The sequence below is a fragment of the Schistocerca gregaria genome, chromosome 1, assembly GCF_023897955.1.
Source record: "Schistocerca gregaria isolate iqSchGreg1 chromosome 1, iqSchGreg1.2, whole genome shotgun sequence".
In the NCBI taxonomy this organism is placed as follows: Eukaryota; Metazoa; Arthropoda; class Insecta; order Orthoptera; family Acrididae; genus Schistocerca; species Schistocerca gregaria.
In genome coordinates, this window is record NC_064920.1 from 998,239,983 (window position 1) to 998,384,161 (window position 144,179).

At 43.2% G+C, this 144,179-nt stretch overlaps 1 protein-coding gene across 2 annotated transcripts; it reads left to right on the forward strand.

Annotated features, from left to right (window-relative positions):
- The first annotated feature begins 11,597 nt into the window (after positions 1 to 11,597).
- On the forward strand, positions 11,598 to 90,049 carry LOC126278510 (uncharacterized). 2 transcript variants are annotated; one of them, XM_049978686.1, is made up of 5 exons: positions 11,598 to 11,854; positions 31,367 to 31,570; positions 52,439 to 52,636; positions 80,546 to 80,759; positions 89,600 to 90,049. In XM_049978686.1, the coding sequence occupies exons 2-5, from the start codon at positions 31,392 to 31,394 to the stop codon at positions 89,741 to 89,743; spliced, it is 735 nt and encodes a 244-aa protein (XP_049834643.1). In that variant the 5' UTR covers positions 11,598 to 11,854; positions 31,367 to 31,391; the 3' UTR covers positions 89,744 to 90,049. The 2 variants fall into 2 exon arrangements, with proteins under 2 accessions (XP_049834643.1, XP_049834636.1); XM_049978679.1 differs by having other exon boundaries at positions 11,611 to 11,854; positions 31,208 to 31,570.
- The last annotated feature ends 54,130 nt before the right edge of the window (positions 90,050 to 144,179 follow it).

Sequence of the window (144,179 nt, forward strand, 5' to 3'; positions counted from 1 at the left end):
TGAGCCGGAGTAGTGTTTTTCCTGTTTTGCATCGTCGTAAATATCATCCTTACGTTATCAGTTTCCACCAAGAATTAACTGATACGCTGCATTGAATTCTGCCGATGGGCTCAACTTCAGATTCAGAGGGATGACACATTTATTAATTTGATTTTATTCAGAAACCATGGAAATGTTAATTTGCTTAACGTGCATTATTGTGCAACTGAAAATCCATGTTGGCTGCGTGGTCGGTGAATGTATGGTGTGGGATTTTGGAGGACATAATTATAGGCCCCTATTTCATCTAAGAAAATCTTAATGGTAGGAAGTACAGAACATTCCTGTAAGAAACATTAGGTCCATCATTGGAAGAAATACCTTTAGGAACAAGGAACAGAATGTGGTATCAACACGGTGGGTGTCCGGCACATTTTTCGCTGATGGCTAGAAATGAGTTGCAGAGACAATTCCCAAACCGTTGCATTGGACGTGGATGAGATGTGCCGTGGCCGGCTCGTTCGCCAGACTTAACGCCTCTGGATTTTCTCTTGCGAGGATTCGTAAAAGATATTATTTATAAAGACATTCCAACTGCACCTAATGATATGCGAGACAGAATTGTCAGAGCATGTGATTCGACAAGTGGAGATGCGCTAAGGAAAATCACTTTATTCATGATAAGAAGATTGCAGCACTGCATTGATACCAATGGTCATCATTTCGAACACCTTCTGTAAATGAACGTTCATGCCACCTTTGGACCTTCGTTGAGCTTCAAAGACCTTAGTGTTACACATCGTAGGATTTGTTTCGATAGCTGCTATCGGAAAATAAGTACCAAACTACAGCATGTCATTAAAAAAAAGTTTCAAGACATAGCTCTACTGTAGAGAGGTACTACATTCAAACCATGTATTTTAACTGGTGTTAAGTTGGCGATATAAACCTTCTGAAGAACACAGTTTTAAAACCGTCGAAACCATGGTAAATGTTTAATAAACTTGCATTTTACAACTGTTTGGCTTTCGGTTCAACTCCGTGGAAACACTGTCGATTTCAGCGCCACCTGCCACGAGTGGAAAATCACGGTTTGAATAAAACGTACATCTTTTCTGACGTAGGAACCGAACTTAAAATAAATATGTTTGGTGGATTCCCATTTCAAAATACAAAGTTGACCCTGCTAACGTTGGAGGGGCGTTTAGGTGGTAGGTAGTTGTAGCACACAATGATGTCCCTTTTACTAACATGTACTTCTCACTTTGAACTTTTTCTCGTACAATGGGGAGTTTTTGAGATATTTAGTTCTCTCTGGTTCAAACAAACACCCTATCCTGTTAGTCTCTGCTGCGGCTGGCCGGCAAACAGGTTTTATGTCTAATACTGTAAGCAAAATGTTGATCTTTTTCTCATTATATTTGTTAACTTTTCTGCTTTCAGATATAGTTCAGTATTAGATCTTAACCTGTACACTGATTCACTGCTGCTTTTGGGTCCTGGTATTTTTTTTAGGATTCTTCTTTCAGTTTTTTCTAATTTTTCAAGCTCTCGCTTTCGCAGCGTTTCAGTTTTGTTCCAGGATAAAGATTTTCTAGCATATAGTTTCTTGTTAGTTGAAAGGCCATTCTCCATTTTATGTATTGGAGTTTCTCTCGCTGTCGTTTGCTTCATGGCTATTTTCATACATATTCCTAAACATTTAGGATTATTTATGCATATTTTTGCAGGAATTTCAAAATGAACAGCTACACAGCCAGAAAATATGAATGCGGACCACACGAACTTCAGCCAAACCATTGGCGCGGACGCAGCGGCAGTTATGGAATACTTGTCATCCGATTTCAAGAAAACTATTCAGTAGAAAAATTTGGTTCTTGTGCATGTTACAGGTAGATATCTTCTCTCGATAAAGGACCGAATTTCTTTTCGTTATTCGTCGTGGTTACCTGCTGTCTCGCATTTACGTAAACCATTACACGAAATTTTAATGAGTGTGGAGAGGTAAAAGCGCATTGCGTGGATCTTGCGTACAGTTCATTTTAGGGAATACATTATCGCGTATGAAATTTAGTCAACATATCGAAATTGGTTTTGAAGCTGAGAGCAGAACGATAGCTATCACCATTCTCGAGATATTGAATGATATGTCGGTGAACGGGCTGTGCAGTGACAGCGCGCTCGTCGCTGTCTATGCGACCGACACTTCGTCCTGCTTGTCGTAAACCGTGTGGTTGTATCAACCTCAAATTTCGTAAACGGTTCAAAATATTGAAGCGTGTTTTTCTTTTCTTTTTTTTTTTGCAAATGTTAACTTGTAAAAAGTCTTGTATTTCGTCGGATGATAAGTATCCAAAATCTGAAACTTCCTGGCAGATTAAATCTGTGTGCCGGATCGAGACTCGAACTCGGGACATTTGCCTTGTTCTGCCATTTAAAAAAAAATCTCATTTTGTTCGTGTTTGTTCGTTGCTTTTGCTGGTGGCAGACGTTGCAAGACACCCGTTTCAATTCGTCGTTGATCAATTAACTCAGTTTTTTTTTTTTTTTATTACAGAGGGCAGCTAACCCTCTGACCGAACAGGCTGAGTTAACCGTGCGGCAAACCACGTGGTTGTATCAACCGCAAATTTCGTAAACGGTTCAAGATATTGAAGCGGTTTTTTTTCTTCAAATGATAACTTGCAAAAGTCATGTATTTCGTCGCATGATAAATATCCAAAATCTAAAACTTCCTGGCAGACTAAAACTGTGTTACGGACCGAGACTCGAACTCGAGACCTTTACCCTTCACTTGCAATTGCTCTGCCATCTGAGCTACCCAAGCACGAGTCAGGCCCCATCCTCACAGCTGTACTTCTGCCATTACCTCGTCTCCTACCTTCCAAACTTTACAGAAGCTCTCATTCTGTATCCAAAATCTATTTATCTACCGAGATATAAAAGTAACTACAGTTTTCCAGAATGGATAGATGAATTTTTTAAATGACATTTAGTAGCATGTGGAATGAGAATTACAGTGACATGGAACACGTTAATATTTACAGTATTCTATATAGAGTTACAGAAGTTAAACCGATACTAATTGCTGGTATGTCATAAGATGTAACTTGCTAAGTATCTACAGATATTGATAATTTCTTTGGTAAGTAAGAAACTTTTTTTCTTGCTCCAGTGTACTTTATTCGTTAAAGACGCGTTTCGCCTTTTACTTGGAGGCATCTTCGGTGGAATTTAGAATGATTCAGTTTTGATTGATATTTGATCCTTGCAGATTATGAAACAGTTCACATCTTTTTTACGTGAGTAACTGATTACTTACAGTTAATCGAGTTTTTGACGGAAATCTGCATTTCCCCTCACCTGGTCACCTGCTGGAGGTTGAATTAAAACTTAGGTTATGAAACATAAGCACATTTTCATGTTCGCTCTGTTTTCTTCTGTCACTAGCTGTAGACATTTTACCGAAAACTCTGATTTAAAGTCGTAACTACAGTGTTCTCACCTCATATCCCTTCCTGTTTGCTTTGTTTATGTGCATGTTGCCAACCTAAAGAATTATATGCTGAAAAGTAATGTTTATTTATTTCTGTCCTCTTCATATCTCTGCGCGTGTGTGGCTAGCCAGTGATGGTTATACAAAGTTGAAAGTGAGTGCAGAAGTTGTCATACATTGGTTGAAAGATTTGGTATTCAGATAATTTCAGCTTTGGTTCAAATGTTTTGTCGACGAGTTCATGTCAGAGTAAATTCACTGGTTACTTTAATAGATAAAATAATATAATAACGTTTCAACAGATCATTATTATCAGAATACTAGCGCCCAACTCTTTTGTTCTCACTCTTACATGAACTATTCCACAAGATATTTAAATCAAAATTCGAATCAGCTGAACACGAAAACTTTAAACTACGCTCTGGCACATGTATATTACATTCGCATTCAATTTCTTCAGCTCAGCATGGCTAACTACAAGCACGCATAAACAGATATAAAGAAAACAGAATGAATAGAGTTTAGTTTTCAGCATATGATTCTTTAGGTTGGCAACGTGTACACAAACAAACCAAATAAGAAGAGACATAAATTGAACACACAGTAGTTATGACTCTAAATCAGTTTTTGGTAAAATATTGGCATCTAGTGACAGAAGAATAATTGTGCTCCACACCAATCAGCGCAAAGAAAATAAAAATTTTGAAGGAAAAAGTCTCCAACGTGAAATTAATGTGTTTAGGTCGCGTAAGTGATTTTATAGTGCGATCTACAGCCTGCGATCAAATAAGTGGAAACGCTGACTCCAGCCAAAAATTCGATTAACTGTCAGTAATGACTTATTCACGTAAAAAATAAGACTTGAACTGTTTCATAATCTACAAATATCACAAAGGTTCCACTGGAAGTGCATTAAAGTAAAAAGCGAAAAGCGTATAGAACAAACAAAATACGTCACAGGAAGAAATTGGGTTTTGTTATTTACAAAACGAATATTTCTGTGCTTGCTGCAGGTGATAGCACGTAGACAAATTTCTTATTTATTATTTCGTTCTGCCTTAAGATACATTGTTTATTTGCAACGTTTAGAATACTTTATAATCGCATGTAATAACATTTGATTGCCAATTACTTTTTCCAGCATCGCTAAAACAGTTTTTATAGTCAGATGTATAGTCTTTGAAAAGTCGATTTCTTTTACCGAAGATTTTACTTCCCTGATCGAATCCCTGTTCAAACATTTTGGTTTAAAGCACGAAATATAATATTATGTCTATTATTTTCAATGTCCATAAAGTCTCGCTGATCACAAATGTTCAAATTTGTGTGACATCTTGTGGGACTTCACTGCTAAGATCATCAGTCCCTAAGCTTACACACTACTTAACCTAAATTATCCTAAGGACAAGCACGCACACTCATGCCCAAGGGAGGACTCGAACCTCCGCCGGGACCAGCAGCACAGTACATGACTGCAGCGCTTCAGACGGCTTGGCTAATCCCGCGCATCCCACTGATCTCAGACTAGCAAGTAGTTGTGAAGGACCAGTCATAATAATTGCTTTCACAGTTACCATTTTAGGCGTTATAATCCAATTGCCGAGTCCATATTTGGTTCCCAAAATACGGTATTTATTTGTTGTTTAACCTGCTTTCCGCGACAAAAGGCAATTAAAAATAGTTTCATACGACGTTCGTGCATCCTTTAATATGCCTGTGAATGATCACATGATATCTGAAGTCAGCGGAAAAGCCTCCGCTGCACAAAAAACCTATGCCAGCATATGTAAAAGTATATTACGATACAGTTTTCACTTATGATTTCTACACAGTTAGAGAACTGCCGCCGGGCGGGGTGGCCGAGTGGTTCTAGGCGCTACAGTCTGAAACCGCGCGACCGCTACCATAGCAGGTTCGAATCCTGCCTCGGGCATGGATGTGTGTCATGTCCTTGAGTTAGTTAGGTTTAAGTAGTTCTAAGTTCTAGGGGACCTCAGAATTTAAGTCCCATAGTGCTCAGAGACATTTGTTCAGAACTGCCAGTGCATTCGAAAGTTATGGGTAATGCGTAACCAGTTATTGGTTGTTGTTTCATGAAGGAATACATGCCATTATTTGAGAACTGCCAGTGCATCGAAAGTTATGGGTAATACGTAACCAGTTATTGGTTGTTGTTTCATGAAGGAATACATGTCTTATGGAAAATACTAGAAATGGCAGTGGCCATAAAGTAATTAAACTTCATCATTTGCTGACAGTCGCCATAAGGAAACTGCATTCAAGTTGTAGCTTTTCCTTAACATAAAGCTGTTTGCAGATACTAATAGAGACGTATACACAAATACATCACAAATACACTCCTGGAAATGGAAAAAAGAACACATTGACACCGGTGTGTCAGACCCACCATACTTGCTCCGGACACTGCGAGAGGGCTGTACAAGCAATGATCACACGCACGGCACAGCGGACACACCAGGAACCGCGGTGTTGGCCGTCGAACGGCGCTAGCTGCGCAGCATTTGTGCACCGCCGCCGTCAGTGTCAGCCAGTTTGCCGTGGCATACGGAGCTCCATCGCAGTCTTTAACACTGGTAGCATGCCGCGACAGCGTGTACGTGAACCGTATGTGCAGTTGACGGACTTTGAGCGAGGGCGTATAGTGGGCATGCGGGAGGCCGGGTGGACGTACCGCCGAATTGCTCAACACGTGAGGCGTGAGGTCTCCACAGTACATCGATGTTGCCGCCAGTGGTCGGCGGAAGGAGCACGTGCCCGTCGACCTGGGACCGGACCGCACCGACGCACGGATGCACGCCAAGACCGTAGGATCCTACGCAGTGCCGTAGGGGACCGCACCGCCACTTCCCAGCAAATTAGGGACACTGTTGCTCCTGGGGTATCGGCGAGGACCGTTCGCAACCGTCTCCATGAAGCTGGGCTACGGTCCCGCACACCGTTAGGCCGTCTTCCGCTCACGCCCTAACATCGTGCAGCCTGCCTCCAGTGGTGTCGCGACAGGAGTGAATAGAGGGACGAATGGAGACGTGTCGTCTTCAGCGATAAGAGTCGCTTCTGCCTTGGTGCCAATGATGGTCGTATGCATGTTTGGCGCCGTGCAGGTGAGCGCTACAATCAGGAATGCATACGACCGAGGCACACAGGGCCAACACCCGGCATCATGGTGTGGGGAGCGATCTCCTACACTGGCCGTACACCTCTGGTGATCGTCGAGGGGACACTGAATAGTGCACGGTACATCCAAACCGTCATCGAACCCATCGTTCTACCATTCCTAGACCGGCAAGGGAACTTGCTGTTCCAACAGGACAATGCACGTCCGCATGTATCCCGTGCCACCCAACGTGCTCTAGAAGGTGTAAGTCAACTACCCTGGCCAGCAAGATCTCCGGATCTGTCCCCCATTGAGCATGTTTGGGACTGGATGAAGCGTCGTCTCACGCGGTCTGCACGTCCAGCACGAACGCTGGTCCAACTGAAGCGCCAGGTGGAAATGGCATGGCAAGGACTACATCCAGCATCTCTACGATCGTCTCCATGGGAGAATAGCAGCCTGCATTGCTGCGAAAGGTGGATATACACTGTACTAGTGCCGACATTGTGCATGCTCTGTTGCCTGTGTCTATGTGCCTGTGGTTCTGTCAGTGTGATCATGTGATGTATCTGACCCCAGGAATGTGTCAATAAAGTTTCCCCTTCCTGGGACAATGAATTCACGGTGTTCTTATTTCAATTTCCAGGAGTGTATATTTGCTAGGAGCTACATTAAACAAATATTCTGGCAATAATTACGCAACTGACGTACCTAATGAAAATGATGTTATTTGCTGTTGGGCTGCAAAAACAAGAAATACAATTCGTCTGTGTGTTGATACACCGTTCCACAGTAGTCTATCCTCTACAAGCCTCTTCATCTCTACATAACTATTGCAACCGACATCCATTCCAATCTGCTTGTCGTTGGCAAACCTTGGTCTAACTCTACCATTTAGCCTCCATTACCAAACTGACGATTCTTCGACGCCTCATAATGTGTCCAGTCAGCTAACCCCTCTTGTAGTCAAGTTGTGCCATAATTTCCTCTTCCTCCTCTATTTAATTCCGTACCACTTCTTTAGTTACAAGATCCTCAGATATAATCTTCAGCATTCTTATTTACTACCACGTTTTGGAAGCGCCCATGGTCTTCTTGACTAAACTGTTCATCGCCCACGTTTCACTTACATACAAGGCTACACTCCACACAAATACTTTGCAAAATAGTAGCCAACGATTAGAATTTATATTCGATGTCAACAAATTTTCTTTTTCAGAACGCTTTTCTTGTTATTGACAGTCTTCATTTCATATCCTCTCTACTTTTGCTTTCTCAATTACTGCTTGCCTTTCAAGTCATTTAAGTCGTAGAAATGCAGTTTGGTTCCTGTGCTAATTGTAGATAATCTTGTGTCAATTAAGATTGTCAAAACCGTTCTCCAAACACGCAAATTCTATAAACAGAGTTTTGCAGTTCTTCAGCCTGTCTAAGTAGCTAAGTTGTAGGATCAATATTGCCTTGCGTCTTCAGACATTTCACAGGAATCTAACATTCTGCTTATGTTAGATTTATAATCCCTCCCTCTCTCCTCACTACATATTCCTTCCACTTTCCAGCCTTCTCTTATTTGCTTAGTTCTGGCTTGCCAGATGAGTTCTTGACAGTTGCTTCTCGTTTGAGCAAAGTTGTCTTTCTTCTTTCCCATTTTCATTCTCCTATGTTTTCCAAGTGCAAAATCACGTTGGAATTTTGGACTCTCGGTCAACTTCATGTTTAGACATTTCTATTTCCCACGGCCTGCTTTATTTGCTGCATTTTTATATTTTCCCTCTTGTCAGTTAAATTTAATATATCACGTTTTATCCAACGATTTCTACTGTACCTTTTGCTCATTCACATGCTCTGCTGCATTCACCACTTCTTCTCTCGAAGATAACCATTCGTATTGGAGCGGATTCCTTCCTCTGTTTCAGTCGGTCGTTGCGTTACGGTAACTTTAAGATTATCGAAAAAGTGTGGGTCTTGACCTACTCAAGTTCCATCCTCTTAATTTGCTACTATTTACTGTCTCTTTACTTGTAAAATGGCTCTGAGCACTATGGGACTCAACATCTGTGGTCATCAGTCCCCTAGATCCCTTAGAACTTAGAACTGCTTAAACCTAACTAACCTAAGGACATCACACACATTCATGCCCGAAGCAGGATTCGAACCTGCGACCGTAGAAGTTGCGCGGTTCCGGACTGAGCGCCTTGAACCGCTTGGCCACCGCTGCCGGCTTTAGTTGTAAACTGCAGCTCGTAACCAATAAATTATTGTCGGTTGCGTCTGAACCGGGAAATGTCTTACAATTCAAAATCTTTTTTTCGAAAACTCTGTTCCAAATATGTATTATTCTTTCATGATTCTTAAGCAAGGTGCTGGCGATGATTACATAATGGTCTGTGCGAAATTCTATCAGATGGCTTCCACTTTCATCCCTTCCCCCAAGCCGTTGTGTTCTTACTGTTATCCTCTACTTGCTACCGTATCACATTTTAAATTTTGTCACTCTTAACTATGTGAATAATCCCTTTTATCGTACATTGTTTCAATGTGTTGGGAGTTAGTGAACAATCATATCTGTTTATGGTGAAATGAGAAAACGTGAATAATCTACATCTACATCTACATGGATACTCTGCGAATCACATTTAAGTGCATGGCAGAGGGTTCATCGAACCACCTTCACAATTCTCTATTATTGCAATCTCGTATAGCGCGCGGAAAGAATGAACATCCACATCTTTCGGTACGAGCTCTTATTTTCCTTATTTTATCGTGGTGATCGTTCTGCCCTATGTAGGTCGGTTTCAACAAAATATTTTCGCATTCGAAGGAGAAAGTTGGTGATTGGAATTTCGTGAGAAGACTCCGTCGCAACGAAAAACGCCTTTCTTTTAACCATTTCCAGCCCAAATCATGTATCATTTCTGTGACACTCTGTCTCATATTTCGCGATAATACGAAACGTGCTGCCTTTCTTTGAACTTTTTCGACGTACTCCACCAGTCCTACCTGGTAAGGATCCCACACTGCACAGCAGTATTCTAAAAGAGGACGAACAAGCGTAGTGTAGGCAGTCTCCTTATTAGGTCTGTTACATTCTCCAAGTGTCCTGCCAATAAAACGCAGTCTTTCGTCAGCGTTCCCCATAACATTTTCTACGTGTTCCTTCCAATTTAAGTTGTTCGTAATTGTAAGTGAAATATGTGAAGGAGTACATTGTACAGAAAATGAAAAATTGGTATGTCCTGAACCAACTTCGTCTTTCCTTCATGTAGGTGTAAGATATAGTTAATCAGACGCACCGGGCGTTTCAGTGGGTCCCGCCCTGTACATCAGTGGCTGTCCGTCATTGGCTACCGCTAGCGTCTGCCGCTTCCAGACAACGCCGACTCAAAGGGAGGCCTCGGCGCTTGTTGGTGACGTCACGCCAGCTAGGCACGGCAAACTCCAGATCTGTTGCAGGCAGAAACGCCTGGGCGTGCTTATCACTATAAATCTCTTATTTTTGGACAAAATGTTTGATAATGTTTGGGATTCTGCAGCTTTATTTAGATGAAAGATTTTCTTACTATCGTAAAGCTACAAGTGAAGATCATAGTTCTGTGTTACTGAATCCTGTCGAAACAAACATAGATCAATATGAGAAGCCGCTTTGCCCCATTGCAGGCTTCGGAAATTTTACATTCAAGTAACTATATTTACTTGATCCATTTTGCTATCGAATTTACCCCAGCCCCCCCCCCCCCCCCCCCCCCTACAATGAACTCGTTTCTTTCATTTATTTATTTTCGTTTGACATCGTCACTGGAAATGTGAACTAATTTACATGTGTAAATGTCCAACTGTTGCCAGTCATTAGATTACAGTCGTTTTCAACGAAAGGAATTCTAAACAGGAAACAAAATAGCTTCATTCATCGAAGATACTGCTGAGCTTAAACTTTTTTTAAACATGAACATTAGAAACGATAAATATTCCCCTCTTGCAACTGAAAGGAGAAGCTTTACAAGATTTAAAAAAATTTATTTGATAAAACAAGTATCACTCTTTTTTCCTCTTCTTCTGTCCCCACCCTCTCCCCCAACGTGTACAATCGCAATATATTTCATTAAATTCAGTGCTCCTCACCCCATAGTCAACCAGGATAGCAAAAGAGGAGCACCAATATGTTCACAGTTTCTTGTAAAAGCAACCCAGTACAAACGTAGCTTCCTCAGATTTACGAATAAGGTAAAGAAGCACGAATTCTGTCGCTGCTGAACCATGAAGTTGTTTTTCTATGTCAATCCTTAAAACAGGTGGAAATTTTAAGTTGAGGAGTACACTATTTGTTAAGAAGTGTAATGAGGTGCACAATTAATTGATTGCAGAAATCTCTCAGAACAATGTGTGTTGGTCAACTACCGCCAGTAGCTTCACATTTTCCTGTGTCAGAGAGGGAGACACAACCATTATGAGTATGCCTGCAACAGACCTGGCGTTCGAAGTGCCTACCTGACGTGACGTCACGAACAAGCGCCGAGGCCTTCCTTTGAGTCGGTGTTGTTGCAGATGGGAACGCCGAAACCGCGAGCCGCCGCGTCAAAGCGGAAAACGCTTGCCGCTCCCGTTGCCGCACGCCGTGCTGTAGTGGGGACCGGCCGTAAGGTGGCGTAAGAACGTTGCAATGAACGGAGAAATATAGGGTTTTGCAGTCAGAATAGGGGTGAATAATATGATGTTTTGAAATCCGAAATAAAATCTACCTGCTTTCAGAAAGAAAGGTGTTGCAACAGTTACTGAACGGCCCTCGCATCTTCTCCATCCTCGTGGCAGTGGACAAGTACTATTACGATCGTTAATAGAGAGGTGAGACACGATTGTGACAAGTGTATAGACGCTACGTCAGGGACACTCGTACGTTTGCGAGCACAGCAGCGAGCGGAAAACTCCCGCCGGCAGCGGGTATCGCCGTTTCGGCGCCCGACTGACGCATCACGAGTCCCGCTGCCAGGCTATTTATACAGCGCGGCGCAGTGGCACACCGCCCCACGCCACCGCCGCTGCCGCTCTCGCGACCTCAGTACCTGGCATCCCGGCCGTGGCATTGTTCTCGCGGGGGACCCTGAGGAACGGAACCACAGAGGCGGCATCCTCAGGGCGCGCTCTCAGCAGCCGCCAGCGACGTCGACTGAACAGACCCTAGTCAGCGGATAAACTGCGCAGCTGGATCACTTCCACTAAACAAACTCTGAGTGAGCAGTGACAGCAGCAAAGACGCTCATCGCTTCGAGGTAACCTACCACACGTTCTTAAACATAATAACAGGTGCTCAGGAAGCAAATTGGAGTAAGTTGACAGTTCCTTACTCTATTTCATTCCGCTCATCTTTCCCTATTCTTCTGGGGGTACCGTCATAGCTGTGCTCCTACAGTAATGACCGACGCAGCATCACAGTTTGAAAATACAGTGGGTCATAAAAGTTTGTAACTAGGCTGTTTAGGTTTTTATGTTGGTAACGGCACGTAGCGCTCTGTATGAAAATCACTGACTGCGCTGTGTGCCGTCTGTGGCTAGTTCGAGTCATTGTTGTAATATTCGCTTGTGTAGTGTTGGGCAGTTGGATATGAACAACGCGTAGTGTTGCGCAGTTGCGGTTATGCCGCCAGCACTGGTGGAAATGGAGAGAGAGATGCCAGATCTTTGAGAGGCTGTTATAAGCGGACGACCTGGACGTGTGTCCACCAGAAAAAGGAAATTTGTAAACATGGATGTCATGAATTTATATATATATATATATATATATATATATATATATATATATATATATATATATATATATATATATATATATATGATGACTTTTGAACATTATTAAGATAAATACATTGTTTGTTCTCTATCAAAACCTTTTATTTGCTAACTGTGCATATCAGTAGTTAGTGCCTTCAGTAGTTAGAATATTTAATTTAGCTAGCAGTATTGTCGCTCGTTGTATTGCAGTAGTTCGAATAACGAAGATTTTTGTGAGGTAAGTAATTCATAAAAGGTATATGTTATTGTTATTCAGCGCAATCTTTTTGTAGGGATTATTGAATATGTAACGTCCCCTTAGAAAAATTATGATTGACTGTGCTGGAAAACCTCTTACGTTATTTGATTTTCAAACAGATGAGCAAAACTGAACGTACTCTGACATTTCTCTCTTTACTTATTCTGGTCAGCACTAAACTGACACAATATTATTAGCGCAACGCAATCTGACTTTCAACAATCCCCACAAAATACTGGCCCTGACTTACAGTAACCTATACCTTTCATGAATCACTTACCTCACAAAAATTCTCGTTACTCGAACAACTGAAGTACAGCGAGTGCAAAAGTGGCAGCTAAATAATGTATTCTATCTTCTGAAGGCACTAACTACTGATAGGCATAGTTAGGAAATGAAAGATATTGATAGAGAACAAACTATATATTTACCTTAATAGTGTCCAAAAGTCATCATAAATACAGGGTGGTCCATTGACCGTGACCGGGGCAAACATTTCACGAAATAAGCGTCAAACGAAAAAACTACAAAGAACGAAACTTGTCTGTCTTGAAGGGGGAAACCAGATGGCGCAATGGTTGCCCCGCTAGATAGCGCTGCCATAGGTCAAACGAATATCAACTACGTCTTTTTTTAATAGGAATCCCCATTTTTATGTAGTACGTAAAAAATATGAATGTTTTAGTTGCACCACTTTTTTCGCTTTGTGATGGATGATGCTGTAATAGTCACAAACATATGGCTCACAATTTTAGACGAACAATTGCTTAACAGGTAGGTTTTTAAATTCAAATACAAAACGTAGGTACGTTTGAACATTTTATTTCGGTTGTTCCAAAGTGATACATGTACCTTTGTGATCTTATTAGTTCTGAGAACGCATGCTGTTACAGCGTGATTACCTGTAAACACCACATTAATGCAATAAATGCTCAAAATGATGTCCGCAAACCTCAGTGCATTGGACAATACGTGTAACGACATTCCTCTCAACAGCGAGTAGTTCGCCTTCCGTAATGTTCGCACTTGCATTGAAAAGGCGCAGACGCCTGTTGTCAGGCGTTGTCGGTGGATCACGATAGCAAATATCCTTCAACTTTCCCCACAGAAAGAAATCCGGGGACGTCAGATCCGGTGAACGTGAGGGCCATGGTACGGTGCTTCGACGACCAATCCACCTGTCATGAAATATGCTATTCAATACGGCTTTAACCGCACGCGAGCTATGTGCCGGACATCCATCTTGTTGGAAGTACATCGCCATTCTGTCATGCAGTGAAACATCTTGTAGTAACCTCGGTATAACATTACGTAGGAAATCAGCAAAGACTGCACCACTTAGATTTTCATCCATAAAATTGGGCCAATTATCCTTCCTCCCATAATGCCGCACCGTACATTAACCCGCCAAGGTCGCTGATGTTCCACTTGTCGTAGCCATCTTGGATTTTCCGTTGCCCAATAGTGCATATTATGCCGGTTTAGGTTACCGCTGTTGGTGAATGACGCTTCGTCGCTAAATAGAACGCGTGCAAAAAATCTGTCATGGTCCCGTAATGTCTCTTGTGCCCAGTGGCAGAACTGTACACGACGTTCAACGTCGTCGCCATGCAATTCCTGGTGCATAGAAATATGGTACGGGTGCAATCGATGTTGATGTAGCGTTCTCAACACCGACGTTTTTGAGATTCCCGATTCTCGCGCCATTTGTCTGCTACTGATGAGCGCATTAGCCGCGACAACAGCTGAAATACCTACTTGGGCATCATCATTTGTTGCAGGTCGTGGTTGACGTTTCACATGTGTCTGAACACTTCCTGTTACTTTAAATAGTGTAACTATCCGGCGAACGGTGAGGACACTTGTATGGTGTGGTCCAGGATACAGAGCAGCATACATAGCACACACCCGTTGGGCATTTTATCACAATAGCCATACATCAACACGATATCGACCTTTTCCGCAGTTGGTAAACGGTTCATTTTAACACGGGTAATGTATCACGAAGCAAATAGCGTCCGCACTGGCGGAATGTTACGTGATACCAAGTACTTATACGTTTGTGACTATTACAGCGCCATCTATCACAAAGCGAAAAAAAGTGGTCCAACTAAAACATCCATATTTCTTTAAGTACTACACGAATATGTAATAAAAATGGGGGTTCCTTTAAAAAAAACCGCAGTTGACATCCGTTCGACCTATTGTAGCGCCATCTATCGGGCTAATCAATTCGCCATCTGGTTTCCCCCTTCAAGCTAGACGAGTTTCGTTCTTTGTAGTTTTTTCTTTTAATGGTTATTTCGTGATATATTTGGCCCGGTCACTATCAATGGGCCACCCTGTATTCGCATCAATTCATGACATCCATCTTTACAAATTTCCTTTTTCTGGCGGACACACATTCAGATCGTCTGCTTATAGTAACCTCTCAAAACTCTGGCATCTCTCTCTCCACATCCACCACTGCTGGCGGCTCACCTCCAATTGCCCAACGCCACAAGCTGTACACATCCGACTGGCCAACACTACACAAGCGAATAATCCAACAATGAGTCCAACCAGCCACATAGTGCACACAGCTCAGTCAGTGATTTTCACCTTTTCGTGCTCAAGTGAGTTTACTTCAAGGCCTTGTTTCAAGATAATCTTGGAAATTCCGCGTTAAAAAGTACGATCTACAGGTCCGTGACAAAGGGTGAGTCACGTAAGACGTAACACCCCTTTTATTTCGTGAACGGTTCCAGAGGTCTAACCGAGGTTTCTGGCAAATAGTAGTACGCTAAGGGCATTTAATACAGAATCTTAATACTTGTGTCGATGAAGATACTGAAGCAAGTATCATTTTTAAATAGAACGACATATTTATAACGGCATGCGAAAGCACTTCAAAAAAAGAGTATGGTGATATAGTGCTTGTTAATTCAGAGTTAGAAACACTTCGCAAAAGAATCCCAGAAATATTCTGAAATTCAAAAGGAAGTAGGGCGAATTCAGCTTTTGTATTGTTAACACGCTCATGCGAAGCTATGTTACTGTATCACGTCTTTCGACTGTGTTATGTCTGTCCGTACTCCAGAACTAACACAAACTACGTTGACTGTCCACAGGTCATATCTGATTTAACATTTCTTGCATGTAGACATATAAACCACTTCAGTGAAGCTCTACGTGTTGCTTCAGTATGGCGAATGTCAAACAAATGCTGTCGAAATGGTAGCTGATGAAACTGCACTCGTTTCCTAAAAAACCTAGAAACGTACGCACATTTGAAATACCTTTCTCAGGCCGCATCTGATGCACCAGAACCTAGAATATTAAGTTCATAGCTTTTTTCTTTTGCATGTTGGTATTCTGGTCGCTATGGGTTTGAGTTCAATAGCGGGGAGAATGCAGCGGAGACAGGCAGGAGTATTTGCGCCGTGTATGAAGATAGTGTCAATGGACAGAGCACGGCAAGAAAATTTTTCGTTTTAAGAAGGATCGTTTTGGCATTAGTGACTCTCAGCGTTCAGGAAGACCGCCCGCGTATGATGAACATCGTTTAGAAACACTAATGCGGTCTCAAGAACAGACAAATGTGATGAAATGTGATCATTCCACTATCGTGAGGCATTTGCGTGCAATGGGGAAGGTTCAAAAATCAGATTTATGGGTCCAACATGCTAAATCACAAAAATCAGCGGATTCCGAACAACACCGAGCATTCCTATCCTGTAATTATACTGGTCACGATAAACGCTGTCTTTATGCTAACATAGGGAAAAGAAAGGCAAGGTTGAAGCCAACAAAGCAGCAAATACAATGGTCTGCACACATCCACATACGACAATGTTATCCATCTGGTGGAACAGTGGCGGTATGGCGTGCTACCAACTGCATCCCTGAGCTGTAACTCTGACTACTGATATTCACTGCCAACAACTGAGACGTCTTGCAGACGCAAGCGAAGAACAGTAACCAGGAAGACTGCATGAACTGTTGCGATGATTCCCGCCCGCATTCTGTTAGACTGACAAAAACCACTATACAGGAGTTGGTCTGGGAAGTCATTCCACAGCCACTTTATTCACCTGATTTTGCGTCCTCAGATTTTCACCTACGCCGCTCTCTGTCAAACAACCTTCAAGGAACTTCCTTCCCGGATGAAAATGCGCTCCGAACAAGACTCGCTAACTACTTCGCCTCAAAACCACGTGATTTCTACACTCGCATTGGCACACGGTTGTAAATAGTGAAGGGGAATTTATTATCGGTGAATAAAGTTTCTCTTATGCGTATCTGTTGTGTTTATTAAACTTACGGAAAAACACTAACGACTTACGCACCAACCTAAATAATGAAAAGTCTGAGGTCATCCAAATGAGTGCAAAAAAGGAATGCGCCAAACCTCGGTTACACAATAAACCACTCAAACTAAAGGCCATAAATTCAATTGAATAACTGTTGTTGTTTTGGTCATCAGTCTACTGACTGGTTTGATGCGGCCCGCCACGAATTCCTTTCCTGTGCTAACCTCTTCATCTCAGAGTAGCACTTGCAACCTACGTCCTCAATTATTTGCTTGACGTATTCCAATCTCTGTCTTCCTCTACAGTTTTTGCCCTCTACGGCTCCCTCTAGTACCATGGAAGTCATTCCCTCATGTCTAAGCAGATGTCCTATCATCCTGTCCCTTCTCCTTATCAGTGTTTTTCACATATTCCTTTCCTCTCCGATTTTGCGTAGAACCTCCTCATTCCTTACCTTATCAGTCAACATAATTTTCAACATTCGTCTATAGCACCATATCTCAAATGCTTCGATTCTCTTCTGTTCCGGTTTTCCCACAGTCCATGTTTCACTACCATACAATGCTGTACTCCAGACGTACATCCTCAGAAATTTCTTCCTCAAATTAAGGCCGGTATTTGATATAGGTAGACTTCTCTTGGCCAGAAATGCCTTTTTTGCCATAGCGAGTCTGCTTTTGATGTCCTCCTTTCTCCGTCCGTCATTGGTTATTTTACTGCCTAGGTAGCAGAATTCCTTAACTTCATTGACTTTGTGACCATCAATCCTGATGTTAAGTTTCTCGCTGTTCTCATTTCTACTACTTCTCATTACCTTCGTCTTTCTCCGATTTACTCTCAAACCATACTGTGTACTCATTAGACTGTTCATTCCGTTCAGCAGATCATTTAATTCTTCTTCACTTTCACTCAGGATAGCAATGTCATCAGCGAATCGTATCATTGATATCTTTTCACCTTGTATTTTAATTCCACTCCTGAACCTTTCTTTTATTTCCATCACTGCTTCCTCGATGTACAGATTGAAGAGTAGGGGCGAAAGGCTACAGCCTTGTCTTACTCCCTTCTTAATACGAGCACTTCACTCTTGATCGTCCACTCTTATTATTCCCTCTTGGTTGTTGTACATATTGTATATGACCCGTCTCTCCCTTTAGCTTACCCCTACTTTTTTCAGAACCTTAAACAGCTTGCACCATTTTATATTGTCGAACGCTTTTTCCAGGTCGACAAATCCTATGAACGTGTCTTGATTTTTCTTTAGCCTTGCTTCCATTATTAGCCGTAACTAGGAATTACAATTACGAACACCTTACACTGGAAAGAACACAGAGAGAATTTTGTGGGGAAGGCGAACCAAAGACTTCGATTTTTGGCTGAAAGCTTAGAAGATGCAGTAGATCTGCTAAAGAGATTGCCTACACTACTCTTGTTCGTCGTCTTTTAGAGCACTGCTGCGCAGTGTGGGACCCTTACCAGACAGGATTAACTAACTATACCGAGAAAGTTAAAAGAAGAGCAGAAATAGGGAGAGAGTGTTACGGACATGACACAGGATTTTGGGTGGGCATCATTAAAACAAAGGCGTTTCTCGTTGCTGCGGGATCTTGGCACGAAATTTCAATCACCAACATTCTCCTTCGAATGCGAAAATATTTTGCTGACGCCGATCTGCGTAGAAAGAAAGGATCATCAAAATAAAATGAGGGAAATTAGAGGCCACGCGGAGAGATATATAGGTGTTCGTTTCTTCCGCGCACCGTTCGGAAGTGAAATACAGAATGACGATGAAGGAGGTTCGATGAACCATCTGCCAGGCACTTGAGTGTGATTTGCAGAGTATCGATGCAGATGTAGACGTACAGGGTGTTTCAAAAATGACCGGTATATTTGAAACGGCAATAAAAACTAAACGAGCAGCGATAGAAATACACCGTTTGTTGCAATATGCTTGGCACAACAGTACATTTTCAGGCGGACAAACTTTCGAAATTACAGTAGTTACAATTTTCAACAACAGATGGCGCTGCAAGTGATGTGAAAGATATAGGAGACAACGCAGCCTGTGGGTGCGCCATTCTGTACGTCGTCTTTCTGCTGTAAGCGTGTGCTGTTCACAACGTACAAGTGTGCTGTGGACAACATGGTTTATTCCTTAGAACAGAGGATTTTTCTGGTGTTGGAATTCCACCGCCTAGAACACAGTGTTGTTGCAACAAGACGAAGTTTTCAACGGAGGTTTAATGTAACCAAAGGACCGAAAAGCGATACAATAAAGGATCTGTTTGAAAAATTTCAACGGACTGGGAACGTGACGGATGAACGTGCTGGAAAGGTAGGGCGACCGCGTACGGCAACCACAGAGGGCAGCGCGCAGCTAGTGCAGCAGGTGATCCAACATCGGCCACGGGTTTCCATTTTCCAAATGACGCCAACGTCCACGTATCGTCTCATGCGCCAGAGTTTACACCTCTATCCATACAAAATTCAAACGCAGCAACCCCTCAGCGCCGCTAGCATTGCTGCACGAGAGACATTCGCTAACGATATAGTGCACAGGATTGATGATGGCGATATGCATGTGGGCAGCATTTGGTTTACTGACGAAGCTTATTTTTACCTGGACGGCTTCGTCAATAAACAGAACTCACGCATATGGGGAACCGAAAAGCCCCATGTTGCAGTCCCATCGTCCCTGCATCCTCAAAAAGTACTGGTCTGGGCCGCCATTTCTTCCAAAGGAATCATTGGCCCATTTTTCAGATCCGAAACGATTACTGCATCATGCTATCTGGACATTCTTCGTGAATTTCTGGCGGTACAAACTGCCTTAGACGACACTGCGAACACCTCGTGGTTTATGCAAGATGGTGCCCGGCCACATCGCACGGCCGACGTCTTTAATTTCCTGAATGAATATTTCGATGATCGTGTGATTGCTTTGGGCTATCCGAAACATACAGGAGGCGGCGTGGATTGGCCTCCCTATTCGCCAGACATGAACTCCTGTGACTTCTTTCTGTGGGGACACTTGAAAGACCAGGTGTACCGCCAGAATCCAGAAACAATTGAACAGCTGAAGCAGTACATCTCATCTGCATGTGAAGCCATTCCGCTAGACACGTTGTCAAAGGTTTCGGGTAATTTCATTCAGAGACTACGCCATATTATTGCTACGCATGGTGGATATGTGGAAAATATCGTACTATAGAGTTTCCCAGACCGCAGCGCCATCTGTTGTTGACAATTGTAACTACTGTAATTTCGTAAGTTTGTCTGCCTGAAAATGTACTGTTGTCCCAAGCATATTGCAACAAACGGTGTATTTCTATCGCTGCTCGTTTAGTTTGTATTGCCGTTTCAAATATACCGGTCATTTTTGAAACACCCTGTATATGTAGGCCTGTCTTGCTGCATATAATGACGGGGCCTGGCATGAGAGCTATGCTTGGTGGTGTTCATACCGCAACAACCGACTCTGGCCGTACTCCTTTCCAATCTTCTTGACAAAGATTTCAACGTCAATACTAACGAATGCTATATCACTGTAACTGACTTTCCTAGACCTACTGAATAAAGCTGTGAAAAGTATACGAATCCATTATAAAATTAGTTGTTTCAGTATCTCGGTTGATAGGCCTCTGAGAGTTCAGAACACTACGCGTACAAAACATTACGTACCCTTCGGCGTACTATAAATTGCGGAAAACCATGTACAGTGACTAAGAGCGTAACACACATGTTGAATTCGTAGTGTGTGCACGTAGATGCGCTGTACAGCGAAACAGATGCAGTATGTTAGACGACTACAGTTCTGCTCCTTTTAAAAATGCTTGTAAAAATGCAAAAGCAAACTGCAAGAGACTTCAGTGTGCCACCCTGCTTAGAGGGATTCACATTTAGTAATAAAAACCTCTCTACATTGTGAAAATCAAGTGTTATATGTGTTTGGATGCCTGACAGTGACCATTATTTCTCAGGTATATGTGAAACGATGCACGTCTAAATAACACGAAGTAGTGTCCCCCCCCCCCTCCTCTCCCCCCCCCCCCCTCCCGTGATTTACGAGCATTAATCGCTTTAGAACACTGTTCGATGTTGACAGTAACTGTTGTAGCATTCGAAGAATGAACTTTTCTTGAAGTGAAATAGTCATTAATTGAACTTCCGTTCCCTGAGCCAATGTAGACGAAAAACTACTCACCGTACGGGTGCCCATCTTTATAGGAATGATGAGCAGATTGTGCGCTGCAGGATTTGCTTTTATTCGTAGTGTTAGTGCCATGACTTACCATTAGGCGACTGTAGTGGTACGGCGACGTAGGGCTGAAACACAGTAATCGGTGTGCATTACAATTGCAGGCAGTCAACATGCGTCTCGGACAATGTGGGCAGGGCTTTGTCCGTAAAACTGTTTCATCAAAACAGCAATAGTATTGCTCCTCTAAGCGAGTGTCGACGTATTAAGGTTCAAAATGGCTCTGAGCACTATGGGACTTAACTGCTGTGGTCATCAGTCCCCTAGAACTTAGAACTACTTAAACCTAACTAACCTAAGGACATCACACACATCCATGACCGAGGCAGGATTCGAATCTGCGACCGCAGCAGTCGCGCGGTTCCGGACTGAGCGCCTAGAACCGCTAGAGACGTATTAAGGGACACGGAGAAGTCTTCTTTCCGCACCGGAGTTGAAGAACATGATTCTGAAGTTCGAATTAACTGACAATTTGGTAATTTTTCCTTAGAGTGACTGACAGCCAATGGAGACACAAATTGTTGAAGAAGTTTCTGTTGCCATGGATGAGAACGCTGGATGTAATGTGTGATCTTCAAGCAGTGTACCAGCTGTGTCACGACAGCTGAGCATTCCATGGCCCACTGTCCGAAAAGTACTGCAAACAACTCTGAAATGACATCTCTAGTGGGGCACCTGGCTGTCGTGGATGCAGATGGCCATCATATTGAAAGTGTTTGTAATTCAGAACATTGTAAGCAATTAACTGTTACCACCTCTCGCGTGGAATTTAAAATGTGTTTCTTTGAATGATTTAGTCATTATTTCTCACCTACATATCCTTACAAATGTTCCTACTAAGTTTCATAATCCTACGATCAGCCGTTTTTCATGGACGCCCGCTCAAGTAGCGAAGGTTCGATTATAACCACCCCGTGTGTGAGGAACTTATCGATCATTGTGGTGAAGAAACTTTGTACTGTAGAGGTAAAAGAACCCTTCGTCACACACTGTATCGTGTCTTGTACAATGTATATGTTGCTCCAAACGCACGACAGAAGATGATACGTGGGCTCATGCTATACCGACAGGTCTCTTGAAGTAGCGCTATTTTTTGCGTTGATACAAAATAATTTTGACACAATGAGATTTTCACTCTGCAGCGGAGTGTGCGCTTATATGAAACTTCCTGGCAGATTAAAACTGTGTGCCCGGCCGAGACTCGAACTCGGTAACTTTGCCTTTCGCGGGCAAGTGCTCTATCATCTGAGCTACCCAAGCATGACTCATGCTCCCTCTTCACAGCTCTGCTTCTCCCAATACCTTATCTCCTACCTTCCAAACTTTACAGAAGCTCTCCTGGAACCTTGCAGAACTAGCAATCCGGAAAAAGGATATTGCGGATACATGACTTAACTACATGTTTCCAGAATGAGATTTTCTCTGCCTCGTGATGACTGGGTGTTGTGTGATGTCCTTAGTTTAGTTAGGTTTAAGTAGTTCTAAGTTCTAGGGGAATGATAACCATAGATGTTAAGTCCCACAGTGCTCAGAGCCATTTGAACTGGCAGAAGTAAAGCTATGAGGACAGGGCGTGAGTCGTGCTCGGGTAGCTCAGATGATAGAGCACTTGCCCGCTGCAGAGAGAAAATCTCATTCTGGAAACATCCCCCAGGCTGTGGCTAGGCCACGTCTCCGCAATATTCTTTCTTTCAAGAGTGCTAGTTCTACAAGGTTCGCAGGAGAGCTTCTGTAAAGTTTGGAAGGTAGGAGACGAGGTACTAGCAGAAGTAAAGCTGTGACTATGGGGTGTGAGTCGTGCTTGGGTTACTTAGATGGTAGAGCACTTGCCCGCGAAAGGCAAAGGTCACGAGTTCGAGTCTCGGCCTCGCACACAGTTTTAACCTGCCAGGAAATTTCAATTTTGACATTGTTGCTTTATCTGTCATGAGGCTCAAATAAAAAACAGGGTACAAATATTGCTGGCATTTTTGCTGACACCTGGCAATTTGGTATATGTGTGGCAGACTCTCCTCGTGTATTGCTGGAGACATTACCAGAGGCCTAAACTAATCAGGAATCTGTTACATATGCAAACCAGCTCAGTGATGTAGACTTCATAAACAACCTTTCAGTAATTTACAGGAATGTAACATGAACACGTATTCATCAGGTCCTGTCAGTCATGGATATAATCCTTAGTGACTTGTCAGGGCCGGCCGCGGTGGTCTCGCGGTTCTAGGCGCGCAGTCCGGAACCGTGGGACTGCTACGGTCGCAGGTTCGAATCCTGCCTCGGGCATGGATGTGTGTGATGTCCTTAGGTTAGTTAGGTTTAAGTAGTTCTAAGTTCTAGGGGACTAATGACCACAGCAGTTGAGTCCCATAGTGCTCAGAGCCATTTTTTTGACTTGTCAGGAACGCCTTAACGTCAACTTGTACTCTCCGGAAATACTGGTGCCACCGTAGCAATTTCTTTATTGTCGTCCTGTGTCTATCCACAGATTGCAAACTCTTTGTGTCATTGTCGCTACTGTTGTCGTTTGCAGTCCGAGGACTCGTTTGAACCATCTCTCCACGATACTCTATCGAGCCCAAGCCTGTTCATCTCGACATAACTCCTGAGGCCTGTATTAGAGCTCGAACTGTCTCGACAATTTTTACCTCTCGAGCGTCCTTCCATTACTAAACTGAGATTCCGTCATACCTTATGCTGTGTCCTATCAACGGACTTTTTCTTTTAGTCAGTATGTGCCATAAATTCGTACCCCCAATAAGCAAATTCTGAAAGTAAAAGCGACAAAATACAAGGAGAGAAAGATTATGCATTACGTGTACAGGAACTAGACTGAAGTTTCAAGAGTCGCAGCACCTGAAAGGGGAGCTGTGGTTGAGATAGTGTTAGAGCATTATCCTCGATGTTAATGAATCTTACATTGAGTAACAATAAAGGAAATCAGGAGGAAACTTAGAAGAGGCATTTAAGTTCAGAGAAAAGAAATGAACATTTCAGAGTTTGCCGATGATCTCGTAATTCTGTCAAGGGCGGCAAAGTACTTGGAAGATGAGCTGAATCGAGATCTATCTATCTAATATTCACCTTCATTTTGCAACACCACATAGCAGAACCTTCTATTCTCTTCTTCTTCGTTTCCATCTTGTCTGTACTGTATGTTGTCCACTTTTCACTTTTGTTTCCTTTCTGTTGCCAGTTTGCTTTTTTGTCGTCTGTCGTTGGTCCATAATCAGTTGTTCTGCAGCGCAAAAAAAAAAAAATCATCTTCTAATTTTAGTGTCTCATTTCCTAATTTAATACCTTCAATATCCCCTGATTTAATTCAACTACGTTCAAATACCCTTCTTTGACTGGTGTTCATCTTCTAAGATGTTTTCAAGATACTACCCGTTCCCTCCAACTGCTTTTTCAAGCGCTTTACCGCCTCTGCCAGTATTACACGGACATCGGCGTACATTGAAGCGTTATTTCATTTTGAACTTTAATGTTTTTTCCGAATGTCTTCTAGGTGTCCTTTATTGTTACTTGGTGTGCAGATTGATTAAGATCGGGGATGAGCAACAACTCTGTCTGTACCGCTGTTCCCCTTTTATGTCCTTCGACTCCTACAACTTGTCTAGTTCCAGTACAAGTTGCACACAGTGTTTCACTCCCTATATTAATACCACTTTTACTCTCAGAATTTCAGACGGTACTGCAGTCACATTGTCAGAAGCTTTCTAGAAATCTAGAAATACTACAAGCGTAGGTTTACCTTCTTCGGTCTGTTGTCTGGTATACATCGTAAGACCAGTATCACCTCGCGTATGCACACATTTCTAGGGAAACAAATCGAATCCCTCCGAGATCGGTCTCTACCAGTTTTTCCATTTCTGTGTAAACAGTTTGTGTCAGTGTTTGGGTCCAAAAGGCTCTAAGCACTATGGGACTCAACATGTGAGGTCATCAGTCGCTACTTAAACCTAACTAACCTAAGGACACCACATCCTGCCCGAGGCAGGATTTGAACCTGCGACCGTAGCAGTAGCGCGATTCCGGACTGAAGCGCCTGGAACAGCTCGGCCACAGCGGCCGTCTCACTAGTGGACCCTCCATACAGTAAACCACGGTTTTTGATATGCTTCAAATATGTCGTAGAGGTGCTTACTGTGAGTACCTGGCTAGCCGGTTTTTGATATGCTTCAAATATGTCGTAGAGGTGCTTACTCTGAGTACCTGGCTAGCCGGTTTTTTGGCGACGGGCCTTGGTTTTTAAGAAAATTATTTTGAAGTTCATTGCGTGCTTTGTATACCCGTAACATTACATATATTCCGAGCAAGCCAGCGTAACGCAGCGGTAAAGGTTCACGGCTACTGCTCTGGAGGTACTGTGTTCTGATCGTGTAGGTTTTTTTTTTTTTTCAAAATCGGCCGAATTTTTCAATTTTTGTCAAAGAAAATCGACAAACAGCGTAAGGTGTGCGAAATTATAAAGATATATTCAGTCATTAATTTTCTCAAACATTCATTCCGTTTGTGGTTCTCAGTTGGAGTTCCAAGTATTCCTACAACAGTCGCTTCTTGTATTACCTGAAATCGATCTCCGCCCATTATCGCCCCCTCTTCCGCGAATACTGTTAGCCATAATGGGAAGCCCAGCTCCTAGCTGCGGCCAATTAGGATGTGAGGTGCATTCCTTTATGTTCGCATCTAACTACAGCGCCAGTTGCTCGCAAAGCTTCTCTAGTGCCGCGTGTTAGAAAAATTCTGTGAAATGAGAGAACCTAGTGTTTGTGCAGTAGTGCAGCAAGAAGAAAATCCACAAGTAGGAGAGCTTAACGAAGAATCAAAAGGCGATATCACAAATGCCATTAAATATGCCGAAAATCTCCTCCGCGATTTGAATCTCGTAACGGATACACCGCCTAGTGTGATCTCTGCCAATTCCGTTGCAGTTGGCGATGAAATATGTATCGCAATAACGCATCTCTTGGCCGAAAGACAGATAATTATTGATTATGAATTAATAGATTTCAGCCGGCCAGTGTGGCCGAGCGGTTCTAGGCGCTTCAGTCCGGAACCGCGCGATCGCTACGGTCGCAGGTTCGAATCCTTCCTCGGGCATGGATGTGTGTGATGTCCTTAGGTTAGTTAGGTTTAAGTAGTTCTAAGTTCTAGGGGACTGATGACCTCAGATGTTAAGTCACGTAGCCATCGAAATGGCGTCTGTAACGGAGGCGCGTTCCAAGCAGAGAGCTGTCAAAGAGTTTCTTTTGGCGGAAGACAAGAGCATCGCAGATACTCACAGGTGCTTGCAGAATATCTACGGAGACTTGGCAGAGAACAAAAGCACCGTGGGCCGTTGCGCGAAGTGTCTGTCATCATTGCAACAAGGTAGCGCAATCCTGTCCGATGTCACGTGTACTTGCCAGCCGCACACGGCTGTGGCGCCTGCAAAGTTGGAACGTTTCGACGCTCTCATTGGAACGTTTCGACACTCTGGTTCGATGTAATCAAAGTATCAGAAACGCCTCGCTGCACAACTGGACGTCTCCATTGGTGATGCTAACATAATCGTCTACCAGTCACGGTGCTCAAATGTGTGTGCCCGCTGAGTTCTTCATCGCCAGCAGAAGACCGTGAAGAGCAACGAACGACCATTTGCGCGGAATTGCTTGAGCGTTATGAGGCTAATAGCAATAATTTTTTGACGAACATCGTCACAGGTTCCGACGTCCACCAGTAGAGTAGAATCATGAAGACATACAGCCCTCCCTGTAAGGTGACGTAAGGCCGTCACATTGAACGGAGATTATGTTGAAAAATTGAATTTTGCAGGCAAGAGAGTAAGGAATAATATGAATTGGAATCCTGAATAAAACCGACCCGATTCCAAAAAAAAGAAAATGTGTTGTATTACTTAGTGAACGTCCCGCATATCTTGCACCCCTGGTGGAATAGTTTTGGCTTGCTCGAACAAGGATACTAATATTTCCGAGGGAATATAGCGCTTGCAGAAAATACTAGCGTGACTAGTGGTTAACCCTCAGGGATTATGAAACAGTATACTAACAGCCCCTGCGGGCAAGCGCTAGGGTAGCGGATAGAATGGCGGACCTGGTGCAATGACTTTCGCCGACGCCGGCAGCGTGCAGTTGTCTCAGCCTGGCACCGCGCCGCCCGCGTGGGCGTCTGTTGGTGGTCGGAGCGCCGCCCCCGCGCGTGGCTGCCTGCCAGTGCCAACAGCTGGGCCCGTCTCTGTGACAGAGTCGCCTCTGCTGCTGCTGCCGCTGCCGCTGCTACTTTAACTGCCCTTTGTCAGGCGGAGGCCCGTTTCTACTTTCTATTACTCAGCCGCCAGTTTTCAAGGAGTAATTTCTCTGACACTAAGGAGAGTAAATGACTAGTTGATTTCTCACTAACAGTATTTAGTTTACGTTTGCATATGTGAAGTTGAATAAAAGCCATTTTCGTTTTCCACCCCAAGTCACGCCTCAATTTACTGAGGCATGTATAGCTGCCTGAAATACTGACACCCCCTCAGAGCACTGAGACTGAATGACAAGGAACCTCTTGAGGTCGGCCGCGGTCGCCGAGCGGCTCTAGGCTCTTCAGTCCGGAACCGCGCTGCTGCTACGGTTGCAGGTTCGAATCCTGCCTCGGGCATAGATGTGTGTGATGTTCTTAGGTTAGTTAGCTTTAAGTAGTTCTATGTCTAAGGGACTGATGACCTCAGATGTTAAGTCCCATAGAGCTTAGAGCCATTTGACAGAGAAGCAACAGGGACTCGTGTTTGTCTGTTAAAGACGTATTCAATCTACAACGCTGTGTGTGCCGGTTGCTGTAGCAGAGCGGTTCTAGGCGCTTCAGTCAGGAACCGCGCTGCTGCTACGGTCGCAGGTTCGAATCCTACCTCGGGCATGGATGTGTGTGATACCCTTAGGTTAGTTAGGTTTAAGTAGTTCTAAGTCTAGGGGACTGATGACCTCAGATATTAAGTCCCATAGTGCTTAGAGCCATTTGAACCATTTTTTGGAACCCTTGAGTGAGAGGTCACAAGTTCAATCCCGAGTAAGGCTCGTTTGAAATTGTTGTGTCAACAGTTATAATAGGGGAGATATTAGCTGCTAATCTCACCATGTGCATCAGTAGGGCAATAGAAATTGAGTGAGCTGCAGAGCTGCAGAGATCAGCCTCCAGTGAGATGTGTATATTACACTTCGACATTCATGAGGTGTTCGAAAAAAGCCATTAACTTGCGCCATGAACACCGAATGAAAAATGGCGCGCCACAGTGTTCAGAAAGGTTCGCACAAACATCCATTCCCGAGGCAGGATTCGAACCTGCGACCGTAGCGGTCGCGCGGTTCCAGACCGTAGCGCCTAGAACCACTCGGCCACCGTTGGCCGGCGCGCCGCTCGAACTGTAATCACAACTAGCACTGCTAAGAGTATCCTACGGCTTCCACATCGCTGGTAACGGGTTATACACAATGCTGGTGACTACTCTTGAGGCCAGTAAAACTTTGAAACACGTATTTATTTTGTACAAGCTGTAAATAATTAGTTGCCACTATTAATGTTCCAACCCTCGTATATGGTTCCAAAGACTTTTGCACCTCTCATAAATCTATGTTGTGTATATGAAGACTGAAACGACTAATGAAAATTTGTGCCAAGGACAGAAATCGAACCCTTGTCTCCTACTGTTTATGTAGGTACCTTAATCACTATGTCCATTTTGGCACAGTGGCTTTGCACAACTGCTCAGTCAAATCTAGAACGCCTCCCTCCTCAATCCACATTCCCATTCACGTCTCAATCCACTTAGTATTTCCCCTAACCTGTAACACACCGAGCGAGGTGGCGCAGTGGTTAGCACACTGGACTCGCATTCGGGAGGACGACGTGAACCGTCTCCGGCCATCCAGATTTAGGTTTTCCGTGATTTCCCTAAATCGTTTCAGGCAAATGCCGCGAAGGTTCCTTTGAAAGGGCACGGCCGATTTCCTTCCCAATCCTTCCCTAACCCGAGCTTGCGCTCCGTCTCTAATGACCTCTTTGTCGACGGGACGTTAAACACTAACAACCACCACCACCACTAACCTGTATCAGCATTCCTGAGGTGCAATTCCAACAAAACTGGAGAGCCTCTACAATGTTTAGGGGGAAAGCCAAGTGGGGTGAGGACTAAATGCGTGTTTGAAGTGAGGGGGAGGCTTGCTAGCGTAGTCCATACAATTGTGTAACTGTATAATTGTGCAAAGCTATGATGGTTAATGTGTCTGCCTCGTGAGGTAGGGACACTAGTTTGCATAAATTTTCATTCGGGTCTCAAGTCTGTACATATACATCACAGGACAGCGTAATTGCATGAGCAGGACTAAAAAAATGGGTACATTAATGTACACACTAGTCGTGTATACATATTATGTAAACTGAATCGTTCCCTATCATTTCGGTAAGAATCGTTCAGATAGTCTGTGGAACACGTAAATAATTAAAGTCACCGCGGAGTGGACCTGTGGCCATCCTGGAAAGATTGGAACTAGAAAAGGTCCCCACCGTTATCTGGGACTAAACACAAAAGATCTAGGGCCGAAGTCTAGAGCTTTACCTGCTACCTGCTAGACCACCACGGGCACATCTGCGTACTACGGTTTGCAAGTTATTGAAGTCTTAAGTTATGAAAGTAATTAATGGATATCCTATACGTCAATGTTGACCATTGGTATGGTGCCATAGCCCTATATCAAGCAGAAAAAAATTATATAAAGTTGTGTGATATACAGGGTGATCAAAAAGTCAGTATAAATTTGAAAACTGAATAAATCACGGAATAATGTAGATAGAGAGGTACTAATTGACACACATGCTTGGAATGATATAGGCCTTTATTAGAATCGAAAAAATACAAAAGTTCTAAAAATGTCTGGCAGATGGCGCTTGATCTGATCAGAATAGCAACAATTAGCTTAACAAAGTAAGACAAAGCAAAGATGAAGTTCTTCACAGGAAATGCTCATATGTCCTCCATCAATCCTCAACAATAGCTGTAGTCGAAGGGTAATGCTGTAAACAGCACTGTAAAGCATGTCCGGAGTTATGGTGAGGCACTGGCGTCGGATGTCATCTTCGACCATCCCTGGAGATGTCGGTCGATCACGATACACTGACGACTTCAGGTAACCCCAAAGCCAATAATCGCACGGACGGAGGTCTGGGGACCTGGGAGGCCAAGCATGACGAAAGTGGCGGCCGAGCACACGATCATCACCAAACAACGCGCTCAAGAGATCTTTCACGCGTCTAGCAATATGGGCTGGAGCGCCATCCTGCACAAACATCGTACGTTCCAGCAGGTGTCTATCAGCCAGGCTGGGGATGATGCGATTCTGTAACATATCAGCGTACCTCTCAACCCGTCACGGTAGCAGTTTTGCTGTCCAGCGCGATCTGTCGAACATTTTGTGAACTTTGTTTCTTTTTTTTTTGTTCTAATAAAACCCCCATGTCATTCCAAGAATGTGTGTCAATTTTTACATCTCTATCTACATTATTGCGTGGTTTATTAAGTTTTCAAATTTATACTGACTTTTTGGTGACCCGGTATATATAAAATATACAGACTTTTTTTTGCGTCATCAGTCTTCTGACTGGTTTGTTGCGGCCCGCCACGAATTCCTCTTCTGTGAAACCTCTTCATCTCGGAGTAACACTTGCAACCTACGTCCTCGATTATTTGCTGGATGAATTCCCCCTACAGCTTCTTTTAGTACAAAAGAAGTTATTATGTGATGCCTTAACAGATTTCCTATTATACTGTCCCTCCTCGTGTAACTATTTTCCGTATATTCTTTTACTCGCCGATTCTTCGGAGAATCTGCGCATTCCTTACCTTACTTTGTTTTATGACGTATTAAACCAAACTGGCAGTGGCGTGTACCTTCCTCGTGTACTGGTTTCCTACTCACGGTTAATATCCAGCTGGCTTTGGAAATACCCAACTAATGCCATCCCATCATGAAATCTGTCACTGCAGCAAATCCCAAAATCTCTCTCTGAATTTCAGATATAGATAAGTGCATAAATTTATCGGCATCGGACTGATAGGAGATATTTGGAATCTTCGCCGGTCTCCTGCCAGTATATAAGAGCGCAAGCGTCATGCGACGCGGCCAGGTGATTCGTTGCAGAGCCTGAGAGAGAGCAGCAGTATGGTGTTGCGCAGGCAGCTGCAGCTGCGCGCGGTCCCCATGGAGCTGCGGCAGTGGATCCGCGGCGTGCTCGACGGCGCCAAGGACGGCCGGGCGGCCTGGGACGCCGTGTGGGCGGCCGTGCTGGACGGCGTGCTGTGCAGGCGCGAGCTGCCCGACGCCACCGCGTTCGACATCCAGCGCGAACTGCACACCTTCCTCAAGGACAACAACACCGTGTGAGTACAACAGCGAGAAAGAGGTGTGTCTTTATTTACAGGGTGACAATTATTGAAGTACACTACTGGCCATTAAAATTGCTACACCAAGAAGAAATGCAGATGATGGACAAATATATCATACTAGAACTGACATGTGATTACATTTTCACGCAATTTGGGTGCATAGATCCTGAGAAATCAGTATCCAGAACAACCACCTCTGGCCGTAATAACGGCCTTGATACGTCTGGGCATTGAGTCAAACAGAGCTTGGATGCCGTGTACAGGTACAGCTGCCCATGCAGATTCTACACGATACCACAGTTCATCAAGAGTAGTGACTGCGTTATTGTGACGGGCCAGTTGCTCGGCCTCCATTGACGCGACGTTTACAATTGGTGAGAGATCTGGAGAATATGCTGGCCAGGGCAGCAGTGGGACATTTTCTGTATCCAGAAAGGCCCGTACAGGACCTCCGACATGCGGTGGTGCATTATCCTGTTGAAATGTAGGGTTTCACAGGGATCGAATGAAATGTAGAAAAAAATGGTTCACATGCCTCTGAGCAGTATGGGAGTTAACATCTGTGGTCATCAGTCCCCTAGAACTTAGAACTACTTTAACCTAACTAACCTAACGACATCACTCACATCCATGCCCGAGGCAGAATTCGAAACTGCGACCGTAGCGGTCACGCGCCTAGAAACGCACGGTCACATCGTCAGGCCTGAAGGGTGGAGCCACGGGTCGTAACTCATCTGAAATGTAACGTCCGCCGCTCAGAGTGCCGTCAGTGAGAACAAGAAGTGATCGAGACGTGTAACCAATGGCACCCCGTACCATCACGCCGGGTGATACACCAGTATGTCGATGACGAATACACGCTTCCAATGTGCGTTCACCGCGATGTCGCCAACACGGGTGCGACCATCATGATGCTGTAAACAGAACCTGGATTCATACGAAAAAATGACGTTTTGCCATTCGTGCACCCAGGTTCGTCGTTGAGTACACCATCGCAGGCGCTCCTGTCTGTGATACAGCGTCAAGGGTAACCGCAGCCATGGTCTCCGAGCTGATATTCCATGCTACTGCAAACGTCGTCGAACTCTTCGTGCAGATGGTTGTTGTATTGCAAACGCTCCCGTCTGTTGACTCAGGGATCGAGAAGTGGCTGAACGATCCGTTACACGCTTGTTGATAAAATGCCTGTCATCTCGACTGCTAGTGATACGAGGTCGTTGGGATCGAGCACTGCGTTCGTTCCGTATTTCCCTCCTGAACCCACCGATTCCAAATTCTGCTAACATTCATTGGATCTCGACCAACGCGAGCAGCAATGTCGCGATACGATAAACCGCAATCGCGGTAGGCTACAATCCAACCTTTATCAAAGTCGGAAACGTGATGGTACGCATTTCTCCTCCTTACACAGGCATCACAACAACGTTTGACCAGGCAACGCCGGTCAACTGCTGTTTGTGTATGAGAAATCTGTTGGAAAGTTTCCTCATGTCAGCACGTTGTAGGTGTTGCCACCGGCGCCTACCTCGTGTGAATGCTCTGAAAAGCTAATCATTTGCATATCACAGCATCTTCTTCCTGTCGCTTAAATTTCGGGTCTGTAGCACGTCCTCTTCGTGGTGTAGCAATTTTAATGGCCAGTAGCGTAAAAGAAAAAAAAACGTAAATTAGTTACAATTAAGGCGTGCACACACTTTATTAAAAATGTAACGTCACTACAGATATTCGCATTTAGGTTATGTAATTTTCGATATGCCTGCCATCATTGGCGATGATGCTGCGCAGACGAATAGCGAAATTCTGCATGACCCGCTGAATAGTCGGAACATCAATGCTGTCGATGACCTTCTGAATGGCTGTTTTCAGCTCAGCAATGGTTTTGTGGTTATTCCTGTACATTGATGATAGTTAAAATTTTGTTACTGCCACTGTGTGGCCGTGGGGGTCTAGCAAGTAGAGGACTAGATTCCGGCTGTGAGGATCCTGGTTGAACCGTGGACGGGGTTAGAGATCCTTCCTCGTCACAGTTCTTGTGTTTAATATAGCCCCACGAAGAAGGAGTCGCCTGTGTTCAGATCTAGACAATATGGCGGCCAATCGAGGCCAGAACCAATGGCCTCTGGGTACCTCAGAGCCAGAATGCGGTCCCCAAAGTGCTCCTCCAGGACATCAGACACTCTCCTGCTTCGAAAGGGTCAAGCTCCTTCTTCTATGAACCACAACTTGTCGAACTCGGTGACGCTTTGGATAATGGGGATGAAATCATCTTCCAAAACTTTACCTCCCGTACCATCAAGGAATATGCCACTCATTATTCCGTTACTGGACATTGCACACCACACAGTCGACAGTTAAGGGTGAAGAGACTTCTCTATCGCAAAATTGTCAATCCCTCAAATCCTTAAATTTTGCTTATTGTCGAACCCATCGAATTGAAAGTTGACTTTGTCTGTAAACCAAACCATGCATGCACATACTAATTCACATACTGCCCCGAGGCCAACCGTGCAGTTAGAACGACCTAACGCAAACCGTTCAAAAGTTATGACGATTTTATTTCATTTAGTTCAACAATGGTCACCCTATATTTACTTACTGGCATTTGGCGTAAACCATGAAGCCAGAGAAGTCAGTAATGACAGAGTTGGTGTGTTATGTCGTTTAATTGTTTACTTTATTTTGAGTGGTAAGGGGCGATCTTTTATTATTACCCAAGAGGAGATAAGCTTCTTGGCCAAGATCACTTGTAAACAACTTCTGCTGTGGACTACAGGTTTCGGTAAGCTTTGTTATCATCTTCAGATCTCGATAAGAGGGTATAACTCGTCTCCTACACCAGCTGTACAAGTGCTGTTTCTAAAACATTGCCAGGTACGTGAGGGACGAGCTGAACGGGCATCAGCACGCCAGTGTTTCTATTGGTGTTTTAACCTTAACGTGCCGGTCCATCGTTCAGCTCGTACCTCACTTGCAATGTTTCATAGAGAGTACTTGTACAGCTGGTGTAGGAGACGTGCTATAATTTTTTATCGAGATCTGAAGATGGTAACCACACTTACCGAAAGCTGTAATAGACAGTCAACGTTGTTTACAAGTGATCTTGGCTTCGAAGTTCTCCTTCTTTCAGGTAATATAACTTATATACATTAGAATATTACCAGTTAACGTAATGGTACACTTTGTACATCCAACACGGACCGCGAGTGACATCTTCTGACGCTTGATTCCTTGTGTCAGATTTTTTACGGTACTAGCTGTTACCCGCGGCTGTGCTCGCATACCAGACTTACTTCTGTGAGGAATGTCATAAAATAAACAATATCTATACTAATCATGATCGTGATGACTGGGTGTTGTGTGATGTCCTTAGGTTAGTTACATTTAAGTAGTTCTAAGTTCTAGGGGACTGATGACCATAGATGTTAAGTCCCATAGTGCTCAGAGCCATTTTTGAACTAATAACCATCGTGTCTGACTGTTTGTCTGCTTGAGAGCGTTAATCTCCGAAATTAGTAGACGAATTTCAGGGAGTTTTCACAGAAAATTTTAACCTAAGTTAGGATAACGTACAAATTTAGTATCATGAAAATCGGATCACGGGGAAAAGATATCGTACTTTCAAGTTTTATCTAAAATCGTTTGATCAGCTTAGTAGTTCGGATTTTTAATCATCATGCCGCAGTACACAAAGGGATCAATAGATACCCCTGTAAGCTTCTTTAATTCAGTCACACATGTACACTGATGGAAAAAAGCCCAACACCAAAAAAAATTAATACAGAGTAATGACATTTCAGAAAACATTTCTCGAGGTAATACATGTGATCGACATTGTACGGTCACAGTTTAACGTAAGCGTGAGATCAGCCATTGCAGATGTGAAATGCTGGTACATTAATAACCGGTGTAAGCGCCAGAATGTTGAATACAAGCATGCAGACGTGCCTGCACTGTGTTGTACAGGTGCCGGATGTCAGTTCCTCGCCTGCTGCATCTACTTGTTCAATAGAGGGACGGTTAATGCTGGTTGTGGATGATACCGGAGTTGTCGTTAGATCTTCTTCTTTTCTTTTTCGTGTCCGTTTATGTAGTAGTGTCCGGTGATCTACTCTATCATAGGCGGAACTTAGGTCGACTAGTGCCAGCTCGGTGATTAGTTTATTCTCAAACCCATCCTCGATATGTTCCGTTAATGCCAAAATATGACTTGTACCGGACTTTCCAGGTCTAAAACCTGCTTGGTGTGTAATTAGCATCGAGTCAACGATCTTCTCTATTCTGTTGAGGATCAATCTTTCATAGAGCTTAAACAGGTGGCAGAGAAGGGTTATGGGTCGATAGCTCTTCGGAGACAATGGGTCTTTCCCAGGTTTAAGGAGAGCCAGCACTTTTGACTTCCTCCATGGTTTCGGGATTTGAAAGGTTTCACGGCACACGTTAAAAGGTCCAAGTATCCAGTCCCTGGCACCAAGGCCGAAGTTTTTAATCTGTTCCACGCAAATATCATCAACCCCAGCGGCTTTCCCTTTCTTCATGGTATTTATGCCATTGTTCAACTCTCTCATGGTAAATGGTTTCTGGAAGTTGATGTTTTCCGTTGGCAGTAGGCGTGTGATTTTAGTTTTCTTACGTTTGGAGTTGAACTTGCCGTTTAGAAGGAGTTGGTTGGACACCTTGTTTAGAGTTACGTTGGCCGGGGCCTTGCTTAGCCTTGGGTCACCATCCAGTTTCGTAATCAGTTTCCTGGCTATTTTGCTACTGTGGGATATATCCATTCTTTCTAGGGTTGTTATCCACTTCTGCACTCTGCGGATGACGAAGAAATTGAAGAAATGTATGATGAAATAAAAGAAATTATTCAGATTGTGAAGGGAGACGAAAATTTAATAGTCATGGGTGACTGGAATTCAGAAGCAGGAAAAGGGAGAGAAGGAAACGTAGTAGGTGAATATGGATTGGGGGTAAGAAATGAAAGAGGAAGCCACCTGGTAGAATTTTGCACAGAGCATAACTTATTCATAGCTAACACTTGGTTCAAGAATCATAAAAGAAGGCTGTATACATGGAAGAAACCTGGAGATACTGACAGGTTTTAGGTAGATTGTATAATGGTAAGACAGAGATTTAGGAACCAGGTTTTAAATTCTAAGACATTTCCAGGGGCAGATGGGGATTCTGACCACAATCTATTGGTTATGACCTGTAGATTAAAACTGAAGAAACTGCAAAAAGGTGAGGATTTTAGCAGATGGGACCTGGATAAACTGACTAAACCAGAGGTTGTACAGAGTTTCAGGGATAGCATAAGGGAACAATTGACAGGAATGGGGGAAAGAAATACAGTAGAAGAAGAATGGGTAGCTTTGAGGGATGAAGTAGTGAAGGCAGCAGAGGATGAAGTAGGTAAAAAGACGAGCCTAGTAGAAACCCTTGGGTGACAGAAGAAGTACTGAATTTAATTGATGAAAGGAGAAAATATAAAAATGCAGTAAATGTAGCAGGCAAAAAGGAATACAAACGTCTCAAAAATGAGTTCGACAGGAAGTGCAAAATGGCTAAGCAGGGATGGCTAGAGGACAAATGTCAGGATGTAGAGGCTTATTTCACTAGGGGTAAGATAGATACAGCCTACAGGAAAATTAAAAAGACCTTCAGAGAAAAGAGAACCACTTGTATAAATATCAAAAGCTCAGATGGAAACCCAGTTCTATGCAAAGAAGGGAAAGCAGAAAGGTGGAAGGAGTATGTAGAGGGTCTATACAAGGGCGATGTACTTGAGGACAATATTATGGAAATGGAAGAGGATGTAGATGAAGATGAAATGGGAGATATAATACTGCGTGAAGATCTCAGTCGAAACAAGGCCCCAGGAGTAGACAACATTCCATTAGAACTACTGACAGCCTTGGGGGAGCCAGTCCTGACGAAACTCTACCATCTGGTGAGCAAAATGTATGAAACAGGCGAAATACCCTCAGACTTCAAGAAGAATATAATAATTCCAATCCCAAAGAGAGCAGGTGTTGACAAATGTGAAAATTACCGAACTATCAGTTTAATAAGTCACGGCTGCAAAATACTAACGCGGATGGAAAAACGAATGGAAAAACTAGTAGAAGCCGACCTCGTGGAAGATCAGTTTTGATTCCGTAGAAAAGTTGGAACTAGAAATACTGAACCTACGATTTATCTTAGAAGCTAGATTAAGGAAAGGCAAACCTACGTTCTAGCATTTGTAGACTTAGAGAAAGCTTTTGACAATGTTGACTGGAATACCGCTCTTCCAAATTCTGAAGGTGGTAGGGGTAAAATACAGGGAGCGAAAGGCTATTTACAATTTGTACAGAAACCAGATGGCAGTTATAAGAGTTGAGGGACACGAAAGGGAAGCAGTGGTTGGGAAGGGAGTGAGACAGGGTTGTAGTCTCTCCCAGATGTTATTCAATCTGTATCTTGAGCAAGCAGTGAAGGAAACAAAAGAAATATTTGGATTTGGTTTTAAAACCCCGGAGAAGAAAGAAAAACTTTGATGTTCGCCGATGACATTGTAATTCTGTCAGAGATAGCAAAGGACTTGGAAGAGCAGTTGAATGGAAGGGATAGTGTCTTGAAAGGAGGGTACAAGACAAACATCAAGAAAAGCAAAACGAGGATAATGGAATGTAGTCGAATTAAGTCATGTGATGCTGAGGGAATTAGATTAGGAAATGAGACACTTCAAGTAGTAACGGAGTTTTGCTATTTGGGAAGCAAAATAACTGACGATGGTCGAAGTGGAGAGGATATAAAATGTAGACTGGCAATGGCAAGGAAATCGTTTCTGAAGAAGAGAAATTTGTTAACATCGGGTATAGATTTAAGTGTCAGGAAGTCATTTCTGAAAGTATTTGTATTGAGTGTAGCCATGTATGGAAGTGAAACATGAACGATAAATAGTTTGGACAAGAAGAGAATAGAAGCTTTCGAAATGTGGTGCTACAGAAGAATGCTGAAGATTAGATAGGTAGATCACATAACTAATGAGGAATTACTGAATAGGATTGGGCAGAAGAGAAATTTGTGGCACCACTTGACTAGAAGAAGGGATCGGTTGGTAGGACATGTGTTGAGGCATCAAGGGATCCCCAATTTAGTAATCGAGGGCAGCGTGGAGGGTAAAAATCGTAGAGGGAGACCAAGAAATGAATACACTATGCAGATTCAGAAGGATATAGGTTGCAGTAGGTACTGGGAGATAAAGAAGCTTGCACCGGATAGAGTAGCATGGAGAGCTGCATCAAACCAGTCTCAGGATTGAAGACCACAACAGCAACAACATCCACTTCTTCTCGCGTGCCTCGCTGATGGCTGACGTTAAAGCTGTGCCGCAGATGATGGTTTCGTCGCTCAGTGGGTCTTCCGCGAACAATACTTGATACTTCTCCAGGATGTCCTTTGAGGCATTTGAGAGCCCTGGGATATAGTGTTGTCTGCAGCCCCTAGGAATATAGCGTCTAGATACCTTTCGCAAAGTCTCAACAAAGATAAAATCATTATTTGGTGTTGGGGTCAGACTGGCTAATTCCTCATCCAGCGCTTGGGAATATTCTGACCACCTGGCCTTTTTAATGTTGAATCTCCTACGGAAAAGTATTTTGGTTGTTTTGATTGTTGAGTAGACCTGGATTCCAATAGGTCAATTTTGTGTCTTTGGGCTTGCATATTATACTCTATTGTAGCAGGTGTGGTAGATGCTCCGGCTGACGAAGCAAATATCCGGATTGTAGCCTCGATTCCAAATTTTGCTGTTGAAGGAGCAGGAGAGCTTGGTGTCGTGGAGAAGTGAGAGGTTATTTGCCTCAGCCCATTGTTTTAGCAGCTGACCATTGGCGTCTGTCTCGTCATAGCCCGAGGTGGTGCTGTGGCTGTTAAAGTCGCCCACAACGAAGTGTGTCCTTTGGTTGTTGAAGCTTTCTGGCGTTGAAATGTGTAAGTTCTGACCGGTGGATTTATATACAGAGCCTATTGTAAATGATCGACTCTCTATGGCTAACACTTCAATGTTGTTTGTGGTTGTCTTACTTGTGGAAGAGAGCAGCATCTCTGGTCTGGTAAATATTGCGCTCCCATAACTTTTGTGAGGTGCTTCTACTGCCAAGCGCTTTCCTTTGATATTGGGTCTATTTGTTGTTTCATCTCTATGCGTCCCAGGGCATTTCACTTTTCTGATTGGCATAGTTGCGGTATTACATCCTCTTTATTCTTGGTGATTCCTTCGACGTTGAGGCTGACGATCGACAGGGTTGGCCCTGAAGATGACCTGTTTTTGTTTTTGAGTTTTTCCGGTAGTGGAAGCTTTGGCCGTTGTCCGTTTAGGCAATGTTTCCGGAGAGCGCCGGCATTTTACTTTCTCCTATGTAGCACGTAAGTAAAATGCACACGTGGAGGCACCTTCCTTGCTCCCCTGTCGTCCGATAATGTCCCACATGTGCGCGATTGGAGACAGATCTGGTGATCGAGGAGACCTAGGCAAAATATGTCGACACTCTGTACAGCATGTTAGATTACAAGAGCGGTATGTTTCTGTTGGAAAACACCACCTGAAATGCTGTTCGTGATTGGCAGAACAACAGATCGAATCACCAGACTGTACAAATTTGCAGTCCTGTGTCATACGAAATCGTACCCCACACCATAACTCTAGATATATGCTCAGAGTGACTAGCACGCAAACAGCTTCGATGCCAGCCCTCAACTGGTCTCCTTCTCACCAACATATTTCCATCGCTGGCACCCAGAAAGAACCAGAGTTCATCAGAAAACGCAATAGATCTCCTGTTGCCCTTCAACGAACTCTCAATTGATACCTCTGAAGTCGCAAATGGCTATGATTTGTCATCAATGTAATGCACGCTACAGGGCTTCCAGCTCAGAGGTGTCCTCGAGGTAAACGATTTTTAACAGTTCTCTGTATCACTATTGTGCTATCTGCTGCTCGAGTTGTTGCTCCACATGCAGTACAATGCACCAGAGCCATACGCCGAAATGATGGTCTTCCCTCTCGGTAGTACCCCGTCCGGGGCAGGTCCTATGGGACCGTACGTCCTCATGACTACCGCTGACAGCAGTCATGTACAGCGACTACATTCCTGCCAAATCGCAGAATGAACATCCAGCTGCTGGCCGGAGTGGCTGAGCGGTTCAAGGTACTACAGTCTCGAACCGCGCGACCGCTGCGGTCGCAGGTTCGAATCCTGCATCTGGCATGGATATGTGTGATGTCCTTGGGTTAGTTAGGTTTAAGTAGTTCTAAGTTCCATAGTGCTCAGAGCCATTTTGAACATCCAGCTTCTCGTAGCCTTAATACACGATCCCGTTAACTAAGTGAGGTGTTGATAATGGCGTCTTCGTTGTCTTGAAGACATTCTTAACTAACATCAGCTGAATACGTCCAATCTCAAAGGCAGGTAACGCTCACGACCGTTTGCATTCTCATAGCGGCGCTAGCAGCGCCACTCTTACGCGACTGACGCGAAATTTTAAAAAGACCATGTTTCAGATGTAAAAACACGCCTAGAACTTTCGTTTACGTTGCACAACTCCTTCTTGGTGTTGCGATTTCAGTGTTTTCGGCAGTTTATGTCACTGATAGAATTAAGCGCTCCAGTGTTATTTTTACAATTACAAACTAACATTGAAATTACTTGCCTGGAATATATGGATTTACTGATATCTCTTTGCGTATTAAACCTAACAACTTTGCTTTGCTTCTTCCGACAGGGTTTTATTTATGTTGTTTGCTAGGAAAAACCAACTGCGTGATTTCGGTACCTGCTCGTTGCATTTTGATTTTGTTTACGAACAAAAATTTCTAGAAAACGGTAGCCTCATTCTGAAAACACCAGAATGGGTAAAACACGGAGGCCTTTGAGATTTCGAGAATCTAATTAAGATCATCACCTCGGTTGTTTTACGAACTAGACTGCCCTTTTCCATTGTCCCTGAAAGTTAGTAACATCATCTCGGAATTATCATTTATACCTCCACATTAGAATAAAATTAATCTTACATTTATCCTCCTACATATACAAAAAGGTAAAGTTTCATAATTTCGTCCCCTTCCTGGTGTTGGAACTTCAAACTCTGCAGCGTATTTCGCTGGAACTGCGCGCAGTGTAGGCTGGCAGTGACAATAATTACTAGAACATGTGTGCATTACCACTATTTAAGAATTGTGCGGCACAAACAAAGGATAATATGTGACAGAGTCTGAAGTGTGCCGTTAGAACTAGATCACGGAACTATAATTTCCTCTTCTTACAAAACAGCTGGAACACTGTTTCAGTCCATCTCCCGGACTCAGCTTGTTGTTCCTTTCACAGAGAACAATAAACTGAGCAGCGTCGCCGCTGCGGTGAACAGTTTCGACGAACACATAGGCAGTAAAGGTCAGCAGTTACGGATGGCTTCCGCAGCATCTTTGCAACGAAATAATGCCTTTAAAAGAGCACACTGCTCGCTTTGTAGCGCGTTAAATAATGCAGAACTAGCACCATGTGTGGTCATGTGACCTTCCAGTGCCGACGGAAGTCATTGCAGTCGCGTGGTGTTTGTATAGACTCAACGCAATAAAATGGAGTGACAGAGAGGAGCTTTCTGTTTGGACATACCCGTGACCACACCGTTAATGAACTTGCCACATTTGGCGTACGATAGCGGACTCCCCAACCTGTCTACATGGAACAATGTACCACTGGCAGCCGTGTAATACGCCATAGGGACAATGACCATAAAAAGCATAAAAAATGGTTCAAATGGCTCTGAGCACTATGGGACTGAGGTCATCAGTCCCCTAGAACTTAGAACTACTTAAACCTAACTAACCTAAGAATAGCACACACACATCCATGCTCGAGGCGGGATTCGAACCTGCGACCGTTGCGGTCGCGCGGTTCTAACCGACAGGGACCGGAGACCGGTGTCATGCTCGTTGACGATAATTGGTTCCAAAGCCGACAGGAACAGCTGATCACAGTGAATGCCGTTCCTCTCAACCAATTTCTGAGTGAACAGTATGAAGTGTATTCCCAGCATGCAATGTATATTTGGAGTCGAATACAAAGCAAAAGACTGTTACTCACACCGGTATATCCAGTGGCACGTATTCAACGAAACTAATAAAACAACGACTGGAGATTAGTTAAGTGGACACAGTTAGTGTAGTCCGTCATGTCGTGAGTCCTTGTTCTCAAACTAAGCAAGATGGTGATGGTGCCATCAGCGCTATCAAGCTTTAATCCACTACGTGTGGAGTGTGTATGTTTCAGCATTTTCGGTGACGAAATGTTACCCTTTCTTTTATATCTCACAGCGCTGCACAAATGAAGACTGGAAAGCGAAAAGCTTCTAACAAGGGAAACTCGCCATCGCACTCCTCTCAGGTTTAGTGGTAAAATGGCCCGGTGGACAGCCTGACCAAAACTGAACACAGAACAAGCAGAAAACAGGACGATGGTGTACTGAACTGTGAGAAAAGAAGCAAAATAGAACAGAGAACGGTCCTTGCTCAAAATGTGAAAAATCAAATGAAAGTCGATACCCTCGGCGTTATTGTTATGTGTTCACGGTGTCGGGGAGGTGTGGCGGGGGGGGGGGGGGGGGGGGGGAGGTCTGAGCTCAGTTCTCCCTCGTGCCTCACTTCTTTTCACAGAATTAGGAACAGTCCGTCGGGTCACTGACGTGTGTGTTCACTGTACTCAGATTTGTGTCTTTGTCGTGGAGTAACGTCCGTTTACAACAGCAAGGTATTTTGACTACTGCGATCTGTTCTGAAAGTTTTGACTCCTTTGTTGTAACATAGTTCACACCGGTTTATTTGTTGTTCTCATTTCTGCGAGAGGTCTATACGGTATCTCGCCTGCTCTCACATTCATCACTTTTACATGCGACGGGAATGAATTATTACACGACTCACGTTCTATAACCAATGTGTAGTATGACAATTGCTAAGATAACCGAGGAAGAACAGACAGTTCAGTGACCCGAGTGAAAGTTCATAATTTTGAGAAAAAATGGGGTTAAAGGGAGACTTGATCACGGATCTGCCAGGCGACCGGAGTGGCCGATCGGTTCTAGGCTCTTCAGTCTGGAACCACGCAGCCGTTACGTTCGCAGGTTCGAATCCTGCCTTGGGCATGGATGTGTGTGATGTCCTTAGGTTAGTTAGGTTTAAGTAGTTCTAAGTTTAGGGGACTGATGACTTCAGAAGTTCTGTCCCATAGTGCTCAGAGCCATTTGAATCATTTGAACGGATCTGCCGCTTTACAGTACGAGACCGTGACCACAGAACCACGAGGCAGTGATTCCTGTAGTTCGATCTATTTACACATCTTTAGCTTGGACCGTCCAGTGTTTTTATTTTGCTTCCTTCTGCACAGTTCAATGCATATTCTTGCTGTTTTCATGCTTGATCTGGGTTCAGTTTCACGCACTATCCACAGAGCCGTTTTACCAGTAATCATGAGGGGGGTGCAATTGTGACTTTCCCACGTAAGTGTCGAATTTCACATTTGTCGGAAGAATGGCAAAATAATATATCTCTCCTTGTACATAACACATTCGTATCCAAAAAACTGAGAACGTATTCTTCAAATGGCTCAAATGACGTTGAGCACTATATGACTTAACATTTGAGGTCATCAGTCCCCTAGAACTTAGAACTATTTAAACCTAACTAACCTAAGGACACCACACACATCCACGCCCGAGGCAGGATTCGAACCTGCGACTGTAGGAGTCGCGCGATTCCAGACTGAAGCGCCTAGAACCCCTCGGCCACAACGGGCGGCGAGAAGGTATTCTGACACAAATCAGGAAAAAAGTATTTTGTGAAGGACGGTCTATGTGCATAACCAGGAAGCTGACTAGATCTTGTTACCAATACGAAACCCTTACACATTCCTTCTTGCAATTTGTTAGTTGGGTTGTTTTCGGCCGGCGAGTAACGCAAACAACAACAAATGAAACATAAATGTGAAAAGCAGTCTGAAGATGAACATGTCGGTTCGACACCCGTAAGGACGCTATTTTGGTGTTAAAAATGCTATTATTAACAGTGGTTGGATGGTTTTTGCTCTTCTGCAAGAGTCAACTTGTATTTTGTACTCAACCACAATCTCAAATATTTCAGTTTTGCGACAGAATAGCAGGAAGAAAGTTCTTGTTTCCGGTGCCATTAATACTGAGGCACTACATTTTATCGTTATAATACAAGGACAGAAATACAACATTAGGTTTTTAGGTAGTTGAACTATTTCCAGCAAAAGTCACTTTTCATATTAATTTGTAAATCTGGAACTGCAGATGGAAGTACAGCTGGCGCAATGACTGTATGAAATCTACTAACTCATGTTTGAATGAGTTTTTCGATGTTTTTCGCCCGGATCAAGTCTAGAGAAATGCAACGGTGTACCGAGAAAAAATATCACTGAAACATGATTTTTGAAAAAAATGACAGAACGTTTTCCATTTTCACAACACTTCAACTGCGTTCCTACTCAGGCACTGCATCTCACCTGTACTGGGCCGCTAAATCATAATGCCACCAGTGGAAAAATGCACCTGTCGGGACATGAGTGCAGTTTGAGTTATATGGGACCCCTGATACCTCTAGATACTACTCTGACAGGTGACATGCACGTAAGCATACTGTATGATCATCTGCATCCGCCTACGTCCAGAATTGCTACAGAGTGGCTCCAGGAACAGTCTTCTGAGTTTAAACACTTCCGCTGGCCACCAAACATCCGAGACATGAATATTATTGAGTATATCTGGGATGCCTTGCAACGTGCTGTTTAGAAGAGATCTCTATCGCTTCGTACTCTTACGGATTTATGGACAGCCCTGCAGAATCCATGGTGTCAGTTTCCTCCAGCACTACTTCAGACATTGGTCGAGTCGATGACACGTCGTCCTGCGGCACGTCTGTGTGCTCGCGGGAGAGGGGGGGGGGGGGGGGTCCAACACGATATTATTCAGGTGTACCAGTGTATTATGTCGACGTGGGATACTGCCAAAAGTGGAATATTTTAACGACGCCACAAACAAAATCGAAAAATTTTTTAGTTGCAATCTACTGTTGAAACTCTCTTAAAACTGATCATCAGTTTTGCTTATATACATTACGTTTCCTTCATTACTGATAATGATTAAACGGATTCCATCACCCAGTATAAAATCATCACTGAGAATTTGCGTCATATGTGCTCGTAGATAATACGGGAACAAACATAATGGTTTATTTGTGCATGTGCAAGCAGAATCTACAATTAAAACTACAAGATTCAAATAAGTTGGTCTGCATCTTTCACGCGTTATAAAATACATCCGAAAGCAGGTTATGTTAGAAAACGCGCCGGCCGCTGCGGCCGAGTGGTTCTAGGCGCTTCAGTCCGAAACTGCGCCGCTGCTACGGTCGCTGGTTCGAATCCGGCCTCGGGCGTGGATTTGTGTGATGTCCTTAGGTTAATTAGGTAAGTTGTATGTCTAGGGGACTGATGACCTCAGATGTTAAGTCCCATAGTGCTTAGAGCAATGTGACCATTATTTTTAGAAAACGCTGCAGAAGATGTCCCTGAACCTTTCCCAGAAGAACGGAACTGATACTGACTAATTAGTTTGGTAATGGAAACGTAAAGCGCAAGATAAAAGCAGCAGGGATATTAAGAACCACAACACGCAGCTTCTGTTACGGATGAGATGAATGCTGCATACGTACACTGATGGAAATAAATATTCAACACTCTCAAGGACAAGGTCATCTTACTGAGAAGTGAGGTGACAGGTAGTTAATCATTGTACGAGTTCATGACAAATTCAAACCAAATGAAACATACGTTACAGAAAAGGGTGCTCAGTAACATCAGCACACAGTGTACCTCCCTCTACGGCAACACAGTCGATTATTCTTGCATGCAAACTGTCATAAAGGTCGCGAATATCGTCATGTGATACACAGTCCCACGCGTCATGGGCCTTTTGTTTGCAATTTGGTAACGGTTTTTGCAGACTCTGAGAACGAGTAAGTTCCCGCTTCATTATGTCCCATACGTGTTGAATTTGCAAGAGGTCTTCTTTGCCAAGGCAGTTGCTGTACACCACGAAGAGCATATTGCAACCAAGTACCCATATGTGGACGTGCATTTCTCTCCTGTAAAAGCATGGGACCTTGTCTTCAAAGAAATGTCCAGGAATTCCTGTTCAATGTAGCGGGCAGTGGTTATTTTACCCTGCATAAACATCAAATGTAACGGCGAATTACAATTGATGGACCCCTGCACCATTAACCTGGGATGGAAGCCTTGTGTCGTGGGCGAATGCACTCTAGAATAGGTCGCTCACCAGGTCTTTGGTATACGAAAGTACATCTGTTACTCGCATACATCACTGAAGACAACAGAGCTCCTTTACACTTCCCATTCAACACTTTCATCGGACCAAAAGTACCCGTGCTTGGCGATGCCGTCATGTCAGTGGTGGCACGGAGAGAAGCACACTTGATCTTAATCCTGCAGCAAGTAGACGGTTCCCATGGGGCCTTGGCACACAGGAGGACTTACAAAGAAGCACTGTGGCGTTGAATACCTTCTGTTTTAACTACTTTGACGTAGCCTACTACATCGCAGTGAACTTAGCAGGTTCATCGTGTGGCCGGATTTCGTCATTTGATGATTTCGGTCGGCCCTGCTACTCGCATAATGCGTCGAACTTGGACGTCCAGAATCTGGTCTAATTGCAATGCGTCCAAACAGGACAAACGTGCTGTTATTCTTTGCTTGGCTGCCGAAGGGCAAAAACCGATAGATGTACATCGGAGAACGAAAAATGTGTCGAAAAGCACGGTTGTGAAATTCTGCTCCAAGGGGTGTTGCTGCTCCTCGATAACGGACAACCACATATCGCAAACAAAATATGACGCAGGTGTTACGCCTATCAAAGTGGGAGACCTCGAGCACACGTCCTAGAGACCTGAACTCTCCCCCATGCGATTATCACGCTTTCGGATAGTAAAAAGTGGCCTTGAGGATTGGACGAATCCGATCGGACGATGACCGGCAGATTGCAGTTACGGACTTCTTCACGCAGCAGAACACATTGTTTTACGAAACGAGTGCTTCGGGGGAATGATTGCCTCAAAGCTTACGGCAGTTTTGTCTTATTGACATTTCGATTCTGGACTGTGCGGCCTTCCAACGGAAACTTTTTATCGCCCCTTGTAATTCTCTCGTGAAGAACAGTAAATTGCACCAGATTTATCTCATTCCAGTCTTACACAAAAGAGACATGTTTTGCAAGATAAGGCCCCAAAATCCTGATGTGACTAAAACAACTATTTCTGGAATCTGTCAATAAAGAATTTTGAAATGAGTAGAAAGACAAGATAAACCAAATCTCTTAATTCAGCAGCAGACAACGGGATAAAAATGTCAGAGTCAAGCACAAATAGGCCTGCTGCTAATCTTGACTCACGTGTTGGAAGAGAAACGTGATGTCCAACACAGAGAGCTTAATGTTTCTGATGATAATGTTTACTCGCATAGCTTTGCGTGATTCAGACTGTCACCGAAGAAGATTTAGCAATCCGCAGTGTGCTTTCACATCTCATTTTGAGATAAATTTAATCCAGAGTGCTTTTGCTCCAAGGATAACGTTTCTCAGATCATGACTAAATAATGGCGTCATTTACACAACGAAAAGTGGTATGAATAGCCCGTTTACAACGAGATCATGGAGTAGTGACGGCAGAGCAAAGCGTTGCTTTCGCTAACTGGATGCCTATCTGTGAAAGTGAAATGTTAGAAGTGAAGTAAAACTTACAAAGAAGCACTGTGGCCTTGAATACCTTCTGTTTTAACTACTTTGACGTAGCCTACTACATCGCAGTGAACTTAGCGGGTTCATCGTTCTCATAATAATAAACATGCACGTTGCCAAGGAATTTATCACAAATACAACGAATTTATATTCTTACTGAAGCTACATTTTCACATTCAGTTTTCGTGAGAAATCTGGACGCATGCAAATATTCAATAAAGAAGTGTTTTACGAATAAAGTGCAGTATTGAATCTTGCAAGGTATATTAGTTTAGAATCTCACGAAATTTTTTTTCTCAGATCTTCGTTAAATTCCAAGTATAGCTATGAGTTCAGTGCTTAAATTTGCTAGGTATTTTATAAAAAGAAAGGTTTTCATCACCAGTCAACACTCATTCGCTAGTTCGAATGTTGTGCTTTTAATTTTTCATGGTTTAAAGAACATTTGGGCAACTTGAAGTTAATACATTGAATTCATGTAGTTTCCGTTTAAAGGATTATTTGACAATAGTTTAACACCAATACTGCGCAGTAGTACAACAAGCAAAACTAAAATAGATAAATGAACAAAAAAGGGTCATATGTCTTTTGAAATGATTTGTCTAAAAGTAAGAAATAAAATATGTTAGAGAAATATTAGACTCGCCTTCGAATGAAACTCGAAATCTTGCACAGCAAAAGAAACGTGGTCAGCGTTTACCTAATCTGTTTCATTTCTTACTTTTAGGCAAATCATTTCAGAAAACATTTGACCGATTTCTTTTTATTCTAAATTTTTGTTCAGAAAGCACGAAATATAATTTATTTAAATACGTTTCAGTATTCTTTTATTATTAAGAGTGATAGAGTTCAAGAGAAAGCAGAGACGTTTCAATTTATGCTGTAATTTGATTTTATTTTTTCAACATGAAAGAACGAATTCACAATTTCTACACCAGTGTAATTTTTTTGTGCCCAAAATAGCTACACCTTGACGACATGAATTTTTTTGATAGCTGATTTGAGTAATTGGCAGCCAGTGTTGGTGAAATATTTCATGTTCTCCTCATATCACTGACTGCGTTTTCCTTAATTACCCTAAAAACTTTGAAGGAATTAAATCATTTTTGGAGAAATAGACCTCACGCTGGCTAATTTGATATGCCATTTATCGACTTTCCACTCTTATTTCGGTGAAGAAGATTCTGACAGTTCCTTTCGTCTAAATCCTAACTAATTTTTCTTAATTATCTTTATTACTCTTAAGGAATTAAACCTTATATTTCAGAACTAGACTTCAAGCTGATCTATTTGACACCTCATTTGCCCATGTCCGTCTCTTACTTATAAATACTGGGACAAAAAAAGAAAGTGTGATCTTGTAGACTGCCTGATTTTTGCTCTGCTAAAAAATTGGACCAAATATGACAGCTGCGGGGATATCAAATCATTCAAATAATTAATCGCAACTACGGATCCAGTTCAATGAACAGCACTACAACAATGTTTTCATAAGAAGAAAAAGGCTTTGCTGTATCACCAGGAGGCACTTCCGATTTTTAGGTCAGATGGATTGTACGGGGAAAAACCAACAACGTCGAAATACCTACAGTTCTACGCATCTTCGTTGTGTTCTTTAGCCGAGACCTCTACATTTTAGCTTTACATCATTTGCAATTTTATATGTAGTTTGTACGCAAGCATTTATGTTCACGAACTACTACACTGCTGCCCGCTGGAGGGACGACCGAGCCACGGTTACTAGACAATGTGCCAAAGAAGTTACGCTAGCGATCGATAAAGACTCTCGCACGGCTCAAAAGCTCCGAAACGCCTTATAAATAAAAATCTGAAATGTTAGTTATTGATTACGTCGTGTTTTTATTTATAAGCGTATGATAAACATACAGTCATGGAAACAGCCTACCAATTATACTTACGCATAAACCGTTCTCTAATTTCAAATTCTTCAATTATAACATTGGCAGTTTCTTCAGGAACCCTGTATAGGTATAAATTCTTGTTACGTAATTTATATAATATTCGGCCTTTACCTGATATCGTATCTTACAGACGAAATGTGTAAGAAAAGTAATCAGACTGACAACACTGTGAGCAATCTGGCAACGCTTTCTCGTTGTATTTATTTTGACAGGTGTCTTCAACCCTTACAGATACTCAGTCTGAATTTCAGCTCCGTATTTTTGAGAGTTCCATCAGTGAAACTGTGTTTTTGTTGTGTGTTACGAAAAGGGGACAGCAGGACTCAAAATGACTTTATGCCACAAAGTTTCATGTTGAACTTGAGGAAATCGTGAATGTGACCTTTGAAAAGTTGAAACAGGCCTATGGGGAACATTCCGTATCAAGACCACAAGTTTTCTGCTGTCGAAAATAATTTTTAAAGGCCGAGAAAACGTTGATGATGAACCTCTCTCACGGAGACCTTCAACATCAAAAACAGATTTAAACGTTGAACGTGTGCTTGCTCTTCTGAGGTCAAACTGACTTTTAACAACAAGGGTGATGGGTGACCGGCTAACCTTAAGCACTTTCTTTGGACATAAAATTTTGACCGAAGTTTTGCACATACGGAAGGTCTGTGCCAAAATGGTGCCAAAAAATCTCAAAACTGGGCAGGAAAATCGAAGAAACGTGTTCGTTGATCTCTTTGATAAGATTACCAATGATCACGAATGGTTCCGTCGTATGATCATAGGTGACAAGGAATCCTGGATTTCTGTGTACTGTCCTGAGACAAAGCGGTGTGGTGAGGATGGCACACTCGGACCTCTTCTCTACCGGAAAAAGCTCGAATGAGCGAATCAAAGATCAGAACAATACATATTCGGTTTTTTATTAGCATAAAGAATTTGTTCCTCCAGGACCAACTGTCAACCAACGATATTTTCAACTTCTGGTATAATGCTCAGTTGCCGATGGCCCTCCGACAGCATTCTTTGAATCAACCAAGTGCTCTACAAAGATGTCCCTGAAAGGCTCAGGATGCGTGTGAATCGAGTGGATGTTGCATCATGACAACACCCCCAAGCCACACGGCCACTTCCATCAAGGAATTTCTGGCCTCGAAAGGCACTCCTTCATTTCCAGAGCCCCACCCCCACCCTCCCATCCCCATTCTTCTGATTTGAGTCCTTGTAAAACTTTTCCATTCCTGAAACTGAAAAATGTATTAAAAGGACGTCATTTTGCTACTCTATAGAAGATTCAAAAGAATGTGACCGATATGTTAAATGCCCAGCCAGCAGAAGCGTTTCAGCGCTGATACCAACACTGGGAACGACTCCGCCTATATATAGCTGCCGAGGGGAACTACTTTGACGGGTACAGAATTGATGCCCGAAGAAAATAAATGTTTTGGTAGATAAAAAAGTCAATCTCATTAGTTTTGTTACACAATTTGTATATCAAGAACACACCAGATTCCTGATCTCTCATGTCGATTTTCTAACAGTCTCTCTCTCCCTCTCTCCTCTCCGTCCCTCCGACCGGACAGGTCTCGGGAGGCCCAACGGTACCGACCGACCGCCGTATCATCCACACAGAAGGTGTCACTGGATGGAGGTTGGAGGAGCATGTCATCAGCAGATACCTCTCCCAGCCGTTTTCAGTTTTCGTGATTGGAGTCGCTACTTCTCAGTCAAGCAGCTCGTCAATTGTCCCCTCAAGTGCTGAGTGCGCACCACTTGCCAACAGTGCTCGGCAGTCACGGACGGTCACCCATCCAAGTTCTAGGCCAGCCCAACAACACTTCGGTAATACGATGGGAACCGGTGTTACCATTGCACCAATGCCGTTAGCTTCCAACAGACTGCACGTGCGGAATTTATTTATTACCGGCGCTTTAGTCATTATGCTAATGTGTAGTACCGGTTGAGATAACGGACAGCACTGTGTGTGCTACGACGTAAGAAATCTGTTATGGTTTATAGTGCTTTACCCTTAGGGCTAGGAGAGTTTCAGTGGTAACTGCGAGGCACAGCACTTACTAGTACGCTTTGTACACAGAGAGGAGGGCCAGCAGGAGGCAGCCGGTGATGCGTGGTGCACGAACCGCGGCGGGCCGGCGGAGGCGTGGAGCGAGCTGTGGGCGCGCCTGGCGGCGAGAGACGGAACCTCGGAGTGGCTGCACCTGTCCAGCCGCGGCTGCGGCCGGCACGCCGAGCTGCAGCTCGTGGACGCCGTCAACGCGAGGCCGCAGCTCAGGTGGGAGCTCTGCAGCCGCAGCCAACGGCCTCCGTGTCTGCTACGCTGACGACCAGCTGCCAAACACACTGCCCACCATTAATCACACCATATCAGTGCGAGCTAACATCCCAAAGATGTTCGGGCTCACATGCGGTTCCTCTTCGTCGAAATGTCTTGGCTCAAACTGGTCTACGGTTTGGACCGCACGAGTCGCATTACAAGCCCTAAATTAGACAATTGTGACCCTTTGGTTAAATTGTCTGGCTGATGGCAAGTTTGCGAAATACCAAGTTAAGCTAACATACAATATCGGGAACTAAATTAACGACCCATAAATGATGTAGACCACACAGTTGCGATTTTGTTAGAATAATGTTGATTCATAAAGCAAACTAATAGCGAAAGTGGTCGTATTCAGAGTTACTGTTACACTCGAGCTCATATCTACACTCCTGGAAATGGAAAAAAGAACACATTGACACCGGTGTGTCAGACCCACCATACTTGCTCCGGACACTGCGAGAGGGCTGTACAAGCAATGATCACACGCACGGCACAGCGGACACACCAGGAACCGCGGTGTTGGCCGTCGAATGGCGCCAGCTGCGCAGCATTTGTGCACCGCCGCCGTCAGTGTCAGCCAGTTTGCCGTGGCATACGGAGCTCCATCGCAGTCTTTAACACTGGTAGCATGCCGCGACAGCGTGGGCGTGAACCGTATGTGCAGTTGACGGACTTTGAGCGAGGGCGTATAGTGGGCATGCGGGAGGCCAGGTGGACGTACCGCCGAATTGCTCAACACGTGCGGCGTGAGGTGTCCACAGTAACAGTACATCGATGTTGTCGCCAGTGGTCGGCGGAAGGTGCACGTGCCCGTCGACCTGGGGCCGGACCACAGCGACGCACGGATGCACGCCAAGACCGTAGGGTCCTACGCAGTAGCGTAGGGGACCGCACCGCCACTTCCCAACAAATTAGGGACACTGTTGCTCCTGGGGTATCGGCGAGGATCATTCGCAACCGTCTCCATGAAGCTGGGCTACGGTCCCGCACACCGTTAGGCCGTCTTCCGCTCACGCTCCAACATCGTGCAGCCCGCCTCCAGTGGTGTCGCTATAGGCGTGAATGGAGGGACGAATGGAGACGTGACGTCTTCAGCGATGAGAGTCGCTTCTGCCTTGGTGCCAATGATGGTCGTATTCGTGTTTGGCGCCGTGCAGGTGGGCGCCACAGTCAGGACTGCATACGACCGAGGCACACATGGCCAACACCTGGCATCATGGTGTGGGGGCGATCTCCTACACTGGCCGTACACCTCTGGTGATCGTCGAGGGGACACTGAATAGTGCACGGTACATCCAAACCGTCATCGAACCCATCGTTCTACCATTCCTAGACCGGCAAGGGAACTTGCTGTTCCAACAGGACAATGCACGTCCGCATGTATCCCGTGCCACCCAACGTGCTCTAGAAGGTGTAAGTCAACTACCCTGGCCAGCAAGATCTCCGGATCTGTCCCCCATTGAGCATGTTTGGGACTGGATGAAGCGTCATCTCACGCGGTCTGCACGTCCAGCACGAACGCTGGTCCAACTGAGGCGCCAGGTGGAAATGGCATGGCAACCCGTTCCACAGGACTACATCCAGCCTCTCTACGATCGTCTCCATGGGAGAATAGCAGCCTGCATTGCTGCGAAAGGTGGATATACACTGTACTAGTGCCGACATTGTGCATGCTCTGTTGCCTGTGTCTATGTGCCTGTGGTTCTGTCAGTGTGATCATGTGATGTATCTGACCCCAGGAATGTGTCAATAAAGTTTTCCCTTCCTGGGACAATGAATTCACGGTGTTCTTATTTCAATTTCCAGGAGTTTATTTAATACAGTTCGGTCATTCACAATCTCATCGCGAAACACAAGTCCAGTACTCCATCTCCCTAATTACACGAAAAGTTTGAGTTCACATCAGGCCCACGGCTGCTCACCGCTCAGAAACTACAGGGTGTTTCAAAAATGACCGGTATATTTGAAACGGCAATACAAACTAAACGAGCAGCGATAGAAATACACCGTTTGTTGCAATATGCTTGGGACAACAGTACATTTTCAGGCAGACAAACTTTCGAAATTGCAGTAGTTACAGTTGTCAACAACAGATGGCGCTGCGGTCTGGGAAACTCTATAGTACGATATTTTCTACATATCCACCATGCGTAGCAATAATATGGCGTAGTCTCTGAATGAAATTACCTGAAACCTTTGACAACGTCAAACCGGTCATTTTTGAAACACCCTGTAAGTCCCGCGATGCCACACAACGCGAAATTTTCTAAGTCGTTTCACTTTTCTAGCTGCTTAAAGACTTAACTTCCGCTTTCGCATCTCCATCCGAACTGCGTCCTTTGATGTCTAGAATAGCACTGTGCTCTTTGGTGCCTCCATCCGAACTGTACTCTTTGGCGTCTAGACCAGAACTGTCCTCTGCCCGTCTCCGACCGCGTTTCCTGCTCGCCGAATATCTTCGCTCAACTGACTAGCGCAGTTTCCTTTCCTGAAGCCGCCATCTGATTGGCTACAGCTTATTCTACATTACTTTACATTTAACCTTATTTAAATAATCAAAGCTTGACCAAGTTCATGTTTAAATAAAGTGACAATGATATCCATTGCATAAAAAAACGTTAAATTCTTTTATATAAAACCAATACAATTTCCTTCTTTGCTCTGAATGTCAGGGCCAGTAGCCATGCACCAATGTGCTTTCTGATAAATAAATAAAGAGCAAAAGTAACTATTATCCACTAAACTATACAACAAATATTCTATAACCTAAAGATTCAATAGGGTGTCGTGCTGTCGTCGTTCAATGTGTTTTTTTGTGAAGGAACTGATGATCTGATGCTTAACTGAAAACACTAATAATTTAAATAATTTAAATTTGCTACATCTTTTAAAGAAATAAAGTTATAGAGTTGAAATTTACATGTGATTTGATGATGCTCTTCTATATGAAATGTCGATCGTTAAGATCAACCAAAACGTTCAAATTTTAGCATTCAGATCTTTGTTGCAAAACTTGTTAATTCTACTTTAACAGTAAATCTCAAACTATTATACATATGATCAATATTCAAGTTTTATTCGGATTACCATGAAAGTTCATGGAGAATAGCAGATCATAATTCTCCAGTATTACAAGGAATCAAGACACAGTAATTTTATAGTTTCTATAAATATTTCCCTTTATAGGCGGTCTTAGGTCCGCCACATTAACACTGCTGTCTCCTCGGCCACAAAGGGTTTCCCTATGACGTAGGTGCTTGTCTGTCTCACTCGCACACTACATCGCTTAGGCCTCATTAGGCACAAAGACGGTTTGCCCATCTAGTGGAGAAAATGTTCGTTTCAGAATTCATGAAGGCTGACCCTTTCGGCCACATAATTTAATCAGAGCAAAATGCTCGCTAACTCACATCAGGAAGGATCGCATATAATTTTACTTGTTGTGGGTTCAAAATGGCTCTGAGCACTATCGGACTTAACATCTGAGGTCATCAGTCCCCAAGAACTTAGAACTACTTAAACCTAACTAACCTAGGGACATCACACACATCCATGCTCGAGGCAGGATTCGAGCCTGCGACCGTAGCGGTAGCGCAGTTTCAGACTGAAGCGCCTAGAACCCTCGGCCACACCGGTCGGCCTTGTTGTGGGTATACGCTATAGTACTAAGAATACGTAATTATGTTCAGTTACTCCATAAGTTCGTAGCGTTTTTGTTTTGCATGTTGATAATGCGTTTGCTACGGCTTCATATATATATGGTCACTTTTTATTTGTTAAAGTTCACTATTGCTATCTGAGTTTACAAATTGGGATTTTGTCATTTGAAGATAGTGAGTCGAATTATAGCCGCTAGAAAATGGACTGCCAAGAGGAGAAATTGGAACATTTCCAACATATTATTCTGTTTGAGCGGTTCTAGGCACTTCAGTCTAGAACCGCGCGACTGCTACGCTCGCAGGTTAGAATCCTGCCTCGGGCATGGGTGTGTCGATGCCCTTAGGTTAGTTAGGTTTAAGTAGTTCTAAATTCTAGGGGACTGATGACCTCAGAAGTTAAGTCCCATAGAGCTCAGAGCCAATAGAGGAGTGGTGACAGCTGAGGTAGCTAGAAACATTTGCGCTACGTATGGGAATACTGCCATTGGACAGAGCACGGCAAGAAAATGGTTTTCTCGGTTTAAGGAGGATTGTTTTGACATTTGTGACTCTCCATGTTTAGGAAGCACTCGTGACTTGATGGAAATCGTTTAAACGCATTAGTACACAATAAGTGTAGTCGAGAACTGGAAGACGTGTTGAACTGTGATCATTCCACCAACGTGGACATTATTGATGGCTAATCTCCGTTATGTGTGTATGACTGTGTTTATTAAACAAGCAAACTTTGAAAGGATGTGAGCAGACTTATTCTGCTCACGTTCATTGCAAGTAACTGTAAATATGTAATCTTACTGTTACTATGTAATCTTATGATTCCTATCTGAACCAGGATTCTGATGACGGCTAATGCCGAAACGAGTAAAATGGATTAATAAATGAAGGAATACTGGATTCTAGTTTTCATTGTATTACAGTTCCTTCGCCTGCGACTAATTCAATTGCAAATTACACATATCACTGGTGCCTCAGTCAAGGAACCGAGACCAATGGACATCGTGCGGACAGTCAGTGGTGCTCCACACGTCCTCACACTGTACATGTGGATACTACTCGTCTTGCTGCAAAGAAGCCCGTAACTTTACGTCACTCTACAATCCTGAATGGCTGAGCGGGTAATGTGTCCTTTCAGGCGCTGGTTACGTCGAGCCTCTTGGATCCAGCAAGTCGTCGATTTTGACCTTCCTGAACTCAGTGCTTCCATAGCCGCACTATACTAATGGGATTCCGATCAATGGGAGAACGATAAACCGCTGTCTCGGTAGACCAAGATCTTGCCGCTTTCTGTAAGTAATTCGAAGGCAGACTGGTAGATATTTCTTCATACTGAATGAGAATCGTGCAGCATAATGTTTCCTGATTTACAGATGTAAGGCAGTCATGTCGTTTTGACTTTTATATGTCATCGATGTGCAAGTTAGAGAAGAGAGAGTGCAAGTTACTTAACTGTTAAACAATTTTTGGTCTTGTTGTGGCACAGTTTATGGCCCTGCGCAGTCTGATACATTTTTAGTTGAAGTAGGTGATGGACGAATTCAACAGTGCTGTGTTGACCTGTGATTTAAAGAATGTAGTAAAGGACAGCAAGGATGAGTATGATATGTGCATTGAAACTGAAAGGAATATATATTCTAAATAATGTTATTGTTTCCGAAGAGAAGAAGTTTGAGAAAAGGCTCCAGCCTTGCGCAGCTAGGAATGATTATTGTCAGCTAGTTAACTTGCTCGGAACTGAGAGAAAGACCAACCCACTTCCCTGAGTCATAGTTTAACAAAGAAATGGTTCAAATGGCTCTGAGCATATATGGGACTTAACTTCTGCGGTCACCAGTCCCCTAGATTTTAGAACTACTTAAACCTAAATAACCTAAGGACATCACACACATCCATGACAGAGGCTGGATTCGAACCTGCGACCGTCGTGGTCGCGTGGTTCCAGACTGTAGCGCCTAGAACCGCTCGGCCACTCCGGACGGCCGTGAATTAACATATTAACTGACTATGCTGTTTGATTATTGCAGAAATTCTTTTTCAACATTGTTCACATTATTAATCTTAGTATTGTTCAGACTCATGTTATGTGTGAATATCACGCGAAGTATTACTCTGTCTTTTTTAATACGTACTTCATTCTAAAATCTTTGCCTTGAGATATGATTTCAGAGGAATATTTTCTCTCCTCACGCTTTACCACACGCAACATTTTGAATGTCTATTTACAAACAGAAAACTAGCTGAGCCGCTGCCTGCTTGCTGTTTGCTGTTGTGCTTTTGAGAAATCTGCAACAATTTTGTCAAAACGAGAGGTAAGTGATAATTTTCATTAGCGCCAGGTAATTGTTTTTACTTCAGCTGCGCATTTAACATAAAGACAAGCTGCATTCAGATCAGGTATATTTCAGTTCAAATTAGGTTCTGTTTAGTCAATTGTTAGCATAGAAGTTTAAGTCGAATAACAGTTCGTGTGTACATAGTTTTGGTAATATGTAGACTTTCATAGAGTGGTAGGTAAAGTTATGCCAAATTTTATTGACAAACGTAGAGGGATAGTTACACAGAATGTAAATGGCGTCATCCCTACCTACTTTGGGCGGTTGCTCTGAAATCCCATTTTCATATCTCAACGTCTTGTACGCATCATAACAAGTCTACCTTTGTCGCAAGCCACGTTGATAGTGTTCTAATTTCACTGGTCAGCAGATACGATAACTTCCATGCAGAAGAAGTAGAGCTTTTCTCCTAGATGAATGGGACGGTATGGGACATATTATTGTGGTATTCTTATATTAAATACTGTCTGTTTGTGTAATAAAAGCACGAAGAATGACCGCAGCCTAAAATAAATTTGTACGTAAACTGCTCGCAAAGGGCAAAGGATGGGAAATTTAATCCTGGACTTGAATTTTACTTGGACTGTTGCGTCTAACATCTACAGAAAATACTTCGATTCTGGTGAAACTGTTACCCTGACCTCCTGTAGTGTCTAAAGAGACGATTACATGAGCTACTGTTGCCCAGCTTCTCAAGAGACCGTTGTACTGGGGACCAATGTCGTTTAAATGTATGCTGGAGGCCACTTCAACCATAATAACCATAAATTTTCCCTCGCTACGTAGTTCACTTGTGGCCCTATTCGTCTACTTGAGCTAGCCGAATATCACATGCTGTGAGATTAGGAACACGCGGAAATTCGGTGGCGGCCTGTGACTGGATACTTATGGTCCTAGATGGAGGAGAAGCTCAGGCTGGTGAAGAGATCCTTTCGTGATTCCCCATAGATGAACGATACTAGGGGTGGGTGCGTATATCGTGGTATTTCACAATTGGGAGGATGAAGAGCGCGGTTGTTGGCTCTGCTCTGATATTTCGACCACACGAGCTGCGTAGAAGGTTACAACAGCTGCCAAAGAAATGTGCTTTCGGAAAGACGAAATACTGTCCAGTTGCTCCGTGCATGAAAACGATGATGACTGTCCGAAACCATAAAATCAAATGATTTCAATCCCATCGTAGTAACTCTGTAGTAAGGTGCACAATCTGTCGTCTCTACTCTTGTCACTATTCTCGAGCTTCAATTGTCGATAAATGACCGTTGATCAGACTGACTAACTTTTGAAATACATTTTACAAACTGGTGCCGTTATTAACTATGCCAACATTCACATCTGGACATGTGCTCCGGAAAGCACTGTACAGTGCATGAAGCAAGATGCTACATACCAATATTAAGGAATTTCTCCATTATTTCATTCATTCGTATACCGGTAAGGAACAAATGACTAACAATACGGTTTTATCTGCCCTGAAATCTGTCGTTTTTAAATCTCGCAATCCTTGCGCAAAATTTTTGAAGGAAGCAGCAGAATTTCCACGGTATTTCTTCAGTACCTGTTCTCGAAGAGTGTGCCAACAGCGTCAATCGAGAGCAACTTCGCTTTTCTGCCAAATATTTCCCTTTATTTAATATCTTATCCATTATGAAGTGGTGTCTGTCATGTAGTCAATGGTCTCATCTTTATAGAGCCGCGATGCCTGCCGTGATCTTTACCAGGTCTCAGCTCGTCACCAAATAACATGATATTCATACCCGACCCAGAAAATATTAGATACAGGCTCCCACGCAGATGCCATTTTCCTTGACTTCCGGGAGGCGTTCGATACAGATCCGCACTGTAGCCTGATAAACAAAGTAAGAGCCTACGGAATATCAGACCAGTTGTGTGGCTGGATTGAAGAGTTTTCAGAAACAGAATAGAGCGTGTTGTTCTCAATGGAGAGACGTCTACAGACGTTAAAGTAACCTCTGGCGTGCCACAGGGAGTGTTATGGGACCATTGCTTTTCACAATATATGTAAATGACCTAGTAGATAGTGTCAGAAGTTCCATGCGGCTTTTCGCGGATGAAGCTGTAGTGTACAGAGAAGTTGCAGCATTAGAAAATTGCAGCGAAATGAAGGAAGATCTGCAGCGGATAGGCACTTGGTGCAGGGAGTGGCAACTGACCCTTAACATAGACAAATGTAATGTATTGCGAATACATAGAAAGAAGGATCCTTTATTATATGATTATATGACTGTGGAACAAACACTGGTAGCAGTTAGTTCTGAAAAATATCTGGGAGTATGCGTACGGAACGATTTGAAGTGGAATGATCATATAAAATTAATTGTTAGTAAGCCGGGTGCCAGGTTGAGATTCATTGGGAGAGTCTTTAGAAAATGTAGTCCATCAAAAAAGGAGGTGGCTTCCAAAACACTCGTTCGATCTATACTTGAGTATTGCTCATCAGTGTGGGACCCGTACTAGGTCGGGTTGACAGAGGACATAGATAACATCCAAAGAGGAGCAGCGCGTTTTGTCACAGGGTTATTTGGTAAGTGTGATAGCGTTTCGGAGATGTTTAGCCAACTCAAGTGGCAGACTCTGCAAGAGAGGCGCTCTGCATCGCGGTGTAGCTTCCTGTCCAGGTTTCGATACGGTGCGTTTCTGGATGAGGTATCGAATATATTGCTTCCCCCTACCTATACCTCCCGAGGAAATCACGAATGTAAAATTACAGAGATTCGAGCGCGCACGGAGGCTTTTCGGCAGTCGTTCTTCCCGCGAACCATACGCGACTGGAACAGGAAAGGAAGGTAATGATAGTGGCACGTAAAGTGCCCTCCGCCACACACTGTTGGGTGGCTTGCGGAGTATAAATGTAGATGTAGGAGTAGATGTAAAATCTCGCTGTTACAGGATCCTACAAAATACTAAGGTGTTGGCACCATCTTTTTTGAATTTATTTCCTAGATTTTAACTTCATTACCTTGTTTTATTACACTATCCGAAAAAGCCGTTGGTCCTCGTAATGAGGTGGTGTCGAATGCGGTTCGATGTCCATCTTCTAACTGATGTTCCACCGTGGCTGTTTTTTTGGGGACAATGTAGCCCTAAACATTTCTCACACTATGTCGAAAATTGTTGTATGGTGCGTACTGTTACCACACCATAGTGCAATGAATCTCACATGTACCGTACGCATCAGGAGTTCTGAGTACTATATCTTCTTGTTCAGACCTCATAACTTCCCTTACTTTCCAGAGGGTGGAAGGACTGAACACTGATGTAAGTCTGTGCCTCTTCAGGAACTGTTCCGAGGTGTTTTGCTTTTACGCGTCGCCTGATGTGACCTGCGAAATTAGCAGTGATCATAGCCACACTCACGATAGAATTTAATACTCCCCTTAGATCTTGTGGCAGATTTTCAGCGTCAAAACAGAGGACTAAGGTCTTCATAATACTGTGATCCTTATTCGAATGGTGTTGGCCGAGAGAGTGCAGATATCGGTCCGTGTGGATGGGTCTCTTATGTGCTCTATATCTCAGTTACCCATTGGATTTTCGACGGAGGAGAGCATAAAAGCCAACACGCCATCTACCTCCACCTCCACCTGGAATTTGATGTAGACATGAATGTCGTGCAGGTGAGCCAATACCTTTCCCAATTTTCCCCATCCTTGGGGTTAGGTAACAAATGTGTCATCCACGTAGCGATAAAAGCATACCACACTTCTGCTGTATAATCTATGCCCTGGTGGTTGGGATAACAGCCCGGTTGTACACGTGTGGTCTGCAGCTGAATGTGTACAGCACCAAGTACATATTACAGTATCCTATAGTTCACCTTGCGTCTGTTAGGCCTGACTGTCCCGCTCGCAACAAAAGTACATGCTCGGTCATACTTCCTTTTATGAAGTGATGCTGCAGCTACATTCAGGCGCTGGATGTCATGAGATAGTATCGCGTACCGGTAAACAAGGTATAAAAGGGCAGTGCATTGACGGAGCTGTCATTTGCATTCAGGAGATACTTGTGAAAAGGATTCAGGAAACTGAGTTACATGGAATGGACTGGCTCTTGTGGTCCAACTGAACCGATCATTGACTGGGAATTATTATATTCAGCTACTTGGAGACTGTTTGCAGCCATTCATGGACTTTATAAACAACGATGGAATTTATATGGATGACAAAGGATCATTTCACCGGACCGCAGTTGTCCGCGATTATTTGAAGAACAATCTGAACAGTTAGAGCGAATGATTTGGCGACCCATATGGCCCTACATGAATCCCATCGAACATTTATTGGACGTAATAGAGAGGCCAATTCGTGCACAAAAACCTGTAGCGGCAACACTTCCGAAATTACGGACAGCTATAGAGGTAGCATGGGTCAATATTTTCGTAGGGGACTTCCAACGACTTGTTGAGTCCATGTCACATCCAGTTTATGCATTACGCTGGGTAAAAGAACGTCCTACATGATATTAGTAGGTATCACGTAATTCTTGTCAGCTCACTCTTGTTATTGTAGGAAAACACAGTTCTGCTTTTCAGTAAAGAGCACGTAACTTCAAGGGATGTCGTCCTTCAATTAACGCTCTAATTTTTCCCACAGCAGTGTTAAAATTAAACACACAAAATACTCGTAGTACACAACATTCTACATAACTGCCTATTTCGTAAGTCAGTCACACTTGTTAGTAATAACGCTGATCACACTTCATGATCTTGAAGTCAGTGCCAATGCTTAGTACAACTGTTCTTGGAATTTTACACACTTCACCTCCAGATACTAATAATCATGAACCTCAGCGTAACCTCAGGGAACAGCACACTTCGGACACTCAACCACCCAACTCCGCTATCAGCGACATTGGGGCTTCTGCCTCAAGCGTTTCGACCAATCACTGTCAAGGAAAAGCAGTGCTACCATACATTGAAGTTCTCCGAAGAGCCAGTGAGAAGACTCCTAGTGAAGAGAAGTCTCCTTAGCTTCTGACCGACACGCCACAACTTCGCAATATTACACACACTCAGCAGGGCTTGTGACGAATAGAGTAACATTACGATTTGCAAATGTTAGAAACAGTTTAACTTTGCTAGAGCCGTGTCGAAGGTGATGTTTTCAAATATTTCCAGTTCTCTTACTGTCGTTGGAATTGACACCAGAAGAGATACCTCAATAGTTGCGAAACCGGTTGTGTGTGTTTATAAGTGACCTGAAGAAATAAATATAGCTACAGCGGAACATAGGACATTTCATTCTGTTTCATTGTCATAGTTTTAGCAGCTGTAATTTAAACAACATTTCACTGTATGGAGTGTCAAGCAACCATGTATACCTATTTTAGCTGTGGCTGGCCGAGTTTTAAAATAGTCTGACAGTCTTTCATCACGACGTCATGCATGGGCAAAAGTCAAGAATAATGAAGACATCAGAGACCATAAATGATGCATAAACTGCTGTTTCTGTGTAGGGGCATTTCGGAAGAAATGGACAGCTCGCCCTCAACTCTCTTCCGAACCACACGTCCATGTACTATCGTCTTCTAATACAGTTCTGTTAGCAATTTCAGGCTGACAAAATGTTGGCCATGTAACGTTAAAACGCAAATGAGCTATTTGAAGGTTTCTTTACAAAGTAATCACGTAATAATTGACTCTGTTTCTTATGATTAATGAGTCGACATCTATGAAACCAGTAAATTATAAATGATGAACTGCGGCCTTTTAACACTATAACACGCAACTGAAGAGAAAGGCGAGTATTTTCACTATCGTATGGGTGGACGTTTGGCATGAGATTCAAAAAGCTTTGCATCTGTTCAAAAACGCCACAAACGACTGTCAATCCTCTCTTAAATAGAAATTCGCAAGGAAAGATACAGACATCCTGATAATTGAACTGAGAACAAAACTATATTGTAAATTAGACCTTCGACTGTTATTGTTCATAGCTTTCATAGTACCAACAATCGGAGTATAACCTGCGAAAAGAACGTTTTAAAATACTGACAACTGACATAAATAGTCCCGTTTCGCACAACATCCCTTACTTTATGATAAAATCGAAGAATTTATAACAGTTGATATGCACCACTGTTACCTACTCCTAACGAACTCTGCCCTGTCGGGAATGAGCCTTTTACGACAGTGAAGATGTTCGACGCCTTGCCCCACAGCAGTCTGATACTATAGACAGTATAATTACAAGCAGCGGAAACGATGACAATCATAATTAGACAATTAGCAGCTCACCACGAAACATTTTCAGTCAGTCACGAAGAAAGACACCGGAATTTGTTTTTCGCCCAGCTTCCGCAACCATAGCGGCGGTCTTATAACGCGGTAGGCGTCACGCACAACTGTCTGTGCTTATAATTACTTTTTGCGCAGGATTCAATTAACACTTAAGTGGCGAAACTTTGGGGGTGGCGTGGAGCATAGTAGAAAACTGGTGGTATGAGTGCTACTGAATTTCTTGTTTGTTTTCGAAGCATCTTAGCATTAAAGAAATTCTTACTTCATGCCGAAATCCAGTAACGAAGCTTCATCACCATTATCTGTCGTGGTGAATGGTGGGAACACACCCATATACATAACAATAACAATTAATAATATAGCCTCAGAGTACAGCTGTGTTATTACAAGCGTCATTGCGTAAAACGTGTAACGCCATAACTGCAGAGTGGAGCTAGTTTATTTATTGTTAACCTACGATATCTTTACAGTTCCAAATAGATCCATATTGATGTCAAGATCACCTTGCTATTAGTGATGAGATACATGGTGTACCGGGCGTAAGTGCTGATGTCTGTATGTGTGTTACCTTAGTAAGTGCACACATTAGTGGGTTGGTTGTTTATTCTCTGCGTCGAAAGTCTGCCAGAAAACACGTCACATAATTTACTGCCTGATGTTTGCTGCACAGTCGTAACTGTACCACTAAGTTGACTACGCCTTTCGGTATACAGTACCCATTTTGCGTCCATGCGACCACATTTCAACTCCTAGTCTGCTGCCCAGGGGAAAATCAGCATTAATGGATTGCTCTTGCCACATGTACGTGGAGGAACTAACCAACCTACAAATAGATATGATTATTACTCTGCATAAGTCAAACAGAGTTTGGATGGCGTGTACAGGTACAACTGCCCATGCAGCTTCAACACGATACCACAGTCCATCAAGAGTAGCGACTGGCGTATTGTGACGAGCCAGCTGCTCGGCCACCATTGACCAGACGTCTTCAATTGGTGAGAGATCTGGAGAATGTGCTGCCCAGGGCAGCAGTTGAACATTTTCTGTATCCAGAAAGGCCCGTACAGGACCTGCAAGATTCGGTCGTGTATTATCCTGCTGAAATGTAGGGTTTCGCAGGGATCGAATGAAGAGTAGAGCCACTGGTCGTAACACATCTGAAATGTAACGTCCACTGTTCAAAGTGCCGTCGATGCGAACAAGAGATGACCCAGACGTGTAACCAGTTGCACCCCATACCATCACGCTGGGTGATACGCCAGTATGGCGATGACGAATACACGCTTACAATGTGCGTTGACCGCGATGTCACCAAACATGGATGCGACCATCATGATGAAGTAAACAGAACCTGGATTCATCCGAAAAAATTACGTTTTGCCCTTCATGCACCCAGGTTCGTCGTTGAGTACACCATCGCAGGCGCTCCTGTCTGTGATGCAGCGTCAAGGGTAACCGCAGTCATGGTCTCCGAGCTGATAGTCCATGCTGCTGCAAACGTCGTCGAACTGTTCGTGCAGATGGTTGTTGTCTTGCAAACGTCCTCATCTGTTGACTCAGGGATAGAGACCTGGCTGCACGAACCAATGCAGCCATGCGGATTAGATGCCTGTCATCTCGACTGCTAGTGATACAAGGCCGTTGGGATCCAGCACGGCGTTCCGTGTTACCCTCCTGAAACCACCGATTCCATATTCTGCTAACAGTCATCGGATGTCGACCAACGCGAGCAGCAAAGCCGCGATACGATAAACTGCAATCGCGATAGGCTACAATCCGACCTTTATCAAAGTCGGAAACATGATGGTACGCATTTCTCCTCCTTACACGAGGCATCAGAACAATGTTTCACCAGGCAACGCAGGTCGACTACTGTTTGTGTATGAGAAATCAGTTGGTAACGGTCCTAATGTCAGCACGTTGTAGGTGTCGCCACCGGCGCCAACCTTGTGGGAATGCTCTGAAAAGCTAATCATTTGCATATCACGGCATCTTCTTCCTGTAGGTTAAATTTCGCGTCTGTAGCACGTCATCGTCATGGTGAAGCAATTTTAATGGCTAGTAGTGTATTTTCTGTGCCTCTTTCTTTTGCCGTTTTTCTCGGCATACATCATATCATCTGCAAGTTCGTTAGAGGGCGTGCCTGTAATTCTAGACACTGAAAAGCAAAATCTTTCCCACTTTATTTATGATCCAAAACATTATGGCATCTTCCTGTGCTCGTGTGTGAACTTTCCTCTGTCTAGAATAGCTTCACGCTGCCCTACGTACTTCCAGATGACATAATGTACGCAGAGAGAAACGGCAACACAAAAAGCACAGAAAATATGCCGCAAACAGCGACAACAGATCTTAAAAACATGTCATAACATACAGTTAATAAGATTTAAAGAACCCACTGATGATGGCGATATTGGTCGCTGAAACTAGTTTGGGGGAATAAATAAGTAAACAAACAACAAATTTGTTTGCATCAAGGCGGATTCACAATTCCCATATTGTCGCTTTTCCATGCAAACACGGACCAAATGGAAGAGTTGCAAAATAAAGTTATTGTCATATTGATATTTTCAAGTTGAGGAGCTTTCCTACAAATCTAAATATCTGTAAAAAGCATGCTTCATAGTTTCAAGATCAGGAACTTTCTTACTCACCTGTATATCTGTAAAAAAACATGCTGTGTGTAAAAGTCAACGACTACGAAATTTATATTTTTTAGCTTTTGTTTAGTGAAGGAGCAATTACAGGATAATATTAAACTATACAGATTATTCACTAGCACAAATCGCGCCTCGGATGTGCTATTAAAAGGTAGGAGCTAAAGTGTGTGGCGCTCAAACCCTGAAAAGGCTGCGGCCTGGATTCAGGTAGAGTGGGGACTTTCGTCCCCTGTAGCACTAGGACTCTAGGACTAGGGAGGTGAGCATGTTGAGCCCACCACCTCGTCCTCTCTAGGTGACAATTTATTCGCCCTCCCCCTCCCCCCACATCCGTCGCGGAGAAAGATGCCCAGGACTCAGTCTGATAGCAAACTAGGTGAAGCAAAACTCCCCGCTCCAACCCAGGACTGAAACCAGGACTCCAGATCCTGAGAGTAGTGCTCCAGCCGCTAGAGCGCCACAGCCACAGAAGCTGCACTGCTAAACGTGTAATATTAAGAAATGAAAGAGCAGTTTACAGCAGTAATATAGCATAGCTTACAGAAAATGTTACATATGAACTATTTATACTGCGTAGCGAATAATCGCAGTTAATAATTTAAAAAAATGATAGAAATGTACCACGAAAGTGAATAACAAAGAAAATATGAAAATTTGCGAAGGTAATAATTGTAAGAAAGATGCAAAAAACATCATAGCAGGAAACGTTGTGAGCCGGGCCGAAGGATTTTACAGTGAAAACACGAATGTGTCAGTGTCATAGTGCAATGGCTTAACTAATATGGAATATGTCCAGCAAACTGTTGAACATGTTAATTATCTTCATTGTCTTGAGACGAAATAATTAACATGGCATTGTCAGATGTAGAGAGCAGACTGAATGAGAGATGAATGTTTCTCTGGTGTCTTCGTTATCTGCCAGTCTGTATGGATTCTGAACGCAAGAGAATATGACGATTTGAAGGAAAGGAGAAAGATACAAGACGCAAATCAAAGTTTAACGTCGAATGACGAATGTAACGATTTGCCTCTGGTTGTTAATTGTAGTTGGCTTTGGTGTTCGATCATTATTTTCTACATTGTAACATCGCGGTGTGCACGCTTCGTTTCGAGCTATGCTTGTCCTCTACAGACGTGTACAACGCAATGTGTGAAAGGGAAGCCCACTATCATTTTCTTTTTCAGAATGTCAGTTTCTTTGGTGTCAAAGGGCCTGCAACAAGTTGCTTACATAATTAAAAGCATGATGGCTCAAGGGTGTCGTCTAGTGCGAACAGCAAAAACTAAAGTACGCCTCTCGAGTGTGCCATACGACGGCAACTTCCGCGTAGCAGCCACTTTTTCTTGCTTTTATCGCACGATGAGAAAGCGACGATACTGCGAGCAGTTTATCGTTCCTCCTGACTTCACTCTTTCAAAAAAGAGTAAATGAGTGTGTGTCATCTCAAAGATAGAAACACTTGTTCTAAAGTAACTTTTAGTATCTAATGAAGGACAACTGAATTATCTCTGAACTTCTATTGGCAATACTGGTAACAGCTCAGTGCAAATACCCTTCCGCTCTTCTTCGGGCAAGAGGATAACTTCCAGAAATAGGGAAAAAATGGCACAGTAAACTCTCCTACGCGGAGTAGTGACAACTTTATGTGTGTAAAAGTCTATTTTGAATAATGTAACTACGAAAGATTTTTCTTTGGGATAACATGCATATATAAAAATAATATTCAGCTAGGAGGATATACGTGTATTTTGTTAAACTGTGGAAACTGGACTTACGCTCAGTAAGTGATTTTACTAGGATTTTTTACCTTTTTTTCTCAGATCCACTGCAACACCCTACAATGTTCCATATTGTAATCCCACTGTTTAATCATCATGAGTCTTGATTTATAATTTCTCTCTCTCACAACTACTTAACGTCTAATTTGTAACCCAAGAATGCTATTACCAGCGTATGCAGTATGACAAACACTTCGTTTACTTGTACTGAAACCCGACGACACTTGTAGTGATTTCATCTTTCAGTATTAGTGATGCAGATTAGATTTCGGTGAGAGCTGTGGCGCTTCATGTGGGCAGCATTTTCGTAGCATTCGCCCATAAGAAAAATATCAACACTAATGCTACCAGCTGAGAATCCATCTTACGCACGAGTCATCAGTTCTCTCAGTCCTCAAATAGAAAGTACACGTTCTTTAACCTGCGTTATAGTCCTAAATACGATTAACTTGATGAAGTGCACTTAAAATATAAAATATTTCTGTACACAAAAGCCACAGTAGGGTGTGGGGCGGATGTATCAGAATCATATCCCTCAGTTCCTGTTATAATTAGGAATGGTGCGCCGAAAGAAAGATTTAACTGTCAGAAATTTTCAAATTTTCTATCGTGATCATTACTGATGAGATAACTAGGAGCAAATAGTATGTATTCTGTCTCACTCTGAACGTTAACTTTCGGAAGAATGAGAGTAAGATACTTCACCAGTTCTACTAGAGCAGAACTCTGCTGCTCACTGACCAGTGACGAACCAGTCCTCTGATCAGGACCATAAAACATAATGACCATACGGAAAATGGAGTTTGCAGATTCTGGGAGAGGTATCAGTTTTGTATCTCTGGAACCAACCGAATTATAACACTTACTTTATGTTGAACGCTGGAACGGGTTACTAAGCTGATTCAATTTTTAAATTTTGTGTAAAATGTCCCTAAACTCAAACCTTTATATTATTTATGGCATTATGCTTATGGGACACAGTTTTAAAAATAATTACTGTATTAATTAGGCAGTTAGCTGAATCCAAAGTTCACCATAATAGTGATTAAGGCCCTACTATCTAAGTACGATATTTTAAAAATTGGGCTTTATTGTGCAATGCTTTCAGAGGGAACAATTTTTGAGATTTATATTTAATTTCTGTTACTTTGGAGTAGAGGGAATTTCTGAAGACCAGTCAATATTTATGAGAAATAAGTCGATAAGGGATACTCTAAATTCGTAGACTATCAGAGCAGACAAAAATTTTCGTTGGCTCTCTTAGCTGCTACAGATGATGTGAAACATTTCAACTTCTGCCAGAAGGCCGGTCATTAGTTTGCCCATGAATGTTAGCGATGATAGTAGAGTCATTCAAAGTGGTGACACACACACACACACACACACACACACACACACAAACTAGCGCGTGCGCGTAAAAGTTCGCCTGTCAATGTTTTATTTGAAGACTTGTAATGTCGAAGGTTATAAGCGCAGTATCTCAAATTTTTCTGGCGCATCGATAAACAATGTATCTATTTTTGTACTTAATTGTATATGAAACATTGAGATGGTATTCTGATAATATACAATTGTGTGATAACACAGACTTCCCTTGCTCACCTCCTCAACCCCCCCCCCCCCCCGAAAAGCTAATCTGAAACATAACTAATTAATTACGAATATTCTGACTGCTATGCTACAGAACTGTCCGGTTCTGGGAGCCATTAAGCAAGTTTTTCAAGTGCCTTTAATATTGAGGGACTACGTTTTGTTTGTGGCAATATTAGCACAGAAATACATTAGCAATGGCTTAGTTAGTGGAACTGCAGTAAGGGAAACATTCCTGACCTATTTTAAACTTTTAGAAGCGAATAATGAAATTACATTCATGAAAAAGTCATTCAGTATAGCTTTCTGCTTGTTATATAACACCAGTCTTGGGGTCAGAATACATTGTTTATTGGGGAATTCCATGTGCTGTTGAGGAAGAAATCGCAACATCAACAGGTGATGTTTTGGGTCCTACAAACATAGCTAGTCTTTCAGAGGAAGTACGGCATGGCGTAGGTCAACACGGTCTTTCCACTTTTGAAGACATCAACATTTTTCCATTTATGTGTTTCAGTATAAGGATTTTTAATAGATGTTTGAGATGGAGGGGTACGACACACTTCGATCATTCTGCATCTGATGATTTTACATGACTGCGCTGACAACAATGTTTCAGCAGCATCTTTAAGATGAAAGACGTCAGTTGTGTGCACTGGTACAACATGGAAGCGGTTCGTAACTTTGGCTTACTCAACAATTTTGTGTAAATCTTGCGGAACAGGTACCTTCCTCACCTTTCCATTACCAGGCACCATCTAGTTATGGATGTTTCAAACATTTTCTTCACGACTTGACACCTGGTACAAGTCTAGGGACGTGTGGCACAGTACCGAGAACACAACAGCACTGAAAACGCATTTTGTGAAAAAAGACCACTTACAATATTGAACATTTGCCCTCGTTATTTGTATTATCAACTAGCATCCAGGAAGTAGACCTTGAGGTAACTCCTGATAGAGGGGCATAGGTTATTGTATTAAAATAGTATTTTGTGATGAGAAGGTGTTAGTTGCTTTGTTTTAAACATTAATCTTATTAAGGTTAACTGCTGTCAAATTAACTGTACAACAGAGGCAATGATGTGTGCAAATAAAGGCACTTAAGTGTGCATGGACTGTGGGAAAACCGGGACAGAAGAGAATCGACGCATTTGAGATTTGGTGCTACAGACGAATGTTGAGAATGTACTGATGAGGTAAAGAATGAGGAGGGCCTGTGCAGATCGGAGAAGAAAGGGTATGTGGAAATCACTGACAAGAAGAAGGGACAAGGTGATAGGAAATAAGTTAAGACATCAGGGAATGACAAAAACTATACAGGAAGACTGAGACTGGAATACATGCAGCAAATAACCGAGGCGTAGGTTGCAAGTGCTACTCTGAGATGCATCCAATCGTCCCCGGGCTGGTGTTATTATGACGTGCCAGTTACAGTTTTTCAGTTTATCATAGTGCTAGACTTGAAATGAAAAAAAAAATTTGTTATTATTATTTATTTATCTATGGCATTAAGCAGCAAAGACAGGACAGTCAGCAGTCGTTACAAAAGTGAGAACAGTTAAAGTTAATTTGAAGACAAAAATAAGTTCTTAACGTAAAACAAAAACACTAAAGAGCGAACACCAGATATCCAGTAGTAGTTAACACAGTGCCAAGTTTACATTAGTTCAATTCTCATAGTAAAATAATGACAACCCTATGAAGTACGAAGAGAAGCTCGTAATGCAAATTAGAAAACACAAACTTACGACCCAGGGTTCGAACCGCTCCCCTTCCAGAGGAAAATGATATCTACAGCAACTTATAGTTAAAATATGGATAAAGGCATCATTTACAAAAATAAATGCTTTAAGAAAAGTGAAAAGTCAAACAGACGTCTCAGTTTTCTAATCGGACTGGTTCTATGGGAGGACGAGATAATAGCCAAAGCGAACATCGGCGTCTTTTAAATAGTTCGTGAGAAAATACCTATATATATCGAACAGTAGATGTAATGTAAATTACATTTGTAGGGTGGGAATAGCCCTTCGGAACCAGTTTTTTTGTACAAGACCGCCTGTGCGGCCAAGTGCGTTGTACACGCCAGTATGACGTGTTTCAGATGCACCACCACCGAAGTCATGATCACAGTGTCGAGAAGCGATGGTGTTCAAACTGTATACGTTGGCGGGGTAACACCTGTATCCAGCGTCACGCGGGTGAGTGAGGTCACATGATGTCTACCAAGCATCGAGGATGTGAGCCACAGCTGAGAAGACACGTTTGTATGGCTGGCAGGGGCTGCCTTTGTAATGCTGGGATGTGTGCCATTCACGATACCAGTCGTGATAAACAGCGTTCTTGACCGTCGAACGCGAAATGTATAGCAATTTGCATTCGGAATGCAACGATGCGGCTTGCCCACTTACCATTTTTGAACAAGTGTGCAGGCGCCATAGTATTCGTGAAGGAGAACGTAAATCTAATTTAAGACGAGTAGTCTTGTCATCGAACTTCGTGGTGCCTCACAAGGCGGCTGTCTAGCTCTAGAGGGTCCGGCTGTAGCCGTCATTTTCCTCTTCCCCCTCATTCCTCAGTTTCACTCGCCACTGGACTCGGAGCGATGGGCAGGAGCGCAGACGAGCGGTTCTTTGGCCAGGCCAGATTCAGTGTGAGCAGAGCTGTAAAAATGCCGTAAGGTAGCGTAGACTATCATAAGTATGCGTAAGCTGTAATAGTTTCCCTAGTATCTTTGGTCAGTTAAAGTCGTACCCGCATTACCTGTACATTAGGTGTTTTGCATATCTATCAGGCGCTACATCATGACGATCCCTTTGTTCACATATGCGAGCATTGTCTTACTGAACTCCCCAAGTAACCGGAAGCGGTGAACCGTCTAGAAACCGAGTGAAGATATATAAACGCTGCGAAACCTGAGGAACATTTTTGTCCTCTAAAGTTATCCTCCTGGTTGTTACTTAAAACTAAACAGTATTTATAGTAAAACTGAAATTGTCAATGTTTAATTCGAAAATTGTTGATTTCGTAGTGTGAAACAGAGGGATTTTGTTGTAGAAGGAAAAGGAAACAATACAGATTAAACATATAGCACTAGAAAGCGGTGTTTGCTCAAAAAGGAAAGGTAAAATAAAAAATCACAAAATGAAAATACATCAGGTATCGCCTCAGTACTTGTTCTAAATTATATAAAACATAATATGTTTCTTGGGCTTCCAGCCGCGTCGAGTAGTTTAAATCCACGAGCTTTCGTCCGATTACTCCCCAGCCAATGTCAAGCGGTGACTGACTTCTGGTTGCTGCTGCCGTCCTTATATAGCCGCGCTGCCTTCCGTGACGTCACTTGTACCCGGTCCGGCACCATACGTGGTAATGTCTGCGTTGCTTCAACCTTCCCATGGGCAGGTCCCAATCCGTGCTTAGCTGCTGGCCGCCGTCTTTGTTGAGCGTGTTGTCACAAATTTTTATTTCGATCGCTTCATTTATTACGCTATCCCAGAAACTGTTTGTGTGATAATAGATGTCTCATCGAATGGAATACGATGACCGTTTCTAATGCAGGCTGTGGTACCGCTGCTTTCTGTGGGTACCGTAGACAGAAACATCTCTCGTGTTCTACACTGCACTGTTCAATGGTACGCACAGTCTGTCCGATACAGAACAGTCCACATCCACATAGTCTTTCATATACTCCTGGCGTTGTGAGGCCTACGTCGTCTTCCACAGGCCTCAAGAGATGTCTGGAGCCCTGAAGATCAGATCTATTTTGTGCACCTTTAGGACGCGGTTTATCTTTCCTGTTACTGAGCCACAGAACCGCAAGAACGCCAACTACTGTACTTCGAGTCCTCCTCGGAGTCTTTCTGCTACCGTATTTTTGGAAAGATGGCTTGAGAAATCTGGTAGTTGTTGTAGCCGTTTTCCTTGAATACTTTCCGTAAGTGGCTCAGTTCCTCTGCCAAGTTTTCAGGATCTGAGACGGTTTCAGCTCGATGATCTAAGGTCCTCATAATAGAACTTTTCTGCGACGTATGGCGATGGCTGTTAGTGTGCAGATATCGGTCTGTGAGGGTGGGTTTCCGGTAAACGCTGTGGCTGCGACACCCATTTGCCTTGCGGCGGACGAGGACATCAAGGAACGTCAAGGCACCATCTGTCTCCGTCTCCATCGTGAACTTGATGTTGTCATGGATGTTGTCGATGTGGACCAAGAATTCTCCCACGTTTTCACGGCCATGAGACCAGACAACGAACGTGTCGTCGACGTAACGATAAAAGCAACTAGGCTTCTCAGGAGCCGTGCCCAGGGTTTTCAAAGCACTCAGTGAACAGATTGGCTACAACTGGTGCTAATGGGCTTCCTATCACAACGCCGTCCATCTGGTTGAAATATTCTCCATCATACAAGAAATACGATGACGCCATAGTCACAACACTGTCTTCAAATAAGCAGGAGAGAAGATCTGTAAAGTCTTTAATAGGAATGGCCGCGCGGAGTTAGCCGAGCGGTCTAGGGCGCTGAAGTTATGGACTGTGCAGCTGGTCTAGGCGGAGATTCGAGTCCTCCCTCGAGCATGGGTGTGTGTGTTTGTCCTTAGGATAATTTAGGTTAAGTAGTGTGTAAGCTTAGGGACTGATAGCAGTTAAGTCCCATAAGACTTCACACACATTTGAACATTTTTTCTTTAATGGGAATGCTCGTGAACAATGACACTACATCAAAGCTGACCACAGACACCCCTTCTCTAAGACGTAGGCATTCAGTTCGAGTGATGAAGTCGGCTGTATTCCTGATGTGGTGCCCACAGTGACCAAAGTGCGGGGGGGGGGGGGGGGGGGGTTAGGAGGGTGGCCAGATGTTTCGCGAGTCTGTAAGTAAGTGATGAAATGGTGCTCACGATGGGGGTTAGAGGAGTGTTCTTGGGAACCTTTGGAAGGCAAGACAATATAGGTGGTCGAGGTGCCCGAGGGAGGAGACTTTTGATGACATTCCCTTCCAGCGACGACTTCTTAAAAGCTCCGACGTCTCCCTCATTATTCTTGAAGCTGGGTTCTTTGACAGTTTTTGATATGTCTCCTCCTCCAACATCGACTGAATCTTCACGTTATAGTAGGCTCGTTCCATAATGACAGCTGGAAGCCCGAGAAACTTTTAATAGTACATATCGCCGTGAAACCATGCACTCCTATATTACAAGGTGTACAACTTTACTTCTGCCGTTTTCCCCCCACATTTAAGGCTTTAATGAAACAAATTGGTTACACATGTATTATTCAAAGGCCGGCCAGTGTGGCTGAATGGTTGTAGGCGCTCCAGTCTGGAACCGCGCGACCGCAACGGTCACGGGTTCAAATCCTGTCCCGGGCATGGATGTGTGTAATGTCCTTAGGTTAGCTAGGTTTAAGTAGTTTTATGTTCTATGGGACTGATGACCTCAGGTGTCAAGTCCCACAGTGCTCAGAGCCATTTGGACCATTCAAGTATTTTCTATCGGTGGCGACTACTTTCTCCCAACTTTGGGCAGTGTACGAATCCCGCGTCGAAAAAATTGTTCATGTTTGAAGCGATCCACGAATTGATCCAATTTGTGACTTCTTCATGAGATCGGAAGTGTTGGTCAGCCAGGTCAAACACCATTGATCTTAACAGGTGATAGTCGGAGGGAGCAATGTCTGGAGAATACGGCGGGTGGGGTAGTACTTCTCATTATAACGTTTCCAAGTACGTTTTGATCTCTTTTGCAACGTCGAGTCGAGTGTTGTCACACTGCAAAATCACTTTATCCTGTCTCTTGCTGTTTTGCGGCCTTTTGTCTTTTAATGCTGTGTTCAAACGCATTTGTTTGCGTTCGATAACGAGCACTTGTGAGTGTTTAAAAAAAATGGCTCTGAGCATTATGGGACTTAACTGCTGTGGTCATCAGTCCCCTAGAACTTAGAACTACTTAAACCTAAGTAACCTAAGGACATCACACACATCCATGCCCGAGGCAGGAATCGAACCTCCGACCGTAGCTGTCGCGCTGTTCCGGGCTGCACGCCTAGAACCTCTAGACCACCGCGGCAGGCTGTGAGTGTTTCACTAGGTTTTAACACCTCATAGTACACGACGCGGTATTGGTCCCACGAAATGCAGACCATGATCTTGGAGCCGTGAATATTCCGTTTGGCCGTCGACGTGGAAGCATTGCCGGGATGTCCCCATGATTTTTTGGGTTAAGGGTTATCTTAACAAACCAAATTTTCGTCCCCCGTGACAATGCGATGCCTCAGAAGCAATTGTTCACAAAGACACAAATGCCGTTCAAAGTATCTCGGTTTCAGCTCACACGGGACCCAAGTTCGTTCTTTCTGAATCTTGCCCATAGCCTTGAGATGTTTTGAACTGGCTTGCTGTGTCACTCCCACTAATAATGCCAATTCTTCTTGAGTTTGACTCGAGTCTTCACTCAGCAATGTCTCCAATTCTGCATCTTCGAAAACATTCTCACTTCCACCACTAAGCCGGTCTACGACGTCAAAAACACCATTCTCGAAGCGTTGAAACCACTCACGACACGTTCTTTCACAAATACTGTGCTTACCATGCCTACTTGAGAGCATTCGATGACACTCAACAAATGACGAGAATTAGGCTCGCAGACTGACATTTTCAACCAAGAACAACATTATGATGCAGACTCAAATCGACTAATGTTTGAATGAGGTTATATTGGCCGAGGTCCAAGGTGCATTGTCGCCACCTATCGGCAAACGGCGGAAGCAGAGTTGTACATCTTGTATAAACAAAATGTTTCTGCTATTCATAAACAAATTTGACGTAATCAGTAACAACGGGAAACTCTTACCATTCATCATGATGAAGAACGCTCAGTTGAGTACAAAATAATTATTATATATACATATTATACGTGGATATAGACTGTAGTTGTATCAAAAGAACATGCTTTGTTGACATAAAGTAACAGAAGTTACGCGCTCAGTTAATTTTTATTACACTAGTGGCCATTAAATTTGCTACACCACGAAGATGTGTTACAGACGCGAAATTTAACCGACAGGGAGAAGATACTGTGATATGCAAATGATTAGTTTTTCAAATCATTCACACAAGGTTGGCGCCGGTGGCAACACCTACAACATGCAGAAATGAGGAATGTTTCCAACGGATTTCTCATACACAAGGAGCAAATTACCGGTGTTGCCTGGTGAAACGTTGTTGTGATGCTTCGTGTAAGGAGGTGAAATGCGTACCATCACGTTACTGACTTTGATAATGGATGGATTGTAGCCTATCATGATTGCGGTTTACCGTATCGCGACATCGCTGCTCGCATTGGTCGAGATCCAATGACTGTTAGCAGAATATGGAATCGGTGGGTTCAGGAGGGTAATACGGAGAGCCGTGCTGGATCCCAACGGCCTCGTATAGCTAGCAATTGAAATGACAGGCATCTTATCCGCATGGCTGTAACTGATCGTGCAGCGACGTCTCGATCCATGAGTAAGCAGATGGGGACGTTTGCAAGACAAGAACCACCTGCACGAACAGTTTGGCGACGTTTGTACCAGCAGCACTGTTAGCTCGGAGACCAAGGCTGCGGTTACCCTTGACGCTGCATCACGCACAGGACCGCTTGCGATGTAGGACTCAACGACGAACCTGGGTACACGAAGGGCAAAACGTCATTTTTTCGGATAAATCCAGGTTCTATTTACAGCATCATGATGGTCGCATCCGTGTTTGACGACATCGCGGTGAACGCACATTGGAAGCGTGTATTCGTCATCGCCATACTGGCGTATCACCCAGCCAATGGTTACACACGTCCCGGTCAGCTCTTGTTCGCACTGACGGCACTTTGAACAGTGGACGTTACATTTCAGATGTGTTACGACCCGTGGCTCTACCCTTCATTCGATGCCTGCGAAACCCTACATTTCAGCAGGATAATGCACGACCGCATGTCGCAGGTCCTGTACTAGCTTTTCTGAATACAGAAAATGTTCGACTGCTGCCCTGGGCAGCACATTCTCCAGATCTCTCACCAATTGGAAACGTCTGGTCAATGGTGGCCGAGCAACTGGCTCGTCACAATACTGATGAACTGTGGTATCGTGTTGAAGCTGCATGGGCAGCTGTACCTGTACACGGCATCCAAGCTGTGTTTGACTCAATGCCCAGGCATATCAAGTCCGTTATTACGGCCAGAGGTGGTTTTTCTGAGTACTGATTTCTCAGGATGTATGCAGCCAAACTTCGTGAAAATGTAATCAGGTGTCAGTTTTAGTGTAATATATTTGTCCAATGAATACCCGTGTATCATCTGCATTTCTTCTTGGTGTAGCAGTTTTAATGGCCAGTAGTGTATATGTGGATATATAAATTTGAAAACTGAACAAATCACGGAGTAATGTAGGTAGAGAAGTACAAATTGACACACATGCTTGGAATGACATGGGGTTTAATTAAAGAAAAAAAAAAGTTGGAAAAATGTCCGACAGATGGCGGTTCTTCTGATCAGAATAGCAAAAATTGGTAGAACAACATAAGAGAAAGCAAAGATGATGTTCTTTACAAGAAATGCTCTATATGTCCACCATCATTCCTCAACAATAGCTGTAGTCGAGGAATAATGTTGTGAACAGCACTGTAAAACATGTCCGGAGTTATGGTGAGGCATTGGCGTCGGATGTTGTCTTTCAGCATCCCTAGAGATGTTGGTCGATCACGATACACTTGCGACTTCAGGTACCCCCAAAGACAATAATCGCACGGACTGAGATCTGGGACCTGGGAGGCCAATCATGACGAATGTGGCGGCTGAGCACACGATTATCACCAAGCGATGCGCCATCTGTCGGACATTTTGTGAACTTTGTTTTGTTTTTGGTTCTAATAAAATCCCATGTCATTCCAAGCATGTGTGTAAATTTTTAGCTCTCTGTCTCCATTATTCCGTGGTTAATTAGGTTTTCATATTTATACTGACTTTTTGATCACCCGGTATATTGTAGTTGTATCAAAAGTAGCTCCTTTGTTGATATAAAGGGAAAAAAAAATGGTTCAAATGGCTCTGAGCACTATGGGACTCAACTGTTGTGGTCATTAGTCCCCTAGAACTTAGAACTACTGAAACCTAACTAACCTAAGGACATCACACACATCCATGCCCGAGGCAGGATTCGAACCTGCGACCGTAGCAGTCGTATAAAGGAACAGAAGCTATGCACTCAATTAATTTTTACTACTTATAAAATGAGATCTGAGTTCTTTTAAAGATATAAAATACGTAATGGACTGACATTGAACGATGAGCGGTTCTAATTATGTGTAAACAAACAACCACAGGAAAAAAAGCAAAGAGAAGTCATCGGCTCCCAGGTTCTCTCTCACACATTCATTTGTATCTTTCTCTAGTTATACCACCAATACAAATGGTCAGCCTACCATTTGCTGCGTCATTTATGTACCGTACCAGAAGTACTGAATCGTGGTTTTGGTTGAGCGCGTCTCTTAGAGTGTGACTGATGTCGAGACGCGGACAGAGGAGCTGACGAGCGCCGTGTGTGCTGTGTGTGCTGCAGGAGCGTGACGGTGCTGGCTAATGTGTCGCCGTGCTGCGAGTGCTCGGCGGCGCTGCGGCAGCTGTGTGGCCGGGTGCGGCTGTCGCTGCGCTTCGCGGCGGTGTTCGCCCACCACGGAGACAACCACCGCGCCGGCCTGCAGCAGCTGGCGGCCGCCGGCGCAGAGCTCGCCGTCTTCGGGCCCCGCGACTGGGCCCTCGTCGTCCACCGCCAGGTCCGTGCCTCGCTGCTGTCGCGCCTTCCCACCCACCTACTCAGTCTCTGGCTCTTACTGCCCCTCCTACATCCTTGCGGGTATTAGAGATGGGCAAACTCGTTCATCCTTGGGAACTAGTTCACTGGCATTCGCTCTGTTTTGAGGACCCTTCATTTTCACTCGTTCACCATTCATATTTGCCCGCAGCTCATGGTCTTGCGGTAGCGTTCTCGCTTCCTGCGCACGGGGTCCCGGGTTCGCTTCCCGGCGGGGTCAGGGATTTTCTCTGCCTCGTGATGACTGGGTGTTGTGTGTCTCTCATAATCATTTCATCATCATTGACTCGCAAGTTGCTGAAGTGGCGTCAACTAAAAAGGACTTGCAATACGGCGGCCTAACTTCCCCGCATGGGGCCTCCCGATCAACAATGCCACACGATCATTTCATTTAATATGTGCATGGTATACGGTTCATGTGACAAACTGAAAATTAGTAGCGTAGGTGACTGAAGAAGGAAGGCGCCAAGAGGGGGCACTTGCCTACGCCCTGGAGTACAGAGTCTTTATTCGTAACAGAATTTTCACACACTTGTAATTTTCGTGATTCTGCAAAACCTCTCGTTTAGCCAACTGTAGCTTTATGTGGCAGATCGCAGTGAAATAATATGAGGTGGCGGACGAAAAACTGGCCGCGAGTACAGATCGCTCTCCAATTACGCAGGATTTGTTCATCGCTACGAACAGAATAGATAAAACATGTAGTAATTAGGGAGTGAATAAATAACAAATAAACTAATGCAAACAACAACTTCGAAACAATAGATGATGACTGGTAGGCAACAATGAGCAGTCTAGTACTCGGGGCCGATTTTTTCGTGCACCACCATGTACCACTGAAATAATACTACTGGAGTTATATTCTCTTTACAAAATGTGACACCTGACACTCCATTACGGAACGCGCACTTCATTCGGTTGTAAGTCGGTCTACCATAACAATGAACATGCTCTTTCACCTTGGATAAAAAAAAAAATACGGAAAACAGTCATTCGTGTGTACCGTGCCGACTTCCTTTGCAAGTGTAATAACAAAAAAATATTGCCTTTTTACAAGTATTTCTTGTGCTCTTTATCGAAATAGCGCAGTAAGCTGACGCCGTTTTGTTACCTGAAAAGATGTATGTACTACATACCACGTAATTTTATATAATTTGCGTAATTATAAATACGTTTTAATTATCGGTCATGGACACTCAATAGAATAACAAAAGAACCAGAATTTCAGAGTTAAAAAAAGTTTTGAAACAGAACTAGAATGGGCGTACGCAGCGGACGAAACGAACAACTCTATACTGAACTAACTATGAGCAGTCGGCAGTGGAAAAGCGACGAGTCCGGCCCAGCGAGAACGAGACAGACGGGAACGGGACCGAGGCTGGAACGAGACCGGCCTACGTGCAGTTCGGGAACGAGACCGACCGTTTCCCGTTCCCGGGAACTGTAAGTAGCAAGCCGCGACCGAACTGAACTGTGAAAGACCGTTCCTTAGAATTCGTTCATCGCGCGTTCCGTTCATCTTTATGAACCGTTCCATTGGACCAGTTCGCTCACGGACGACCCATCTCTAGTTACTAGGCCTCTCGACTGTCTTAATAGAAATCGCTCATACTCCGCAACCGCATGCTTACAACAGGTATTCAATAACTAATGCCCCTCATTTTTTCCTGAATGCAGGCCGGTTTATTCACGATTCTAGTAAATCACATTATTCTCCACTCCTTTGCCTTCAAAAATCTATTTTTCAACACAACCATCCGTTTAGTACGACGGTCTTAGATCACCTTACTGGGAGGGTCTGTATGCCCACATGGTAACACTACGCGTCGACGTCCGAGTCAATAGCTTCCTCATCATCCACGTACTGCTTCCCACTGAGTGCATCCTTAAATGCACCAAACAGATGGAGGTGCGAGATCCGGGCTCTAGGCTCGATGAGAAAGAAAAGTCCGATAAAGTTTTGTGAGTTCCTGTCAGGTGCGCAGACATGTGAGCCCTTGCGTTGTAATAGGCAATGAGAAGTTCATTTCCATTTTTGTGGCGACGATCACGCTGAAGTCGTTTCTTCAGTTTCCTGAGGCTAGCACAGTACATTTCATAGCCGATCGTTGCATCAAGAGGGAGGACATGAAACAGATTAACCCATCCAGAGTCCGAGAAGACCGTTGCCATGACTTTCCCGGAAGTGATGACCCGATATTTCGTGGCCTGTGTTCGACAAGAAATTGTCACGTTCAGCCTCGAACGCGCGAGCAATATCGCACAGATGGTCCTCCGTTGCTCTCTATGGTCCTGTGCTGGGCGCCGAGGAACCCGGCAGATTCACACTTTTGGTACCCCAGCTGCTGCACCAATGTGTCAACCTTACCAAGAAAGACGTCCAGTTGAGCAGCGAGGCGTTTGATTGTGATCTGTTGATCACCTCGAATCAGAGTGTCCGCTCGTCAAAACGTGGCAAGAGTCGCAGCTGTGCTCGGGCAGCTGTCACGCGGGAGACCGAACTGGTTTGTGCAACCTTTTTGTGATGACGGCAGACGTTTCACCCACCGACTCTTCGTGCTTTTGTTCACTGCCAGGTCTCTGTAGACATTCGGGAAGCACCTACGAGTATCTGCGATGTTTTGGTTTTCCACCAAGAGAAACTCAGTGACTGCTATCTGCTTGGAATGCACCTCGGTTACAAACGTCATTTTGAAAGCTACGTATAGTGGCGCCACGTATCGGAACTTAGTGAAATTACAGGGGCTGAAGCAGAAATATTCTACAATGTTCCACGACAATTTACACTTTTTTTTCCAACCGATACTGGGCGAGAAAAGAATGTGTTGAATTACTTGCTGGACGCCCTCATATGTTACTAAACGGCTGACAGTCCCGTTCCAATTTGCATATCTAACGGCATCCATCTGCTACGAAAGAAGTTATTTTCAGTATTTCATAGAGTTATTGACGAATACAAAACATTTAAATGCTCTATATTACTAAACGACTGTCCTGGAACCGAGATCCCGAACCAAATACTGCTGGTGGTTCCTTATCAAACGCCTTCCAGGGAAAACAAAAATGTGGTTTGCAATATTTCGCGTCATTATGAGAGGCAGTCAAATGAAAACGATATAGACCGAAAGAAAGTGAGTAAACTGTTTATTATTTCAAAAGTAATCGTGCATGTTTTTAGAGGTATTTCAAGGGAATGAAATAAGCTCTGATCACTTCCTAGTCACTCCAAAGATTGAAGTATAGGATGGAGGAAACAATCAAATGTAAAGAAGCCCCAACGCCAAAGCTTGAAATAAAAAGTTCATATTCCGCGGAAGGAAAGCAAATGTATTCTATATCACGAAGGCTCACACTCTTATTGCAAACGGATGAAACTAAAGAACATTGAAGCAGTATGAGAAAGATTAAAATCAGCAGTGTTGAAAATAGCTAATGAGGTACCAGGGAAAAGGAAAGTATCAAACCAGAAAATAGGTCTTAAAATATGGTATACAGAAGTAACCAACAACATTTTTTTAAAAAAAATGCTTATAACGCCTATTTATAAATATGAACAAATGAAGCTTGAGAAATAATCAAACAGAAAAGAAATGAAACAAAGGATTTAATAAAAATGTACTATGGTGAAGCCTGGGAAAGATTCACTGCTGACGCTGAACATGACATCCGCAAAACACAGAATATAGGATTTAAACTTTTGGGTAATATGAATAAAAAGGAGAAAGATACTGGAGCCATTAATATGTAAACAGAAAATCAATGGACACATCACTACATGCATTTATCGTATGATGAAGATAATAAATAAAGTTATTCCATAAAAACTGATAGTAATTCTGTAAATCAAATAGACATAAGAGAATTTAAAGCAGCCTTAAATGCAAAAAAAAAGAAAAGTTCCTGACATAGAGGGCATTAATGCTAAATTAATCAGATATGGAGAAACCATTTTTGAGTTTTGCTTACTCCATTTCTTAAACATGTATTGGGAGAACTGTTCAGTGCCTGAAGTATGGAAGTAGCAGAATTTCGGTCGCATTTCTGTAATTTAGAAGTCAATAAGAAGAACATAGGAAATTATAGAGGAATAAGTCTACCGAAGTAGGATGTAGAATTTATAGGAAAATTCTTTATCAAAGATTACGAATAATCTCTGACGCAATAACCTCAGAAGAACAATCAGGTATCACAAAGGGACATTCGTGTAATGACGGCATACTCATAATAAGACAAGTTAGTGGGAAACGTCGGGAATTCGTCTTAGTAACGCATTTAACTTTTGTTGACTATGAGAAAATCTTTGATAAGGTAAAAAGACCTCTTTTGTGGAAAATGTTGTAAATGAAACGTTTTTATAAACATGTTATTAATATGATAAATATATAAATACATAAACAGTTACAAGCCCAGGTTCGAAAATGTCAGATGAAGTTTTAATAATCCAAGGTGTTCGACAAGGGTGTAGTCTTACTACCACTTTATTTAATTTTTATACTGACGTCGTATTTATAAAGAGGAAAGATAGACACAGTCAGGAATTAAAATAAGATCTAGCGTACGATTAAATACTCTTTTATATGCTGATGACCAGCTAATTTTGCAGGAAAGGGGGGATAATATGCAAACAGAAATATACAGGTTGAGCCAAAACGAGATGCATCTGCAAATAAGAAAAAGATAATAATGGCAGTCACGCCGAAAATAATAAATGAGAAAATTTTAGAACAAGTATCCCACCTCAGTTATATAGGATGTGATATTAGTTCTAATTATGACAAATTAACGGAGAAGAATGTTACTAAATACCAAGGTATCTGTGGAGCAATTGGAAGAACTGTGGAAAGAAAACAAGAACGGAAACGTAAACGAAATTGTATGAAGTTCTGGCTGTATCTGCTCTTGTATATGGACAGCCGAAAAAATCCAGCTGACATAAGAACTGAAACCAAACAATCACAAAAGCGCCGCGAATTTGCCCCGTCTGTACTTGCAAAACAAAGAGAGGACAACAATATCATAATGAAAAAATGGTCACTGATGAGGCGCCCTCTATGTTGAATAGCTTCATGAACAAGAGAAATAGCGGGATTTGGGGCACTAAAAACTATCGAGAAGAATGGAGAAGCCATTATATCCATAGTGGTGATTACGTGGTGTGGCATATACAAGGCAGTATCATAAAAAGACACATCACGTATACAGGCAACAGGGATGAAGTTCATGAGATATGCGAGGGGCTGTAGTAAAATGGATAAAATAAGGAATGAAACGATAAGATCAGATTTTAAAAAATCTTTTCAGTTCATGACAAGACAGAAGAGAATGAAATGGAAAGATCATATTAATAGAATGATAGAAAACAGATAAAAGATAGTCAGTTACCGGCCAACGGAAAGGGAGAACTAGATATACCTCGTGTGGAATGAATGGGTGGATAGATAGATGGATGGATGAATGAATGATAGAGACCGTCACAGGTGACTACAATACCTAATCCCTGGATGTAGTTAATGACAATGATGGTGGTGAAAAGTAATCAACTTTTAATTCAATAGTTCCCCTGCTATACAAATAGTCAGTTCCTGGATGAAAAAATATTTGCTGTAGCGCGCACCTCTCGTTTCGAAGAAAATTGACGGCCATAAATTAAAAAAAAATGGTTAAAATGGCTCTGAGCACTATGCGACTTAACTTCTGAGGTCATCAGTCCCCTGGTCTTAGAACTACTTAAACCTAACTAACCTAAGGACATCACACATAACCATGCCCGAGGCAGGATTCGAACCTGCGACCGTACTGGCCGCGCGGTTCCAGACTGTAGCACCTAGAACCGCTCGGCCATGTCGGCCGGCGCCACAAATTCCTTCAGCGCTCAGAATGTATGGAAATCGCATGGGGAGAGATCGGGATTGAATAGAGGACGTGTAACAGCTTCCCAGTGAATCTTCGGCAGCGTACGCGAAACGAACGTGGCAACATATGGCCCCTCCCAGAGAACTCGATATTGCACATTTTAAAAGACTAAATTCCCAGTTACCTGCTATCAGAAGAAAATGTGCAAGGCCCCTTCTAAAACGGCGCTTATTCATGGATCGTGTGTTCCAGCATCGTCGTTGGTGGTGCGAGCGTGAAAAGCTATAGTCAGTCGTCTGTGGTACGTTCGTGGTGCAGTTTACCATTGTTCACAGTTCATGACTAGTAGGCATTACCCAGTGCAAGAACTTGCAGAGGGGAATTTGATATATGGTGCAACAAGATGTACTGTCTGAAATGCATAAAGATCGTATAATGGAAAGTTTTGTAACAGACTACCGTGAGGAATACATTTATTACCTTGTATAAAGTCTACGACAAACCGGAATGGTTAAGTCACAGAAAAACGGCAATGTTTGTGGACAAGGTATTGTTTGCGCGGCGAAATTCGAGAAGATAGCGTTGGATCCTACGGGAGATGATTCACAATAAGTAAGTTTGTCTTCGAAGACAAGAGTGTGGGCTGCCTGTGGTGTATAAATTACACCCCTTATCATAAATATGTGTAGAACCAATGGTCGCAAATTAATTTGAACAATGGAGAATACCGTCAATGGGATTCTGAATCTGATCTCTCTAGGTCACGCATGAGCATACTTCAATCTCGATGTGTATTACTTATTAAAATCCAAATGACTTTTTATCGGCTTTCTGACTGCTTCGATGGGGCCAACCGCAATTTGGTCCTGGTACCTATCTCTATATTTCAGATAAGCACCTAGACAAAAGTCTCCTGTTATTTGTTAGATGTATTCTCATCTCCGTCTTCCCCAATACTATTTGGCTTTCAAGACTCCATCTGGTACTAAGGAACTTATATCTTGAAGTCTTAATGTTTGTCCTGTCATCATGTCACTCTTTCTGATCAGTGTTCTGAATACGTATCTTTCTTCGCCGATTCTGAGGAGAACCTCCTCATTCCTTACCTTATTAGTCCACCTGACTTTCAACATTCTTTTGTAGTATCAAAGTTCAAATGTGTCTGTTCTTTTCTGTCCCGGTTTCCCCACAGTCCAAGTTTTACTACCACACAATGATGTGTACCAGAGGACTAAGGTGGTGCTGCTACAGTACTTTGAGCGACGAATGCTCTCTTTCCCCCACTAGTCTGCTTCTTATCTCCTCCTTGCTTCATTCGCCATGTTTTAACTTTGTTTCCTCGATACCAGAGTTCCTACAGGGCCCCATTTTTTATGTGAGTTTCACACTAGTCTCTTTTCTGTCTTTTCTGAGTACTTTAGTCTGTATTTCGCGGATTTAAAATAAAAGAAATATAAAGCATGAAATAGCTAAATTCTTAATCATGTACTGAGACATTTAATATTTACAACTGAGTGCAAATTTGATGGTTACCCTTAACGTCCACAAAAATGATCCCACAGATACATATAGTACTTAATTTGTCTAGTGTTAGCGAAATTTTATTATCTTACACGATGTCCTTCTCCTTCTGCACTTCAAGGCTTAGACAATATAGCTGTTCCGACTTCATATAATTAACTCTACCTCTTTCATGGCCGTCCGACATCTCTCCTTCCTGAGACCGTGTACTTGTTTATAACGACTGTAATTCTGTCTCATCCATGCACTCGAGGTGTTGTCTCCATTCTTTTCTGCATTTTTCAATCTTCTCATTTAAATTACAATACCCTATTCTGTCCGGACATTATCACTTTTCATTTGGTCCCTGCTCGAGAAACCTCTGACAGTTATTAAAATCTCATTTCTGTTTACTGTATGATATTTTTATCTCCTTTTTGCACAGTTTTCGCTAAATCAGGATAACACATATAATACGACATGTTAACAAGTATGTGTGAAGAGAAGCACGTATAAGCACGTTTCGCCAACTGATAGCGCATCCCAAGTGCCATCTGGAGACAAGTACGGGCCAAACCAAGAAAAAATCGTCTAGTAAACGTGGGAACTAAAATGCATACCTTATGTGCTGCGAGTACTTTTTGAGTAGAAGAGATTTGGTTTATAGTAGTAAAGATGAGCCGAGCGGTTCTAGACTCTCCAGTCCGGAACCGCGTGACTGCTACCGTCGCAGGTTCGAATCCTGTCTCGGGCATGAATGTGCGTGATGTCCTTAGGTTAGTTAGGTTTAAGTAATTCTAAGTTCTAGGGGACTGATGACCTCAGATGTAAAGTCCCATAGTGCTCAGAGCCATTTGAACCATTTGAAGTAAAGATGAACGAGTGCTCGTAGCACCTGAGGGATAAACTTCAGAGCCCATGTTTACTCTACATTTTTTCTTGTTTTGGCCCGTACTACCTCCTCCCACAATATGCAAAGTAAATAGTTTGCAACGGAAGACACCTAGAGGTATGAGAAAAATTTCGCTTATAATTTTCGAGTCGGTCGTTTCCGGACCAGGGTCTTTTATCTCAAATTGATACCTATACCCTTATGTATCGTCCCTGGAAGTTTGTAACATCACGAGTGAATCACCCCTGTATGTGGCCATAGTGATACCAATAGTGTGGAATGGCTGTGTATTAAGTGTGGCCGGCCGCGGTGGTCTAACGGTTCTAGACGCTCAGTCCGGAACCGCGCGACTGCTACGGTCGCAGTTTCGAATCCTGCCTCGGGCATGGGTGTGTGTGATGTCCTTAGGTTAGTTAGGTTTAAGTAGTTCTAAGTTCTAGAACTAAGTTCTAAGTTCTGATGACCACAGATGTTAAGTCCCATAGTGGTCAGAGCCATTTGAACCATTTTTTGTTAACTGTAGTAGACGGTTGCTAACAAGATCACATATCCTGCAGGTAGCGGACAGAAGGCACCCTGAAGATGAACTTGCGAAGGAGGCGCGAACGGAAGACGCCGCCTCTCGGAAGCGCGCTGCGTCTGAAGACGTCCAAAGCCAAGAGGCGGCGACGGCTCCCAGCGCGAAGAGGGCGCGCGTCTGAACAAACGGCCTGCCTGGCCCTGCATTGCTGCTCCACCCAGATGCTCTGCTGCCCAGGCCACCACCTACTGTTCACACCATGGCTTTCCAGCCATTTTTTTTATGCAGATATCGGGTTGATTGTTTGTTGACAAAGAAGTGTGGCAGAGAACTGTTACTGTATTAAGTCTGTGAGGCTAAAATTACTTTATCAGAAAATTTTCTCAGTATATTGTATCCTCTGTTAAGAAACAGAGGTTCATACATTTCGAGTTGCATCCCGAACCCATTATTCTATTAACCAACAATAAATGCCAATTTAAACGTTTTCATTTCTAACCTCTTTTGTGAACGCTTTATTTTCCTTAAACGCTCTAATGAGTACGTGGTAAGACAATTGTGTTTCATTTGTCACTGGGCTCTGGATAACATAGTGAGTATATGTTTAAATAAACAGATATAATATTCTAACTTAAAATGCGTGTGATTATATATGAGGTACGTCTAACTTGTATAGTGGCGTATAAGTAAGGAAGCGGCTGTGTGAACCGATCTGTGCAGCCAAGGACGGAATATACACTGGAGAATCGGCATTGCACTCTCTGTTCTTTGTCGCATGCCAGAAACTCCAGCCGTTGCCTACCCTGGTAACTGGTAACACTGGGCTAAGCGCCATGCTGAGCCACAATTTATACTTCTGCCTATCCCTAAACAATATTATTTTCGTCATATTTTCCGTTTTCCGTCGTTCCTTACTTGCTTCAAAGTTTATGGAGATATGTTCAGTGTTTGGAACTAAATGAAAGGCAGTTTGGTTTTTGCTATACACGTTTCGCTTCTTTTATTTATGAATCATTCTCAGTGGCCTGTAATACTTGCGTAGCAGTTGTAAGTAGTTCACTACCTTTTTCTCGCGTTTGTCTCTTGTTTTTCTGGTTTGAAGCAACTTCGTCAGTGTAAGTTTCGTGAGGCTAAATTATCGTTTGTTGTTCTACATCTACATCTACATCTAAATGACTACTCTGCTATTCACAATAAAGTGCCTGGCAGATGGTTCAATGAACCACCTTGAAGCTGTCTCTCTACCGTTCTACTCTCGAACGGCACGCGGAAAAAACGAGCACTTAAATTTTTCTGTGTGAGCCCTGTTTTCCCTTATTTTATTGTGATGATTATTTCTCCTTATGTAGGTGGGTGCCAACAGAATGTTTTCGCGATCGGAGGAGGTAACTGGTGATTGAAATTTCATGATAAGATCTCGTCGTAACGAAAAACGCCTTTGTTTTAGTGATTGCCACTCCAATTCATGTATCATGTGTGTGACACTATTTCTCTCATTTCGTGATGATACAAAACGAACTGCCCTTCTTTGTACTTTTTCGATGTCATCTGTCAGTCCCACCTGATGCGGATCTCACATCGCACAGCAATACTCCAGAATAGGGCGGACAAGCGTGGTGTAAGCAGTCTCTTTAGTAGACCTCTTGCACCTTCTAAGTGTTCTGCCAGTGAATGGTAGTATTTGGTTTTGCTTTACCCACTATATTATCTACGTGATAGTTCCAATTTAGGTTACTTGTAATTGTAATCCCTAAGTATTTAGTTGAATTTACAGTATTCAGATTTGTGTGACTCATCGCGTAATCGACATTTAGCTGATTTATTTTAGTACTCATGTCAATAACTCACACTTTTCTTTATTCGGGGTCAATTGCCACTTTTCGCACCATACAGATGTCTTACCTAAATCATTTTGCAAGTCGTTTAGATCATCTGATGATTTTACAAGACGGTAATTGGCAGCAGCATCTGCATACAATCTAAGGCGGCTACTCAAATTGTCTCCTATGTCGTTAATATAGATCAGGAACAACAATAGAGGGTCTATAACACTTCCCTGGGGAACGCTGGATATTACTTCTGTTTTACTCGATGACTTTCCGTCTATTATTACGAACTGTGACCTTTCTGACAGGAAATCACGAATCGAGTAGCACAACTGAGGTGATACTCCGTAGGCTCGCAGTTTGGTTAGAAGACGCTTGTGAGGAACGGTGTCGGAAGCCTTCTGGAAATCTAAAAATATGTTGCTTAGGATTTCCAATGTTGCTACCTATGTGTGCCTTCATGGACTTGCAACGCTGAAAATTGTAATTACTGGATAATGCATTTACTATATGTATAAAAATAAACATGTATTGCAGACACTGAAAATGCTTCATATATGTAAAAAAAAAAAAAAAGCCAATGCGTACGGCATAAAAGAAGAACGGTCTTAAACTAAGTTGCAAAAACATTCCTCCTTGAAAAAAAAAACAAAGAAAAAAACATTTGTTTGGAAAATTGTAGCAGGATTGCAGCCTTAGAGACACTACAATGGCTAACTACATTCATCATTCTTGAACTCGCACCGAAATAAGTGTACGTCCGCCCCGAAGCGGACGCTACAGTCAACTGCGGCAGAATGACGCTGTTGTCTGGAGCGTCACTTCGTACGCTGTCCTTTGTGTACCGTCTCACAACCTGTCTCCTTCCGCTCACACCGCTATAGTATTCTGATTCCTTGCAACAAATTATTTCTCGCAGTTGGATGTCAGTCCATGGGTCTACTGTTCCAACTATGGTGAAGTGGTTAATGGAAGGCAGTGGCTAAGTAAACTTTATACAGAATGACCACGCAAACAAACTCGTTACTACGTAAGTAGCCAGTATTTTAAACAAGTCGCATGGTTTTCCGTGTACTCGTATTCTGATGCATCTTCACATTTTGCTACTAGAATTTTTCACGTGCAGTTTATCATGTCTTAAGGCTTTGTACACAAAATAAGTAGGGTATCAGAAAGAAATCAAGGAGGAAACCCATTTCCCAATTAAAACCATGGAGTCGGAAATAATGAAAAGAGGCTAACTCCTCATGTCTAAACTGCAGTATAATAGTAAAGACTCGTTCCACAAGTGATCTACCAGTCTTATCCAGACTCAGAAGAAGTATGCATCGACAAACTGTGAAAACGCTGTGAAGGGCAAAAATGGTTCAAGTGGCTCTGAGCAGTATGGGACTTAACATCCTTGGTCATGAGTCCCCTAGCACATAGAACTACTTAAACCTAACTAGCCTAAGGACATCACACACATCTATGCCCGAGCAGGATTCGAACCTGCGACCGTAGCAGTCGCACGGTTCCGGACTGAAGCGCCTAGAACCGCTCGACCACACTGGCCGGCGTGAAATACATGGCCAGAAATTTTTACTGTTGGAGTACATATAGTTTCTTTCCGTCCCGATCAGTATGGAACTGCAAAATGCCTCTTCGCGTGCTGTAATTAGTCTCGTTTTCGCGATCCCTAGCGGACCGATTTGGAGGTGTCTGGAGAACGTCTGTCGATTTTTGTCTCGGTACAGGTTCTTGAAATTTTACAAATAGGTTTTCTCTAGATTACTGCCGTCTATCTTCAAGGGTCTGCCAGTTGCGTGATGCTCTTCGTGAGTCAAACAAACCTGTAAGCTGTCTTCTTTGTAGACTCACTGCATTTTCCCAGTACCCAGCATGTGAACCGAAGTCTTCAACCTACCCCGGTCTACGACTGAGTCTATGTAATTATACAATTTCAGATAACTACAAAATGTTACCCAAAGATTTATGGACGAGATTATTAATTTCAGTCGTACCTTATTGAAGTTTAGCCATGGATACTCTTAACACCCGAAATACAGAGCCCTTAATGACATCCCTATTGACAGCAAAAGATATAAAAATTAGTTACCATGACCTTGACAGTAGCTACTGCAAAAAAAATAGTAACACTATTGAAAGTTTGACCAACATAAATACTAGGTAACCAACAACATCAATTCCAGGGAAAGAACTAAATGAAAGACTAACAGATGGTCACTTAATCCATGAAACATGAAACTCTAAATAAGGAATTCAAACTATATGCTTTACGAAGGTTAAAATCCAGACCAGGTAAAGTGATCAGAGATAACATTTGTACAAGAAAAGAGATGTAGCCGCATCGAGCTGTAAGTTCGCAGCGACTACAATGAAAAACTTCAATAGAGATGTTAATTCGCTCTCTTGTAAACGTCGCGATAGAAGCACGATTATTGACCGATACTAGATTGTTTCAGACCGATCTGGAATTTAAAAGTTTTACATGTATCGTCTTGACGCGTTAGTCAAAGTTGTGAAGAAAAGTGATGGAACATTTACCGTTTAGCCAGACAACGAAACAGAGATATTATACGCGAGGGAAAAGTAATTCGTGTGATACTTAATCAATTCCGGTACTTAGTCGTCGTGATCTGTGATCGTCACGAACATTGAAGGACACAGAAATATACCGAACGCCGACATAAACTCTACAAATAGACTTGAGTAGGACACATATACACGCAGTGTTGTCGGAAGCTGTGGTCAACGTCAGAATTGACGATGTAAATCGTAGCTTCAGTTCCTTGAATGACAGATCGGTGTTCTTTCTAGTGCAGTGGTTAGATAATTCTGAAGCTCAGTAAACTCAGTTATAACTTTAATACTTCGTGTCGTCTACATCATCTAATTGAACTTTATTCTTTAAATGTGAAACAATTATTTTCTTGATAGAAGGCTGAAGCTAAAGGTCATTGAGTGACATTATTAACAGTGAACAGTAGCTGAATATTTTATTACGACTCTTTCAATGAGTTATTTAGAGAATACATTATCTCTGGATTTACGACGTAGGAGTTGTTGAATTAGTACCGTAGCGACACATTAACGACGCTATAATACTTTACAAATAACATCCTCGCATGACTATAACGTTGGATTGGCTTAAATGGTGGAACTTATAATTCGAGGTATCATATTATCTACGTTTGAACATTAATTTGCAAACCGGGCATAAAAACTACTGTTATCAAGCCCGTCGCAAAGAGCCGAAGAATATTTGGTTTATTGTTTCAGATAAAGCGAGGTGTTGCGGTTCCGAGTGGTGCAGTCGCTGTGTGTAGCAGTAAAGAAAGACAAACATCCTTCGAACACCATTGCTTCAATTATAAGCGAGAGCTGCTTATACATTCCGACGTGCTGCTCCATCGATACGCGGATATCTATTAAAGGGAGATAGTATCTGAAAATAAACAAACAAAGCGAGGAGTTTGTTCTCGTATTTTGTAAATATTTTATCACCTCGGCACTGAAAAACTTGCGTGGCCCAGAAAAACATTCCGCTCCGCAAGATAAATGGGAGCTCTTTTTGAAGGTAGATAGAAGTAAGATAACGAACATAAACAAGAATAACGACGTGATTCTGATTGATTAGAGTGTCAATTATGAATCTCTGGATTCAGTTAGATAAGACACGTAGTGTAAGAACGCGAACACATATGAAGTCAGAAAATGCACGTAATTTTGGCCCTAGTCGTTGTCAGGTGACTATTTGTTGAAGTGTGTCATTGTTTTTATGGAGATTGCTTTCCTTACCCAAGCAGCGAAATTATAGAGAGCTGGTAAAAGAGAAATGGGGTATCGTATTGATGATATTCTGAAAGGAGAAATTTTCCTCTAACATTAGTCTTACGACCGATGAAAACTTTGTTTTGAATCGAAGGATTTGGTGTATTTTCATCCTATAGCCGAAACCCAAGTCAGGTCAATGCGCGTACTTGAATTTGTTTTCGTAAGAATATAAAAAGAACGTCAAACATTTGCTTGATATGCTTCAGGGTGCACGTGTTTTCATGTTTCACTGCAATGTCCTCACATAGCCACCCTACAGGTTGTGACTTCACTGATCCTAACATCTCGCCCTGATTGCCGTCCTCATTCACTGCTTCCCCTGCAGTTGAGGAGTGGTTTGGACCCGCACCAAACTCAGCTTGGGTACTGCAAAAAGTCTCGTTTTCTATTTTAATTTACAGATTATTTTGTGACACAACCTCAGAAGTCGATTGTCCGTCTGACTACAGATATACCTATTGTCGAATATAGCGCGAGAGTCTGTTCGGCTTAACACCACCTCACAACTGCATATGATCAGAATGGATCTGAATGAAGTAATATGGAAGGTTATCATGGAAGTTAACATGTAGATCTAGATTCTTTACACAAACGATCCATTAGCAGAAAAACACATAAATGAATGAAACACTAAATAAAATTTAAAGATTTATCTTAAGTGTTTGTTGAATTGTACTGTCAGAATCAAGTTATTATCAAGCAAATGTTTAATTTTTTTTTGAAATGCTGATTCTGCTTCAGTGTTGCGCAAAAACTCGATGGAACCCTTTTAACTTCGTCAGACGAATAATTATCTGTCAATATTTACTAATCTCTGACAGGGTTTGTTACGAAAATATGAGAGTTCTTCATTACAATTATGACGCTGAAGAATGTTTTAAGAGCCGCGCGGTATTAGCCAAGCGGTCTATTGTGCTACAGTCATGGACTTGTCGGCTGATCCCGACGGAGGTTCGCGTCCTCCCTCGGGCATGGGTGTGTGTGTGTGTGTTTGTCCTTAGCATCATTTAGGTTAAATAGTGTGTAAGCTTAGGGACTGATGACTTTAGTAGTTAAGTCCCATAAGATTTCACACACATTTGAACATTTATGTTTTAAGATTGGTTCAAGTGGCTCTGAGCACTATGGGACTCAACTGCTGTGGTCATTAGTCCCCTAGAACTTAGAACTACTTGAACCTAACTAACCTAAGGACATCACACACATCCATGCCCGAGGCAGGATTCGAACCTGCTACCGTAGCAGCGCGCTGTTCCGGACTGAAGCGCCTAGAACCACGAGACCACCGCGGCCGACTTTAAGGTTGGTACGAGGATTCTGTCACAGGTAAGATGACTTGGGTCAATAACACACTTGATACACTTGTATCATAATGTCACGCAGGAGGCCTGCGACCATTATGCAAAGCCGAAAGCAGTAAAAAAAAAAAAGTTTTGGACGAAGCCCATCTTCAATAAACAAACGAAAGCTTTTAAGAAAAAGGTACTGAAGGTGTTATAAAAACGTTGGAAATTAAGTAACCGTACCTAACAAACGGTCTCCATAGAAAGTATGGCGGCTCACGTGTACGACCTCACTGTCGGTGCTCAACTGTTGGTGAGTTGCCTTTAGAAAGACTCTGTGGATACAGTGGCGGCACTAGCGTCCACGGAAACTAACGAACAGCCTGATGGAGAACCAGCATTGAAAGTTTGAAAAAAATGTGAACAGAGACTCGTACGTAGGGCTAAATACAATATTCAAATTATATACGCAGAAGTGCATTAAGGCAATCGCATGGTTGATTTTGGGTCTGATACAAAAAGGGATGAAAAAGTGGGTGGGAGAATGGGAGTCGGGGGTGGGGTGGGGGGTGGGGGGCAGAGAACTGCAGCACCATACAGGGGAAGTAAGAAGCGAATCACGTGCTATTTTGGCGGTGTTTATGGATTCATGAATTGTGATTGGTTTGATATTGCCTTGATATGTAGGTCCCTCCCACCGCCACCCCTCTAACACAAGCACGTACCTTTCCATCTCCTTTTATCCCTTCATAACGTGCCCTCATCAGTCTTCTGACTGGCCCACTACGAATATCCTCTCCTGTGCCACCATCATCATCTCAGAGTAGGACTTGCAACCTATGTCCTCAATTATTTGCTGGATGCTCTATCTTCCTCTACAGTTTTTATCCTTTACACTCCCTCAGCACCATGGAAGTTATTCTCTGATGGTTTAACAGATGTCGTATCATCCTGTCCTTTCTTCTTGTCAACGTTTTCCATATATTCCTTCCCTCGCGGATTCTGCGGAGAACTTCCTCATTCTTTACCTTATCAGTTCACCTAATTTTCAAAATTCTTCCGTAGAATCATATCATAGATCGTTCAGTTCTATTCTGTTCTCATGTTCCCGTAGTCTATGTTTCGCTCGCCTTACAAACGTATGTCCTGAGAAATTTCTTTTTCAAACTGAGGTCCATGATTAATACTAGGCAAGAACTGCCCCTTTTGTCAGTGAAAGTTTGCTTTTTACCTCCTCCTTGTTCCGTCCACCATGGATTATTTCATTGTCTAGTTAGTAGAATTTCTTAACTACATGTAATTAGTGTATAAAGGAGATTTGTTTGGCCTGATCAGTTCGTTTCTAATATTTTTGTAAACTTCGGTATCTTTACTCTTAGAACTTAGGTAAGTTATGTTTTTGCTGATGGCTTTGTATTTTGGTTTGGCACAGACATTCCGAGGATGAGTTGCGATAGAAACGCGTCAGTTTAGAATTTCTTTTTAACAGCGAGCGACCAGTTCATTTCAAGGAACCCATTTGGCAATGTTAACAGAAGAGCTCTCAGTTTTATTTTAATTTTGTCCATATTTCGAGCTTCAAATGTGACTGTATTCAATGCACTGGATGTATCAATTAAAAAAGGCCTTCAATCACAACTTTTCGTGTTTTATTAAGTACATGATGCATTTCGGACACTGTGGGTTCATCATCAGGTGTAATTTGTCTTAATACTTGCTTTGTTTCTTCTCTTGAATGAGATGAAATACATATTCCTGTCACGAAAAGGTTTAATGTAAAGTTATCAGTTTCGTAAGTCAAACGCGGATGCAGACGTAAATTAATTTTTCCAAGACATTCACAGAAGAACATAAAATTATTACTGGTTCATGAGTTTTTACAAGACTCAAGAAAATAATACTTCACCACGAGGTGACGATGACAAACTCTGCGTCGATGTTGTCGAATACCACTTACAGTTTCAGCTTTATATGGCTCCCTTCCCATTACCAGTTGCCACGTAGCGCAATATACCCATTCCGTATCTTTACAAGTGAGAGCCTCATTCCTTGGAACTGCAGCTATTTTAGATCTGCGTTCTTACAGTCTGATGGCTGACTACTGAGTTGTTTAGAGGCAAATTCTGCCATTACAAAAAGGAAAGTTCGTTTTTACGTCAAATGAAATATCGTCCTTTGCCATGAGGTTGTGGAACTTCTTAAAGTTTGCGAAAAACCTAGTTAAGAATACCTGAAGAGAAAATTTCAAATGATGATTATATATATTTTTTTAAATGGAAGGGTAAAATCACTTCACGCTCATGGGCAAGATGCGTATTGTGACCGAAAACGAAACTGAATCACAGAAACATGGATTCAAGATTCCACGCTGACGCCAAAGGGAAAAAAATTATGAAAAAAAGAAAGTTAGATTAAAGTTTGACGAGCCGTTGATAATGGAGTCATTAGAGATGAAGCATATGTCATAACCACAAGCCCGGATTATGGAAGGAAGTGGAAAGAAAACAGCCGTGCCTTTTTCACTGGTATTTATGCTGCTTTAGGGAACTGACAGAAAACCGTCATCCTCCAGAATTCGTGTCGAGAGTGCTAACGATTGACCCACGTCACTAGGTAAAATTGTCTGCGACATTGATGTACATGATAATAGACGATGGTAAAAACGAGCTTACGATCTTGTTACCTCAGGTTAGTACTGTCTCATCAATTTACCATAAAACTGGCTCATTCCGCTTGTAGGTTTCACAGGTGGAACCGAGCCTGGTTCGGGTCAGCTGTTTCGGCTACTTTCTTCGCTCGTCTTGTTGACGGATGTTGAGTTGCCCTGAAATAAAAGAACTCCGAAGTCACATACCCTTCTGCGACCGAGAGGTAGTTGAATAGCGCTTCTCATATTTGCGCAACATTTATGTTTAAACGCACTTTGTAAGCCAGTTGGTTTGCTGCCTGAACTCGCAAGAATGGTCCACTTTACTATGCTGACAATTACACAGCTGGTGTTTGCCGCACTAGCTTAGCTACTTGTGCTCCGCTTGCGCACTGGGCATATTACAGTAGGAAACCCGTCGCTGATTTTGTAAAATAATCACTACGACAACTATTTGAACTGGTTTTCGGAAATAATGGAAAACCTAAGGATGTCTATACCCATGGATGAGAGAAGTCATCCGGAACACGAGTCGAGTGTCTCAAGAATTCACCGTGTAGTCGGCTTTCACTGCAAATCATAGGTCTACATCAATACTCTGCAAGCCGCCTTATGGTGTGTGGCAGGAGGTACCTCCTTTAACAGTATATCTTCCAACTTTTCCGCTTGCAGCCGCGTATGATACGTGGGAAAGAGGATTTCTGGTAAGCCCCCGTGAGAGTTGGTACTAGGACTGTTGATATTTTTAAACTTATCAGGAATCCGATACATCGATATTTAAAAAGATACCATTAGCGCCACGCGGGGTAACCGCGCGGTCTGAGGGCGCCTTTTCACGGTCCGCGCGGCTCCCCCCGTTGGAGGTTCGACTCCTCCCTCGGGCATGGATGCGTGTATCGTCCTTAACGTAAGTTAGTTTAAGTTAGATTAAGTAGTGTCTAAGCTTACGGACCGATGACCTCAGCAGTTTGGTCCCGTAAGACCTCACCACAAATTTCCCAATACCATTACCGGCCACCGATACATCGATAAACGATATCGCTATATCGATGTAAAGAAAGAAATATCGAAGCAGTGGCAAAAAATAAAAAAATAAAAAAATAAATAAAAAAATGGCTGCACACTGTATACACACTCCAGTTTTAGAGCTGTATATTTAAGCATTAATTTTTATTAGATATTCTGTACATCAACAAGCTAGCAGCCTCTTTATCCCCCTTAGAGCAAGAATAAAAAGGAAAACGATGCCTGTTCATGCTTGCTAACAATGTTAATTGCAGGTAAGTAGCAAAATACGAGTAAAAGGCGTCCGACGGGTCCGTCGTTGGGTTTCGTCAAACATCGTATTTGTCTGGAACACTTCATGTTGACTTTCCTTTTTTTTCATTTCTGAAGATTCCAGCGACCTATCAGTTGTAGTGTTAAAGGTGCTTGGTGAAGTTAAGCATTGCAGTTTCTGTTGGTGGCGCCAGCGTAGATTACGTAAGCATTTCCTCTCACGCGTCTCCGCCGACCGCAAAGACCCATATTGTCATTTAAATTCTTGTGCATCAGTTTGGGCAATCGTTTTTGAAGAATATCGATGTGAAGAAATAGCACACTAGTTGCGTTAAAAATTGTTTTTTCAATGCAAGTGGTGTGCAATTTCTTCACATCGGATATCTTGTTATTCCACTCAAACATCCCCTCCCCCTCCCGCCCCCCAGTACAATCACATTCCTTCTTTGTGCATTTATACTTGCTTCACACAGTCAAAGAGAAGGACAAAACGTGATGAAAGGTGAAAAAGTAGAATGGCTGCTTCACACAACGAAAGTAAAATTATGTTCAACTAAAATTTCAAACAACTTCAAATATTTATCGAAAACTGTGAAAAAAATACAATATAAAATAAAAATATCGGCACCCGATACTGATGTTCCTATATCGATGTATCGATATACCAGTCACAAATAATTGTCCATACGTATAGATATTTTATCCGCAGCCCTAGTTAGTTAATTTTACCTTCATTAGTGAATCTATACCCATTTGATCCACTTTGTTTGCATTTGTAGCATCACATAACCGACTTCACCTATGACATCACAACCTGGACCATTCTTATCAGCGCTACCATCATGATTACCAGTGACATCGTCACTCTTGTCACTGACATCGTCATCATTAACAGTGATGTCAATAAGACACGCCCACTCCTGTCCCCTTCCCCTTTCCCTTCATCGTTGTCCGTCTTCTCCAGTCAATCACAGTGTGATATTAAAATGAGACAACAAATCAGAATGTAGTGTAATTCAATAAATAAATAAATTAATTAATTGCCTTGAAAATACTCCAAGATGGGAGAACAAGTCCAGTTGTTCTTCGTACCACACACCGTCTGCACCTCTCCAGCCAGTCTCAGCGTAGTATTAAAATGAGGCTATTGACAGTGTAAAAATGGCACCAAGTTCAGAGATATGTAGCAAAAAATTATGTAACCTTCACTTGGATAGGTATAGTTGTCAAGGAAGTGCATTATTTATCTGAAAGTCGAAGTTATTTGTGTCAACGTACAAACTTTTATATTTAATCAGTGTGATATTAAAATGATGGTTAATGGTGCGAGGTCAAAGATATTTGCGTCCCAACTGCGGGCGCGCGCGTACTTACACACACACACACACACACACATATATATATATATATATATATATATATATATATATACTGGAATGTATCTGTTACTTGGGGGGGGGGTCTGGGAGGGTGGGAGGACTGTATGAAAGAGATCAGCCCTTGCAGTGGAAGTTTAATTAAAACGGTATCTCTCATATGGGTAAAAGTTTGTACTACGAAAATACCAGAAAAACATGTCCTTCATATATAGTGGTGTCATTCTTAAGCGTCGACAGGTGCATTTTCTCTGTTGTCACAACAGGTATTTGCAGTTTCGGTTTTACACTGTGTAGCTGGAATTATCTCAAACAAATCATTGTTTGTCTTGCCTTTCATGCGAAGCCGGTGTCAACAGAATGCGTCTGTTTGTTACCCGTTACAAACAAAATGATTTTAAATTCGGAATTTTATGTTCCCATTTAACAGAGCGGTTCCAGATTAGTCTGATTCGGTATTTATTTTATCGGTGTGTGTTAACAGCGACGGCAAAACTAGAAGAATAACCCGTAGTCCAACAGCGACAGCACTGCCCTGGCCCTCAGTGATTGCTATCGCCAAACATGAGGCAGTACAGAGTTGCTGTTGGATTGCTGTTTATTGTTCGTGTTATACTCTCCCTGTCAACACACACCAATAAAGCGCATATCGAAGTAGACCAATCTGGGGAGGTCTGTCGTATGGATACGTAAAACGTCGTTTTGTTTGCAACGCTAAACAAACCGACACTGCCCACCCATACTGAGCATCGGATGGAAAACGTTACGAGCGTTGTTTGGGTGGCTTGATTCGGACTAGACGATCCAAAAACGAAACTGAAAATATCTGCTGAAACACCACAGAATATGCGCCTGATGACTCGTACGACAAACACCCCGTATAAATATGGCAGAAGGCCTGATTGACAGGTACCCAAAGAGTGACTAAGGTTACTAACTACCAAAACGGTAGCAGAAGCGGTTCGGTTACTAAATGTGTGGAAAAGCTAAACGTAACGAATGTCTTCCTTCAGAATTAACAAAACGCATATGGAGCATTACAACGTCTCATCTAGATACGGTTAATACACCTGTGACTGGCCAGAAAGGTAGAGGGAAACTTAGCATAAAAGGAAGTGTTATTTCCAGATATCGACACTGAATCGAATTTGAACTACATGCCAGAGATAAGTCCAAGAAGAGGAGGTATTCAGACATGTACCCCAAGTAACACGCGCACTTGGAAAGTTAACAAGCATGAAATGGTATCCCGAGATCCATTGTAATAACTAGCAACTGCAGGACCCAGAAAGGATTTAAGTATTTAAAATAAAAGTCACGAATTCTGCTTTAACTAACGCCCAGCGTTATGGTTGTGTTCCTACAAATTCAAACGGTGCCAGTCTCGGTGAAATGCAAACACCATCTACACAAGTCTTCACTTCACCAGAGGACAACCGACCCCCCCCCCCCACCCCCTCTATACTGCTTCCGCCGCGAACTACCAAAGTTCTTCGCACCAGTATCGAAACCTGAATATGTATTCTACATCTACATCTACATCCGTACTCCGCAAGCCACCTGACGGTGTGTGGCGGAGGATACCCTGAGTACCTCTATCGGTTCTCCCTTCTATTCCAGTCTCGTATTGTACGTGGAAAGAAGGATTGTCGGTATGCTTCTGTGTGGGCTCTAATCTCTCTGATTTTATCCTCATGGTCTCTTCGCGAGATATACGTAGGAGGGAGCAATATACTGCTTGACTCTTCGGTGAAGGTATGTTCTCGAAACTTTAACAAAAGCCCGTACCGAGCTACTGAGCGTCTCTCCTGCAGAGTCTTCCACTGGAGTTTATCTATCATCTTCGTAACGCTTTCGCAATTACTAAATGATCCTGTAACGAAGCGCGCTGCTCTCCGTTGGATCTTCTCTATCTCTTCTATCAACCCTACCTGGTGCGGATCCCACACTGCTGAGCAGTATTCAAGCATTGGGCGAACAAGCGTACTGTAACCTACTTCCTTTGTTGTCGGATTGCATTTCCTTAGGATTCTTCCAATGAATCTCAGTCTGGCATCTGCTTTACCGACGATCAACTTCATATGATCATTCCATTTTAAATCACTCCTAATGCGTACTCCCAGATAATTTATGGAATTAACTGCTTCCAGTTGCTGACCTGCTATTTTGTAGCTAAATGATAAGGGACCTATCTTTCTATGTATTCGCATCACATTACACTTCGCTACATTGAGATTCAATTGCCATTCCGTGCACCATGCGTCAATTCGCTGCAGATCCTCCTGCATTTCAGTACAATTTTCCCTTGTTGCAACCTCTCGATACACCACAGCATCATCTGCAAAAAGCCTCAGTGAACTTCCGATGTCATCCACTAGGTCATTTATGTATATTGTGAATAGCAACGGTCCTATGACACTCCCCTGCGGCACACCTGAAATCACTCTTACTTCGGAAGACTTCTCTCCATTGAGAATGACGTGCTGCGTTCTGTTATCTAGGAACTCCTCAATCCAATCACACAATTGATCTGATAGTCCGTATGCTCTTACTTTGTTCATTAAACGACTGTGGGGAACTGTGTCAAACGCCTTGCGGAAGTCAAGAAACACGGCATCTACCTGTGAACCCGTGTCTAAGGCCCTCTGAGTCTCGTGGACGAATAGCGCGAGCTGGGTTTCACACGATCGTCTTTTTCGAAACCCATGCTGATTCCTACAGAGTAGATTTCTAGTCTCCAGAAAAGACATTATACTCGAACATAATACGTGTTCCAAAATTCTACAACTGATACACGTTAGAGATATAGGTCTATAGTTCTGCACATCTGTTCGACGTCCCTTCTTGAAAACGGGGATGACCTGTGCCCTTTTCCAAGCCTTTGGAACGCTTCGCTCTTCTAGGGACCTACGGTACACCGCTGCAAGAAGGGGGGCAAGTTCCTTCGCGTACTCTGTGTAAAATCGAACTGGTATCCCATCAGGACCAGCGGCCTTTCCTCTTTTGAGCGATTTTAATTGTTTCTCTATCCCTCTGTCGTCTACTTCGATATCTACCATTTTGTCAACTGTGAGACAATCTAGAGAAGGAAGCACAGTGCAGTCTTCCTCTGTGAAACAGCTTTGGAAGAAGACATTTAGTAATTCGGCCTTTAGTCTGTCATCCTCTGTTTCAGTACCATTTTGGTCACAGAGTGTCTGGACATTTTGTTTTGATCCACCTACCGCTTTGACATAGGACCAAAATTTCTTAGGATTTTCTGCCAAGTCAGTACATAGAACTTTACTTTCGAATTCATTGAAAGCCTCTCGCATAGCCCTCCTCACACTACATTTCGCTTCGCGTAATTTTTGTTTGTCTGCAAGGCTTTGGCTATGTTTATGTTTGCTGTGAAGTTCCCTTTGCTTCCGCAGCAGTTTTCTAACTCGGTTGTTGCACCACGGTGGCTCTTTTCCATCTCTTACGATCTTGCTTGGCACATACTCATCTAACGCATATTGTACCATGGTTTTGAACTTTGTCCACTGATCCTCAACACTATCTGCACTTGAGACAAAACTTTTGTGTTGAGCCGTCAGGTACTCTGTAATCTGCTTTTTGTCACTTTTGCTAAACAGAAAAATCTTCCTACCTTTTTTAATATTTCTATTTACGGCTGAAATCATCGACGCAGTAACCGCTTTATGGTCGCTGATTCCCTGTTCTGCATTAACTGATTCAAATAGTTCGGGTCTGTTTGTCACCAGAAGGTCTAATATATTATCGCCACGAGTCGGTTTTCTGTTTAACTGCTCAAGGTAGTTTTCAGATAAAGCACTTAAAAATATTTCACTAGATTCTTTGTCCCTGCCACCCGTTATGAACGTTTGAGTCTCCCAGTCTATATCCGGCAAATTAAAATCTCCACCCAGAACTATAACATGGTGGGGAAATCTACTCGAAATATTTTCCAAATTATTCTTCAGGTGCTGAGCCACAACAGCTGCTGAGCCCGGGGGCCTATAGAGACATCCAATTACCATGTCTGAGCCTGCTTTAACCGTGACCTTCACCCAAATCATTTCACAATTCGAATCTCCGTCAATTTCCTTCGATACTATTGCACTTCTTATCGCTATAAACACGCCTCCCCCTTCACTGTCCAGCCTATCTCTGCGGTATACATTCCAATCAGAGTTTAGGATTTCATTACTGTTTACGTCTGGTTTCAGCCAACTTTCTGTTCCTAGTACTATATGGGCGTTGTGACCGTTTATTAATGAGAGCAGTTCTGGGACCTTTCTATAGACGCTCCTGCAGTTTACTATTAGCACATTAATATTGTTATTCCTTGTTGCATTTTGCCTACTCCTGCCTTGCCGCGTCTCAGGAGGCGTCTTGTCGGGCCTAGGGAGGGAATTCTCTAACCTAAAAAAACCCCATGTGCACTCCACACGTACTCCGCTACCCTCGTAGCCGCTTCCGGCGTGTAGTGCACGCCTGACCTATTCAGGGGGACCCTACATTTCTCCACCCGATAGCGGAGGTCGAGAAATTTGCACCCCAGCTCTCCGCAGATCGTCTGAGCCTCTGGTTTAAGCCTTCCACTCGGCTCCAAACCAGAGGACCGCGATCGGTTCTCGGAACGATACTACAAATAGTTAGCTCTGATTCCACCCCGCGAGCGAGGCTTTCCACCTTCACCAACTCCGCCAACCGCCTGTACGAACTGAGGATGACCTCTGAACCCAGACGGCAAGGGTCATTGGTGCCGACATGAGCAACAATTTGCAGTCGGGTGCACCCAGTGCTCTCTATCGCCGCCGGTAGGGCCTCCTCCACATCTCGGATGAGACCCCCCGGCAAGCAGACAGAGTGAACACTGGCCTTCTTCCCCGACCTTTCCGCTATTTCCCTAAGGGGCTCCATCACCCGCCTAACGTTGGAGCTCCCAATAACTAATAAACCCCTCCCCCCGTGTGCCTGCTCGGACCTTGCTGAAGGAGCAGCCACATGTCCACTCACAGGCAGAGCGGGCGATGCCACACGGCCAGCCTCCACATTGACCCTCCGCCTCGTGCGCCGCGAACGCCGCTGAACCCGCCACTCCCTTTGGGGAGCGGGTGGCCCAACCGCGCCCGGTACCCGCGAAGATGTCTCGACAGCAGGGACAGTGGGTGAAGCATCTAACACCTGGGGTGCACCATGCGACGCACCAGACTCCCCACTGCCGCTACACTCCGAGGCAGCAGCCTGAAGACGGCTGACCGCGGCCATCAACACGCTCAGCTGTTCGCGAAGAGTGGCCAGCTCCTCCTGCGTCCGTACACCCAGCTCGGACCCTGAATGCTTCTTCTCTAATTCTGGCATCTTCTTTTTCCTCTTTAAAAGCGCTGAGACTTCTCTCTGCTGCCACAGCTTCTGTCTTCAACAGTCCCCTTCATCTCCATGTATGAAGAACATCATGTCTCGCTAATCATGTTTTAAAATGGGATGTTGTCGATCGTCCCCTAGTCTTCTTAACTACGCTCTTTCCAACAGTTTATGGGACAGTATGCGTGAGTGCTTACTTTGGACGAGAAGCAACACCGTAGTAAATCGTCAGAAAAATGAGACAACTTCATCGACCGTCCCTAGGAATATTATCTTTAGCTAAACGGTTTTAAAACTTTCGGCCGACAGCATTATGCATAGGGTCGTGTATTGTAAGCACATGTACTCACCAACCAATTTTATACACGATCGTCCGTAGTTTGTTTAGTAATTAGATTGGAATTTTTAGCAAAGCAGTTATTCATTAAGAGCGTAAAAAAGGGACTTATACTATATTTAGAATGCTTTAATAGTGTTCGTGTGTTAATTGTAACAACAACAGCAGGAGGAGGCATAACGAGAAATGTGCATGGAAGAAACTTTGCTTGGGTGACAGAAAAGAAAACAATGTAGGCTTATGTGAACCTGTTTTTAATATCATAAAGGAAGATTTGGACGACGATAACAACTTCTCTCTTTCGTTAGTCCCACGTTATGAATCCGTCAGAGAAGAGGAGAAATTTCAAACTCATACCAAAATCCCTCAAACATTTCGGTAGATAAATGTTAACAGAAATGGGGCATACCACGAACAACTTTACACAGCCTGCAGGGTTTTCCATGTGATCTATCCTATGCATATACACTTCATATACGCAGTGTCCCCCTCCTTCACATATAGCAAAGATTATTTTCAACATTTACTAAAAAAGTTGTTTGACATATTTAAACCCTTCAAGAGAAATCGTCTTAGATGATTCACAATGAGACTGAAAAACTATTTGAAATGAATAACAACCTACTTGCTTTAAGGTGATAATTTTTCTTCTGCAAATACAGAGAGGTTCTATGATGTGTCAATATATTGTACATTAGATACTGGAAACGCTCTACTAAAACTATCTTCTTTATAAAACATGCGTAAGTTACTGAGTGTTTCTTCAAATTAAAATGTAAAGTGCGACAGTCTCTATTTTCTAATCTTTCGCTAATTACACGTTTCCTCCTATCCTTCTCTTTATCAGCGCTTTGTGAAAATCATTTGTTAGGATGGTGAAAGTAGAAAACAAACATACAAAGAGCACATTGGAAAGTCTGTATACTCACCATAGTGGATTTCTTGAACAATAAACGTTTATAAGGCGCATCTGTAACGTGTCAGTTTCAGTTTCTACCGACTTCACGCAACCGAGTGCACGTTTAACATTGACAAAAATAAACACATGTGCTAAGCAAATCTACAGCGTTCTGCAAGAAACATTCTTTATCCGCGTAAGGCAATTTGTGTAGGCTTCTCGAAAAAAAAACAGTTAACGTGAATAATCGCCGCCTTTCACGGGTAAAAACACATCTGTTACATATCATCCGTCTTACAAAATGTAGACTGAATTATTATCTTTTCAGTTAGCGTTTAACTACATTCTATCTTCCTTTAGAACATGAAACACAAGGTGCTTTAAAATGGTTCAAGTTACTCTAAGCACTATGGGACTTAACAGCTGAGGTCATCAGTCCCCTAAACTTAGAAGTACTTAAACGTAACTAACCTAAGGACATCACACACATCCATGCCCAAGGCAAGATTCGAACCTGCGACCGTAGCAGCCGCGCGGTTCCCGACTGGAGCGCCTAGAACAGCTCGGTCAGAGCGGCAAGCTAACAGCGCCTTAGATGTCGTTTCGCCATAGCAGAAAAATGCGCCGGTGCTCCATTATGAATTTACCACATCGTGTGGCGCTGCTCTAAGAGAACATCCTTATCAATCCTGCAAGATGATATCGCAGAAACAGAAGGTAATTCCGTCCATTGAGTTTGTATGGTAACATGTACAGCCCAATAGGACGACCATCTACTACACCTAACCACCCAATCAATGAGAAACGTCGATGATATGGAGACTCACACTCAAGTGGATTGGAGCCTAAATGACTCCGAATGTGAGGATTGTGAGAATTACACACATCATCACAAGTGAACCCTGCTCCATTTGTAAAAAGAAAAAAAAAGTTCTTATGAAACATAGGGCTGCCCAAAGCTTGTTGTTGCATCCACTGACACAACATAGTCTAGGACCAAAGTCCACCTCTTCATCATACACTAATACACTACTGTGGCTCTCACCAGCAGTTTGTGTGCCAAGTCTCCTCGCCGAGTTCGCTGGAGAGTGTTCGAGTGTTTCAAGCACCACCTCTTCAAGCATAGGTGTCATTCGTGCAGGCCTGCCCAATCCCGCAGCATGTGCAAGGATCCAGTTTGTCAGAGGCGCTGAGGCATTCTTGTAAAAGTTCGACTCGGTGGACGCCTTTGGGCTGCATATGGTTCTAGGTACAAGTACGCAGCCTCCAGCCTTGTGTTAGGCCTACCATGCATAATTGCATATCCACATAGTCTTACTTATTATAGTGTTCCATGTTTCCACAAACACTCGCACAACTTGACGCTCCGCAAACAAGTGACATGAGTGACACTCACGCACTCACGTACGCTGTCGTGTTCACAATTCCACGTATCGAAAATGCAAACACAGACTGCTGCACGGACCGGAATGCTGTGTTTACACAGAAACATATCAATATTGACTGGTAATCATGCAGTCGTAATTATCTTGCAAACGATTCGTTTGCGGAACAACTCATACATTTAGTGAGACATTTTTTCTTCTAGTATCGAGTACTTCGGCTGTGTGCGTAAAGGCCATTAATTATGATACATCCTGTACAAAATACTTGCCTCTTGTTGACACCGTGAAAGCAGACTGTGAATTTTAGCAAGTAACAACATTGTGTAAATAAACCGCAGTGATGCCTGTCGAATATGGTGTATTTTGTCTTGATTAAAGTCATCACTTGTACAAATGTCTGTAATAAACCGTTTATCAAAGCATGCGGTTGGAAAGCAAGTCCTCAGTTCACTACGAATTTCGTGGTCTTTCTAAAAATGTAATTGGTTGAAATATGTCAGTATCAGTGGAGACAGCACAGTCATTGACTGTCACCATTACCAACTCGTCCTCCACCAATGAATGATGCTCTTTCCCTGTATTTATACATTACACAACAAAAAATTGTGGTTACTGATGAAAGCGTCACAAAAGATACACAACAGTGAAATGCCAAGGTTTTATATTCTTCGTCAGACAATGATGAAATGCAGTATTTCATGTAGCCATTGCATTTATCTTAACAATCCCATTTCGAGTACCGTAAGTTACACCAACTTCAATAAATCGAGAAACAGGAGAGGAAGATGTTAGTGACAGCTCTCTGATCACTTCAGCGTGAAGTGTTACCTCTTTCCGTTCATTTTAATTGACTGCTTTTCATTCTCTGTTTCTTTTATAAGATTATGGTTTTATTTCTCAGAAATTCAATTACTACTTCAGCTGCACTCGCAGGGCAGAAAATGTTCTTTATATATTTCTGCAGAAGGAACACATGTAAGTCAAGCAACTGTTACAGAATTAATTCGTTTGAAGATGTAACGCCACCTCCAAGCAAACGTTAATGAACACGCCATACTAAGTCGGTATTGTCGCTTATGAATTATAAATTAGTGAAATGCTAGTTTCAACACAACTGAAAACAAGCAAACAAAAACAAATAATACCTCTAAGCAAAAAGGCCTATATCATATCTTTGTGTTAAGATCGTAACAAGCAACAGCTGTATAGCACATGCTGGATGCTGGCCATGTTTCGCTATCGAGTGTAAATACATACAGATCGTGTAAAAGTGTGTGAAGTGATGTACGAACTAGCCATCAAATTGAAAGCAGACAGACGGACACCAACATAAAAAAAGACGCCCATACTGTCGCAGTAAGTACAAAACTAAAAATTTAACATCCATATTAACAGATACCTCCCCCCCCCCCCCCATGAACCATGGACCTTGCCGTTGGTGGGGAGGCTTGCGTGCCTCAGCGGTACAGATAGCCGTACCGTAGGTGCAACCACAACGGAGGGGTATCTGTTGAGGGGCCAGACAAACGTGTGGTTCCTGAAGAGGGGCAGCAGCCTTTTCAGTAGTTGCAGGGGCAACTGTCTGGATGATTGACTGATCTGGCCTTGTAACAATAACCAAAACAGCCTTGCCGTGCTGGTACTGCGAACGGCTGAAAGTAAGGGGAAACTACAGCCGTAATTTTTCCAGAGGGCATGCAGCTTTACTGTATGATTAAATGCTGATGGCGTCCTCTTGAGTAAAATATTCCGGAGGTAAAATAGTTCCCCATTCGGATCTCGGGGCGGGGAATACCCAAGAGGATGTCGTTATCAAGAGAAAGAAAACTGGGGTTCTACAGATCGGAGCGTGGAATGTCAGATCCCTTAATCGGGCAGGTAGGTTAGAAAATTTAAAAAGGGAAATGGATAGCTTAAAGTTAGATATAGTGGGAATTATTGAAGTTCGGTGGCAGGAGTAACAAGACTTCTGGTCAGGTGACTACAGGGTTATAAACACAAAATCAAATAGGGGTAATGCAGGAGTAGGTCTAATAATGAATAGGAAAATAGGAATGCGGGTAAGCTACTACAAACAGCATAGTGAACGCGTTATTGTGGCCAAGATAGATACGAAGCCCACACCTACTACAGTAGTACGTGTTTATATGGCAAGTAGCTCTGCAGATGACGAAGAAATTGAAGAAACGTATGATCAAATAAAAGAAATTATTCAGATAGTGAAGGGTGACGAAAATTTAATAGTCATGGGTGACTGGAATTCGGTAGCAGGAAAAGGGAGAGAAGGAAACGTAGTAGGTGAATACGGACTGGGGCAAAGAAATGAAAGAGGAAGCCGACTGGTAGAATTTCGCACAGAGCACAACTTAATCATAACTAACACGTGGTTCAACAATCATAAAAGAAGGCTGTATACATGGAAGGAGCCGGGAGATACTGACAGGTTTCAGATATATTATATAATGGTAAGACAGACATTTAGGAACCAGGTTTTAAGTTGTAAGACATTTCCAGGTGCAGATGTGGACTCTGACCACAATCTATTGGTTATGACCTGTAGGTTAAAACTGAAGAAACTGCAATAAGGTGGGAATTTAAGGACATGGGATCTGGATAAGCTGAAAGAACCAGAGGTTGTACAGAGTTTCAAGGAGAGTATAAGGGAACAATTGACAGGAATGGGGGAAAGAAACACAGTAGAAGAAGAATGGGTAGCTAAGAGGGATGAAGCAGTGAAGGCAGCAGAGAATAAAGTAGGTAAAAAGACGAGGGCTGCTAGAAATCCTTGGGTAACAGAAGAAATATTGAATTTAATTGATGAAAGGAGAAAATATAAAAATGCAGTAAATGAAACAGGCAAAACGTCTCAAAAATGAGATCGGCAGGAAGTGCAAAATGGCTAAGCAGGGATGGCTAGAGGACAAATATAAGGATGTAGAGGCTTATCTCACTAGGGGTAAGATAGATACTGCCTACAGGAAAATTAAAGAGACCTTTGGAGAAAAGAGGACCACTTGTATGAATATTAAGAGCTCAGATGGAAACCCAGTCCTAAGCAAAGAAGGGAAAGCAGAAAGGTGGAAGGAGTATATACAGGGTCTATACAAGGGCGATGTACTTGAGGACAATATTATGGAAATGGAAGAGGATGTAGATGAAGATGAAATGGGAGATACGATACTGCGTAAAGAGTTTGACAGAGCGCTGAAAGACCTGAGTCGAAACAAGGCCCCAGGAGTAGACAACATTCCATTGGAACTACTGACGGCCTTGGGAGAGCCAGTCCTGACAAAACTCTACCATCTGGTGAGCAAGATGTATGAGACAGGCGAAATACCCTCAGACTTCAAGAAGAATATAATAATTCCAATCCCAAAGAAAGCAGGTTTGACAGATGTGAAAATTACCGAACTATCAGTTTAATAAGTCACAGTTGCAAAATACTAACGCGAATTCTTTACAGACGAATGGAAAAACTAGTAGAAGCCGACCTCGAGGAAGATCAGTTTGGATTCCATAGAAATGTTGGAACACGTGAGGCAATACTGTCCCTACGACATATTTTAGAAGCCAGATTAAGGAAGGGCAAACCTACGTTTCTAGCATTTGTAGACTTAGAGAAAGCTTTTGACAATGTTGATTGGAATACCCTCTTTCAAATTCTGAAGGTAGCAGGGGTAAAACACAGGGAGCGAAAGGCTATTTACAATTTGTACAGAAACAAGATGGCAGTTATAAGAGTCGAGGGACGTGAAAGGGAAGCAGTGGTTGGGAAGGGAGTGAGACAGGGTTGTAGTCTCTCCCCGATGTTATTCAATCTGTATGTTGAGCAAGCAGTGAAGGAAACAAAAGAAAAATTCGGAGTAGGTATTAAAATCCATGAAGAAGAAATAAAAATGTTGAGGTTCGCCGATGACATTGTAATTCTGTCAGAGACAGCAAAGGACTTGGAAGAGCAGTTGAACGGAACGGACAGTGCCTTGAAAGGAGGATATAAGATGATCATCAACAAAAGCAAAACGAGGATAATGGAATGTAGTCGAATTAAGTCGGTTGATGCTGAGGGAATTAGATTAGGAAGTGAGACACTTAAAGTAGTAAAGAAGTTTTGCTATTTGGGGAGCAACATAAATGATGATGGTCGAAGTAGAGAGGATATAAAATGTAGACTGGCAATGGCAAGGAAAGCGTTTCTGAAGAAGAGAAATTTGTTAACATCGAGTGTAGATTTAAGTGTCAGGAAGCCGTTTCTTAAAGTATTTATATGGAGCGTAGCTATGTATGGAAGTGAAACATGGACGATAAATAGTTTGGACAAGAAGAGAATAGAAGCTTTCGAAATGTGGTGCTACAGAAGAATGCTGTAGACTCGATCGGTAGCGCACATAACTAATGAGGAAGTATTAAATCGGATAGGGGAGACGTTTGTTGCACAACTTGACCAGAAGAGGGGATCGGTTGGTAGGACATGTTCTGAGGCATCAAGGGATCACCAATTTAGTATTGGAGGGCAGCGTGGAGGGTAAAAACCGTAGAGGGAGACCAAGAGATGACTACACTAAGCAGATTCAGAAGGATGTAGGTTGCAGTAGGTACCGGGAGATGAAGAAGCTTGCACAGGATAGAGTAGCTTGGAGAGCTGCATCAAACCAGTCTCAGGACTGAAGACCACAACATCAACATTGACAGATAAACAGTACTCCTGGCGATACATTAAAGCATGTTCCATCTTCTTGTCTCAGTTCCAGCTCCTAGCATTATGTTAGAAATAGCTATGTAGCTTCCAGAAAACCTTTGAAAATGAACCTGAAAAGAATCGAAAACCGGTTCATGGAATAATGAGTAACTATTCAATCAAGTGACTGGTTGAAGTTTTATGTATTTACATGAATATGTGAGTTAACTCTTGTTACGAACATCGCGAACATTTTTAAACAGCGCGGTCTTAAAATAGTGATTCGTACAAACTATATGATGAGGTGTATGGAAAGATCTGGAGTTTGTTCTCGTAAAATTCAATGTGCATACTCTGATGTAAAGTACGGAGTTTATTCAAAAAAATTCCGGGACAAATTTTTTCTACTCTTACCTTTTACATATTGTGCATGGTTTCCTTCGAAATACTCTCCTCCACAACTGATACACCGCTCCCGACGCGGTTTCCACTTCCGGAAAGGTTCTTGGTACGCCGATTGCTGGATCGCGCTAAGCGCCGTCTGCGAATTTTCTTTAATCTCGTCTAACATTGCAAATCTTCGTCCTTTCAAAGGGTTTTCAATTTTTGGAAAAAAAAGAAAGTCCTCCGGGGACGTAAGGAAGTACAGACGATGAGGCAGTACAGTGATTTCGTTTTTTGTGCAATAGTCACGTACCAACAAGAATGAATGTGCGGGTGCTTTAGGTGCGTGATGCAAGAGCCATGAATTGTCACGCCACATTGCAGACAGTTATCTTCTCACATTTTCTCTCATATGTCGCAAAACGTCCCGATAATACCCTCTATTAATAGTTTGTCCATGTGGCACGAATTCATGATGAATTAATCCTTAAAAGTCAAAGAAAACTATCAACATGGGTTTAACATTTGACCTGGTCTGACGGGACTTTTTTGGTCTTGGACATCCTTCACAGACCCATTATGAAGATTTAGCCTTGGCCTCAGCATGATAACCGTAGACCCACGTTTCATCACCATTTACGATTCTCTTTATGATCATCTCGTTCTAATTTTCGCGACCCAGAAGCTGTCCACAGATTGCAAGGCGAAGGTCTTTCTGATATTCACTCAAGAGGCGTGAGACGAACTTGGCGTCAACAAGACGCATTCATTCCAAGATGCTGTGTCAGGATTTCATGACATGAAACAACTGAAATGTTACATTCTTCTCCAATCTCTCGGACAGTCAGTCTTCCATTGGCACGCACAATTTCGTTGATTTTCCTGACATGAATGTCGTCGGTAGACGTCGAGGGGCATCCTGAACGAAAGTTATCTTTAACTCCCGTCTGGCCATTTTGAAACCGTCTGAACCAATCCTAACACCGAGTACGGCGTAAGCACTGATCACCGTAGGCTTCCTGCGTCATTTGGTGTGCGGGTTTTCTTGAGTTTCACGCAAAATTTAATGCAGACGGCATCTATTCGCAGACTGTGCGACACAACGTTCTACACAATTCAGCACTAAACAATAACTAACAGACACACAACTAAGAAACTTCTGGATATTACACATAAAACATAGACGTGTGCGGGGATGCCAACCGCATTTCGCTCCAACACACCATTGGCGTGAAATTAGAATGTTCCTGAATATTTTTGATGAGATACAAGGAACATAGAGATGCATTCAGACTGATTAACTATAACAAATCAGAAGTTACGAATCATGTTTCTAAACAGGCCACTCTCTCAGAGGAACAGAAAAAGACTTGGAAATTTTGCATATACAAAAGAAAGATAGGAAAACTGGTTTGCTGGATGAACTGGAGATCAACATTCAAGAAAAGAAACATGGTGATATTGTTAATGCGCCAGATAATGACGAATAAATGATATTTTTAAAGCCTTTGTAGTATTATTTTAAGACAGATACGTAATTATAAATTTGTAATGAGACTTTGATGAAATATCCAGGAGCTGACAACCATAGGCTTAGGAAATGAGGAAAATGTAGGCGACCAATAAAACAGCATTATGTCTGAACCATTGGTTGCGCTTACCCAGTAACACCACGGACTTGCCAGTTTACAACAACCCCTGCCTCTGAAGAATCGTCAACTTAACACACTTGGAGCCCACAACAAATCAGCAGAACGCGGCCTCTTGCAGCGTTCGGTGTGAAATGGGTTGGTCACTGGGGGAAGTCCGCCAAAGAGTTTCTATTCCACTTTTTTTTATGAACGCTGCAGTTGGTGTGGTAGATGTTTTAGCTTCTCAATATCTGAGCTAAGTTTTGCAGCTTGATGATGAGAGCACTGTCTCTCGTTTAGCCGTGTGTAGGACAAAAATACGACGGAATACTAACAATTATTACTGTCATCCGAATTGTCTGAGTAATTTTATATACACAAATATTGTACGAAACACAAAAGTGAATCTGTGTGAAGTTACACGGTTGAATTAGTGAAACAGGGATGGTAACATAACACTTTTGCAGGCTGGGGTGGCCGAGGGGTTCTAGGCGCTACAGTTTGGAACCTTGCGGCCGCTGCGGTTCCTGCCTCGGGCATGGATGTGTGTGATGTCCTTAGGTTAGTTAGGTTTAAGTAGTTCTAAGTTCTAGACCAGACCAGAAAAGTAGACACAAAAGATGCAGATCTAAAAACGGACCCCTGTGGTCAGATAAGTGCTCCCTCTCCCCCAAACCGGGGACTAAGGTCGCTTGAAGAGCTAGAACGACCAAAAGGGCATCCTGTGGCAAAACAACAAATTGAAACACCAAAGAAACAAAAAATACAAGTTAACAATATAAGCAGCACATCATCCTCTATAAACCCTTTTACACCAAAAGGTTCGGGCGTAGATCCCAACAGCGTATACCCCAACCTAGACCACGCATTACAACTGGCGTGCCTGGAGGAGCCGGCGGTCCTCACCACAGCCCTGAGACATGTGGTGCGTGTTGGTCATGAATATTGCAGAGCCGTCACCTTCTCGGTAATGGAGGCTGTAGATAGAATACAGCTGAAGACAATGAATTTCCCCACTGACTTCGGAGCCCTGCGTGACCTAGTCAAAAAAGTCTTTGAAAGGAGAAACGAGAATTTTGACCTGAATGAACTCTACAATCAGTCTGTCATTACTAGCCCACGACTGGCCCAAAAATTCGCCAGAATCACACATTAGAACATACTACCCACGTCAACCATTTAAAAGTAGGACAGATTAACTCAGACAACAGTAAATTAGTCATGCAGGAACTCCGCAGAGTCGTGGAGGAGAGGAGTCTGGATGTGCTCTGTGTGCACGAACTCCCTGGCTGGGCGAATCCCATTCGCAGCAGCAAATTGGCAAGTAGTTCACAGCGGAGCAGAACCCAGAGCAGCTATAATGATCATTAATAAAGCGCTGAGAGCCACAGTCCTCTCTCAGTTCTCCGACGACCACTGCAACGTCGTGGAACTACAATCACCAGCCGGAGTACTGTACATCATCAATACGTACTTCCAGTACGGTAGGGCAATAGATAAATTCTTAGACAAACTCACACAAGTAACCATGGAGTTGCGGGGTCGTCGATGTGTCATTACAGCAGACATAAATGCCAAGTCCCCCCTATGGTTCAGCGGTACACGAGACGACCGAGGAGAAAAGGCCGAGGAGACCATCATGGCGTTACAGTTAATGGTCGCCAACAAGCAAGGAAACCCACCCACCTACGCAGGAGGTGGGGGCGAGGGCACGAACATCGATGTCACACTAGTCACGCCCAATCTCGCCACCAGAGTAACAAATCACAACCAGTGATTATAACCTTATTACATTCTCATTGGGAGACGAGGAGTGCCGCTGGGACATGAGGTGGGAGACACAGTTAAACTACAACAGGGGTGACTGGGACCGCCCGTCAAGGGAGTGTGAAATACCGACATTGCCAGAGGGTGACGAAAATGTCGAAGGATAGGCCGACGAACTGGGGAAAGCAGTTGTTAGGGCGGTGAAAGCTGCCGTACCAACCAGGAGGAGAGCCGTAGTGGCCTCTCCGTCACCATGGTCAACAGAACTTGGACAGATTCGCCAGTCCGTAGGGAGGGCGAGGAGGTACTACCAGCGGAGTGTCGTCTGGGAGGAAAAGCAACGCTGGTTGCAAAGATACAGAGAGGCAAAGGAACACTTCCAACAGGAGCTTAAGGCAGTAAGGCTACAGAGCTGGGAGAAGTATGTGCAAACACAATTAGCTACGGACCCATGGGGCGTACTGTACAAGTTAGTACGGGAAAAGATTAGGTCACCCGTGGTGCTGCCCACCGTCAGGGATAAGAGCAGGATGACGGAAACCTGGCAGGAAACTGCTGGGGTCCTCCTCCGTGTCCTGCTGCCTGACGATGGCGAGAATGACGACTCTGAGGCACAACAACAGATTCGAAGACAAGATCAAGAGGAATACCGGAACAACAACATGATATATCCCTTCTCGGAAGAAGAAGTAGCCGCTCAGATAAATGGCCTTAAAAGAGGCAAGGCTCCTGGCCCAGACGGCATCACTGCAGAGGTCGTGCAATTCCTGGACCCCAATTGGTAGCAACTCTCACAAAGTTATACAACGAGTGCTTGTGGCTCGGGAAATTCCCCCATTATGGAAAAAGGCCACAGTAGTATTAATCAAGAAAAGCCCAGACAAAGATTCACGAGATGTCAAGTCCTACAGGCCCACTTGTTTACTGGACATACTGGGGAAACTTTTTGAGAGGTTGTTGGCAGACAGACTGGCAGCATACCGAGTTTTTGTGCGGGATGAGCGACAGACAATTCGGATTCAGGTCCGGGAGATCGGCGTCTGACGCCATCGCCCTGGTTGCGGAGGTCTGTGCCTCAACCCCACACAAATACGTGGCCGCCATCATGGTGGATATCAGTGGCGCCTTTGACAGCCTGTGGTGGCCCTCGCTCTTCTCCCGCTTGCGAGAGAAGGAGTGCCCGGGGTCGCTATATGGCTTTCTCAATAGCTATTGTGAGAATAGGGAGGTATGGCTATCGTCCCTTAGCGGGAGAATAAGTAAAAAGATCACTAAGGGGTGTCCACAGGGATCTGTCCTGGGATATTAACATGGAACCCCTCTTGGACAACCTACAGAACAGCGACGATGTGCTAGAGGGCATAGCCTACGCGGACGACATCCTCCTGCTGGTTGGCTGCTGTAGCCCCAAAGACTTAGAGCCAAAAATTGAGAGGACCATAACACTCCTGAGTAGATGGTGCCCCATGACCAAAATGAAGATCTCACCAACTAAGTCTACATACTTACTCCTAAAAGGACAATTAGTCAGGAATCCGACTGTAAGAATAGATGGCTCACCAGTTCTTCGACGCCATGAGGCGCGATACCTGGGAGTAGTCGTCGATGAGAGGTGGACTTATGCATCAAACACTGACACCGTCACACAGAGATCGTTAGAAACACTAAACAATCTAACAGCGATTGGTCACAAATGATTCCACCTGCCACCAAAATTAATCAAACTATACCACAACAGCATACTAACATCAATTGTAGGATATGGGTCAGGAGTCTGGGCCCACAGATTCACGTGGGTCATGCCTGCCATGGCTGTGAGAAGAGTGAAGCGGAACATGCTTTTCAGATCAATAGGGGCATATAGAACAACCCCAGGAGGAGCGCTAACAGTACTAATGGGGATCTGTCCGCTCGATATAAAGATCAGGGAGCAAGCGACATGGTATTGGGTTAAAAAGGGAAATACTGATAAAATAATGGATCTAGTGGGGATTCATGTGGGAAACAAAACGGAAATCAAACGCAGGGGGGAAGAACTCTGGCAAGAACAGTGGGACAATGAAGAAACCGGTCGCAGAACATACGAACTGCTGCCCAATATCAGGGAGAGACTGCAATTAAAACACTTTACACCGTCACGAGGACTGCTGCACTTCCTCACAGGTCATGCACTCTACCCGGCATACTTATGCCGGTTCGGGAAAGGGGCTACACCAGCGTGTGACTGTGGGCCCACACCAGGCATCCCAGAACACGTGGTGTACGAGTGCCACCTCTTCGACGACGTAGCGGCGCAATTACGTCATGAGTTACCCAACCATGACACGTACACCTGCTCAGGCATGAGGACCATTTTTCAATCTTGAACAAATTGGGAAACGAGATCTCACATAAAGTCATAAAGGAATTCCTAACGAACAACAATTAAAACTTCATTGCTACCGATCTGACTCCGTGCACTTGTCCCGTTCCGCCGAGGCGTGGACTTGGCCAGCCGCCTCTGCCACGTCTGTGATTAGGGGGAAGGTGCGCCCTATTACCGATCCAGACACTCACCGATTTTGACACTAGGTTAAGTTAGGTTAGATGTAGGATAAGCTAGGATAGCAACACTAGTATATTACTGCTGCGATCAACAACTCCGTCCAGCCCGGTGCCAGGGGCACGTTCACCGGGATTAGCTAGGTGAACATGGCCAACATCGTAGGTTTATACAACGTTGGCACGTCTGTAAGGCTGCAGGTAGAAGTAGATTAGCATAAGTAGAATAAAATAACATAGAAAAGACATAACAGTAGTGCCCATAGTGAGAGCAAAATAACTAACATTGTATCAATTAGGACCCACTAATTGCATAACGTGCTGGGTTGTTATGTATCATATATATATTGAAGTTCTAGGGGACTAATGACCTCAGAAGTTAAGTCCCATAGTGCTCAGAGCCATTTGAACCATTACACTTTTATAGATCTCAGTAAGAGAAAGCAATTTACAAGAAATTAAAACTTAGTGAGAAAAGGAAGAATACTGAAAATTTGGTGTGTGTATAGTATAATTTTTTCTGTTTTAGTTAGATGTTACATAGTAGAATAAGTAGAGAAAGATTTTCATTTACTAACCTTCCATGTCATGCAACGTTTCTTCAGTCCTTTCACATGATGATGATATATATTCATTATTTCAAGGCTCAAAATTACGTTAGCCCTCTTCTTAGACATAATAAATTTAAAGGTACTCCGACATTATGCAGAAGATAGAAAGGACCGCAAGATGAGAAAAAGTTGAAGACGGAACCAATAACGGATGCAGTCTCCTGTCCGAGCTATAAACCTATTCTTCTGAAGGGCAGTCTACATTTCAAAATATACAGAAAAAAGCAAACCTAATCAGCCACTAAGCTTTAAGATAACGACTTTACGAGAGATGTTACGGTACACCTCTGATAAAGTGGTTGGTCAAATACAGTGCTCTAGAGGAAAGAACACAATGAAAATGCCTAGAACTGCAGAGATTTCGATATCGTCTCTTCTCCTGGGGGCACTGAACCCGAACTAAACATCTGAACTGCCACCTAATGTTGGTGCGAAGACTGTAAAACGAATCGTTAATAAAAACTTAAGGGATTAAAGACTAATTACGTTATTTTTTTTAATTTATATTCTAACGAACAGCCACGGGAACTGCCTACCATATATGCATGTTCATATGCGAAGCCTTCTTTCAACACCACACTTCGTCGTTCACAGAATGTTCATCATCGATTTTTCCTGGATTAAACTAATCAAAAAGATAAGTTTTAAGATAAATGCGTTCACAAACATTTTAGAAAAAATATTTCAGCGCTGTAGGTATTTGTATCTCAGCAATATAGGATCAAATAACCCTGCTTGTGTATCCATTATTAATATATCAGAAATGAACAATTACTAGAAATAAAGAATACGATATCTTAGAGCTCTGATGAACGCCCATTCACAGCAATGAGTCTTATTAATGAGAACAGTACACAGTGTTTTAAGAGTAAGTACAAAGATGTGGCGTGGGACAAGATGTATTTGGAAAGAGATGCTAATGTCAAATCGAATTTATTTTGTAGTAAATCTGTATGTACATTTAAACCAGTAGTAAGAAGAAAAGAGTTATGTCGGCCATAAAATTCAAGTTCTGATGTACTTACTTGCTTCAAAAATAACTGTAATACACTCCTGGAAATTGAAATAGGAACACCGTGAATTCATTGTCCCAGGAAGGGGAAACTTTATTGACACATTCCTGGGGTCAGATACATCACATGATCACACTGACAGAACCACAGGCACATAAACACAGGCAACAGAGCATGCACAATGTCGGCACTAGTACAGTGTATATCCACCTTTCGCAGCAATACAGGCTGCTATTCTCCCATGGAGACGATCGTAGAGATGCTGGATGTAGTCCTGTGGAACGGCTTTCCATGCCATTTCCACCTGGCGCCTCAGTTGGACCAGCTTTCGTGCTGGACGTGTAGACCGCGTGAGACGACGCTTCATCCAGTCCCAAACATGCTCAATGGGGGACAGATCCGGAGATCTTGCTGGCCAGGGTAGTTGACTTACACCTTCTAGAGCACGTTAGGTGGCACGGGATACATGCGGACGTGCATTGTCCTGTTGGAACAGCAAGTTCCCTTGCCGGTCTAGGAATGGTAGAACGATGGGTTCGATGACGGTTTGGATGTACCGTGCACTATTCAGTGTGCCCTCGACGATCACCAGAGGTGTACGGCCAGTGTAGGAGATCGCTCCCCACACCATGATGCCGGGTGTTGGCCCTGTGTGCCTCGGTCGTATGCAGTCCTGATTGTGGAGCTCACCTGCACGGCGCCAAACACGCATACGACCATCATTGGCACCAAGGCAGAAGCGACTCTCATCGCTGAAGACGACACGTCTCCATTCGTCCCTCCATTCACGCCTGTCGCGACACCACTGGAGGCGGGCTGCACGATGTTGGGGCGTGAGCGGAAGACGGCCTAACGGTGTGCGGGACCGTAGCCCAGCTTCATGGAGACGCTTGCGAATGGTCCTCGCCGATACCCCAGGAGCAACAGTGTCCCTAATTTGCTGCGAAGTGGCGGTGCGGTCCCCTACGGCACTGCGTAGGATCCTACGGTCTTGGCGTGCATCCGTGCGTCGCTGCGGTCGGGTCCCACTTCGACGGGCACGTGCACCTTCCGCCGACCACTGGCGACAACATCGATGTACTGTGGAGACCTCACGCCCCACGTGTTGAGCAATTCGGCGGTACGTCCATCCGGCCTCACGCATGCCCACTATACGCCCTCGCCCAAAGTCCGTCAACTGCACATACGGTTCACGTCCACGCTGTCGCGGTATGCTACCAGTGTTAAAGACTGCGATGGAGCTCCGTATGCCACGGCAAACTGGCTGACACTGACGGCGGCGGTGCACAAATGCTGCGCAGCTAGCGCCATTCGACGGCCAACACCGCGGTTCCTGGTGTGTCCGCTGTGCCGTGCGTGTGATCATTGCTTGTACAGCCCTCTCGCAGTGTCCGGAGCAAGTATGGTGGTTCTGACACACCGGTGTCAATGTGTTCTTTTTTCCATTTCCAGGAGTGTATTTTAAGGAAAGCAATCGAGATGTTCTGAAATATGCACGTCCTGGCAGAAATTGCTACTACAGATAATAAGATGAGAACTATGGATATTGTCATACATTAGGCAGGACAGCGAATCAGTGTACGAGATACTATGACAGTTAAGATAAATGAAAATGTTGCGACTGAAAATTAACACGTTCCAAGCACTTCAAGAATCACTTTCTATTCGAAAACGTTAATGTACTGTCTAACTTCGCAATTGGCAAATTATACCAAATGGAATGTTAATTTAAGCACGATGTATGGACTGTGCCAAACTATAGTGTGTGAAAGTTGCAGTTGAACTGGTAAGACCTTCAAGTGCTACATAAACAGTTACTTTGTTCCGGCCTACGACAAACAGATGCTACGCCACTAATTGCAATCGCCAGCCGAAACAGTATGTAAGGAAAGAAGATATATTAATGCCAAGGACACGTCTGGGTGAACTCAGGATTCATGTCAGCAATTCCAAACTGCTTCTACCGCCACATCACGCCGATTCAGAACAGATAAGACTCAAAACCATTCCTCTCTTCGAGAAACTCACAACTGTAACCAATTTAATTTCATTTTGCTTTGTAATAGACTATCTCCTAATGTTTTTCTCCGTAAGTAAAAGTAGTGTATTGTAAAGACTTTTCACCTTCAGTGATTGTTGAGCCCACCACTAACAATAGTTATTGCCATCATTTATTTGTTTTGCTTTACAGTGTATCTGAACTAGCCGTCGCAAGCGTTGTGTGTGTGTTTTGGAGGGGTGTACATACAGTCGTGTATATACAGTCGTTTAGGCAGGAGAAATTATGTGTTGTCCTATGAAATGTGGCCAGAAGTGTAAGTTGAGGCATCCGCCATTAAAATTATTTACACCGACCAATTACAAAGAAGTAGCTTACTCGCCATTGGTTCAAGTTAGCGTGTTAGCGGTAACTTTCAATCTAACAGCTGTCAAAGTACGCGATCTTTGTTTACATGCCACTTCACGTCATATTTCCATTCATCCATGTTTAGATGCAAGTTTATCTGAGTTTAACTGTTACTGGTAAGCAAAATTACAATATGCTGTGCCCTTGTTATTAAATTAACTCCAAAGTGTAGTATTCCAAAATAAATCCACTGAATATGCCTTGATGTAAAAGGCGAAACACGCACGGTATAAACATTAATGTAGTTTGCAGCAAGAAAAAGGTTTCAACTTACAAAAAGAATTTTTTTCTGATTATAATACAAAAATATTTCAGTACTAGCGGTCTTGTTGGCCAGACAGCATCGCATGAGTGGGTACACACTTCTCTTAAAATCAATTGTTTCATGTCCAGCAGATTATGTCAGAGTGTAGATATCAAAGGTAAGCCGTCTTCTTTGTGCTATGAATATCGAATTAAAATAATACTTTGCCCTTGATAACAACTCCACATGGCTGTACGTCCACTGGTTACCTGTTCAATTGACGGACATGCCGCCTCAGCAAAAACAGTGCCGCAACTTGGGTATGGGAACAGGGGCGCGTGCCCTGGGCGCTGTTTCTGTGGGGACGCTTCTTTGTGAGAGGTGGAAAAAGAATGAAGTGGGAAAGAAGTGAGGGACAAGTAAGGAGAAATTTAGCGCGGGTAGAAGAACACAAAGAAGAAGTACAAAGACTGGACGCCATTAAAATTAGAAGGAGGCATAGGCGTATAAAAGGAGGTATTGCAGATATTCGGATTGGACAGTTGTGCAACAGTCCCGTATGTGTAAGACGTACCAGTACCTCTCCTCTGTTTTCTCAAACTAGGTGGAGGCGCCACACCTGTTATGCCAAATGAAACACAGCAACAAAAGAGTATTTTTCACATGTTGTTTTGAAACCATTACACAACTGTTTCATGCATCGCTCCTGAGAATGCTCTGCATCAGTTGTCGCACGTGTGATAATTTTACCACAACATGGTTCGGCACCACATTATCTCATTATCAAGCGCTAGAATACAAGGAAACAAATCAATACATGGCAACACTGAGAACCATACAAACATATTTGTGTTGTCCTATTGCACAACACAGCTTAAAACTTCCATGCCATTAAGCACCGTCAAAAGTAAAAGCCCTGCAGCAGACATGCACTGTCAAACGTAAAACTCTTCAAACTTGCAAGGAGGTACTATCTTTGGTAGGTGAAAGCGAATGTATTAGGTTTACAACTGAGCCTTGAGAGTATAACACGCTAACATGAGATGTCCTTGGGAGATTTTTATGTTTGACAATGGACGTTTGCAGACGGGTTTATAGTTTTGACAGTTACTCATGGCAAAGAAACTTTAAAGTTATATTGTCCTACAAGTTGACGTAAATATTTTTATTTGGTTGTCGGTACGTATAATATAATGACGTATTGATTTTGTTGTTGTTTTCTAGCACTTGATAAAGAATAACGTAGTCCCGAAACATACTGTGGTAAAATCATAAGTTTGTGAACTGGTAATATTATCAGTTTGTTGCTGCTATGCATTGATCTGCTGTGCCAGAATGAAATATATCGCATACTTCTGGCAAGCCATTTTGGACAGTGTATTTTCCTTATTTTGACCTGTTCATACAAAAGAGTGTTACTGAAATGTACTGCAAAAAAAAAAAAAAAAAAAAAAATGTGCACCTGGAAGATCGACCTAGATTTTGATCCGATGACGGAACATGACACCTCCAAGATAGTAGTGTACTGATAATGGTTTCAACGTCGTCCGCCAACAGATAGCGTAGTTGCGTAGCTACCAGAGCGCCATCTGTGTCTACCCTTTAATAGCGAGGTCAAACAGCCAGAAGGCTCAGTGTGGTGCAAATGTATGAAGCACCCAGGCGGACGTTCTATGGAAATCCACTCGTGCTTCCTAGAGTCAACTGAGCGAGTTTGGAAGTGGTCAGATTATGACCTTCCGAGTAGCGGAATGTTCCTTTGGAGAACTGCCACGAAAGTTGGACGTAATGCGTCAGTGATGCAAAGATGCTGGTATCAGTGGTCACCTGAACATTCTCACACCCGTCGACGAGGTCCTGGACGTCCACACATCACAAAAGGCCCCCACAATGTTGTACTGGAAGGGCAGCAATGGCAGAACGGTCAGCTACCATAGCACAGATAAGAGGTTGTATAAACTGAAGGTGGAGGAGAGGAAAGTAGAGGGAAGGAAAATGGCTCAAATGGCTCTGAGCACTATGGGACTTAACTTCTGAGGTCATCAGTCCCCTAGAACTTAGGACTACTTAAACTTAACTAACCTAAGGACATCACACACATCCATGCCCGAGGCAGGATTCCAACCTGCGACCGTAGCGGTCGCGCGGTTCCAGGCTGTAGCGCCTAGAACCGCTCGGTCACCCCGGCCGGCAGAAGGAAGGAACTACTGAGGTCGGCTGCATCGGGACTTTATGAGGAGTAAGTAGGGACCAGTGAAAACATGCGCTTGATGGGGATTCGAATCAGGAACTGCTACTGACTAGCAAATTGAGTTAACCACTGCGCCGTCCGGACACAGTGTTTATCGAAATTCGGAGCACTCTCTCGATACACCTCTCGGCGACTCAGATTCCCAACTAGCATCGCCTGTCTGCAGTCCCCATCCATGCCCTTCACGTTTGCTACTTCTAGATCCCGACAGGAGGTCGAACCTAATTGTGTATCTACCCTGGAGCAGATGGATTCATAAGACACATAATATGGCGAGCCCAGACGTGTCAACACGACCAGGTGGGAACCACTTATTAGCTGTGTGACTACAGACATGCACGCCTCTAGCCCTTCTTCCATTCACGCCACAACGTCCACGTGCATCGCTCTACTGGTGCCATCACAGGATTACTTGGAAAATGGAATGACGCGCCTTCGTCTTCAGCAATGAAAGCAGACTCTGCCTGCACACAAGTAATAGTTGTTTGTGCCTTTGACATAGACCTGGTAAATATTGTAGAGTACATTCATCGCCGGCCGCGGTGGCCGAGCGGTTCTAGGCTCTTCAGTCCAAAACCACGCGGCTGCTACGGTCGCAGGTTCGAATCCTGCCTCGGGCATGGGTGTGTGTGATGTGCTTAGGTTAGTTAGGTTTACTTAGTTCTAAGTCTAGGGGACTGAAGACCTCAGATGATAAGCCCCATAGTGCTTAGAGCCATTTGAACCATTTGTAGTGCATTCATCCAAGACACACTGGCCGCAAGTCAGGCTTTATGGTCTGGGGTGCGTAAAGCTACAACCCTCATTCATCTTTGGTGTTTCTGAAGGGGCGAGAATAATGTTGTTAGACCTCTTCTTTTGTCATTCTTGCAACGTGAAGGTGATGTGTTGTTCCAACAGGAAAATGCGCGCCCATATAATGCCCGTGAAACTGCGTGCTCTAGAAGATGTGCAGCTACTTCTCTGGGCAGCACAATCTCTGGACAAGAAGTGACTCATGCAACTCCTCAGCTAACAATTCTTACAGAGCTACGTGAATAGGTGAGGCATAACATACCTTAGGACAGTATTTGCTTTTAGTACTGTAGAATGGATGTCAGAGTCGGCGCCTGAACTGTCACCCATGGAGGCTACATCAAATGCTAACTGGGTGCATGTGTCGATACTTGGTACTTCAAAATCGGGCAACAATAAATCTTGAATAAACTGGAACCTCTAAAAGGGTATGCTAATTTTTTTTCTGGACGTTTACACAAGTGACCCACATTTCAGATGCATAAAGACGAGAAAAGCTAAAACCTTGCCAACAATGTCCACCTGAGACAACTAGTGGACAAAAGCATGCCCAGTGAGTGTGGGAGTAGGATATGGTCTTCACTAACTGAACTAGCAAACAGACAAACGTATCAATGTAAATGGATTTCGATTATTAGTAAGAGTACTCAGAACCATTTGCGCATGAAATCTCGAACCTATTCTCCTACTTACAGCGAAAATGCGTTTCCCCACACTCCCATACCCCTCTCCTGCCCCTCTAGCTAAGATTCCAATTACGTGATGTTAACATCAATTCCGCTGATAGTTGGAGAAATTGATGTTTTATTGGTACACAACCGGTTTTGCGGCCTAAAGCCACGTTATCAGATGCAACAATGTCAATACGTCATAGGTGTACCCATCGCTTCTAGAAAAGATGTATTATTCAGTGAATATTATCTACATTACATTGGCGAACGAAAGATGTAGATAACATTCGCTGAGTGATACATCTTGCCTAGGAGCGGTGGGTATACCTGTGACCTTTTAACATTGTTGCACCTGATGATGCGGCTTTAGACCACGAAACAAGTTGTGTATCAATAAAACAACAATTTCACCACCTGTCAGCAGAGTTCTTCTCAACATCATACCCTTTGCAATTGTGGATGCCCAGGATGTAAAGTGCGTTATTCCGAGTTCGGCCACGCTATTGCATGTGCGCAACTTCGAATGTTAAAGCTGTCTCGGAAAGGTAATACGCTTACATGTATGAAAGCAGTGCAGGTTGCGTGTGAAGAGAAGTCTCGGCGGCAACCGAGATCGAACACAGACGTAACCAAATATCCGGCGGTGTGTGTGCCATTATGAGATCTCCGCTACGTAGCGCGTAACTGCGAGGAAAAAAAAATGACGGATGGGGGAAGGCTGCGCTGTGCGTACCTGTTGCGCGGCCGGTGAAAGCCGACGAGGCGGTATGCTAGACCGGCTGTCGGTCTGCGCAAGCTTGCACACCAGCTGAGCGACTCTACTCTGCGATGGCTGCCACCAGGGAAAAGGCGTTACCACCTGTGGATGCAGCAGCGGCTGCTATCACAGGCTGCTACGCGCTAAGCGCACTGTTGGGGAACGGCTACATGCCCGGAACCCAAGCGTAAGCTGAAGTTTACGCAATTGCACCCCTTTCTTCCTCACTCTGGTAAAAGTTGTTCACATATGTGTGGAATCTTATGGGACTTAACTGCTATTGTCATCAGTCCCAAAGCTTAGACACTACTTAACCTAAATTATCCTAAGGACAAACACACACACCCGTGCCCGAGGGATGACTCGAACCTCCGCCGGGACCAGCCCCACAGTCTATGAGTGCAGCGCCTTAGATCGCTCGGCTAATCCCCCGCGGCTGGTAAAAGTAAAGTTAGATAGTAACGACAAGGAATGGGAATGACAATTGGAAGCTTGTTATTTACGGTATCACATCTGCATAAGGCAGTGAAGTGGATAAGGCTTCTGAAAGCTCACCAATTAAACACTCTAATAATCCTACAGTTCCCCCTCTGCTTTCAAACCCTAGTACGCTGACGCACCTCAGCCAACACTATCCACCTACCCAACGCCTACACACCCTCCACGTACTCTCCCAAAGGAACACGAATCGTCTCCACCTCCCGGGTCGTGAACTTCGTCCAGACATTTAACCCTTCTACCAATTTTAAATCCACTCCACCCGTCCCACTTCTTCAGGGTTCCCTCTATGTTCCTTCTCCATATTTTCCCTACCCTCCACTCTTCTTTCCTAGCCCCATTTCATTATAAAATTTTATCCTCACTAATACCCCCTCTACTCCAACACATCTTATATCCTAACAGCCACTCCTATCCTTATCGATACGTCCGCACCAATCCTCCATCCATGTACCACGTCCTATCTACCCTCCTCAACGACCACCCTTTCCCTTTCAACAACAGACTACCTATCGCAAAGCATCTCCTCCCAGCTTTGGTGCCAGTGAAGTGCTTCTTTTTAACATCAGTGTTCTGCATCAAGGTTTTTCAAAACTTTTTAAATTTACTCTTCTTCTATAACCAATGTGAAACCATCATACAACTGTTATTAAAGCAATGTTGAGGATGTTCAGCTCAGATATGAATCGTGTGATTATTGCCACAACATGTTTCTAGACAACATTACCCCATTTTAAAGTGCTAAGAACAAAGAAACCAGATAAAATAATTCTCCTTAAACCGAAAGATATTTAAGGATTACAGACTTCCTTATATAATAAACTACCTAGAAATTTGTTTTACGTCTTTAGGCCTCGTCACAACTTTAAAAAAAGCTGCACACGTGCATTGTCAACTCAAACCATAAAACATCAGAAAGCGGTGCATCCGGCGTTCCTAAGATACCGATACAAACTGAAAGCCACTGCCATCATCTAACAACGATAAAATTTACTTAAAGCTTAATGCTCAGCACCAACAATACTACTATCTGTCATAAAATGTATTATGATGATGTTTGGCTTGTGGGGCGCTAAACTGCACAGCCGGCACGGTAGCTCAGCGTGTTCGGTCAGAGGGTTACGTGCCCTCTCTATTAAAAAAAAACTGAGTCAATAGATCAACAACGAACATAAATGTATGTCTTACGACGTCCGCCACGAGCAGATGCAACGAACAACAGCGAACAAAATGAGATAAAAAAAAAACTGCGCGGTCACCAGTGTCCTTACAAATCCCTAGTCTGTACACAGTTCAATCTAGCCAGTTTCACGGAATGGTGATGGAATGATGAGGACAACACAAACACCCAGTCCCGGAGCAGAGAAAAAGCCCCAACCCGGCCGGGAATCGAACCCGCGACCCTGTGCCCTAGAGGTAGCAACGCTAGCCACTAGATCGCGAGCTACGGACGTAAAATGTATGAGAAATATCTGCCTCGTCTCAGCCCATTCTAAAATAAAACTACATATACGCTGCAATCTGAAGGGAAACAGCTTGCGAAAATCCTATGTTACTAGGTAAAATGTGTCGGTGGCCGCTTCTTACGGAGGAAATCGCTTAAGCGTGGCCAGAAATACCCTTTAGACAATTCCTTCCTGTAATTGAAAACGCCGAAGCACTCCTCTTTCAAGGCACAATAAATCTCTACCTCCTATAAAATCAAAAGCAGAGCATCCAAAGAATGAGCAGCTTTCATTGACGGATATAATGGAAACCTTGAGGATGCTTCGCGTTGAAGAAAAATGGTGGTTGCTATCAAATTTAGGGAAGGTAGAGATTTATTGTGCCTTGAAAGAGAAGTGCGTCGGCGTTTTAAATGGGGGTACGGGAGTGTCTAAAGGGCATTTCTGGATACACTTTAGTAATATCCTCCTTAAAAAGAAGTCACCAACGCATTTTGCATAGTGACATAAGATTTTCGCATGCTATTTCCGTTCAGATTCTACCATAGAGATAGTGCTAAATTAACATGCGCTAGGACCAGACAGGTATTTCTCGTAGATTTTATGACAGGCGGTAGTATCGTTGATGCTGAGCTTTAGACTTTAAGTTAATATCATCAATTGTAGGTGATTGCTGCGGTTTTTACTTTCTAACTGTACCTTGGGAACGGTGGATTGTTGAAATGACTCTGAGCACTATGGGACTTAACATCTGAGGTCATCAGTCCCGTAGAGCTTAGAACTACTTAAACCTAACTAACCTAAGGACATCTCACACATCCATACCCGAGGCAGGATTCGAACCTGCGACCGTAGCAGTCGCGAGGTTCCGGGCCGAAGCGCCTAGAACCTCTCGACCGCCGCGGCCGGCAACGGCGGATGTACCGGCCTGTTATGTTACATGTTTTATGGTTTGAATTGAAAATGCACGTGCGCGGCTTGTTTTTAAGTTGTAATGGAGCCTAATGGCACAATGGCATAAAATATTTTTAATTGTAGGTTATAACACAGGTCATCTGTAATTCTTATATGCCTTTCGGCATAAGGAGGATTGCTTTATCTGGTTTCCTTTCTTTTAGCACTAGAAAATGGTATACCTTTGTCTCGAAACATGTTGTTGTAATAATCACACAGCTGAAAACTGGACTGAATTTTCTCAATATTGCTCAATTATTTTGTTTCTCATTTTTATCTTTTATTAAAACTGTTCTCAACTAAAAGCGACGGAAATCATGCCTCTTATATATAAAAACTTTCATTTTATTTTCACCTCTAAAAACTTTCAAAGTCATTGTAAAAAGCTCTCCTTTCTGGTTATTATTATTTCGTCTCATTTAGGTTTTATTCTCAGTCGGTTGAAGATCAGGTTGACTGTACCGCTGACAGCCCCCACCCCACCATCCTATGGGGTGAGGAGGCATGTAATAACAATGACGAGAGAGGTATCAAACAAACTAAAAACGAGCTGATCGGACAACATGACCTGTTTAAGAGAGTATATTGCTCACTTTGGAGATGTTTAAATGGCGTATAACTGGTACGAGGTGATCACGTGATCATCCACGGATGAACTGATGAGCCGTAAGACCGGTCGTATGTACCAAGGAATTACAAAATGCATACATGAGGCAGCGCTTGAAGCGGTGGGCCAGCGAGATGAAGAAAGAAAGCACCCCGACAGTGGAAAAATTAAATCTGAAAAAGATTTGCTGAGAACAAGGGAACAATATGATAGAACCCTGTATGACAGAATAAACATGAAGTAAGAAGTACATCTGTAAAAGAAAAAAATGAAGTCTGTGAGGATAAATGCGAGGTTGTCGATCGATGCATGTGGAGAACAAAGGTGGCAGCACCATGAAAAATGGGTACAGGGATGAGGAAAGAAGTAAAAGAAAGAGCAGTCAGTCTGTCAGAGTGGGAGAAGCACTTTAAATGCATTCTAACAGAAGAAAGGACAGTGTATACGGAAGTAAAGTGAGAAATGTGGGAAAAGCACGTGGTCAAGAAGTAGAGATAATAGCTACGAAAGAGGTACAGAAGCCGGCTACACAAATGGAACTTGGGAAATCACCAGGGCCTGGATATGTACCAAGAGAATTAGTGAGGTATCGCCTAATCTTTCCGTATGCACATCTAAGCAAGTTATTTAGTAAATGTATGTGTTATAGGGAGGAAATTCCAGCGGATTGGAACTTTTAGCGGACATCAAAAAATTAAATCCGTTTTTACACGTCCATCGTGGAACGAATAACAAGCTATGGCAGTGAGTGTTGGGAACACACAGAAAGAAATAATAAAAGACTTAGACCTTAAAAAATTGGCGGCTGAGGAAAGCATGTAGAGTTTCCCGACTGGACCACGTAAGAAATAAGGAAATAAGAGAAAGGACACAGACTCATTACAGCGTAAGGCAAAACCTGGCTATACCCTACAAAAGTCGTACAGTGTGAGGAATCATAATGGCAAGTGGTGTCTGTAGGTTGAGGCGGAACTCACAGGAGCTATGGCGACAGCGGCGGTCATCTTGAAATCCATTATCTTGGATATTTCAAATGGGAATAAGTTTGAACTGCTCTCTTTTTTAGGAGTACGCATGTGAAACCTCTTTTAAGGTATTTTTATTTGTGTGGGAGTCATGACATGCTAACGTTTAGTAAAAGTTGTCTGAATCGGCGTTACAGCATACGCTAAATATGACCTGCACTGCTCTGGGCAAACAACGGAGTCTTTTTTGCCAGTCCTGCTCCACATATCGCACGATCTGTGTGTCAACAGACGCACACGCCTCCTCAATACAACGGCAAATGTGGGCTACTTTGTTAATTCTTACCTCCTACAACATTGATTTCAGATGTCCCCACAAATAAAAGTCAAGAGGTATACGATCAGGAGACTGCGGTGGCTATTCGAAGTGACCCTTGATACCAATCCAGCAACGTCCAAACTGTTCAACCACAAACTGTCTGACTTCAGTATCATAGTGGGGAAGTACACCATATTGTTGGAAGAAGGTTGGGAAACCACCCTGCGGATTCATCAGCGCTGGAAGCACATAATCACAGAGGTTGTTAAGAAAGCTCTCCCTATTCAAGGTTCTATCAATAAACAGCGGACCCACGATTCTTGTGTCCCAGATCCCACACCGCCGGCGAGTGTGGTCAAGCGGTTCTAGGCGCTATAGTCCGGAACCACGCTACCCCTACAGTCGCAGGTTCGAATCCTGCCTCGGGCATGGATGTGTGTGATGTCCTTGAGTTAGTTAGATTTAAGTAGTTCCAAGTTCTAGGGGACAGATGACCTCAGATGTTAAGTCCAATAGTGCTCAATGCCATTTGAACCAAATCCCACACCAAACCATCACTTTTACACCACCAGCGTCTTTACAGGGATCCATCCACGAGGCGTTTGCATGTGATCAGTAGCGGCAATTCTGTTTGTTTACTTCTCCTTCCACATAAGAATTAGCCTCGTCACTGAACGGCACCTGTTGTTAGAAGTCTGAATTCCTGTTACATTGATCCAGAGCCCCTTCTGTGAACTGCACCAGCCGACCTCCATCCTCCGGGAGACGACGTTGCAGCTGCAATTTGTGCGGTGCAACTCATGTGCGTGCAACATACGCAGGATTGAACGCTGACAGATACCGGATATTGCTGGTAACCGGTACGCACTGAGATGTGGACTTTTTACAAGGGATGCCACAATTGCTGCTACAGTCTGCTCGTCGGTAGGTGTTTTTGGATGTCCACTGCTTGGCTTGACCACTACGGAAACTGTTGCACGAAATTTGTCCAATAACATGGACAGTGTCATATGCCATCTTTCTGAGGAAGCTGGTCATTGAAGTCAACAGCAAACACTCTGGTACTGCGTCCATCGCTCGTTAACACTATTTCAGTGCGTCCCTGCTGCGAGGATGCCATTGTGGATCACCTGCAACAATAAACAGAATTGACCACCTCTTTGCTATTTCAAATTTTAACAGGTCATAACTACTACTCAAATAAAGATATTTTAAAACAGAATTACATGTGTATTCCTGAGAAAAGGCAGTGCAAAAGAGCCATAAGTATAGTAACCAGAGATACTAGTAGATCTCATTGTAAAGATCTGTTCAGAACTGTGCGGATTTTAACTGCTCCATGTGAATACATTTACATTTTACACATCAAAAATAACATTGGTAATTACCGCACAATCAGCTCTGTCCATGACCATGCAACAAGAGACAGACTCAACTTACATTTACCAAGAAGAAACGAACATAAAACTCAATACAGCATTTTCTACCAAGGAATAAACCTGTACAATGAATTACCAAAAGAGATTAAAGAAATTGCAAAAATACACTTATTTAAAAAGGTATCTAAAAAGTATCTGTTATACAATACATTTTATACATTGAAGGATTACTTAGCTTAAACAGAGTAGGGGTTTGATAAAAAAATTATACAAATAAGTTATAATTATTATTATTATTATAAAATATCCAACATTCCACAGAACACCTTCACTTTATGTTTTTTCCTTCTTTTTGTCCTCTCTAGAAATACTTACCCCCAAGCTATGAATAGCACAGTACTAACACCTCTTCCTCTTTCTGAGCTCAACATCTCACCCTTTATGGAAGGATGCTGACTCAGTAAATGGGAAGTTTCAGTACAGGAAATGGCCCAGAGATCATCAGTGTGTGTGTGTGTGTGTGTGTGTGTGTGTGTGTGTGTGTGTGTGTGTGTCTGTGTGTGGGTGTGTAGTAAGCGAAGTGTCATGAAACAATTTGTGTACAGTGTGTGCAGAGAGTGATAGTGAGATATGAGTGAACAATGTGGCATTACATTATTTAAAGAGTTATTTGTAAAAAAAAGTATGGCACACCAGGAGTAAATCTAATGATTGTCTCTAACCAGAAGTCTGTAAATATATGTGTATACGAATTAGTTGTTTTAAATTGATCTAAATTTGTAAATACTTTGACATGTCCTACACCCTTGTAAAAAGAGATCTGTGGATGAATAAAGCTACTGCTGCTACTACTACTACTACTACTACTACAACTACTAAAATGATGTTCCACATTACCCCCTACCCTTCTGAAAAACGTAATCCAAATCTAAGATGGCGGATCGTAAGATGGCCGCCGCTGTCGCCATCGCTCTTGTAAGTTTCGGCGCCACCTACGGACACGTCATACCAGACGACGTTATCGTTCTTCACATGGTTTGACTTTCATAGGGGTGTATCCAGACTTTTGTCTCACACTTTATAGTATTATGGATAGAATAGAAGAAGGAAAGCTAGAATGGTTAGGGCTTGTCATAAGATTTGTTGAAGACATATGGCTCAAGAGAGTATTTTCAGGTAAGCTACTGGAACGAGACGAAGTGGAACATCATGGAAACACTGGCTAAGGGCATCCAAGAAGTTATGAAGGGAAGAGATGAAGATGAAGGCGAGAAAAAATGGCGAGATACAGGAGTCTGTCGACATAGGCACATGGTGTGGAGGGATGTGGTGGCCCCAGAACAGGAAGAAGAAGATAGCTAGACTTCGAAATCTGATAGCACTGCAGAACGGAGTATTTATGTTTATATATGTCTGTGACCACGACGTCAATAAAGTTACCAATTTTACCGGTGTAACATTATGGTTTTAAGGGTCTACAAGGAATAGTGTACCATCGCAGCCATGTAACACAGCGTAAAAACAGTGGTCATAAAAAGATCCTAATCTATAGGAAGCAGAGACGAGTGTCATGCCTTCTCAACAAAAATCGGTTTCACATCCTACAGAAACTGCTGGTGTCAGTTAACGTATATCGTATCCTAATCAGTTTTGAGACTGACTATGCGAAAGGAATTGCGTGCACGGTAAACTATACTCCTTCATTGTGCCAAACAGTGGAGAAACAGGAGAGTAACCCTGGACGCGTGTAGTGTGATCGAATGAGTTGCGATTTTCCCGCTATTCTAATCAGTTCACTCAAAGCCCAGTGAGGTGTTTAACCTCGAGTATATGGTGGCTTTAGTTCAGTATGCGATGAAATTCGTAACACTGTTTATTTCATCATTCTCGGTGGTGAGTAAGTGGACACTCCCTTCTTCCAATACAATACCAGCTTCATTCACATGGCTGGATGTACGCATGGCCAGCTCTACGAAATTACGCACAATACCGGATCTCGACTGGACCGCTAAATCTCCCGACCTTAAAGCCCACTGAATCTGTCTGGAACTATTTGCAACAAGGGCTGAAACGTAACTTTCGGAAACCCCGGAAATTGGTAACTCTACGTGATCGTTTGCTGCTTATGGCATACCTGGAGGTTCTTGTGTCTCTCATATCGTCGGACTGAAGCCAGTGTCAAGACTGATGCCGGTGTTATATGGTACAAATCTGATAGATCAGAAGGAAAGCTTAGTTGAAAAATAATGCCGTTTCCAAGAGGTCTACAACGGGATCGCAAATGTAACTGCACGACAGCCAAGAAACATCAGGGTCGTATGAAATATTTACTCTGACGTTGCCTGAATGGCAAAGAGGTAGCGACAAATTTTTAATCGGTGGCAGTATCGATAGGGCACGATCCTTTAGCTCTCAAGATCCTATGCATGCTGTTAGGTGTTTCTCCTTCTTACTCGCGTGGTAACGCGATCGTCTCACAAATAAATAACATTTATATGTGATTTCTCAACGAGGGACCCACTGCGTAATCCTCGTTTGTATGCCGCGCGGGATTGGCCGAGCGGTCTCAAAATGGTTCAAATGGCTCTGGGCACTATGCGACTTAACATCTGAGGTCATCTGTCCCCTAGAACGTACAACTATTTAGACCTAACTAACCGAAGGACATCACACACATCCATGCCAGAGGCAGAATGCGAACCTGCGACCGTAGCAGTCGCGCGGTTACGGACTGAAGCGCCTAGAACCGCTCGGCCACAGCAGCCGGCGGTACATCTAGTACCAAATGTTCTATGTAGTGATGATATTCCTTGATTAAAAACTAAACCAGCATTTTTTTGTGCTGGTGAATATAAACCTGATGTTAGTCACAGAAAGCGCTCAGTCCGGAACCGCGTGACTGCTACGGTCGCAGGTTCGAATCCTGCCTAGCGCGTGGATGTGTGTGATATCCTTAGGTTAGTTAGGTTTAAGTAGTTCTAAGTTCTAGGGGACTGATGACCAGAGATGTTAAGTCCCATAGTGCTCAGAGCCATTTGAACCATTTTTTTAGTCACACAAAACTCTAAAGAAAACGATATCCTTCCCGACGGACTTTTTCCCGTCTTGCTGTGACGCTATGAGAAACGGAATCGTCGTAGAACTCGCACAGACAAACCTGCCGAAGTCACTGTTCTCCCTTCTGCTGCAATGAATTCACACGTGAGAATACGACAGAAGGAGATTGGTATTCCTAAAACCATCGCAGGTATTAATCGTTTCCTGACATGACACCAGTTCTATACCTATCAGGCTCACTTACTCCAAGAATTCCTGGGAAAGATGTTCAGAGTCGTGTAAAGTTTGTCAGTGGCAAATATTCGCGAACCAGGACTTCTTCTCCGTACGTTTAGTAAACAAAAGCGCCCTTTTCTAGCTGTATCTACATTGCAATAGGATAAAGGAGTTTTTTATTTACAAAAATAATATGTGCTTGCTCCCGATTACCGCCAAGGAAACAAACTTTATCTTTTCTGCTGTTCATTTCAGTGATGAATGTCCCTTCTCAAACAAAGGACGCTTAAATATAAGGAACATGTGCTACTGGTCTAGCGAAAACACAAGTTGGCCTACACAGGTGGAACATCAGTGTGAGTATAAAGCTAACATCTGCCATGAGATTCTTGGTACTAAAATTATTGGTCCTTCTTTTATCAATGACAACCCACACGGAAGCACATACGCCAACATTCTTACGTGAATTCCTCCTCGTCCTCTAGATAACGTGCCCCTATATTGGTCTTGGAGGATCAGTGGACTGGCCTATTCTGTCTGCTTAGTTAACTCCTCTGGGTTTATTTATTTGGGAATGCATGAAACACATTGTATATCGTGATATTCCAACAACTCCAGAGAACATGTAGTTACGTATCGTGCTTGCGTCTAATTCACTATCAGTAGGCAACACTGGAGCAAAGAAAAAAATCTTTCTTTCAACGCGTAAACCAGTATATAATTGTTGATGTTCCAGTATCTATGAAATTTCTATCCCCTCGCTGTTCTCGCTTTTGCCTTTTCTTATTACTTTCGTCTCTCTTCGATATACTTTCAATCCATGTTCTGTATTCACAAGACCTTTCCATTCAACACATCATGTAATTCATCTTCATTCTCACTCAGGATAACAATTTCATCGGCGAATCTTATCACTGATATGCTTTCACCTTGAATTTTAATCTCAGTCCTGAATATTTCTATTATTTCTCTCTTTCCTTCTTCAGTGTACAGATTTAACAGCAGTGGCGAAAGACTACACCTCTGCCTTACACTTTTTTTTTAATCTGAGCACATCGCCCTTGGTCTTCCAGTCCTATTGTTCCCTTTTAGTTCTTGTGAATACTGTATATTATCCGTTTATCTGTATGCTTTACCCCTATTTTCCACAAAGTTTCGAACATGTTGCAGTATTTTACATCGACTAACACTTTTGCCACGTCGACAAATCCAATCTAACAGATCCTCAGTTTTCTTTTCCATTCTGCTGTATATTATTTTAGTCAGCAGCTCAGATGCCTGAGGTACTAAACTGACTGTGCAATAATTCTCGCACTTGCCGGCTCCTGCTATCTTCGAACTGTGCAGATGATGTTTGTCCGAAGTGTGCTGATACATCACCAGTCTCATACATTGCTCAAACCAACGTGAATAGTCGTATTGTTGCTACTTCTCCCAATGACTTTAGAAATTCCAGTGGATTGTTATTACTCCCTCTTCCTCATCTGATCTTAAGTCTTCAAAAACGGTTGTAAATTCCAGTACCGTATCCTCTTTTATTCCCTGTCGACTCTTGTTTCTTTTTCTATCACATCATCCTTTAAGTCTCTCCCTCATAAGCGATCTCAATGAACTCTTTCCACTTTTGTGGTCTCTCCTCTGCATTTGACAGTGGAATTCCCATTGCACTCTTAATGTTACCGCCCATGCTTCAGAGTTCACCAAAGATTGTTTTGTCTTTTCTTTAGCCTGAATCTGTCCTTCTGACATTTATTTCTTTTTCGATTTCTTCACATTTTCCATGCAGCCATTTTGCCTTAGCTTCCCTTCACTTCCTATTTATTTCATTCCTCAGTGACTTGTATTTCTGCTTTCCTGAATTTTCCTTGAACATTTTTGTACTTCCTTCTTTCATCGATCAGCTGTTATCCGTAGTTTTTCGCAATTACCTTCCTTGTACCTAAGATTTTCTTTCCAACTTACGTGATTGCCCTTTTTAGAGATGTCCATTTCTCTTCAACTGAAATGTCTACTGAGCTGTTCATTATCGCTATATCTACAGCCTCAGAGGACTTCTAGTGTGCCTCCTTATTCCCTAATACTCCCGTATTCTACTCAAGAGATAGGCCATTTATGTCAGATACTTCGACACTAGCATGTTCACTCGCGAAAACCTATAGGGTACTTCCAGTTGCTCTAGAAGCGTGGAATTTGGCAAAAAGTAAGGTTTCACCGAACAAGTCAGAGAAGGAAATCCGAGAACTGATACACCGTAACTACATCACACAATTTGATTTAATTTGTTATCAGACTGTCTGTCTCTCCGTCCGTCTGTTAAGCTCCCCTTTTTTCCTCAGGAATGAGTAGACGTATGATGTTTAAATTTATGTCACATATGGGGCTCTATAGCGCTTTGGTGGTGTAAAATTGTTAAGCTTGTAAGTGAATGCAGTCACAAGGTAAGGCCACTTCTGTCACCTATTTTGATAATCGCAAAATCACAGATTAAAACGTATACGGTGATTTCTCTTGAGGTATAATCATTATCTTTGAAAACATGGATTTCATAGTGCAATATAGGAAGAAGTCAGAAACTTGTTAATTTATAATGACATCATACAAAAATATTTCTTTTGTCATTTGTTATCTGACTACAAAAGTGAAATTAAAACATTCTCGAAAGTTTTTTAATCAATGTTGATAACAGGTGAAAATCGTCGAGATCCTCATTTCCCAAAATGGATCAACTGTATATACTAGTAATTAAGTTCCTACAGAAAGTTCCTGGCAGATTAAAACTGTGTGCCGGATAGAGACTTGAACTCGGAACGTTTGCCTTTCACGGTCCTGAGTTAGAGTCCCGGTCATGCACAAAGTTTTAATCTGCCAGGAAGTTTCATATCAGAGCACACTCCGCTGCAGGGTGAACATTCCATTCAAGTTAGTACAGAATTCTTGTTGCGCGGGTCTTACACGCACCTGGCCAATTTACTTTACTTTATAAGAACGTAGGCTTCCGCGGCCTGTTTCACAGTGATTAAAATTCTTCTGGGTATTATGCCGCGTCATTGCTAAAACTAACAACGATAATAAACTAAAACCGACGTTTCAGCCGAACTGCAACGGCCTTCCGCAGGGCACGACAGGTTTTGCATGAGGTTTTTTTTTTTCCTTTATTGAATTTCTATTCCCCCCGAAGGGAGCGGGCTGGCAGCAGCTTAGTATGCCGCTCTTCAGCCTACAGACTTTGTTTTAAAAAAGGTGCAGATAATACATAATAAAAAACAGGCGATAAAATGGAAGGCTTAAAGGGTAACATGGCGAAAAAATCGTGGAACTTAAAACCGAACAAAGGGATGATGATGTTAATAAAAATACATACAAAGCAGACAGGTAAAATAATAGACAGACAATTAAAATAAACATGGGGACAGTCTGGTTTCTATTCGCAAAGGACATAAAAATTCACACCCAGCGACAGCACTGTTTCTATTCGCAACACGGGAAAAGATGAAACAACACTGAACATTCACTGGAATACTGCGCTAAAATATGACATAACACAGCTGAGAGCACATGGGGAGAAGCTAGACAGAGGAGGGGAAGATAAAAAAGGGGGGAAGGTGAGGAAAAGTGGAAGGGGGGAAGGGGGAAAGGAGCCAATGGAGGATGAGGATCCACAAGAGGGGTGGGTGGTGCTGGGCAGATGCGACAGGATGTGGGGAAGGCAGAGGATGGGAAAACAAAGGGATTCAGGGGGGGGGGAGAAGAGAGGTAGGGAGAGGTTAGGCAGGGAGAAACACAGGATGCAAGGGGGGAAGAGGGAGCCCAGGGAAAGAATGGAGGAAAGGAGGGGGTGAAGATCAGAGTTGATAGGAGGGATAAATGGAGGGAGGGAGGGCATCATACAGGAGGGGGAGTTGATGGAAGCTACCTTGGGAAAGGAGATGGAGGGTAGGGGGGACACAACAGTGAAGACGTGGCAGGGGGCAGGGACAGGAGAGGAGAGGAGAAACCAGCGGGCGAGGGGGATCAAGGCGGCAGGAGGTGTAGTGTATGTGGATATGTTCAAGGAATAGGAGCATATGAGGGAAAGGAATGAGGTCATAGAGGATCTGCGTGTGGGACAGGAGGCGTATACGGAAGACGAGGTGGAGTGCATGACACTCAAGGATCTGGAGGAACTTATAGAATTTCGGGGGGGGGGGGGGGGCGGGGGGCAAATATGCAGGTGGGACTGGCATAACAGAGAATGGGACGGATTAAGGATATGTAGGCCAGAGAAGAGTTTGATGAGTCGGAGGTGGTTATGGGGTTTAGATTGGATGAAGCAGACATGAGGGATCCAGGTGAGGTGACGATCAATAGTGAAGCCAAGGTAGGTGAGGGTGGGGGTGAGGTGGACAAGACAGGTGCAGACGGTAAGGGAGAAATGCAGAAGTTGGAAGGAGCTAGTGGTACGACCTACATGATTGCCTGGGTCTTGGAAGGATTGATTTTCAGGAGCCACTGGTTACACCATGTGGCAAAAAGATCAAGGTGATTCTGAAGAAGGCGTTGAGACTGTTGGAGGGTAGGAGCAAGGGCGAGGAATGCGCGGTGTCATCGGCATATTGCAAGAGGTGTACTGGAAAGGGGGGGGGGAGGTTGGGGCATATCTGCCGTGTACAGGAGGTAGAGGAGAGGGGAGAGGACAGATCGCTGGGGCACACCTGCAGATGGGTAGAAGATGTGGGAATTGGCATTATGGATGGTAACATAGGAGGGGCGGCGGGAGAGGAAGGAGGCCATCAGACGGATGTAGTTGACAGGAAGGGCGTAGGTTTAGAGTTTAAACAGGAGACCGGGATGCGAGACACGGTCGTAGGCCTTTTAGAGGTCTAGGGAGACAAAAATTGCGGAGCGACGGGAGTTAAGCTCCAGGGAGAGGAGATGAGTGAGGCGGAGGAGTTGGTCATCGGCAGAGAAGGAAGGTCGAAAACCCATTGGGTGTCGGGGAGGAGGTGGTTATGGCGCAGGTGGTGATGGATGCGCCAGGAAAAGATGGATTTTGCATGGGGATAGGTGCTTCTATTTATTACAGACTATCGCTCTCTGACGTCACTATTGTAAAACTTTTAATTGGCCCTCTAATATGATTGGCTAGTCATGACGTAAGGGAAGATGGAAGGAAAGAGGCTATTCGTGGATGTCCGTGTCGTCAACGTTTGGTAGCTGTCCGCCAATCAACGT

Excerpts from the sequence above, each read along its gene's own strand:
- LOC126278510 (XM_049978679.1), top strand. The coding sequence starts at position 31,353 with ATGGTGTTGCGCAGGCAGCTGCAGCTGCGCGCGGTCCCCATGGAGCTG. Across the intron at positions 31,571-52,438 it reads CTCAAGGACAACAACACCGT|AGAGGAGGGCCAGCAGGAGG; the intron begins GTGAGTACAACA and ends CTTTGTACACAG. Across the intron at positions 52,637-80,545 it reads AACGCGAGGCCGCAGCTCAG|GAGCGTGACGGTGCTGGCTA; the intron begins GTGGGAGCTCTG and ends TGTGTGCTGCAG.